The 122,067-nt window shown below is 42.8% G+C and overlaps 1 protein-coding gene across 5 annotated transcripts; it reads right to left on the bottom strand.

Moving 5' to 3' along the window:
• Positions 1-21,256: 21,256 nt before the first annotated feature.
• Positions 21,257-84,428, bottom strand: Dusp22 (dual specificity phosphatase 22). 5 transcript variants are annotated; one of them, XM_021652938.2, is made up of 8 exons: positions 84,297-84,425; positions 74,508-74,541; positions 69,078-69,160; positions 37,443-37,492; positions 27,456-27,530; positions 24,673-24,844; positions 23,743-23,815; positions 21,257-21,759 (listed from the first exon to the last, which is right to left on the bottom strand). In XM_021652938.2, the coding sequence occupies exons 1-8, from the start codon at positions 84,315-84,317 to the stop codon at positions 21,713-21,715; spliced, it is 555 nt and encodes a 184-aa protein (XP_021508613.1). In that variant the 5' UTR covers positions 84,318-84,425; the 3' UTR covers positions 21,257-21,712. The 5 variants fall into 5 exon arrangements, with proteins under 5 accessions (XP_021508613.1, XP_021508612.1, XP_060229079.1 ...); XM_021652937.2 differs by having other exon boundaries at positions 21,257-23,815; positions 84,297-84,428; XM_060373096.1 differs by lacking the exon at positions 84,297-84,425 and adding an exon at positions 63,473-63,624 and having other exon boundaries at positions 21,257-23,815.
• Positions 84,429-122,067: the final 37,639 nt, after the last annotated feature.

Raw genomic sequence — 122,067 nt, 5'->3', positions numbered from 1 at the left:
TTGATTTATTTTTTTGACGGCAGCTATTCAATGGGATGAGATCGACTCCCAGTGAAGTTTTGATTTGCATTTACATGTTGGCTGAAACTGTGAACAACTGAAGATACACTTTGCAGTCTTTCGCCCTTCTTTGAGAACCATTGTTGAATGCATTTGCTCACTTGTCAACTGGCAAATTGTTTTGTGTGTGCTGTTCATTTGTTTGAATTTTTTTCTCCTTTGGTGTTTGTTATTTTGAGTTCCTTGCTGATTCTAGATTTTAATCTGTGTCCGCTGCTTAGCTGACAAAGAGGTCCTTCTGCTCTGTGCTGGCTGTTTCCTTTGCTGTGGGGGAGCTTTCAATTCAAGCCCATTTGTCAATTCTTGGGCTTGTTTCTTATGCAAGAAGAATCTTTTTTGGAAACTGTTTTGAGTGTTTGCCTCTGAAAGTTTTCAGGTCTACATTAAGATTTTTGATCCATTTTGAATTATTATTATTATTATTATTATCAGAAATCTAGTTTCATTCTTTTACATGTGACTCATTCATTTTCTGTAGTACTATTTGTTGAAGAGGCTATCTTTTCTCCAATATGTATTTTTGGCACTCCTTTGACGATCAACTGTCTGTAGCTGTGTGGATGAATAAAACTAAGTTTAATGGCTTCACTGTTGTACAGCGGCTACACTGAGGTGACATCTCTTTTTGTATTTTCTCCCTATACCAACCCAGAGGTATATGTGACACTTAGCTTCTGGCAGGGATTCAGGCATCCCAAACTCTATCATTTTGGTGATTTATTTTATTGTGACAAAGCCTTGATATGTCGCCCAGGTTGGCCTTGCTGAACTCATGGTGATTTTTCTGCCTCAGCCTCCCAAGTACCACTGTGCGTGGCTCTCATTTTGGTTTTGAAGGGAGCAGTAAGAAAACGTTTTTTTTTAACGGCTGGTCCTCTGGCGGTTTGGGGTCCTCCCTCGTCGTTTGTGCCGCAGTGCTTTTGATACCACTAGTCAGCAATTTTGCAGAAGGGCTCTCCATTGCCTGATGTTTGTTCTGGTTACGTCGAGGTCAGTGCACTTTTGGCAAAAATCCCACAGACGTGCTGCTGTGTCCTCAGAGCATAACATCAACGGACATGTGACAGCACTGGGGTGTTACTGGTGTTACTCTCACCCTTGAGAATCCAACTAGGGTTACAACTGAAGGGTTTCCCCACTGATGAGTGAGCGGACTTTTCTTTCTAATTGGTCTCTCTCTTGGGAGAGATAAGTCCAGACTATGCAAATTGGCCTCTCCTTCGCCCGGTGCCTAGTGACTCAATGACTGTGTGTAGATTGCTCAGAGTTATTACTACCATAGGCGATGGTGATTCTGAACTTTTCTTATTCCTTCCGCATCCACTCAGCTGAATTCTTCTATAAGCAGGGATGCTCCACCCATTCACCTATTTCTTCATCCAACTGTATGTCAGTTTACACTCGTGGATATTTATTTTATTCTGTGTGTTAGACTCTAATGCTCTAATAACTTTTTGTTTAAATTGCACCATTTTGGCCCATCAGGAGCTCTGCAGCCTCTTGTCATGATCCTTTTTTTAAATTTTTTTTTTTCAAAATCATCACTGATTTTTACCTTCTGTTGGAGATGCTGACCAGTGAAGGGCCAGCAGCTGGCTGCTGGGACCCACAATCCACACCACCCCCCAGCAGCTCCCACACATCCTAGCAGTTCAGAGAGCGCTTGTAAGAGCAAGTGGAGATCAACCCCTCCCATCTCCTTGAGGCGCTCCTGATGGCTCAGCAAAACATCCTGGAGAGTGACCAGGGAGAACTGGCGACTGTGAGGCAATTCCAGATTCTGCCAGCCTGTGGAGCCTGGAACTAGGACTCAAACCTCTGTCCTCATTTTTTCTAAAAATAGTTCTTAAGGAAACAGGATCCAGGAGAACACAAGCTACTCACACAGCTAAGTGTGACACAGGCAGCCAGAAGACAGGACATCTCGGCTGTGGCTTATGTGGATGCCAGTGTGTAAGAGTTTACCAGTGTGCATTTAGCAAATATAACACAGATAACTGAGATCCTGATAGGGAACCACTCAGCAGGCTCAGGATGACAGAGGCTGCAGCTAGCTGGCTGCATGTTAGAGTGCTGCTCAGTCTAAAGCTAAGGACTTGAAAACAGCATCCCGTGTTTTATCCTTGGCAAAACACATGCGAGTGGGATTTTCTCAGATTGGTCCAAATGCTCCTCTCCATTCCCTGTTGCTGCATCGCTGACACTGCACATGGCTGCAGTCACAAGCATTTCTGACGTGTGGCACAAAAAGCCATAGGTGTCGGGATCTTACAAAGTCGTCAAATGCTCTGAATCATTCTGCAGCACAAGAACTAGGGAGCTCATGGAGACTCAGGGTTACCTCTGGGAGCTTACGGGAAAGCACGCTTTAAAGATTCAGCCTGCTCTGGCCTCGGCTACACTTCCTCAGCTTTCATTCTTCATCTCTTACACAAGATGCTAATAAAACACTGCAGCTCCCTCCTCTCTTAAGGAGAGACACCATAGGCAGCAGCCCTTGAGAGAAAAACCCCTCTGCCCCCAACCCCCACCACGGACAGGCTTTGCACTTTTTCTTGTGAATGCCACGCAAGTGCTCTACCGCTGAGCCACACCCCAACCCATTTGTTTCTCCATAGCAACATGGCCTTGCGGAACTTCTGCACTTCCAGCCCTGATCCAGTGTGTTGGTACCATTTTTGATTGGCCAATGGGTTCTTGCCAATGGTTGGTTGCTCCTACAGGCCAGCTCTTAACCTTCAGTGACCACATCTTCCCTGCTGGTTCAACAGACGGGAAGGCAGGGATTCATCAAGCTTGACCTAAGGGGACAGAGATGGGAAAGACCCACAGGGGAGGGAAGAGAGGCACTCAAAGGGGAGAGGGCACTGTCTTTGAGGAACTGAAAGAGTTGCAGGCTGTCCCGGTGGGCAAGCACTGAGGAGGTGGGGCCCCAGTGGGTACTGCTACAAGAGGCCGGGGCAAGTAGAAGCCCTCAGACAGCTTTCAAGGGAACTGAAGCCTGTAAGGGCTTTGGAATGGGCTGGTTTAGGATGCAAGGGCGGTGATACCTTCTAGTGTTGGAGCATCGAATGCCAGGCGGAGGATGTTGATGGAGGGATGTTTCTGTTCCTCACTGTCACTGCTACTTCTGTCCTGGCCCCTGCTGCCGCTGGCATTACTGACGCTGCCTGCTGGTACTATCTTCCTGTTCCACTGTGGCTGTTGTTACTGCTGCTGCTGCTGTGGCTGCTGTCTTCTGAGGCAATGGCCACGGCCCACCACCTCTTTTGCCCTCTGCATTAATCTTCTCAGGAGACTATAAGAAAAGCCCTTCATTTGGGAGCCTTCTCCATGCCTGAAAACGATATTCTAGATACTCCCCAGCTCTGCTGATAATTTGCAGGGCAGGTGTCTGGACCCTGATATGGGGGGCTTGTCTTCTGGCTGTAGGAAGTTCCACTTTGGACACTGAGTGACTAGGAGGCAGTGACTCCAAATAAACCTTTGCTGCTTATCAGCACATTAGCCTGGGGTTCATGGAAAGGTGATTTGACCAACAAGCCTTCACTTCCTCAGCAGGCAGGTACTAAGCATCTGTTCTATGCCAGGTACTACTCTAGGACCAGCCCCTCAGAGCTTACATCTGAAAGAGCAGAGGTGGCTCATATGTCTACACATCTGCTTATTTCTGTTGGAACATTAAGGGTTAAAATGTAAACTGAAGTAATCCTTAGCCTAGACAGAGACATTGGCCTCACATGGGAACCTGTGAGGTAACACGTGCCTCAACCAAGAGAAGATTCCATGGGGAGGTGGCTTCTAAAGGCCTGCAGGTGGCTGTGGAGCCTTCCCCAGGGACAACAATGGTTCACTGCAAGCGTCTTCCTTCAGTGGGGTTGTGGGTTCCAGTTTTAAGCAGATAACCCTCAAATGAACTATTCAAACCAAGAGAAGTCAATCCCTATCTTGAAACATTCAATATGGCTGTCTGATATTGACTCTGTCTCACAAGATCGAGACGGGGTTTACTCTCCCTGTCCCCCTCCACACACTTACTGTCTGCTCTCTGGAGACATTCAAAGCAAACAGACTTAGGAAAGCCCCATACTCACTGATTTATTCATTAGCATTTACGACAGACATTGTTTGGGAGGCTGTCATTGATGAGTAAGACACCATCCCTAATGTCAAATATAGAGTCCTCTCTGCCCCCTGCCCCCATCAAGGGTGGCAGTGTACCATTTGAGAAGAGTCTGTGGAGCAGCAAAGAATGTGTCTGGGGATGAGGGAGGGTTCTGAAAAGCTCAGCCCTAGGGCAGAAGGAGCTGGTAGGCTTCCTGTGAGGCAGCACATCAGACCAAGGACCAGCTTAAGGGGAAGCGAGGGGTATATGTGGGCAAGGCATTCTAAAGGGACAGCAGAAGTCCCAGCACGGAGGCTAGAGCCCTGTGGCTTAGCCAGAGAGGCTCCAGGCCCGGATGCATCGTGCCATAGTACAGCATGTTGTCTTGACCTGCGCAGCCTGCACCAAGGAACTGAAAGCCTATAACAAGCACCAGAAACTCATTTACATAATTACCTGCAGACTTTGGCGTTTGTAACTGAATCGCACAGGGACTTGGGGACCCAGGGTGTCTCACAGTCTGTCTGCATTGTCAAGCCAGGCTTCATGAAGGCAGAGTGGCCAGCAGTCTTCTTCCTGCTTTAGCCTACCCTGGTACCACCACTAATAATACCCCCTGACTTTTATATGTGCCCTTTTAAACTAGATATGGCTTTCTTCTGCTTGTTTCAAAAGGCTGTGAATGTTTGCAGGGCTTGGTGGTAAACACCTGTAATCCCAGCACTCAGGGGCAGTGGTAGGGGAATCCTGTTCCTGAAGTCGGCCTTCCCTACAGCATAAGACTTACCTCACAAATACAACACAAAATACATTTGAAATGTACAGTAATCATACTGATGTTATATACATTTACTTTTACAAAGAGAACAAACAGGACAAAACATTATCAGTGATTAAAGTAGGATTAAAGTGGCTGTTTGTGATAGGATACTTTGCAGATTTAATATTTTATATTTCCTTTCTTCAAAAGAAGCAGTAGAGAGGGCCAGGTAGGTCATTGTTTCAAAGAAGTCACCCCAGGAGGACATGGGTTTGGCTCCCAACACACACACGGTGACTCAAAACTGTCTGTCGCTCCAGTCTCAGGGGATCTTATTCCCTCTCCAGTCTCTAAAAGAACCAGAAACATGTGGTATGCATAATCACATGCAGATCAAACACTCATACACATTTTTAAAAATCCAGTAAAGCTCAAGGAGCCAAGTGGCAGGGAGCTTGGGCCCTCTAGACAGTCCATTGACCTTCTGGAGACGAGACAGCATGCAGAACGCCTCAGCCACTCCTCTGAGGCTTCCTGGGGCCCCTTCCATGGGCAGGTGACCCACAAATGCCTGGGCTGTGATGCAGGATGTCATGGGCAGCTGCTTTACAAAAACTCAAATGAAGTCTTCGCTCCATCATTTTAAAGTAAGTGACCCTGAGCAGGTTTCCCTTTGGTTAGAGAGTAGAAATAGCTAGGAACTCTGACTGGATGATTCAAGGTCTAAAAGCCTCAGCCTGTGGTTGGTAGACACCGCAGGAAGTGGGAAGAGGCACCGCCTTCCTCCAGCGTCATGCCCTCCTTCTGCTGCGATGAAAATGAGACTGACTTCTCTTCCTTTCCAGAGACATGGAAAGTACCTCCCAGGACAGGGCCAAAAGTTCAAAAACTGTCCTCTGAGTGCTCGGTGGAGTGGTAACTCCAGCTAAAAAGCACACATGGCACCTCACCCACTTACTAAAAAATAGTCTACAGTACATTAACTATAGTCACATGACGTGTGATCAAGCTCTTGAACTCCACTGTGTGCACATATTTCAAAATACCTCAAACACAACAGTTTGGTCAAATAAAAAAAAACAAATTAAGTCATAGATTAAAGTGTACTGTGCTCTTCAGTAGAAGAGATAGTTTATAAACACAGGACAGTGTATCCTCTCACTTGGCAGTTTGGAAACTAGCTTCAGCCAAGGGCTAGAGCCAAATGGGAGTTTGCCAGTTTTAAATGATGCCTCTCTCTCTCTCTCTCTCTCTCTCTCTCTCTGGTTGTGCTTTAGGACAGTGTAGGCCTCTTTCAAAGCTGCAGAAAACATTTTATGAGTGCCAGAGTTGCACTTAAAAATAATAGTAACCCAAACCCCCTTATCTACAAAAATAAAATATCTCTAAGGAAACATATGAATGAGAAAGGCACCCCAGAAGGAAGAGTTAAGAAGTGGAATATATTACTGGTCCCCAGAAGGAAGAGTTAAGAAGTGGAATATATTACTGGTTTCATCTATGAATTTGGGTGAGGCCAGGGGACAGTAACACAGCTTTGTGGTAGGGCATAAAGGTAACTGTCTTCCTATAGGGCTGAGGTGGGTTCCTGCTCAGAGATCCATTCAGTATGTAGGCAACAAAGGTCTCCAAGGAGACAGGCTGTCCCCATTTGTCACAGAGGGACAGAATTCTTAAGGGAAAGAAAGAGTAACTGCAGAGAACAGGGACTTTTGTTGGGCTCTCCAGGGTTCAGCTACCCACTAACTCTAGAGGGAGAAGTAGGCACCAAGAATTCTCAGACTGGCCCTACTCACTAACACCTGTCCTTGCACATCAGAACACCGATTCCTAGAAAAAGTATGGAAGGAGGGGGGGGAAGGGTGCAAATTTGCATTTCTTTCTTTCAATAGGTGGACAGAAAAGTGAGAGCAAGGACTGGATGGGGGCCTCTGTTGTGTACATACTAACCTCAGTTTCATCCTGTCCAGTGTTTCTGGAGCACAGTTAAATGTGCAGTTCTTGTGACTCCGTGGTATTTCTGGAAAATTACTTAAAAGAGAAAAAGATATTTCCCCAAGTATTCCAAAGAAGAGTACAGGTGGTGCCAGTGCCACAACAGCCCCATCCTTTGTCTCTTACTTTGTCTTGATTCATCCCCTTTCCCTTCTCACTAGCATGTAGTTGTCCCCGGGATAAAGGACTAGTTGGTGCATCCACAGGATGGAGAAGGACTACATGCTACAGCACAGACATTTGGCCCATGTTTGCTGGAAGAATCTGTGATGCTTGAAAAATGGTTCCAAACTCAAAAGAGAGAGAGATGCCATACCCAGCAGATCCTGGCTGTGAATTCACCTGGCCATTATAATGACACAGGCATGTTGACACAGAATGCCAACATGCACTGGTGAGGGAAAACAGCCTGCAATGGGACAGTGTCCATCGACAGTGTGGTCTGTGGACCCCTGTTCATCTATCTCTCTGTACCTGTCTATCCACGTCCTAACGGGCTGCTGGAGGAAGGCTGACAAGGTGTTGTGATTGCTTCTCTCTCAGGAAGGACGGAGGCAATGCTCACTTTCTTCTTATGTTTCATATGCACACACACTACTTGGATAATATGCATCTTCTATTGCTAGTTTTAGAGAAAGTGCTGACTTTATCTGAAGATGTCACATTAGGTCATCACACACACACACACACACACACAGAGAGAGAGAGAGAGAGAGAAAGAGAGAGAGAGAGAGAGAAGAGAAGACAGAGAGAGAGTTGTTCCAAGTTTATTTCTACAATGTGTTTCTTTTTTCTTTTTTCCCTTTTTGTGATGATGGGGTTGGAGGCCATACAAGCCTTGTATGCATTACGTAAATGGTCACCGTTGACTTAGACCCCATTTCCAGCATATGCTTCTGAAATGGCTTATTATTCCTGTGGACAGGAGGGTTTGGGGGGTATAGAGGTCATTCCCCACGCATGCTCTCCTGCCTCTCTTCAGCACACTCACTTCCAGGCTGCTTGTGTTTTCTTGTCACCACCAAGTCTCGCAGGACGGAGGCAGAGCTGCCCACTGGAGCAAAAGAGGGGTCAGAGGGAGGAGAAGCTGCCCAGGGTAGCTGAAAATGCTGTTTACTTGACAAATTCCCAAAGGTCCCTCTGCCGAGTGAGCACAGTGTTCTGACTCACCCGGCATCAGTCTCCTTTTACGTTAGTGAGCTCCAAAGAGAGCACTTTGTTGCTAGTTCAACATTGCATAAAGCCTCAGACAACTGGGAGATAGTATTCCGCCTCTTGGCATCCCAGTCACCCTGGAGAGAAGATTTAAGCAGCCAGCAAGTCCCTGGTCTCTGATAAAAGAAATGTTTTAGTTCTGGCCGGTATCTTCTTGCTCATGCAGGGTTTTATGCCGTGCCAAAGGCTGGGTGATAAGGGCTTTAATTTTGTTTTCTTAGATCTATTTTTCTTTCCAGTTCAAGCCCTATGCAGCCTTTATCTCTCCTCATTAAAAATAACACAGATCCAAGATCTGGGTTGTTCCATGTCATCTTGGGCTTTTACCTGTACCTGCCAATACTTGCTATTTTGAACATTTCTAAATATTTTAAACTAATATATATATTAAGATCTCAACCAGGAGACAAGAATTACCCATCCCCCACTTTCCCCTCTGGTGAAAAGTGTATACAATAGAATAATGTATCAGGCGATTCCAGAACTCACCCAAATGGTTAAAAGAAAAGAGCTCAATTTCACAAGCAACCGTGTTTTAGATACACATCAAAATTGGACAAAACATCAATGCAATGTCACCCAGGTCACTCAATGGGAAGGTTAACACTGTGCCCCTCTAAAGCACAGGAGAAGCCCTAATGACAAGTGAAGTTCCAGAGGAAAGGCCCCGCTTTGGTGCTTGGCCTCCGTTCTACTTGCATTTAGTCAGTGCATTCTCAGTTGAAAATGTTCTCTGTATTTCTGCCCTCAACAGCAATCTGGTCTCTGTAACAGACGCTGGTAGCATCCTCTAACTCAGGTGTGACAAACAAACATATTTCTACCTATTGCCACACAGAGAGCCTCTGGTCATCCCTGCTCCCACTCATCATGAGTCCTTGAGTAAACAAAACAAAACAAACAACAAAACAACCAGACGCGTCAAGGAATAGGAAAGGCATGCTGCTATGGACTATAGCCTTACACAGGAGACAGCACCCCACAGGACAACACTGTGTGTTGTGAGATTCTGTGTCAGGGCAATGGCCTTGAAAGGCAGCTCTACAGGGACAGAGGGCACTGGAGTTGGGCAGTGATGGTGATAGGCATGGGAGCTAAGCGCTGAGAGGGAAGGCCAGTCTTACTAGGTGATGAACGTGATCAGAAATCAGACTCTGAAGACGGCCGAGCAACTTACTGGACTTAGTGCACTGAATTTACACTCTAGATGGCTGAACTTGCTGCAGTTGCTGAATTTACACTTTAGATGGGTGAGTTTTATGATACCTAAACCCTTGCAATAGTTGTTTTCTTTTAAGTATACAAGACAGGAGAGTGACGATGTACAAAAGGAGGAGAGGCCCAAACAGGGACACGCTTCATGATGAACTGTTTCCTTTAAACAGAGGTCAGATTCCCTGGGTTCTGTCTGCCCAGAAGACGGTTACAAAAAGCTCACAATATTTTTGCTGGTCAGACAGCTGCAGTCTGTTGGCACCTGATGCAACCCAACGGGCTGTTTAATTAGCCCTGGCCTGTAGCTTTCTATGGAAAATAGTGTGTATGCATGGTCACTCATGTTCAACACAGCCAAGAAGGTGGCGAGCAACCAGCATGAATGTGTCTTAAAGGCAGTCTGTATTCTCTGTTAGAATATGACATTCAAACCAATGGCCCAGGATATCTGGGATAATATCTAAAGAGGGGGAAAAGAAAAAGGTAGACACCATGCAGAATTCCCCATTCCAACCTCTGCTGTAGCAAGGCAAAAACAAAAACAAACCCCAGACAGTTTTCTCTCTCTGTCCTCTGGCTTAAATGGTAGCTGCTATCACTATTCAAGGAAATTCTGGGGACTCTCATTATAAGTGGTGCAGCACAGTCTTCAAGGAGAATGTTAGCTGCCGTCAAAATCACTACAAAAGCCTTCAAGGTGAGTGAGCGATGTCCGGGCTGCTGCTGGAATATGTGTGTGTTTCTCCTGGGAGACCTTTTCCTAGCCCGGTTGTAGACACTGATCTGACTAAAGACACAGCCCCACAAGAGGGAAAACACAGCATTTTTAGTATCTTCAGTCAAAACAAAGTGAGAAATGGGTTAGAAACTGTGGTTTGGGGCAAATTTTCCCAAGACCTCACTTTGGTAAAGTTTGGGGTTAAAAAAAAAAAAAGTAACTAAGGCAAATTCATTTCATCCCTCTAGTTGGAAACTATGTGGACATTGAAGAGGTAAATTAGAATGTTTGGATTTCTTCTAAAAGTCACACAAAGGAAAAGCACTTTACAGTCAGACGTGGTGGCACACGCCTGCCTAGCACTCCAGGAGGCAGAGGCAGGCAGATCTCTGTGAGTTCTAGGCCAACCTGGGCTACAAAATGAGCCCAGGACAGCCAAGGCTACACAGAGAAACCCTGTCTAGAAAAACAAACAAACAAACAAAAGACACTCTATTCTCTTGCTGATTACCCATCTGATGTTCTGAAACTGAGAAAGGCTGGTCCTATTCTCTGGCTCAGCAAACTGAGGCTTGCAGCTCTGGGTCTGTTTGAGGAGGAGGAGGCAGCCAGTGAGATAGAAAGCCCAGCTAGTGCTTGGTACCACTTTAGAAATGAACATTTCTGATCAGTTCTGATTTGGAAATCTGGGGTTAGAGGATATCAGTTAATTCGCCAGCTACCATCAGCTAAAGGGGGGAATGCCATAAAGACATCTTTTTGATTTTCATTCATCAACAGCTGCTATGATCTCTACACAGCAGGGCTTCTCCCACGCATTGCCTGTGAAAAGTGCATACCTTGATTTCCTGGTGACGGCCCTGTCCCCTTGGGCAGGACTCAAAGGGTTTAGAAGCAAAGACCTGACAAAATGTGCAAACAAGGCGCATGTCCCTGCCTCCCATTGTCAGAAAGCTGACAACTGAAAGCTTTAGAGGTCATGTTGGCCCTATTTCCTTCGTGGGTTCTTGCCTTCTGGCGTGTGTGTGGACACCTACAACGGCAGAGGTGCATGAGGAATGCTGGGAAACTGGCATAACATAATCAAGGGTTGTTTCAGGTAAGGGTCAGAGTAGATTTTCCCTTCTCCTCAGCCATTTTCTCTTTAATATTGCTCATGTCATAACTCACTTTGAGCCATTACTTCTTTTCCTAACTAAGAACACCTCTAAAAAGGTCATTCCTTTTCAGAGACTAGAGCATTTTTTTTTGTTTGTTTTTTTTTTTTTTAATGTTTTGGAGTGAAACAATGTCACCTCTGAGGCTGGAAGACATTCAGTGTGGTTTTACAATTAGTTTCAGTTAAGTGTGATGGCTTTGCGTTAGAATGGATAGTTTTAATTTCTTAAAAACACAGCCAGGGTCTCCTTCTCCCTGGCAGTGGTTGTGGGGGTGGTCCAGGCATCCCGTCACTGGACACCTGCCGGACCCACGTCACACTCCATTGTCCCTGTCTGAGTAGTTCTGGGGCCACAGATCCCATCCTCACTGCACATGAGTTGACAGAGGCTTCTTCTACTGTCTGTGTTTATTAACTTGTAAATCACAGGTGTAACTGTGCAGTGCTCACAGGCTTGCTGGGGAAAGGGGCCAATATATATGAATGTGCTCTGCAAATGAAAAACGGTTTACAGAGCATACAGAACAGACTGGGTGAGACTAGTTTTCTCAGTCTCAAAACTGAATTGTTTTATTTTGGAGAATAAAAACTTTGCTGTCTCAGAAAGAACTTCACGGCAGAAAACCCAGAGAGAAGGCTTGTTTTTCCCCAAGAACCCTGGGTTAAAGATCCTGCGAGCAGCTCTGTACCTGGGCACCACGTGACCCTGATGTGTGAACAGGCACTTGCAGGAGCCAGTGTGGTCCTGGCTTTCAGCGTGTTGGCTTTGAGGTGAAGCCTTCTGGGTCTGTTCAGACCTTCCACAGAGCATAACCCCGGCTATTCCTAAAGGACAAATCTGTTTCACAGAACCTTACGAACTGGTCTAGTGACCCTTGTTCACAGCCAGCTTCATAGCAAACAGGCAGTGGAAGGTTTTTCTAAGAAATAAGTGCAGACTGTGAGAAAAAGCAATGAATGAGACAACCCGGAAGCAGAAGCTATCACACAGTAAGTGCGTGGATTTGAGTGAGCGGTGACAAGAATGATGTCAAAGGTCTGGAAGGGACTCAGCCAGAGGTGGGGAAACAGAAGAGCACCTGTTAAAATGGAACTGATGGCACTGGGCTCTCCTCCTGCCACAGATGTAGCCCTGACCCTTTCATGAGCACAAAACACAAAACCAACCAACCAACCAACCAACCAACCAAACAAACAAAAAAACCCAACCCAACCAACCAACTAAACAAACAAAAAGCAGCTGAGGGGATCTGGCATGCTTCTAGGGCACACTGGAGCACCATTAACCTTAACTGACAATATGGGAAGGGAGGCAGGGCACAGGGCCTCTTGAATTCCTTCTCTAGCTCTTCTCACGCACTAGTCTCTTTTAAGTAGTGAATTAGACTCCAGCCCTGCCCTGGAGGGGCATGAAGTCCCTGGGAAGGCTGAAGTTCTACACCATGGACATACACATGGCAATTTCCAGCTCAGGAGGGGATGTTTTATGACTGAGAATCATAAAGAAAGAATCCAACTACTTCTGTGGTTGGAGTGATACAGTCTTAGTAAAGTGTATCCAAACAGAATGACTCTAAATATGGCTCTGAGATGGCCAAGGGAGTAGAACAATTTTAAATCATGCCAATAGAAATTCTTTGACAAAGAGAAAGGGATACAAGCCAGCCTTCGCTCCTGTGAAGGTTAGACTTTCCTCTGCCAGTTCTTTTCACTGAGGGGAAGTCACACAGGGCGACTGCCGGTTCTCACCAAGGCCTCCAAAATAACCAATCACATTCAGTTGTCTCTGCAGATGGGTCAAGAAATGAAAGGACATGTGAAAAGTCAAGAGAATTTTCCTTTTCTCTCTATAGAAACAATGAAATGGAAGCAGCTGGTCAAGTCCCAGGTACTCAGTGAAAAAGAGGGAGATGGGCATCCCAGGAGAGCACCAACTAGCTGGGTTCCCACAACAGGTGGATCAACAGGACAATCATGCACATGCTCCTGGACGTTCCTCCTGGTTTTCATGAAGGAGCCTGGGAACAGAGGTATGGCAGGTACATCTGATATTCTGCTCTATGACAATTAACAGTGATCACAAATGAAACAGATGGCAAGGGCCACGGAAGAAATGGCCACAGTTGACAGGCAGGCAGATGGAGTCTAGCCATGTAGTTGTCTCCCCTCCTGCCCGGGGATCACAGTCACTTCCTGACAGGTCCAAAGCCAGTGTTCAAAGAGGCAAGCTCTCGATTTGCTTGCCTGAGAGCCACACCCAGGATGCCCTTGATCCTTCTTCCAGGTTCTCCACCTCCATGCTCAGTACCTCTCCTAAGGTCCTGGGACTTGTGCTTACATCTGAGCTTAGTGTTCCACCCTATCATACTCTCTAGCCTGACTGATCAAAAAGTGTCTCCCTTGTGGCAGATTGCACCTAGCGTAGCTTAGAGAGATGACAGAGACATCCTGACTGCCCTGGCCCCAACTCTGTAGACAGGTGGACTCTTGGAAAAGATGCAGCTCTGCTCACAGCAGATGTCCTCCCCTGGAGAGCATCACCTCTCCAGATAGGCTACAAGAAAAAGCACAGGTTGTGTGTGTGTGTGTGTGTGTGTGTGTGTGTGTGTGTGTGGAGGGGCACCTAAGAATGCTTCTAGAACGCTCTCTAAAGATAAAAGCAGTTACAAGAAAAGTTCTGAACGGCATGTTCTGGTGGGACAAATGTGTGGCAGATAAGAACCCCCCCTCAAAACCCCAATCAATCTGGTTGACTTTAAAGGTGTTTCTTGGAAGCCCGAAGCAGTTAAGACTGTTGCCAAGCCTGTGACTCCATCCATGGAATTGCTAATTCCACCAAGACCAAACAGGAAACCAAGAAGACATAGTGAGCTTCCTTCCAACCCAGCTCTTCTCCCTTGCTGCACTTCCTAAGAGGCAACCTGTGGCTACTTCTATATGGCAGCCAGACCATACTGGGTCCTGGGGACACATCTCCCAGCTCTTCCCCTTGGTTGCGGGGGTGGAAGGACTCTTGGCAGATTTTGGCTGGTGCAGCAAGCAGTTCTTGCTTCCTTTGGCTCTGTCCTTTGGTAACTCCACCTTTTCATTGGAGTTCTCTGAGGAGATCTGCTTCCTGCTAGGAGTCTCCAAGTTTCTGCGATCCATTCCTTAATTTTTGCAGTAATAATGAAGCATGGGTCACAGAAAGCCCTCTGCTGATGGTCTGGAGTTAAGGTTCCCTGTTCCCTCCACCCTCCCCACACACAGGCAGATGTCTTCCTGCAGGGGGCATCCTTTGGAGCTGTACATTGCCAGCAGGAGTCAGCTTCTCCCCCCCAGATGGTGCTGGCATCTTAAATAGACTTGGAATTTGGGGCACTTCTAGCCAGCAAATCTTACTGCTTATGTTCTAGTCCTGACTTCACTGTTTTCCGGCTCTGACACTGGAATTCAATTTCATTTGTTAAATGAAGATAACAGTAAGGCCTGCCTCATGAGACTGTCGTGACAATATCTCAAAAAAATAAAAAATAAAAAAAGTCCCAACCCCTGCTCTGAGGGCACAAATTTAATGTTCAGTGACAACTGGCCATTACTCAGCAGCTGTCCTGCCATCTATGGGAAGGTGCCTGGTAATGAAAACATTCACAAACACAAATGACACCTAGGAAGCTGGTTCTAGCCATCATCCTTCGAGTAGACAGGGTGTGATCTGGCCTCTCTTTTCTCTCACATAGGGAGAATTTCTGTTGCAGCAGGCTACAGTAGAAACTCCTCACATGAATGGGTGGCTTGCTCTGGGACTCCCCCAGGTGTTCCAGAGAACAGGATTAAATTGGGGTCCAGCCACGCCTGGCTGGCCTGTGATTCCCAGGACTATCTGGTCAAGACCAAGAGCCTCAGAGTATCTGCTAAGGAAGCCCCTTCACTCTGCTGTATCACCTGGACCCAGGCCTCTCACTCCTGGACAGGTAGGTAACTGGAGGAGGCTCTGAATGTATAGAATGGGACATTCTGTGGGAAGTCAGTGATCTTTGAACCTGCAAGGCCATTTCAGACTACCCCACATCACACTGTCAGACAGAGCTGACAACATCCACAGCTGAGCAAAGTTCCCCTCTCCGCACACCTTTCTGCCTTCCCTCTTCCACCACCTCAATATAGCTTCACACAAGACTGAAGAGGATCCTAACCTCAGGGCCCAGGCACATGATAAGTTTCTTTCTAAACCTGAGGTCTGAGGGAAATGTGTACCCTTTGGGCTTGGAGCCATGAAGGACACACCCTTTGCAAAGCAGAAGATAGCATTTCTCTGATGCACATAGAAAGCTTTCTGGTTTTCATTTTCCAACATGGCCTCTGGCCAGAGCTCTGGGTTTCCCCAGGGTACAGAATCTTACCAGAAAGTTTGGTTCCTGTTTATACTACCTTAGAAGTACTGGGGACAAGAATTGAGGATGAGAGCAAGGCAGACCATGATAAAAGGACACTGAAAGGAGAAGACAGTCAGCTGTCCTGCTCCTGACATGTTCCATGCACATCGAAGTTTATAATTAAGGTGTGTGATGAGCAAGTAGAAGTCTGTTTATATATTTTTTTGATTCCTTGGGCCAATCAGCATGGCCCCCTATAATGGTCCCAAAGAACATTATGCTTTGAAGAACTGTTCCAGGCTCTGACACCATTTTAAAATACAAGCCTTTGTACATGGGTAGGTATAAGAACAACCCATTCCAGACACGTCTTGGCCCAGCCTCTAAGCCGACAGCCACCACCTCACACAGTTAGAATATTGAACTGCCATACTTTCAGACACCTGCTAACCTAGCTCTTTTGGTGATCAGACTCTAATAACTGAACTAAAAGCTTCAGGAAAATTAACTGTGAGCTACCAACTCTTATGACCAAGAGTTTGCATAGAGACCTGGAGCCAAAATAAACCCTCAGTTGCAGATGTTCAAACATCTGCTGGCAAGTCTTTCCCATGATGGAAAGATGAGGGCTCAGTGCTTAGAGCTCTATCAGATGTTTCCTGCAGCTTCTGAACCTGAGCTGAGGAAAGAAATGGCCCTAATTTGTGATACTGGCCGAAGTGACCTTGAAATAATCTCAGCCTGTTTCGTGACATCTTAGCTCTCAAGGTCTTGAGCTGTGACAGGGAGACAAGAGAGCAGAGTGACCAGCCCTCAGGCCACGGGATGGTGATCATATGTAATTCTGACCACGCCCTGGGTTGTATGCTGAAGCACCTGAGGACCAGGAGATGTCACTGAATGGAAGAAGGGAAAGAAGTTTCCAAGTAAGGAGTCAAAGGCAGCGTTTCTTGTTTCTCCCTTGCTCTGGCAATAAGGGAAGCGGAACCACCCTTTGCAGTCTTGGTGATTTCTTGTTAAGTACATATATAAATACCAGAGTGTTGAAAGCACATTCTTAATAAAATTATTAATAACTCAGGGTCAGGATGGGAGGAGCCAGCTGATGTGGGATGGCAAGGGTGTGACTCTCTGTGTGTTCCCTATTTCTATGACCAGAGGCTGGCATGCAAAGTGACAGCTGTTAGCCAGCACTGGCTGTGGAATATGGGTTTCTATGCTTTCCAGGCCATTGCCAGGTGCCAACCAACTGAGGACCTGAACCAACTGAGGGCCTGTATTTGAGCTTGGCATGTCACAGACATGGTACATGTTACTCCCTGCAGGTTAAGGATTTCTTTGACGTGAATAAACAGAAAGGCACCAATAAAGACAAGTACAGGTGTGTGCATGGTGGCACACAACTGTTATTCCAGTAATCGGGGAGGCAGAGGCAGGAGGATCTACAAAGTGAGTCCAGGACATCCAAGGCTACACAGAGAAACCTTGTCTCAAATAAAATAAAATAAAATAAAATAAAATAAAATAAAATAAAATAAAATAAAATAAAATAAAATAAAATAATAAAATAAAACAAAAAATAAAAGTAAATAAATAAAACCAGCCTGGGTACATGCATCTTCCACCCCAACTCCATCACTCAGGTTCATCTGTGGATAACTAGTAGGTTTCCTTGCTGAGACAGAAATGAGAAGAAATCACTACTCAGTTAAGTAAACCACTAGCAGGATCCTTTCCTCAGAAAAAAGCACAAATGCCAAAGTTTAAGGTTGGCACTCCAAGAAACACGATTGGCCGTTGACTCAGCTTTGGTAAAGCATGTGGTATGAACATGGGTGACCTGCCTGCAAGCCATCAAAAGTGTCTTCCTGGAGCGAGCAGCCTTGCCTAGGAGAGATGGAGCCTTCAGGGAAATATGCAGGACATCTCTGCACACTGGGGCAACAGCATTCTTGCCAGGGTATACAGCCAGGTCAGGGCAAGGTCCCCAGCTCTCGAGCTCATATTCTGACTCTCTGTGCTTACTGCATGGGCCTGTCCTAATCTGTCTTCTTTTGCTGGGATAAACATCAAGCTGTGAGTGTCATCTCACAGCTTCCTGGGAAGTTCAAGGCAGGAACTCCAGGTAGGTATCAGGAGGCAGAAACTGAAGCACAGACACTGTAGGGACACGGCTTGCCCACTGGCCTGCTCTCCACAGCTTGCTCAGTTTACTTTCTTATACTACCCAGGATCACGTGTCTGGGTTTGCATCACTCATAGTGAGCCAGGCCCTCCCAAACCAACCACTAATCAAGAAAACACCCCCACAATTACAGGATAATCTGATGGAGGGATTTTCTCAGATTAGGTACTTTCTTCCCAGGTGACCTCATCACATGTAAAGCTGACAGAAAAAACTAGCATAGGAGCCAAAAGTGCTGACAACAACACAGACAACTTGGCCAGGACACAAAAGTAATCTTTAGAGAACCAGTATTCCCCTCTCAACAATTAGGAAATTGGAGACTGACTTGTACATTAAGGTTCATGAGTTGGGTTCCTGGGACAGAGCTCTAGGTGAGTGGACAAGCCTGAGTATTTACTTTGCAAAGCTGTTTGCACACAGGATGAGCCTCCTTGGAGATCGGCCAGTTTCTTCTTTAGCGTTTTCCTTTCATCAAACCTTAACACAGTAGAGGTGCACACTGCCAGATAGTGTAGGAGACATAAGAGCAAAGAACAAGCATCATCAGTGAGCTCCTAGAGAGCACACAGACCCTAATCCTCACTTCCCCATCACAGCCACTGAATTCCTGACACTCCCAGTCTCTCTCAATTCGACTACTTGCCTGCTCGGTGGTTCCCGTTCCATTAACCTGACTTGGCTCAGCGTGCCACTGTTTCTAACCCGGATGGTGTTCACAGCTGCCCCCTCATGGGCCTCCAACCCATTCTAAACAACACATGAGTGTGAAACTAAATTCTTGGAATATTTTTGTTTAAAATTCTGTAGATTGAGTGATGGAAGTCAGAGATGGAATGCTGTAGATCCAGAGGCAAAATCATCTTGGGCTCTCTTTAGTGCCCCAGTGGCCATTTATCACCTACCTCCCTGTTTGACTTAACATCAGTCTATCATGAAAAACACCTGGATTAAATTAACTTAGTCTATCAGTAGCTTCACACTATCTGAGGCCTATAACAGAGACCTCCCCACTTTACTGAAATCTGCACATCTGATGTCTCTGCTCCTGGGTTTGGAATATGCACTAATTTGACTTTCGTTTTTTTTAACCACAAAACATCATTCATGTAACTGACATATTGGTGGACTGCATCATTCAGGACATTGTGGATCTGTTCTTGGGCTACGGACAGTGTGACGTGGCTGAGAATAAAGTATTTCACATTGCATTTGTGTGTGGTGAGAGCTTTTTTTGTGTGCACAGATCACACCCCTGCTCATTCAGCACCGTTCAGGGAGTTCCCTCAGTATGGAGGAACTCATCTACAGCACTGAGCTCCTTGGAGCCCTCCAGTCAGGATGAAGCAACCGCTGATGAGAAGAGGCCGGTGAAGAGCGCCGGGGTAAGCAGGAGCACATGTGTACTGTGGCCTCTGCAAGCGACAACTGGCTGCCACTGCAGGTTGATTGTTTCAACCTCAAATGTGAAATCCACGTTCCCAAATCCAACTTTTTTGAGCACTGGTATTTTCCACAAATATAAAGTCTCACACTTGATATCTCAAGTGACAAGAAATAGTCGAAACCCAGATGTGCTGACAATAATGTATGAAAAAATGACTTCCATACTTTTTGTATGGTATTTGTGTATGTGCTTAAGGCACATGTGAAGCAATGAATTTTAGACTTACAGGGTTCTCTTCTGAAGATATTTCATGGTGATCATTTTGAAGATATTTCAAAATGCTCTAATTGGAAAACCACCTCTTCCAGCCAAAACCCTTCCAGCCCCTAACATTTCCATTAAGGGATCTGAGCCTGTACCAGCACTGGACTGGCCAGGCCAGGCCTTCAACAACCTGGTTTGCAGCTCCCCACCACTGCTGATGTTCTGCAACTATCTAGTCACTGGGGAGAGCTTGTGGCTCCCAATGCTCATCTCTCACACCTTCAGTCTTACTCACACGGGCAACCTCGGCCTGGGCTCTTACTCCTTTACACCACACTAAGACTTCAGGTCTCAAATGAGGCCTGTTTTTAATATGAGCACCCCCACTATTCCTGTTCCCTAAAATGGGAGTAGTGTTTCGATTCCTGTATCACCAGGGGCAGTTGCACTGGTCCCCCCCTCCCCTTTTGCCATCACTACTGCAGCTTACTGTCCTGGGCCCCAGCTATGGTGAAGACCCAGATACATCGGTTGAATCAAGGAACCAGATGAATTCTGTTTCCCTTTGTGGATAGTGATTCTAAGTTAGGCTGTAATAGATCTGTGTTTGAAGAAAACCAACTAGAGAACTGCACTGGACTGCAACCCTCCTCATCTTCCAAGCCAAAGCACCCACACGGGTGTGCAGGTCCCACGTTTCATCTTCAGCATGGCCTACAAGTACCTGGACTGGTCATGAAGAGAGAGTGCCTGGGCTTCTAGTCTAACCAGGTCAATGCTCCCACCTAGGTTCCTCCCAGACAAAGCAAGGTGACTTCTGCCTAGGAGCTTATTGTGAGGTAGGTGAGGGTAGGTGCAGGCTTCAGGTGAGCCTTCAGTGAGTGAAATATTTCCTCTTCTAAGTTTAGAAAGTGTAGGACTGGTGGGTGTTAGCATTAGCTGGGGTTACACCGTGAGAAGCAGGCAGGAAGGGGCACCAGGTGATACTGGCTCAGGAGGACTGGGTTTGTGGCCAAAGAGACTGTTTTCCTGCTGTGCTTTCTCACCCCTATGGAGGCATGACCATTCTCCTGTGCTGTGAGGGGGCCTGGCTGCTGCCGCCTCAGTGTTCCCACAGCTTTCTAGCTGGTTTGGGAGAAATGGCCAAGGCTCCTTGTCCAACACACAAAAACATGTCATGTACCCACAAGGAACATGTCAGCAAGCAGGGTCCTCTCCACCCCCTCCCTGGAGTCACCTCCCCACTCTCTCCCCCTCCTGGGGTCACCTTCCTCCACCCTCCTGGACTCATTGCCAGGGGCTGCCAGGTGTTAGAAACAATCCACACCCTTGTCATCAAGCTCATGAACATTAATTCTCACATCACCTGCCTTTCCTTTAAGTTAACCTCACTAGATTTAGACAAGGAAAATTTGGTAGCTGGCTTTAAACTGCTCTTCAAGCTAGTTTTGAGTTCCTTCACAGTAAGAAATGAAAATGGATTTGGAGAGTACGTGGACAATGTATCCCTGTGGTGCATGCACTGACCCCAAAGAGGCCAAACACTCCGTCTTCATTCTGCAGAGATCGTTTCATTTCTGTGTCCTCACACCCACAAAGGATCAGGCTTTCCTTTTGGTGCTAGGGATGAAAGATGCAAGGGCTTTACTCTGAGCTACACCCCCAGCGTTTTTATTTATCTGGTAGCTATCAGACAATGTGTTACACGCCCCTTCTAGTATGTGCTAGCTGCCTTCTGGAGGGAAGCATGTCTTCTGAGCCAAGACCAGGTGCACTGGATCCTCCACAGAAAAAGAATGTGACCTTCCTGTGTCACAGAAGAATACACGGCACATGACTTCAGAGTTGGTGGACTCGCCCTTTATTATCGAAACTGAGTATCTTTTGGTAATTGTTCTACACAGAGAACAGCCACCATGGCTAGAACACACACCGAGAGACATGTCTTGAGCTGGAGAACTTAACAGGAGGGCAGGGGTCACACTGCACACTTTCCAGGTGCCGGCTTCCTCCCTTGGTAGTGTTCATGAGAAGTAGTTACTATGGAACAGACAGAGCTCTTGAGGTCGAAGGAACAACCACAGCAGTGGAGTTAAGGCAAAGATATTTTCTCTTGCTACAGAATCTCCATAGTTCTTAATGTATTCCAACATGATTATACATGCATTCAGTTTAAAATGAAAAATAAGCAAGTTTACAAATCAATACTGGATTCTTAAAAATAAACGCTACATCACTTTTCTTTTTGGCAGCACCAGCCTGAACTTTGCAATATTTCAGAAACTTCAGGTACATTACAGTCTTCTGAGAAAGGCCCAGTACTTCAGAATTCCCGGGGCGGCTGTGGAGAAAGGACATTACTGGCAACAAAAGTTAAGACAGATGAAAACCTACGGAAATATCTGTAGCTGTTCACACATGTGCACACATAGTTCGGCTTCACTTGTGACCCTATTGCTTTGTACCTGTCTTTTCTTTGCAGTGTCAGGGCCTCACATCTGCCCATGATATGCTCTAGCATCTCTCTACATGCTTCCTAGCCAGCACACTTGCTCTCCTTTCTGGCTTAAGGCAAATCATGTCAGCTGGAGATGCCACGTTATTAGATACCTTTCCTTTTCTCGTTACTCACACAGGGTCTGTGCATAAACTCACTCTCCCTGAGCCCCCCAAGGCTCACCTTTGACGCCCTCTAAATATACAGGAAGATTGCTGCTTCTCACTCAGTGGCTCTGTTTATGACAGAATTCAGACAAACCTGTTGCAGCATCTTTTTAGGGAAAGGGTGCATTTTTAGGGAGAGGGTGCATTTTTTCATTTACATGGTTCTGCGTGCTTAACAAATGTGAACTGGTATAAACGATTGGACACTGGACTGTACAGAGCTTCTTGGGGTGCCTGCTGCCTCAAGTTTTGAGCTGAGGAACTTTCATGGCCAGAATGTGGGATCTGACACACTAGAAAACCTCATGGAAGCCCAAATTTAAAAAAATTTAAATAGCTCAATGACATAAATATGTCTTTCTCTTTGGTTTCAAAAACAAAAGCAATCATGATTAACATTTTCAATTATAAAGCAGAATTGGCTAGCATACCAAAGAAACTACAACCTTAGAGAAAGAGAGAGAGAGAGAGAGAGAGAGAGAGAGAGAGAAATGAAATCAATTTAATGAGGTAGCTGAGGTCAAAGATCAAGCCCACAGCATACACCAATGAGCTCAGTAAATGCTCAGGCATTTAAAAACACAAACTGCTATGGTATTTAATAACTGTTCTTTCTTTCCAATTCCTGCAGGTATCTGCAAACCTGAGATGAGGCCCCTGCAACATGAGGCCAGCCAGAGGCTGGAGTCTGTAAAAGCAGACAGGAAGCAGGCCAGACCTCTGGCAAAGTGCTATTGTGGCTCAGGTCCTCCCTGCTACCATGTCACCATGGAAGTCAAAAGACACTGGTCCCACACGGAGCAGGCACCAAGTAGAACTCAGGAATATGAGATGGTCTGGGAAGTAGAGATGACTTGAGGCAGCAGGGAGGCTGGGGTCTGGCATACTTAACAAGCCCAAGACAATGCTTAGAAAGCCCCTCCCCAGTCCTATATACATAAGCCTTTCAGGGACCTTTGGAGGGTCCTGCACCTCCCTCTGCACCATCTCAGGCTCTGAACACCACTGCTTCCAGCTGCTCATGCCCTGAGTTCTGCCTGATCACAGGTACAGGCTACTACTTGGTAAGTAGCTTTCCAGAGGCCAAGTTCAAATGACTTCCATGTGGAGTTGAACAAAAATGTGGCCATCCCAATTCTGGCAGCAGGGGTTATTATAATGTCCAGCACCATAACCACTCAGTTCCCACATGCAAAGACATGTTTACACGTGTACTCTTTCCCATCTGTAGGCATACAGGAACACTCTTACACACATGCATGCACATACACACTCTGACACCCACACAGGAAATACACAGCAGCACAGTGGCATCCCAGGCTCAGCAAGCTCAGGTAGGGCCAAGATTGGGGCGAAGATGGGCAGAGTGAAAAGGCCTTGAGCAGGGCAGGGTAGGGTTGCTTGGGAAGGAGCCCTGAGTGGTCCACCTTGCTGTGACCTCCTTTTGTAGTTCTCACAGGCAGTAGCCAGCATACCAGGTGCGCCAGCACACGGCGCCTGTAGGCAACCCAGATGACCCGTAACAGGAAGGAAAACACCAGATCTCTCTGTTAGGTCTCTGTTGTGTAGTTATTGTAGGTGAGAGGAGGCAGGGCTGAAAAGTTGCTCCACCGCCTGGTGCTAGGCCGGGGCTCCATGCGCCCTTGCTCTTTATATTTACCCAGAATACTTTTGGCTTCTTCTGCATCCCGCAAAGGGTTCTCTCCATATTCTTCTTTCAGCCACTGCCGATACTGGAAAAAGTTGGACACAAATCCCAAATGTCACACATACACATACACACAGGAACTCCCAGTGACTTTCACCACTTCTTAAGCGATGATCAAGTTTCCACTTATAAACACAGAAATAAGGTGTATCAACGGCATCAATCACAGCTTTGTGGTTGGGAACCAAGCTGCAACCACACAGCATGCAGAAGAAATCGCTGTTCCTTCAACGACCTGGGCTCAAGACTTGAAAATCTGCTGAACTATGTATGCACCTACTTAGCAGACTTAGAGCAGTTACTGTCTGCTACTAACTGATCTAAAATGGATGCAAAAACAAACAAACAAACAAACAAACCGTGTTCTTGTGCATTCTGCCTGTGATAGGCCAGGACTGATTCAAAGCATCCAGAGAAAAAAACAGGATGAGATGAGGTTTGTAACTCAGAATCATTTTGTAGAAAGGTGACCCTGTTTTACTCCAGCAAAGAACCTAATACATGAGTTACCATAATTAGTATGGGAAATACCCCCTTTCCACTCTCACCTGGTTGATCATAATTTTAATAGCTTGATGGGTGAGATGAATTTAAAGCAAAAAAGAAAAGAAGAAGGAAGCAGGCCAAACTAAGAAATGGTAATTACATCCAAAGGAAGAGAAACATGCTGATATGAAGCACAACAAAACAGGAAAGCACAGCTTCCGGTGGCTGCAGCACAGGAGCACAAAGGATGCAGGACAACTCTCAGGGATGCAGGAGGAAAGCCATGGACCAATGACTTTTGTGGGCCTTTCAGTTCCAAGTGCCACAATTCTCAAAGTGCAAGGCATGGCCCAGGGGGGCTGTCTCCATCTGAAGAGTTCCCCAACGACCACTCACCTGGTGCACTTCATGTTTCTCAAACTCCTGCAGCTGCCTTTGGAAGCCCATGTTGGGGTTGGCACAGGACCTCCCTGCACGAACAGTGTGCAAGGCATCTTCCCAGCCAAAGTCGGTGACAGTCATGATGTACGCGATCACCAGTGTCACGCTCCTAGAGACCCCGGCCAGGCTGCAGAATCAAGGCAGACACATGTTGCAAGGGCAGTTAGGGAACTGCAGATCTACCACTCTAACCATCCTAGGGACCTCATTTTAGAGAGTCTGTCTGCCTTAAGGTTTTCATGGAAGCAGGCAAAGGCTTACCAGATAATTACTCAGAAACATGCCAAGAATTTTCTTCTCCTGCAGATGCTGGAGCGCAAGCATTCTATAGACATTTCAGCCTCATTTTCCCTGGTTCTTCAATAGGATATGACCTGGATATTTCCTATTTCCTTGGGCAATAATGTAACTGCAGCACAGGGAGAGGCTTTGGGCTTGCAACAATATCAGTCAACCTGAACTAGCAGAAGGCTTCATGGCTTTCTTAGCTACCACGGGTTAAGGCTTAAATCCATGACTTTTAAAGCTCATGAAGGACTGGGAAGCTAGGTCAATGGGAGAGCACTTGCCTAGCATGTTCAAGGGTCTGAGTACCCATCTTCAACACAGGGAAAACAAAAGTTCATGAACTACAGAAGCCCTTACCAAATCTTAGCTTCTACATTTGTTTTGATCCTTGGGCCAAGCAGAGCACTATGGCAGGCAGACTGAACACTCCATGCTACAGAGCAATGACTAGGTTGCTGGCAAGAACGGTTGGTTTGTTGCTTGGTTATCACCATCAAAGAATAATTTGCAAGTTAAAGCTTCCTCAGTGTGCTCTACCAATGACTGAACATAGAAAAGCTCAGAGAATGTCCTGTTTTCTAGAAATTTTCAGATATATACAAATGCATTAAACAGGATTTTTAGACTATCAGGCCTAGAGTATTCTAATGACAAGAATAAACCCTCGTCTTAAGCACTAGCATGTTACCAGAGCTTTATATGAGGAACTTGCAAGGGAATTTTAAACAAATATATTCTCTGAGGCTTGATATAAATTCACCAGGAGCCGGGAGAGCCCTGGGGTTTCAGAATCTCTATCAACTGCCTCTAACGGCACTCCCAAGGCACTTTAAAACAAATGTAATGGAAAGCTGAAACAACTAACATTTGTGTTGGTTATACTACCGACTTTTAAAAATAGTATAGAAACAATCAAACAAACAAACAAAACAAAATACAGTACTGCAGGTTATTTAATGTATAAACATCAGTCTGTATCATTCTGCAAAATACCATTCTCAAAGCTACTGAAATATCTCCCCGCTTTTCTGCCTTCATGGATTCCTGGCTCACAGCTTTTGGATGTGGCTTTTCTGTGTAGCGTATTGTGGCAGGGCTGTCACCAGCATAAGCACCAAGAGTTAGCAATTCACATTGCTTGTACTGCAAGGGTGGGGGCTGTCACTCAGTCAAAAGACTTACGTGTTCAGTTAATTAATGTCACACATCATTCGAGACAGAGGGGATGTGACCAGTCTACATTTCAGCGATGGCAGAGCCCTGGCTGGAGAACACTGCAAGCTATTCTTATCACTGCCTTTGTAACACTTAGCAAGAACTCAGCAGGTGAAACCAGAGCACTGTACAACACTACACTTACTAATATGCTCGCTTGCCTTTCTTTTCAGTGTGTTAGTGCGCATGTACAGCTGTCCTTTCTGTCCATGGGTCACTGGTCCCAGGACTCACTGTGGACACCAAAATCCAAGGTGTTCAAGGTCTTATAAGAAGGGCACAGAACTCAGTACCACCTGTGCTCATGCTCCCGAATTCTCATGCATCTGTAGCTGACACTATAGCATATGACAATGCAAGTGCCAGCTTAACAGCTGTTATCCTATATTGTTTAGGAAATAAGGAAAAGAAAAACATACATGTTTGGTATAGATACACTTTTCTTGGATATTTTTTTTATTCTTGATTGAAATAACAGATCTGGAAGACATGGATATGGAATTTTGACCTTCCATTTATGATACAAAGAACAGCAGACTGCAGGAGGATCACTGTCAATAAGATACTTAATTCTAAGTCTCCTGGGTCTCTCTAAAGTAAAATACTAGAGCTGAGCAAACACAACAAAAGCCCCAACCTGCAAGTGGAAAGGAGTTAGTTTGGTATTACAGAAATGCATCTCTAAGAACCCACAGTTGCTGCCAGTGTGGGCAGGAGGAAGCAGGGCTTTGGAAAGGCCACCATGGGATCTGGTACGAGCCTAACAGGCCCAGCTGACACATGAGTAGCTGTTCTAATAAAATGTCAAGCTAGTAATGACAATGCTTTGTGCTACTAACCTTGCCAACGACCCCTAGAAATCTTAACAGTGACTGAAGCAAAAACCAGTCAGTTTTCTTTCAGCAAAAGGAAATGAGGACTACTATGGAGCAGTGCAGCAGTACAATACACACTTGAGATACTGCTTCAGCGCCATGCCAGCCCACCTGCCCACCTGCCCGACTGCCCACCTGCCCGACTGCCCGCCTGCCTGCCCGCCTGCCTGCCACCATGTTCCTCGCCAGGGTGGTTATAAACTCTACCTCTCTGGAATTGTGAGTTCCCAATTAAATGCTTCATTTTGTAAGTTGTATTGGTCATGGCATTTCACTACAGCATTAGAAAAGCAACTAAAATAGAAATACATCAGTTAGAAATCAAACTTATGAGAAGATGTCAAACAGAGTAATACATACCAGTGAACAAGACAGCTCTCACCCTGGAGTCGGCACTCATGAATGAATTTAATACTTTCTTTAAAATGTCTTGTCCTGTGCAGACAAAGAAAATAAAAATTAAAAATAAAAGTGAGAAGTGTTTAACACCTGCCCAAAAATAATAAATAAATAAATAAATAAATAAATAAATAAATAAATAAATGCTGGGCTTTCGCAAGATGTTTTATTCTCCCCTGTCTAGACCATACTGGGGCCTGGACTGCCTCAGCCTTAGATGGTCACAAGCATGCTGAGGTTTAGAAGGCCTCCAGTCATCAGAAGGTTTCTTCAGGCCATCCCTGAGTCACATGATTGCTGTTGATGGACACGTGGAATTCTCGCTTAGCCTCACACTGCTCCTCACACTGGCTGTAAGCTGTACCGCCACAGTGGCTCAGATGAGGAAGGGATCCTTGCTGCATGGACTCCCAAGCCCTAGAAGCTGGCTTATTTCTGACATCATGGAGAGCTTAGAAGCACAAACAGTCTCCTTCCAGAGCTCCCCAGTCAGTCTCGGCATGAAAATGCTATATGCCACTGGGGCTGTGTGGAAAGGACAATTTAGTTTCAACCCCTGCTCTGCCACTTTGTGTAGTCTCGGAAGCATGACTCAAAAAGTAAGGATGATGTCTTGCAGAGGAGACATGCTCTGATATTGGTATGCTTTGCAAACTCTGCAGTTTGCAATGATGGTAAATGACACATTTCTTTCTTCTGACCCCTATCCCTTTGGGTCACTTCTTTTCTGGTCACTTGTTCATCACACGCCTATTCAGAAGAGCCACTGTCAAGGTCCCAGGTGGTGTGTGTGCCTTGCATCATAGGGGAAGAATCTGCACTGTAGCGAGTGGCAAGCAAAGGCTGTGCGGGGCAGGCACAGAACCTTTCACCAAGTGCATTCTACCTTCAGATGGTTCCTAGAGCACGGAAAACACCCGAAGCTGCCCATGCATCCAATTCACTCCTCCATAAACACCAAGTACTGGCCAAGTAACAGGGACGACGACAGGCTGAGAGACAAGTAGTGAGGAATAATTCTCCCAGTAGAATGCCAGGAAAATAAAATGAGTCAGAGCGGGAACCTCAGATGCAGCATAACCAACTAATCCAGCTAGCTCACAGAGGTACTCAGTGTGGTTATGCAGGCAAGAGGCAGGAAACATTTTCATTGTATGTACATTGTATGTACTTGAATGTACAAGTAACACACACATTCATGCCTGCCAACAAGTGTCACCACAAGTGGAGATTCCAAGTACACCAACCTAAGGTCACTGGATTGCTACAGACATCTCTAGATAGCCTGGCCTAGCCTAGCTTAGCAGTTTCTGATGATTTTCCCAGGAAAAAGACTCCTAAATGTAAATATAAGGGCTCAGAGAACTGCAAGCATTGTTTTCAAATGGCCAGTAGCAGGCACAAACACATCCTTGTTAAAATCTTGCACTTGGCAGCACTAGTACTAAGGAGCCAAGTGCATGAACAGGTGGAGGGGGGTGCAATGGAACAGCTGAAGGGGAGCATGTCCTCAGGCATGGCTGCATGTGTTGGAAGGATGCAGCAGGAGGGCAGAGCCTCCCAGGCTGCAGCCAAACCAACCATCTGGAGTTTGCTAGGAAGTCACCAACCCAGCTCCAACAACAGCTAAGCAGTTTTGGGCAGCAAAGTTCTCAGGTTCTGAGAATATTCTGCTTCTGCCAGCTGTGGCCACAGAGAAAGAGAAGGCTATGGGAGAGGAGTTCCACAAAGGTCTCCCTTTCTGAGGAAAGGAAAGTGCTCTGTCCAACCTCTAGCATCCAACCAGAGAGCTACAAAAGCCGAAGGACTGTATTAGAAGCACAGAACTCAGGGTAAAATCTGCAGGATAGGAAGTCAGGTTCCCACAGGATATGAGAGTTTTGCTGGCTGCCCTGGGACCACCACCAAGCTTCTCACAGCATCTCTCACTGAGACACCATCAAATGGACCAGACAGTCCATTTACAGCCAAATGCAACTAATTCAAGGATTAAAACCCATGCTGCCTCATCTAGGAAGCACAGAAGCATCCTGTGATGGCTAGTTTTATGTCAATTTGACACAGGCCAGAGTCATTTTTGGAAGGGGGAAATCTCAACTGAAAAAACACCCTTACCAGATTGGCCTGTGGGCAAACCTGTAGTGCATTTTCTTAATTAATGATTGATGTGGGAGGACCCAGTTACTGTGGTCCTGTGTGTTATCTAAAAGCAGGCTGAACAAGCCATGAGGCAAGTCAGTAAGCAGCGTTCCTCCATAACTTCCCAGGATGATGGACCACATAAACTCTTTCCTCCTGAAGTTACTTTTGGTCATGGTGTTTTATTACATCAACAGACCCAAGATACGAGGCTGCAGTCTGCCTCATGGCTTATACAGAGGTGTCCATCCTCCTTGCAGTACACAGGGGCTGGACTCCAGACCTCAGGCTTGACAGGCTATCTGGACATCAGGGAATGGACAGATGGTACATTCCTTTGTCCATAAGGCTGTCCACACTGTGGTTGTCAAGAGTGAGCTGGGGTCCCTCTCCCAGCTGCAGGTCCTAACTTTTGGTGTTTTTTTTTTTTTCCTGGTTGGGGATCTTTGGTCTATAAGCTAGACCGGGAAAAGAGCACCAGAGCCACAAAAGCAAAACCAGAAAGCAATGAATGAGAACTGGCCAGGTGAAGGAAGCAGCCATCTGCCTCACAACATTTTGCAATGAGCACAGTGGTGCAAAAGCCTGCTGAGCTCCTCTGAGTACACACAGGACAGTCTTCAGGAAGGGGCTAGTTTTACAGGCTCATTAAGATCTTGCTAAGAGAACAAGTCAATTCCTCTACTGAGGCTTTCCAGGGAGCAACTTCTTACATCTGTTCTTCACACCTACATGTCACACATTCACACATTATGAAATCAGGCTTCCCATGTACTGTGAGGGAGAACCTGGATTCAAGAGCCAAGTGTATTCTACCTTGAGTATTGCCACACCTGGGCCAAGCAACATACAAAACTGCACTGAGCCCACAGCTGTGTATAAAGAAGCTTTGGGGAGACTGTCCCACCTGCTAATAGCCCGTTTGCATGTGACAGATGCTAAATCAAGGAGGACACACAGAATGCTGTTTCTGGCTGCCACTGTGCTGGGGGCAAAGACTGTAGAGGCCCAGGGCGGCAGCTGTCTCAGTCTAAGGGCACAATGATGCCCAGGGAGAACATGTAGAACTCCACCATGAGACTTGACTCTGACACAAAATCAGGCATAGGGCCAAGCCAGGCAGACATTCCTAGAAATGCCTTTTACAGGAAAGGCCAAGAGGCGGGCTCGCCCAAAGCTGCTCTGGTTTAAAACTGGGTATTACAGAGAGAGGTGTGTGTGGGTTATTTCCAGGGAAAAAAATGACATAAGTCCAAGCTCTGGTCATTAAACTCCCTCCTCCACAGTGGGAAATACCCACAGTCTGGGTTCTTTTGTTTTCTACTAAGGTTTGAAGCAGAAGCACAAATCTGCAGCTCTAACCTACCACATGCTGTTTACATGAACACCAGTTCCCTCTTTGTGCTCTTCGCTTGGTTGGCAGTTACCCTTTACTTCCACACAGAGACATGTGTGACAGGCCTGTCTGCAGAAGGAAGTATGCCCACAGGTGTATTACTCACCCAACAGTGCCTATATGATCATATGATCCTATGAGCTACTGCCGACAGGCCTAAGAGAACCTCCGTTGTGCTGGGGAGCTCTGGCAGAGAGATGTTCTTCACATGGACTAAGCAGCGGTTGTAAACTATCCTCTTGCTTCTCAGTGACCAGTACCACAACCATTCCATCTCCGTATCAGAGGCTAAGAGTGACTTTGCTGATCTTCTGAGAGTTCAATAAAAGATGGTGGATGGAGAGTATAAGCCACACCACATGACACTCTTATGTGGGGGCTTCTTGCTCTACGACCCATGATCTTAGATGCTGTGATCCCTAGTGTGATTGACACAGTCCTTAGGGTCAGGACTTTGCTTACTGGAGCAGGAGCCCAGTGACCGGGCCACCTTGAATGGTGGTAGGTCTTACTTTAAGGCAGTGATATCAGACGAGGCAGTGCTGACAGTAAACTACACAGAAAGATGTTTTTCCTCTCCATCTGAATCCAAGTGTATGCAGAGAAAATCCCAGCAAAGGCAAGCACCTATGGTCCTCCTTCCTTTTAAAAGCAAATAGGTTGAGCACTCTATGTTGGGAGGTTCTTCCTGGGGCTAAATTGGTACAGATACTCCAGGCTCCCCTGCCCATTTCTCAGCTAGAGCTCTGAAGGCAAACTTCCAGCATTAATCACAGACAACTCACATGTGTAACAATCACTCCCAAACTTTATATTCCAGGAACTTTAAGACTCCCAAACCTTATGTCACCATTAAAAAAAGAACTGGAGGATGTCCTTGCTTCACCATTCTTTTTATTTTGCTAGGTACATTCATTTGAAAAGACAGTTTCAACAACAGGAAGACAAAAATTTCTCTTTACCCTTTAACATGGCATCATTTCACAAAAGAATAGTTTAACTCAAGGTTTCAAGGACAGTCTGAGATCAGAGGGCTCTTGCGTTCGTGGAACGATGGCTGTTATAGCAAACACGAATTGCACATATTCCAGGGTTCTCATTTACCCCATGACGAGGAGAGCAGCCCTGAGGAACGCAAAGACCTCAAGAACCATCTGGAGGAAGCACAGCTACAGTGGTGCAAGGGTTAGCTGACCTCTGAAAACTGCTCATTAATAACAGAAGTAGAAGAAAGCAAATGAAAGAAAAAACGGGGGTACAGAGAACACCAGGTATACTAAGACAACATGGACAAAGTGAGAGGGTGGTAAACTAAGACCAGGGTGTTCCCTGAGGCACCTACAGAGCTCTGTGTACTAGACACACTGGCCTCTCCACAAGATCTCAGGGCCTGCTTGGCCCTGAAGCCACAGGACACCACGGAAACTTGCTGTTACAACATAATGCTATGAATGCCAGAGCCTACAGCAGAGCTCCCTCAGACTCCACAGAGAACAGAAAGACAGAGTATCAACTAAGTGCTGTCTGGCTACAAATACCAACTTACTATGTAATGAAAACAGGATAAGCAAATGCAAGCGAATACATATCTAAACATCTACTTTCAAGATGCATTAGCATTCCTTACTTGAATAGAGAGAAAATACAATCTTATTTTACAATACTAAATAATTAACAAAATACCCAATTTCATACATCATCTCTGATAAGATGGGCAGATGATTAAGTGAGAAGGTTAAAGTGACTAGCTTTAGAGAACCTATAGGGAAAACAAATGCAAATGGGTTTCATGCGCTGAGCCCTGACATTGGGCACCCGACACACATGCACATCGTGCCCTGAACACCCACTCTAGCCTATCTCTCATTATGACAGCATCACACAAAACATACCACACTAGGGTTGTGAGGTTATTGGGACATGGAGAACTTGAACTTTTATATTTCCTGACTTGGGCAGGCTAGGTGGCTGGGGGAACTGAGCTAAAATTTTGTGTTAATGTTATCTCAACCCAGGTTTCTGCATTTTAAGTTCAGGGAAGGTCAGATGGGGGAGATTCTCTAGGATTAAGGCCAAGTCAGAAAACCAGCTTTTCTGCACTTCAGAGCAACTGAGTATCAGGTGACTGGGGTGACAAAGGTCACATATCTCTTAGTAAGCATAATCAGCCCTAACACCTGCTGGTTTGAGGCTTTGTAGTGAAAGAAATATTTAATCTTTATCTTACCATATAGGGGTAAGCATTCTGCCACTGAGTTATGGTCCCAGCCTAAGACTTAGGAAATAAAGCTTAGAAATCGTTTTAAAAGTTGGTGTCTATGTTTAAAACAGTAAGCAGTACAGATTTCCAGGGGTTGTTTTGTCATTGAGGAGAGGGAGCCAGGCATCAGGAACTCAATATGGTCAGCTGGGGGTTGATTGCCTATCAATAAGCATCTGGGTTACCAAGAGCAAGTTGTACCAACTACTCAAGTTTTCTCTTGCTTTTGTTATCCAGAGCATTACGAATATTTATCTTGGGGTTGGAGAGATGGCTCAGCCGCAGCAGTTAGAGTACTGGCTGATCTTATAGACAGTTCCCACATGGCAGCTAACAACTGTAACTTTAGTTCCAGGGGATTCAAAGCCACCTTCTAACCTCTGTGTGTATGGAGTGATTGTGGCACACAGACATAAAAAAACAGGCAAAATACCCATACACAAAATTAAAATAAATAAATATTTTCTTAAAAAGGTCTACATTAAATATAAATTGAAATAAAAAGAACACTGATCTAATCAGCCACATAGTTGAGGATATAGAAAGTGTAGGTTCATCGTCAACTCAGACTACTCAGTGAGTAGTAAGTACAGGAAGCTCTAAATAAGTTAGGTCATAGAGAGGTAAGCATTCTGACTGCCAACTACAGGTGAAACGTTTGATCTGTCATAGAATCCGACTCACTATAGTCTGAATGCTCCTTCCCCTAATTTTTTTATTGGGATCTTAATTCCTAACTTCGGCAGTATTGGAGACAGTGCCCAGAAGTGTCTGGGTCATGGTGGTAAAGCCTTCACGAACATATCAAGCACTTGGCCCTTCTTTCATCTCTTCCACACACTCACTCTGTCTTTCCACTGTTGTATTATGAAGCAGCAAAAGGTCTCTCAACAGAAGTAGCTGCCAAATCTTGGACTTCAAGCCACCTGAACTGTGAGATACAATTGATTTGCTTTCTGTATCAATTATCCACTCTCATATATTCTGTTAAATTAACAGAAAGCAAAGAAGACACTCAAGCTTCACTGGCAACAGATAAGTAAAACTTAAGCTGTCACCAAAACTTATCTCAACAATCACTCCTGTAACTCTGAAGACACCCACTGTAGAGAAATAAAGTCATACTTCTGAAAGTACCTAGTTCACAGAGATATGCTCATGAACACATGACTTTGCCTGTCCAAATCCTGAAGATGGGCATTTCAGGTGAGGAAATTGAAATGTAGACTAGCTGAAATGACCTGCCGCAACAGGTGAGAATGGTTTGGAATGTGGGATTTTCTGACACTTAGTTGCCTTGTTCACTTGTCCATAATGCAGAACTGTCAATATTTGCATGAGATCACTATTGTGGAAATTGAAGACGGCACTTAGCTACTAGAAAAGGTAAAGTCTTACAGCAGCTCAAAGACCAGGGGCCATACATCCTGACAGCACATATGCAGGACAGGTTCCATCTTGAGTCCTGCCAATCAGGTATTGACACACTCAACAGCATGGTTGAATCTTGGTTGTAATTGAGAACAAAGCAATTATTCCAAAAATAGTCACCAAAACAAGGGCAGAAGATTGCTGTGGTCTTCGGAGAAAGGCAGCGCCTCACTTCCTTCCGCAGGGACCATGCCCTTCCAACCACTTCTGTTTCTTGACACGACTAGTAACCAAGGAAGTTCTCTAATGTTGCTGCTTCTCCTTCCAGGCTAGGCTACTACTTTGTTTTCCTAGTAAAAGCTCCCCTATCCCTTTCTCAGTCTTAAAGTCTCACCTTGCTTTGAAACAGCAATTGTCAGGGTGGAAACAGACCCTGGCCTGGGCAGAACATGTCTGTACCAACTTCCCACCTCAGTGGGATGTTCCTGATCTAATTCTGTAGCCTCTGTCCCCTGTCCGGCTAGCCACCGAACTCTAGATCTACCCCGTCCCTCCTGCAATAGTAGGCTTTATAAAGTCACAGCCTGATCCATGATTTCTCTGCTCTCTGGCAGTGAAGACTTAAGGATGGCTGACATTCCAGCATCTTTTAGAGAAGCTGGTCAGTTGGGACAGAAAACACAAGTATGCACGCCACATCACTGACACAGAAGATCTGTACCCACAGCACTTGTGCACAATAGAGGATGACCCCTGTGCTCTTCCAGACTCAAAAACAGTATCTGAATTTGGAGTGCCTCAGATACAACAGCCAAATGTGGTTCTAGGAGGGCTGCTGGGCTAGTACCCAGTACCCAGGCAAAGAAAGCCAGAAAATCAGAGGCCATGTTCAGTGGGATGCATAACGCAACAATGGAGCTCCTAGCATCTCAGCCTGCAAGGGTCAAATGCAGGCCTAGGAAACTATCACCTATCCATGGGCCTAGTATGGGAACAAGGGTGCTTGTTGCAGCTATAACTGGGTCTCCAATGCTCATCCCATGCTATCAAGGCTGCACCACTGCTCAATGTGGATGTGAGCTGCCACTGGGGTAGGCTGCCATCATGGATCCCTCTTAGCTTTTTAAGCTGACAAAGAAGACCCTGTGAGAGGCTGTTGCATAAAGATGCTACTGCACAAGCCTTACCCTGAGGTAGATCCTTAGAGCCCAGAATGAAGAAGAAAACCGACTCCTGAAAGTTGTCCTTTGACCTCCACATGCACAGCATGGCACACATGCCCACACTCATGCACACATAACTATACATACACATGTAATAAAAAAAAAAGCAGCAAAGCACAGAAATATATTTTGGAAAGAAAAAAGATAAGCAGGGTGAAAATGATGTCAAAGATTTATTCAGCTATGAAAACACTACAGAATGGACTTGAGTAAAGCAGAAAGAGGAGGTCACTGTCCAGTCAGGCAGGCCTGAGATCTGCTGTCCCGTAGGGGAAAACTACATGTGAACATAGATCATTTAAGCAGAAAACGCATGCTAGACTGCTGAGACAGTATGAGGGCACGGGTATAAAATATCTTGGGAAAAAATATCTTGGGACGTTTTACATTTAACTTGTAGATCTGCATATAATAAAATATTAGAATTAATGCTGCCTATTTCTTTTTGATGTTAAGGATACATATCCAAGAAAATTTAAAACCACCTGGATGGCTTCCATTTGAGCTGGATATTCTACTTCTGCCAGGCATCTATGCTTTAGACAACACCCAGTAACTTCTTTAAAGATTTGTTTCTACAGAATGTCAAAGCTGTGGTCTCAGGCAAGTCTCTCTCTTTCTCTCTCCTTCTCTCTCTCCTCATTTCTCTCTCTCTCTCTCTCTCTCTGCATGTGGATGCATGTGTAAGTAGGAATATCAGTATTCATGGCATAAGAATGTCATGGGGCATATGTATGGAGGTCAAAGCACAAGCTTGGATACTGGGTATTGGTTAGTCTTCGAGTAGTTCCACTTCTTTAAGACAGTCTCTCATTGGCCTGGGATTTCACTGTGCAGGCCAGGAAAGCTCTCCTCTGAGATTTCAGAGATCCGTAAACACCTCCACCCTTGTGTGGGCTCTGGGGATGTGAACTCAGATCCTCAAGCTCACAAGGCAAACAAACACTTTACTGACTAAGCCACCTTCTCTACACCCCATGTGTATGTCTGTGCATGCAGCACTTGAGAACATGCATGTGGAAGTGAGAGGTTGTGACCAGCGTTTTCTCTACCATTCCTCACCTTTTCTTTGAGACACAGTCTCTCCTCTCCCTCAATCTGGAGCTAGGCTGACTAGTTGAGCGATGTGCTCTGAAGATCAATGTATGACCTAACACTGGGTTATAGACATGTTCCTGGGCTAGTTTTTACACAGGTACTAGGGTCTTGAACGCTGGTCCTCAGGCTTGCATAACAGGCGCTTCACTGACTGAGCCATCTCCTTAGACTTCAGGTCTCTTAAACAAAACCCTTCCTGTGGACATCTCAGCACCTCCAGCCACAGTCAGTTTGCCATTGGCTTTGCCAGTTTTGATTTCTGTAGACTCGTACCCTGCCCTCTTCAGGATAGTGGTATGCAGAGACACTAACATCTCCACAGCCTCTCACAAGTGTTTACCTATTTGCCTTCAGAGCCTTGAATTTGCTTTTCGTTTGGCCCAAGAACTGCCGCAACACACACTGTACTAGTTTTTAATTTCCCCAAATAATACAGAAAAAGAAAAAGAAAAAAAACTTACAGGTTTTGAGATGGTGAATCCGCTGCTGGAATACACAGGTATTTAACTCCCTGTGGAACAATAAAAACATATAGATGTAAGTGAAACTAAAAAAAAAGATGATACAGAGTGGAGTAAAACATTAAAAGGAACCATTTACTCAGGTCAAAAAAAAAAAAACAAGAAAATAAAAAGGAGAAGTTTTTTACTCATCTTTTGTTGCCAAGGAACTGAGGAAAAGCTCTTTAATTCAGGTTCCTGATTCTTTTCCCTGGGCATGTCAATATTCATGCTTTGGTTTAGAAGCACCATATATAACACATTTAGATAAAATTTGAGGGATCAAAACAAAACAAAAAAACAGGAGTTGGGTACTTCAGTGTCAAGGTTCACAACTGTCTTAACACTTGCTCACACACATTTTATGTTTCTTTTAGATACTGAATATCCCCAAAGGAGGCAGTGCTTGCCAGTCAACACCTTCAAAAAGGGCTGAAAACTGTGGTGTCATGCCATAGCTTTTTATGTCAATTTTAGTGTTATACTAGGCCTTTGAAGCCTGGAAACAACGTTGCTTGCTTTGCAGAACTGTAAAGGTTGAGTGATAAACTAATGTATTTGTTTATTTCCCCCTAATTTGAGGGAAAAAAAAAACTTTATCCAAGGTAATGATTCAAAATTATGCTAACCTGGAGTTTTATAAAAAGAAACAAAACTAGTTTACTTCTCTACAGGAAAGACAGACACTGTAGTTCTAAAGTCCTCAATATCAGTCGACACAGGGCACCAATCTCAACAACCTTGTGACATTGTACTTCCTAAGTCTTCCATGTCAGTCAACACAGGACACACAGATCTCAACAACCTTGCTAGTGGAATATGGTAAAAGATAGATGAATTATTCAAAAGCTTTTCCCTGTATTTGCCAAATGCCACAGAATCTTGTCACCATGTCTTCGATACCCAGGGAGAAGAACTAATTACTGTGAGGGGCCAGCTTGGTGCACAATAAGGATACAGATGTAGCCAAAGACCCTGGAAAAGGAAGTTACAAACCACCTGCTTTTTAGACTTACTTGAAGTCTTTCTGTAACTTCTACTGCTGATCCAGTCACTCCAGAGAGTCACTGGAACTACAGCTGGACAGCTACAGTACAGGCATCATACCTTCCTGCCCTGATGCTAGGGTACAGGCTCGAGTCCAGGCCTGGTAGTCCTGGTAAGCTTACAGAAGGTAAGTTCTGAACTAGCAGGAGGGACAGAGCAAGGCAGCTCATGCTTTGCAGAACACACTAGACCACGGTATGAGAGTGATGGGTTGGTCCTGGGACTTCAGCATAGAGCCCATTTCTCCAGCTCTCTAAGCAAACCACAAGCCTCTAACTACCTCTTTTTTATGGGCAATTTTTCTTTTTCTCCCCCCTCCCAACAATTATTTTATTCACTTTACTTCCCTGTAGCCCCTTCCCTCCTCCCCTTCCAGACCTGCCCTCTCTCCCTACCCTCTCTGCTTTTCCTCAGAAAAGGGGAGCTCCTTTTCTCTTGCACCCCAGCTCATCAAGCTGCATTAGGGCTGAACCTGTCCTCTTCCCTGTATCCTGTCAAGGCAGTCCTGCCAGAAGAAAGTATCTAAAAGCTAGAAAGTGAGTCCCTGTCCAATACAGTCCCACTTCCCTTACTAGAGGACCCACTTGAAGCTTACATTGCCTATCTGTTACATCTTTGAGGAGGGCTAGGTCTAGTTCATGCATGGTCCTTGGTTGATGCTTTAGTCTCTGCAAAACGCTCTGGACCCTGGCTCTGTTGGTCTTCTTGTGGAGCTCCTGTCACCTCCAGGTCCTTTTCTCTTTCCTCCCACTATTCCCCAAGACTCACTATACAACGACCAATGTTCGGCTGTGAGTCTCAGCATCTGTTTTCAGGTACTGCTGGGTAGAGCTTCTCAGAGGGCAACTCTGACAGGCTAATGTCTGCAAGCTTAGCAGAGTGTCATTCATAGTGTCATGCTTTGGCACTCACCAACAGGGTGGGTATTTGGGTAGGTCAGGCACTGGTTGAGCATTCCCTCAGTCTCTTTTCTATCTGTATCCTTGCATATCTTGTAGGCAGGGTAAATTTTGGGTCGAAGTTTTTGTAAGTGGGTTGGTGTTCCCTGCCCTTCTCTAGAAGACTAGTAGGGTTAGAGGATGTCCTCTTCAGTCTCTATGGTCTCTGCTACTAGGAGTCTCTGCTTGAATCCCCATCATATCCTCCAGGCAGCCTACCCTGACTTAGGTTCTCTAGCTTGCTCTCCTCAGATCTGATCTCCACCCTATTTTAACTCTCTGTGACCCCCACTCCAGCTGTTCCCTCTTTTCAGGTATTACCTCTGCCTATTCTACCTCCCTTTCTGAGTGAGTATGCATCCTCACTTTGGTCCTCCTTATTACTTATCTTTTTTGGGTCTGTGACTCGTAGTATGCTTATCTTGTACTGTATGGCTAAAATCTACTTATAAGTGAGTACAGACGATGTGTGCCTTGTTGGGTCTGGGTCACCTCATTCAGGATAACCTTGTCTAGCTTCGTATATGTGCCTGCAAACTTCATGATTTTCCTGTTTTAATAGCTGAGTAGTACACCACAGTGTAAACGTGCCACCATTTCTTTATCCATTCTTCGGTTGAGGATCACCTAGGTTGTTTCCAGATTCTGGCTATTACAAATAAAGCTGTTATAAACATTGCTGAGAAAGTGTCCTTTTTGTATGGCAGAGCATCTTTTGGATAAATACCCAGAAGAGTTATAGCTGGGTCTTGAGGTAAAGTTATTCCCAATTTCCTAAGAAAACGCCAGACTGATATCCAAAGTGGTTGTGCAAGTTTGCACTCCCACCAGCAATGGAGGAGTGTTCCCCTTTCTTCACACCCTCACCAGCATTTACTGTTGCTTGAGATTTTGATCTTAGCTATTATGACCAGTGTGAGATGGAATCTCAGAGTCATTTTGATTTGCGCTTCCCTGAAAGGAAAGGAAGTTGAGCATTTCTTTAAGTGCTTCTCAGCCATTTGAGATTCCTCTGTTGAGAATTCTATTTAGTTCTGTGCTCCATTTTTTTAGTTGGATTACTTTATCAGTTTTTGATTTCTTGAGTTCATTACATATTGTGGATATTAGCCCTTTCTTGGATGTAAGACTGGTGAATTTATCTTTTCCCAATCCATAAATTATCTTTTTGTTCTATTGACAGCGTCCTTTGCCTTATAGAAGCTTTTCTGTTTCAAGAGGACCCATTTATTAATTGTTGATCTTAGAGCCTTAGCTTGTGTTCTGTTCAGGAAGTTGTCCCTGTGCTAATGAATTTGAGGCTCTTCCCCATTTTCTCTTCTAATATATTTAGTGTGTCTAATGTTATGTTGAGGTCTTTGACCCACTTGGATCTGAGTTTTGTACAGGGAGATAAATATGGATCTATTTGCAGTTTTCTACACATAGACATCCAGTTATACCAGCACCATTTGTACAAGATGCTGTCTTTTTTTTTTTCCACTGTATGGTTTTGGCTCCTTCATCAAAAATCAAATGACCATAGATATGTGGGTTTATTTATGGGTCTTCAATTCAATTTCATTTATCAACCAGTCTATCACTATGCAAGTACCATGCAGTTTTATTACTATTGCTCTGTAGTTTAGCTTGAAGTCAGAACTGGAGATACCTCCAGAAGATCTGCTATTGTATAGGGTTGTTTTAGCTATTCTGGGTTTTTTTGTTTTTCTATATGAATTTTTTTTTAAATTTTATTTTATTAATTACACTTTATTCACTTTGTATCCCCCTATAAGCCCCTCTCTCCTCCCCTCCTGAACTCACCCCCTCCCCCTTCTTCACACATGCCCCTCCCCAAGTCCACTGATAGGGAAGGTCCTACTCTCCTTCCTTCTGATCTTAGTCTATCAGATCACATCAGGAGTCAGAGGCAGTCCCTCTTCCCATTACTATGTAATCCACTTGGGCACTAAACTGCCATGGGCTACATCTGTGCAGGGGTTCTAGGTTATCTCCATGCCTGGTACTTGGTTGGAGTATGAGTCTCTGGGAAGACCCCTGTGTTCAAATTTTCTGGTTCTGTTGATCTCCTTGTGGGGCTTCTCTCTTCTCCAACTCTTACTATTTCCCACTTCTTACATAAGAATCCATGCACTCTGCCCAACAGTTGGCCCTAAGTCTCAGCGTCTGCTTTGAAACCCAGAATGCTAAAACAATCCTCTACAATAAAAGATCTTCTGGAGGTATCTCCATCCCTGATCTCAAGATGTACCTTTTCAAAATTTGGGAAAATATCAAATTATTTTATCATAATTTGAAAGAAAAATCATTACTTCAGCAGTTATTGCATCTTTTACTACAGGCTCCTGAGTTTTGGAGAAGATGAATTTTACCTGTTTATCCCAATAGGAAATTTAACCCAAGAGCAAACTGACTTTGTCAAGAGTGGAAGGTCTGCTGGCAGGAAAGAGGAGGAAAGTGGTGGGTTCTCCCTACTTGTATGGCTTATACTTGTCAGTCCCACCAGCCCCTTCTGCCTCTGTCATGTTTCTTGGGCCCCAGAAGCTACACTATGCTGGGAATGTTGACCGGTTGTTTTTTAATTATTTTTTTTTTACCCACTTTACATCCCAATCATAGCCCCCTTTCTCCTCTCCTCCCAGTACCACTCTCTCTCCCTCTTCCCCTCTTCCCCCTCTCCTACCCCTCAGAAAAAGAGAGCCCCCTCCCTCCATCCACCAACCCACCCCAGCACATCAAGTCGCATCAGGACTAAGCGCATCCTCTATGGTGGCCTGGCAAGGCAGCGCCACCCTGGGGAAGTGATCAAAAAGCAGAAAACAGATTGACTAGTTATTTTAAACATCTAAAGTTCTTCAGAACCTTGTGGCATATTACAGTGTAGTTTGAAGGATAAGACACTAGAAAAGGAAATACTTCTGCCAAAAAAGGTCATTTCCCTCCTCTCTTCCACTGAGATGAACACTCCTTTTGCTGAATATACATATCCATTGCTTCTTCCAGCCTCCATGAGAGTGCCTCATTCTTTTCTTTTGCTCTTGAGTGAGAGCTGGTCAGGCCCAGAAGCTTGTGAAATCCCTCCTCCCACATACTTCCTCCCTTCTCATGACAGGCCATACTTCCAGAGGGACAGAATTCTCAAGTATACAACTGCCATCTCAGCCCTGCAACTCCAATCAGTCAAAGGCTAAGTGGACCCCACTAGGATGGTGCAGAATGTCTACCTCTCCCTCATGTTGATGGAGAGCCACTTCACTCTAGCAGAAGCTAAGTCAGCCCAGTCTATGTATTGGGAAGACAGACAAAAGGAGAGAAAATGAAGAGAACTGACAGAGGTTAAACCAAATAGCATTTTGCCTACTAAGAGCATATGCCTCAAACACTTGTTAGCAGGGAAAGTGGGAACCATTATGCTTCCTTTAGGCTATGCCACATAATTACCTCTGTGATATCTAATGCACTGAAGAAAATAAGCTTGGGTCTACAAGGTAGAACCTGTCCAGTGTTCAGGAGACTTAACCAGCCATAGGAATCAGGTGGAAGGTATTCTCTCTGTGAGCCACAAGGATAAGGAAATAACATGTGGCCATTCTAGGCCTTTTGCCCCCACAGCTGAGATGGGCATGTGCAGCTTCAGCCTCCTGCTCATGCAACTTGTAAAGATGAATGTGTTACATTTGGGTACCCTGTGCTGTTAAGGTAAAAACAGAGACAAGACATCATAGCAACAAAGACTATAAAACTACAAGAACAAATTAAGTTCCTGGAATGATGCCTGGCCCATGATAGGCCTTCACTCAAAGTCGAAGTGCTGTGGATAGGTGCTAATCGGCTTCATAAAGGCTGTGGCATGAGAAGAATGCAAGGTGTGTGTGTGTGTGCACTGTTAAATACCGTTAGGGAAGAAGGAGAACTGGTTTGTAGGCCGTGCAAAGGGCACACTGTCTACATACGCTCTAGTGACACTCAAACAGAACACTTCACTATGACCTACAATAAGAAATATGCAAATCCAGTCATGGAAGGAGTCAAAACTGTCAAAAAGGCTTAGCTGTTCGCCCCCAAAAGCACCAATTTATCGTGACTTAGTCATTAACAAAGCACAGATATCTTTGAGGCCACAAAGGCAGAACTACAGCTACCTAAAAAAGGCGTCAGATGCCTGCACATGTGCACAGCTTTTAACAGTTAATTACTAATTCAGAAAGCAGCACTGAGACCCCTGTGCCACCAGAAAACTGAGCTGACTTAAAATCACCCTTGTACTGATCAGAGGAATACACATTTCCTCTCTAAGAACTACACAGAGGATCGTTCTCTGGTGAGCTTTGTACAGAGTGACAGACGAAGGAGAGGAGGTGTTTAGTTATATTATGTAAAGGATAGCAAAAGAAAGGAGGTTAAAAAAGATCATAGGAATCTCCCACAATATGAAAATCTACAAGGAGTAAAAATAACAACGACGTAACAACGTTTCCAGTAGTACATAGCATTTGTTATATATTTTCTGCTTCATGTTTTAATATTTTGAAGCACATAAAAATAAAATTGTTTTTCTTCTTCCTTGAAATAAAATTCTTATAAAATGAAAAATGAAAATGAGCACTTTCTATGGTGTCTCAGAACAGTGGGCTGGTTGGAAGCCAGTTAACATTCATGGAGCTATTAAATATCAAGTCACAACTTTCAAACCGCAGAATAGTTTCGTGTTGCACTAAAACACAAAAACTGGATCAGTTAGTGATCTGCATGTGCTTTATATGTCACAGATCCTATGGGAACATAGGAAGAGCTCATTTCTTTGTTCTGTGTGGCTGAAGGGCCAGCATAACCGGGACACAGCAGCAATCCTGACCAGGTCAAGAGCTGAGAGAATGTGTAAGTGCTCTGTGTCCACAGTGAGGGACTGCACATGCTGGACATTCATCATTCCCAGAACCACAAGGTGCAAAGGCCAGAAAGCACAAGACAGAAGTTACAGAGTTACGAGGGATATGCCCTGAGAAGCTCCCTGCTGAAATTCTTGCATTTAGGTTTTGAAATTACGTCAATAGACAATACCAGGTCAAGAAGAAAGTTCAGAAAGAAATTACATCAACAGACATCACTGGGGAAGAAGAAAGTTCAGAAAACATACCAGAGGCTTGATCTGAATAAGCCAGACTGTCATAGTCTCAAAAGTTCCACTATTTTTCAGTTTTCTGTTTCAACAAGTATAATAACCACTAAAAGGTAGGTTTTGGCCTTTCTTTGGACTGAAACTAGAGATTATACTTCAAATGATACACAGGGACATACCTGAGAAGCAGGGCCAAGTTTCTGATCACAAAACCAGGAAAAAGGCCAAACTCTTGCTTGTTTCAAGAACAATTTCTTCAACTACACCAACCCCAGACATACTAAGAATCTTCTGAGTATCCAGGTGACCTGTTCTGCAGAGAAACCATCTGGTGTGCACAGCCATTCTTTCTCATAAGGAAGCTAGTGTGAAGTGTGAATGAAAAGACCTCCACCTCACATTCAGCAACACAGCTGGCTGCTGGGGGCATTACGACCGTGCAGAGGATCTTCCTTACACACAGGAGCTAACTGATCTTCTCACAGTACGGTCTAGTCAGTATCAGAACCTGGGCAGGCTGGGAAGGGAGGGGCACGGGGAAGACTGGCAATGGCAAAGGGGACAACTACTCCAGAATACAGGAGGGAAGCAGAGGTGGCAACAGCAGAGAGGATAGAGGTGACAGGAGTTGCTCTAACTTCATCACTGCACACTGTATATGTGTGACACACTATATAAAAATACTACCTACCTGTTTTTTTGTTTTGTTTTGTTTTGTTTTGTTTTTTAGAGGACACAACTGAACCCCTGGAGAAGTATTAACAACAAAGTATATACAAATACCATGTACCTTCCTTTTTTTTTTTTTTTAAGGACACAACTGTACCCTTGTAGAACTATTAACAACAAACGGAAGAGTAAGTTCTGGAAAAAGCTAAAAATCCATGCAATGGAAAAGTTATTAGTCACTATTAGAATTTAGCATCAGAGAGAGGATGGATGAACCAAGCTTCCTCCTACAAGATGGCTTCTTTTCTTTGATAAACAAGCCCATTCAGATTTCTAGGAGGCCTGCTAAGCAGGTTTTTCCAGTTCCAAACATGCAAGTCTTAATAGCAGAATGACAGAATAAGACTATAACCCTACTAAGAATTACTTTTGCCAGGTCCCAACTATTTTTCCCAGAAATAAAAAAATAATATTAAAAGCAATATTAAAATTTGGAGTGACCTCATTTGATCAGAAGCCAGACAACAATTTATTCACTGCTACAAACCCCACAAAGCCAGCTGGGTGCCCTGGTGCATGCTTTTGGTCTCAATATTAAGGAAGCAGAAGCAGAAAAAATAGAGATGAAGGCCATTTTCAGCTATATAGCCAGTTTGATGGTAGCCTAGGCTGCATAAAACTGTCTCAAAACAGAAACAATCAAAACTCCAAAATCACACAGCAAAAGCATGTCCTATTGGTGAAGACAGCCCACAGTACTGAGGCAGACACGGATTAGTCATCTGGGGCCCTACTTGGTTTGGGTAAAGCACAGCCCCACTCTCTAGTAATGCAGACTAGATCCCTTACCTGTGTGTACTATGCATACACAGCCCTCTCTAAATAAAGTACCCAGCAACAGTGGATCCCTACCTTCACTGGGTTACATGTATATCCCCTCTCAAAAAAAAATAGGATAAGGTTCTCTACTCCTAATAGAATCAAATTTAGACGGTTTCTATTCAAATGCAATTCTAATGTTATGAAGACTACAAAAACTGTTCCAGCTTAAACTCGTTTTAGGCACATAAACAGTAAAGCAAAATTATGCATGCTCAAGTGAACTTTCAGAGAGACTCTCCCATTTACCATCTTATGCCTATAAAGAATTGGGCATGCATATATTTAAAATCAGATGAATTATGGGAACATGCACAGTAGAGAAATTATTAGATAATCTAACACACAAAATAGAGAACCATCCAAACTACACCCATTACTTAAAAAGTTGTTCTTCTCTTTTGTCCATAAAAAGAAGCTCTGAATAATAATTGGGGTCTTGAGTTTCTTTACCCATATGGCCCCCTGCATTCTTGCAGTATCTTCTGACCTTTTCTCCTGTTTTGCTCTGAATAATTTCTTTCATACTTTTGCAAATCTATGTAAGCACTCACCTTCAGTTCTTTGGATTAGAAGCCCAGAACCTGGAAACACTCAACACCCTTACCAACCACCAGTATCAGCACCATATTCATATTCATGTTTTCTCTCTTCTTCTTCAAGACAGGGTTCTCTGTGGAGCCCTGCCTGTCCTAGATTTGCTCTGTAGACCAGGCTGGCCTAGAACTCAGAGATCCGCTTGCCTTGACCCCTTGAGTGCAGAGGTGTGCACCACCACTGTCTGGCCACTCTTTTCTTATAGTAAAATAAATACACATACTGTAAACTTACTATCTTAAAGTTATTTTCCTTTTTTTTTATTTTCTGACAGCACATGCTGGACAAATGCTCCACTACCAAATCATGATTCCTAGCCCCCCTTTTATTTTCAATTTCGAGACAGGGTCCTACTAAGTTGCCAAGATTGGCCTTGGACTTGTATCTTCTGCCTGGAGTCTTCTAGTAGCAGGCCTGTGCCATCAAGTTTGATTTTCTGTTTGTTTGTTGAAGTGGAAGATTCTCTGTGCTACCCACACTGGCTTTGAACTTGTGGACTTAAGGGAATCCCTGTCTAATCTTTTAAATACCCATGACTACAGATGTAGCCACTGTTTGAGATATCATATTGATCGTTCCCAAGTGAACCCCATCACAGTTGGAAATCATCACCATCATCTGGTGGTTCCTCTTCTTCCAAAATCAGATTCTGTACCCATTACACACTAACTCCTTTTGCTTCCCTATCCATTACCGTGGACGACCATTCTCTTCTCTGTCCCTGTGGACCCAAGTACTTCTGCACTTCATAAAAACCTAAAGGAAGTAAACTAGAGTCTTGTAGGTCATAGGTCCAAGAGGTGACAACTGTTGACTTGAAACTTCCCTGAGGTGCACATTCCAGGTGAGACCACACTAGTCTCCTTGGTAAGGCCCATCTTTGCAAGGGTGTCTATTCCAGAGAGGCACCGGAGACTGGCACCTCTATCATGTATGTGCAAGCCAAGCTCAGGGCCTGGTCCATGAGTTTGGATTGGTGTCTTTCTTCAACCTAAGATTTTACAAACAGCCCATAACAGTTTAAAAAATTATGTTGTATTAAAGGGAAAAGGATAAGTCAAATTTACATCCCTAGGAATAATAATCTAAAAATGCTCTTAGAGTCATTTGACTAGGAATTAAAAGTTGGTATAAAAAATAAAGAACAGGTTGAGATTCTTGGGTACTTCTTTTTTACATTTCTGGTATGGCAAAATGTCATGGGAATCACTAAAGAAAATCACAGCTGAAGATAAACACAGCTTTGTAGTGATACTCCATGTGTCATGCTTTAAGTTTAGATTTTAAACTGAAAAGCCATTTTCTGAAAGTACCCATTTGCCACTGATTCTTCCTGCATGCTAAATTTAGGCATTTACTACAAATAACAACTTCCAAGAACACTGTGGCCCTTGGTGGGGTTGGGGGTGTGTGTGGGAAGGTCAGAGTGGAGAGGTAAGATTTAGCCTGGGGTTTGATTCTGTGAGCCAAGATGCAAATAAGAAGCCTCTACACCTGCTGCTGCTTTCAGGTTAGTCAAACAACGATGTACTTTTGACTTGTCGGAATGGCAAAAGAGCATTCTGATGTTTATTTTTGTTCAAGGTTTCAAAGAAAGACCAAGTGGCCTCAGTACAAGGGCTTCCCTCAGGCCCACACGGGATGGATTATAGGAAGGCAGTGAAGGCAATCTCAGCTGCTCGGCTTCCCCACCTCTTCTGGGTTTGGTTCAGTGTGATGTACCAGCTGTGACTCATGAAATCTCAGGTCAGTTTAACATGTACTCAAAATCTAGGCATTCTGCAGTGTGCCTCCATGAACAGTAGTACCATTCAACCACATCAAAAGGTGGTTGGGAATGAAAGTGCTGCTTAGAAACCAATAAGAGAACATCACTAAGGAAAACATTTCTGTAAATGAAACATTTTTATCTGACCCTAAAATTTATTTTGTAGCACCCCTGAATCTAGAAAGTAAATAAGATCCAACTTCAAAAGTCCTGTACCATGTCCACAGCCCCATTCCATTGCCATCTGCTCCAGCCTTAGCTTGGCCTGCTTAGGGCCACTGGATTGCCTGAGTCAGTCTCTTCATGTCTTGTCCTTCCCTGCACTCTACCCTAAGCCCTGTGGTCCCTTCTCTTTTCAATGGCCTTTCCTCAGCAGAACTTCAACATCATGCAAAGCCTCTTTTCACAGCTTCTCTCACCAACGTGGCTTACAAAGACTCCATCTCTGTGCTCTGAGTGTCCCCAAGACCCCAGAATGCAGGTGCCTCAGCACAGCACATAAAGCTTGGATTGCTTGATCCTAAACTTTTACAGCGGTCACTGTTTTCTCAGTCTCTCAGCTCTTGCACTTTGAAAATCAGCATCAAATGCCTTTAAGTGAAGAAAAGGATTCTCTAAAAAGTAGATGCAATCCTATGAATTTTAAACCTGCATGTCCTAAAGGCACAGTCCCAAAGCTGACTATGACATGTAAAGCTGGTTCTAGAATCATGGTTCCATGCAGGCATTCTGATCTCAGAAGGCCTGAACCTCAATTTTTACTGCCTGTTGCTAATGGTCTCGGCAGAACATATGGTGAACAAGCTCATTAAGAATGAAAAAAAAAAAAAAACAAACAAACTAGGCAGCCATCATGACGAGACTTCATGGATTGAGCATCTCTGGCATGTCTATAAAATGAAATCTCACAGAAATATCCTGTTTCTTTAGCTCTTATAATCTTCCCACTCCCTCTATGCTATGATCCCTGAGTTTTAGGTCCAGTCGTGTTATAGATATATCAGTTGGGGCTGGGCATCATATGGTCACTTGTTCTGCACATTTCAATGGGCTACAATTCTCCGTAATGGTTGCCTTCTGTTGCAATGGCTGCCTAGAGAAGATATAAACACGTATGACAGCAGTTGACAGGATAACATGGAAGGGCAAATGTTACGGGGCTTCAACTCTAGACAAAGAAATTACAGGCAATTAGGAACGCTGAGAGCGATAGAAACTGTTTTCTCCAGGGAAGGGTCTTCAGATTGGTTATCCAATACCAAGTAGTCAGCCCTAAAATTTATATATAACATACAGGCTGCATGTATATATCAAGAAATATGCACACATATACACAGACACATATATCACAACAATTAAAGAATAGAGGTCATGAATTTGAGAATGAGGATTATAGGAGAAGGGAGGGAGAAAAAGGAAAGAGAAAATGATAATCATATTTTGATTTTAGAAAGAATGGAAAATTGCAACTGGTGAGTATATGACTGGCCATTTCACTTATTCTCAGAAGCCATTAAGTTGGGATAACACAGCTCAAGCTTCAGGCCAGCCGGCTCTGGAGTCATTCCAGGTCCACTGTATCAGAGAATCCTTCTAGGCACTGACAGTGAAGGCAAGGAAGACAAACTGAGGCCTGTGTTTGCCTAGCAACAGTCAAACCTGTTATATACTCTATGGTTCCATGTTCACAGCACAGTGGAGAAGCTTTAACAGAACCTATAAGACCCAAATCCTTTCCTCTCTTGACCTTGACAGAAAAAAGTATGCAGAGCCCTTGTCTAGGCAGACCCACTTCATACAACCCCTTCAGATGTCATGAAGCTCAATTCCCTGCTCATGTTCTTCCCCAATTTCATGGTATCTGTCTCAGCAGATAACCCCTCTCTCCAAGACAGGGGTTCTTTGCATAGCCTTGGCAACTAGCTCTATAGACCAGGCTAGCCAAGAACACACAGAGATCCCCCTGCCTCCCAAGTACTAGGATTAAAGGCATGAACCACCATAGCCCAGTTACCCTTCTTAAACACCTTCTCTTCTTTACTGTGCTATTGAGTGGGAGGGGGGTATTTGAAAATAAGGGAATGAGTGATTAGAAAATGAAGGAATGAAACCAAAATGTGAATGAGCCCAAGTACAATGCTAGCACACAGTAAGTGCTCAAAAAATGGCTGACAGCATGTGTGTGGTTAGCGGCTCTCACTTGACGGCAGTCCTACCTGTCTGCTCAGCTATCAGCAAACAGCACCACACAGACTAGGAAGTAATGAGCAGCTGTGTCAGGAAAGTATCAGCTAACCCAGTCTCACTCTCTTAGCAGGACATGACTACCCCTTAAGCCCATGTGTTCCAGAGGGCACAGGGCACAGTGTAGAACAGTATCAGTGTCTCTTCTCAGATACCTCAGCCAGAGAGTGCTTGAAGTGCATTGCCTGTGAAGGACATGGAATCAACGGCGGTCTGAGTCTCTGGATGTATCACTACCTCTTGTTTCAGGCTTGAATAAGTACAGTGCTGTCAAAGCCCCATTTAAACAGCCTCTATGACACACTACTCTGGCTCTGTGTCCCTTCTCTGGGTCACACCTTGGATGAAGGAGATAAAACACTGACTCAACTGGGTGTTGCTCTTAAGGGCTAGCCAATTCCTTGGAGGTGGGGCTGAGGCTCCCAAAAGTAGAAGCCAAGTTTAGCGAGAGTTTTATAACCATATGGACAAGGCTTTCAGAGCAGAAAGGATTCAGTAGCTGGGCAGTTAAGAAGAAGTAAGGCAAGAGTGGCATCTGCCATTTTTCCTCCACACAGGAACAGTATCCTTCTGCAGTGTGGTCAAATGTGAATGCTGCCATGGTTGCCATGGTACTGCCTGGGGTTTACAATGTAGTAGGTGCAGCTGGAAGGATACCTTCCTCTATCAGCTTAGGCACCACTGTCCTAGGGCCTCCCTTTAACGGGGCAGTGCTTTACCACAACCCTCCCCCTTCCACTCTGAGCAATTTGATGGGCTATTTTTATTTCCACAGCTGTGTGCTCTAGCACCGGACGCAGATGGAAGCCCCAGGCCACCTTGGGCAGAGCTCACATTGGGGAAGCCCCAGGACAGAGAGCACTGTGGCCACCAAAGAGGCAGAGGGTCACCAGGGTCTCAAAATGATCACTAAGAACCACTCAGTTGTGTTATCATTGCTCTTTCAGAAGCAGAAAGAACAGTTTTCATCACAAGAGACAGGAAACCCCAGTTTAAAGAACAAAACAAAACAGAAATGTTTAGGAATGCTACTCATACTGGGTTAGCAGGAAACATTTTTTTTCTTAAGGGTAGAATACCACAATGCAGTTGAATTTCACCATCAATAGTAAGTAATGGCCTTTCCCTGGAATCACAGAGCTTGTTCCTTGGAAAAGGAACTCTAATTTACAGAAATTAGATTGCATTTGCCATATCATGTTAGCAAGTCCCTAAGAGTGAGAGTCTCCATTGTCTGAATTTGGCTCCTTTGCTGAAAATCAAGTGTCTGTAGGTGTATAGGTTTATTTCTGGGTCTTCAATTTGATTCCATCGAACCACCAGTCTGTTTCTCTGCCAGTGCCAGGCAGTTTTTATTACTGTTTCTCTATAGTACAGCTTGAGAGCAGGGATGGAGATACCTCCTGAAGATTGTTTATCTTACAGGATTATTTTAGCTATTCTGAATTTTTTGTTTTTCCATATGACGTTGTAAATTGTTCTTTCAAGGTCTGTAAAGAACTGTGTTGGTATTTTGATGGGAATTGCACTGAATCTGTAGATTGCTTTTGGTAAGATGGTCATTTTTATTATGTTGATTATACCAATCCATGAGCATGAGAGATCTTTCCATCTTCTGATATCTTCTTAAATTTCTTTCTTTAGAGACTTTAATTTTTTTTTCATACAAATCTTTATTTGCCTGGTTAGGGATAACACCTAAAATAGTTTATGTTTTTTGTTTTGTTTTGTTTTGTTTGTGGCTATTGTGAGGGGCGTTGTTTCCCTAATTTCTTTCTCAGCCCATTTGTCTTTTGTATACAGGAGGCTACTAATTTTTTTTTTTTTTTTTTTAGTTAATTTTGTATCTAGCCACTTTGCTGAAGGTGTTTATCCACTGGATGTACATGTAGAAAAATGCAAATAGATCCATATTTATTACCCTGCACTAAATTAAAGTCCAAGTGTATCAAAGACCTCCTTATAAAACCAAACTAAATCTGTCAGAAGAAAAGGTAGGGAAGATCCTTGATCTCATTGGCACAGGAGACAACTTCCTGAACAGAACACCAATAGCTAAGCCACTAAGATCAGCAATTAATAAAGGATTCAGTAGCTGGGCAGAAACTGAAAAAAAAAAAAAAAAAAAAAAGCAAAGGATACTGTCAATAGAACAAAATGACAGCCTACAGACTGGGAAAAGATCTTCACCAACCCTACATCCAGCAGAGGGCTAATATCCAAAATATATAAAGAACTCAAGAAACTAAACTCCAGAAAAACCAAATAATCCAATTAAAAAATGGGGTACAGAACTAAACAGAATTCTTAACAGGGGAACATTGACTGGCTGAGAAACAGTTAAAGAAATGCTCAGTATCCTTAGTCATCGGGAAAATGCAAATCAAAACAACTCTGAGATTCCATCTTATACGCATAAGAATGGCTAAGATCAAAACCTCAAGTGATAGCACAGGCTTGCAAGGATGTGGAGCAAGGGGAACTCTCCTCCATTGCTGGTGGGAATGTAAACTTGTACAACCACTTTAGAAATCAATATTAGGCTTTCTCAAAAATGTGGGCACAGCTCTACCTCAAGACCCAGCCATACCACTACTGGGCATATACCTGAAATATGCTCAATCGTACAACAAGGACATTTGTTCAACTATGTTCATAGCACCTTTATTCATAATAGCCGGAATCTGGAAACAACCCAGATGTCCCTCAACCAAAGAATAGATACAGAACTTGTGGTACATTTACACAATGAAATACTACTTAGCTATTAAAAACAAGGAAATTATGAAATTTGCAGGCAAATGATTGGAATTAGAAAAGATCATCCTGAGTGAGGTAACCCAGAACCAGAAAGGCATGTATGTTATAGACTCACTTATAAGTGGATATTAGCCATATAATACCAGATAAAAAGGAGAACCGTAGGAAGAATGCTTAATTCTCATTCAGAAGGGCAAACAGAATAGAACAGAATGGTGGGAGAGGGGAAGGCATTGCCAAAGCACAGAAGAAGAGGATGCAGGCAGTCCTAATGAGCCTTGATAGGCTGGGGTCAGATAGCAGGGGAGGAGGGCTCCCCCTTTCTGAGAAATAGGGGAGGGGAAGAGGGAAGAAGAGGGAGGAAGAGTGGAACTGGGAGGAGATGAGGGAGGGGACTACAATCGGGATGTAAAGTGAATAAATATAAAACAAAGTTAAATTAAAAAAAAGAGAGAGGGAGGGGCTTATGGGGGATACAAAATGAATAGTGTGATTAATAAAAAATAAAAAAAAGTTAAAAAAAAAGAGAGAGAATCTCAACGTCTGGGTTTAGATCTGTCCACCCAAGCTAGCTCATTCCAGAGTTACCAAGTGACAAGGCAGACAGCTGGTTCTCACCTAAAGCTCCCTGCATTCTGGCACTGGCCATGGTCAAAGGAACCAAGGGCTTTGTGGCTCATCTCATTTTAACTACAAGAAAGCCTAGGATAAAAAAAAAAAAGTTCCAAGCTAAAACTGGTGGTTTAGCTCTGTAATCCCAGCTACTTGCAAGGCATAGGTAGGATCAAGTTCAAGGCCTGACTAGGCAAGAATGAGTTCAAGACTAGCCTGGGCTATTTAACAAGACCCTGCCTGAGAATAAAGTTTGAAAAGAGTTTGCAGATGTAATTTAGTGAGTGCTTGCCTAGTTTGCAGAAGTCCCTGAGTTGATCCTTATAAAGACCAAAAAAGAAAAAAAAAAAAAAAAAAAAAAAAAAGAAAGAAAGAAAGAAAGAAATAGAAAAGGAAAGAAAGAAGGGAGGAAAGAAAGAGAGAAAAAAAGAGGTTTTAAGTTACTAGGAACACTGAGCAAAGCACTGTCAAAACAGGTTGGTACTGTTTTCTTTCCCATCAAAGAGGTCAAGAGATGGTCAACAATTCACCTGCTCTGTGACCAAGGGTAGAAAGTCACCATCTGCTGTGGTTGTGGTAACAACCGACAGGAGATAAGCAAAGTGTCAATACACATCCAGGAGTGGATGCCATCCTCCCATTACACACAAGTCTCCAGAACCCCCGGGGAGCTGGACTACAGGGAGGGGAGCGTGTTCCAAAAGCACTCTGGACATTGTTTGTCTGACCTACACCGAGGAGCCACCTTGTTTCACACTCAGAACCTGAAGTAAGATTGCATCACTTCCTTTGCAGGTGTGGGCAGGCACTGCTCCACCTGTGTCACTACCTAGTAAGGAATTGTTAAGAGCACTCGAAAAGAAAACAGCAGATTTGCTTAAGCTAATCTTAAGTAAACCTGGATCTATTTAAATAATCATTTTGCCTACGGTAAAAAGCAATACTGTTGTTCACAGCAACCTTGAGCCCTGAGTTAGCTCTGTAGCACTGAGTAATTTCTGCCTGCCATTCAAACTTCTGACTCTCAGGACTCTTCCTAATGAGCCTGCAACACTTGGAGCCCCCTTGGGATAGACACTGCCCCTGCTCATCACAGCACTCAGGGTGCCTAGTGGCAGTCAGCCATGCACTGCACTGTCCCAGCCAGGGCCAGAGACACACTTTCCCTTTATAGATGTTCTTTGGCTACTTCCACCACACTAAGTCAGTTTTACCCTTTAAACACCCTAACAGACATCACATGCCCATTAAGCCCTGCCTCATTTGCTTTATATGTAACATTAACTTCCTCTCTTTTGGTTGCCTGTAATAGCCACGTAGATAAGGGTCTCCTCCATCATCAAGGAACTGGAGTTGTTCGCCTGAGGTAAAACAAAACATAAACACTACACCTGGTCCAGGGTCAGAGTACCCTGTGGTGCCCTGCAGAGAACACCAAACTGCGATCAGGAAAGTGAGGTAAACAAGAATGTATAAGGGATTAATAGGAATGACAGATACACAGCTACCTCACAATGTGAATTTGGTGACTGGTGACATCCTCCACTACACTGCAAACATGATAGAACAAACATGATTCCCTGGTCATCCTATCTTATTATTTTCTTGTATGGTTTTTTCAGGCCCACTGAAGTGGCTACACATTTTACTGAGAAGATGGTCAAGTATTTGTGTGCAACCTACACTCTCTCTGGAGCATTGAATGGACCTGCATTTCTAACAAATTTTGAAACATAGCAGGAGCATCTCACCCCAGAGCTCTGAGGTGTGTATTTCCATCAGTGGCCCAAGTCTCTGCCCCATGAAGCTATTATGTAAGATACCCTGACACCTCCCTTGCCCCACCCCACAGCTAAACACTAGATAAATTCCTTTCCACTCTACCTGAGAAATGCCTTTCTATTTTTTGAAGTTGTTTTTTGAGGTGCCTAGAGGTTAATGGTTGCTACAACTTTTTGAGAGATCACTCCTTCTGTCATTTATATAGTTGACCTCTTTGCTTTTGTACCTATCATGTGCATGTTTAATAAGACTATTGTTTCCTCCTTCTTTGGGCTCATTTTGCTTCACAATCTTTCCCAGTTCTTTCATTTTCAACACTGCTGTATCATTTTGTGTGACAGTCCCAGATCCAATCTGATCTTTTCTTTCTAGAAAACAAATCCCACTCCCTAGTTCCAGGTCAACTCTTATTTCTAACTAGGAATAAAGTAAGAGCTTCCAAGGTCTCCATGATATGTATCTCCTTCCCTCAATTCTATTTCTGCATTGATACTACTGGAAAAGCAGTTTGTGTCACTTGACGTGTGCACAAATCTTGGGTGACTCTCTAACTCCCACTACACTCTTAAGCCTGACAAACAACTTATCCTCTCTAAGGCTGCCTTTCCAGCCTGGCTACTCTCAAGATCTGCTCTGCTGAGCTTTTTATGCAGGCCAGGACACACCCTGCCTCTGTATTCCCACATCACTACATCACTACAAAGTCTGTTCTTTACTAGGAATCACACCCCAACTCAAATGTCCTCACCATCACCATCTAGCAAACTCTGATTATCCTTTAGGACCAAACAAAATTGTCACCCTTTGGTACAATCCTATTGGCTGCCAAACTCTCAGGGGTGACTAGGGAATACTTTTATCTAGCACACACTTGCAGCTCTGCACCACTGTGAGGATTTATGCAACTATATCAATATGGGGCTCCTTATTTTTCCCTGTATTATCCATAATCCAAGGCTAGTGAGCAGAAGCATGACAGAGAAGTAGGAAGGGACAAGATGTTTCCTGAAAGCCTGGCTATACTACAAGGAGACAAACATAACCCTCCTTCATTCTGGAGGTTTAAAAAACACCATATTTCTCTCAGAATCAGTCTGGTATTAAGAAGTTCCAGCCTTTCCCCTGCCCTAGGCAGCCTTGTCATGCTAGTGCTCCATTTGCAAATAAGATGGTGACAGAAGAGCAGCAGGCAGATAAGAGCCTCTTCTGCACTTGGCTGCCCCCGCACAAGGAACTCAGGCAGAAGATTCAAGAAAGAGCAATTACTAGACAGTTTTCGATCCCTACAGTAATTATTTCTATTTGAGTCATATCTATTTAAAGTCTGGAGTTGACTTCAAACAAATCTGCTTTGAAACCCGAGACACACTGCAATCCCTGAGCAGAGTAGGTACCACTGACTTTTAGATGACATCTCAAAATTTTCATAGAGAAGCAAGACCCAGTTAAGGCTTCTTGAAACAGCCATCAATCAGAAGATATCTCAGGTCAAAGAGTTGTTGGTTTCCAGAGGCTCTGGCCTTCACCACCAGGTGCTTGTGCAATGTTAGTAAGAAACAACATCACCCAGGTTGACAGAAACAATGGCCACCTACACAGGAACCACTGCCCAGTGCTTTAAACCACAGCACTGGGTGAATCTGTGAATCCTGAAAGATGGGCATAAACATATTTGTATGTCAATCCAGTCAATCCAGGAAAAACAGACTGCTTTGCTGTTGAAAATAAAGCCTCTATCAAATGACAGAGACATCCTGAGCTAGCTTCTGCCTTTGAAGATGAACAAAACTTGAAGCGGATAATGTACTGTCTTTGCGTCTGCTGATCACAGGCCACAAAGGATGCTCTGATGCAACACAGCACACATGAATCCATAGCACACAATTATTAAAAAAATACAGAATCTTTTCAAGCTAACCCTAAATAAGCACATGAAATCTACCTGTTGTTATCATAAACACTAAGCTCAACCAAACTCTTCTTCCCATCATTCAAAGAGGTACGCTTATTGTAGTGGTTCTCAACCTGTGGGTCACGACCCCTCTGTGGGGGTCTAACAATCCTTTCACAGGGGTCGCCTAAGACTGTCTTTATATCAGATGTTGACATTATGATTCCTACAGCCATGAACTAGAAACAAAAATAATGTATGGTTGGAGACACCACAACATGAGGAACTGTAATAAGGGATCACAGCATTAGGAAGGCTGAGAACCACTGCTCTTATTGGAACAAGTAAACTAAGGACTAAAAGAACAAAAAGAAAACAACACTCTTATTCTTGGGAGTCTAGTGTGATCCTTTCAGACCCTTATCTGCAAATGTAATACAAATATAATGCTGATTTTAAATTTTACATAAATGAGATCATATTATAGATACTTGCTAAGACTTGTTTCTGTTTCTTAATGAGCTCTCTCCCTTAAAGACACAGACATCCCTCTGTTGGAACTGCGTTAAGTATTTTTGCATCTGCATAGATGATTCTCCCTCCACTGCCTTGCCATTACCAACATCATGTCCATAAACTTCAGTGCACCCAAACACCTGCACACCTCTGTGTGTTTAAAATGATTAATTTTAATCATTTGGGAGTCTATTGGGAGAAAGGTGACTGACAGTTTCTACAACTTGGGCTAAGGCCGAACACTCACATATACTCTGCCTGTTAGGTCTCTGTGTCCTAAGCACAGGGAAACACAGTGGCCACCAGACAAGAGAGGCAGAGGAGGAGGCAGCACTGAAGTATGTAAAAATGCATGATCTTTTTTTATGGGTCCAATCTTCCAATGCCAACAAAAGGTGTGCAGAGTTCAATAAAAGAGTCACTGAACCTTCTGAGGGGATTAGAGGTTAGTAATTCTACAACAGAGGCCTTAGCAGCACCACCAAACCAGATACTGTGTATGCTGCTTCCTGGCAAGTGAGGAACTATGGCAGCAGCCCCAGTGCTGGAGGCCATAACACTAACCAGACCTTCCCTCCAGCACAAACTCCTGACATGAAGAAGTTCTTGACACAGCTCTGCTTTCCTATACCAATGAGCCACATGTGACCAAAGACATGGTTTCTCACTTCAGGCTGAAGCCTAGAATGTACACAGTTCTTTGTTCTTTGGCAAGCATCTACAGCCCTCTGTGCCAGACTAAACTGTATGCTGTGGAACCAAAGAAACTCCACAAAGGCAGCTGGCTACCCACTGGTTCAAGCATGTTACATGCATGCTCTCTGATTAGTAGTTCAGATTTTGTGAGCCCCTATGGGCCCAGGTTAGTTGATTTTGTAGGTTCTCTTGTAGTGTCCTTGATCTCTCTGGCTCCTTCAATCCTTCCCCGTCTTCCACAAGATTCCCCAAGCTCCACCCAATGTTTGGCTGTAGGTCTCTGTATCTGTTTCCATGGGCCAAAAAGACTTGGAACATCAAACAGAGGTTGGCAAAAATAGGTAAAATTCATGTCTCACCAAGCGCACAATGTAGGCACATCAGAAATGGTAAGCAGCCTAAGAATTCTCTTTCCTTTGTACAGGGAAGTGAACATAGAGCAATGATTGAAGTCTGTGAGAAGAGGGGCTGGACTACATCAGAATTTGCCACATGCACGCTTTATCATACTGAACCACACTGGGAAGGCAAGGAGCAATAGAGTATTCTTCCTAAACTTTAAGTACCATTTAAAACTGGTTCTGGCTTGCTTCACATTTCAGAAGCCAACAAAACTTCTGCTCAAGAGAAATTCAGAGGGGCACAGGGCAGGAGGACCAAGGTTCCTACAAGGGTCCTCCTACCAGCCACAGACTCTAGCCCCAAGGTTGAGGTACAGGACTTGTCCAAGCAGATGCTGCGCCTCACTCATCCTGGAGAGTGTGTCCTCATAAAGAGGCATGTGAATTCAGACAGCAGTAGAGACATGTAGATAACAGCCTGTGTGGAATAAACACAAGTAGCCAAGTAAAACAAAACCACAAAATTAGATACTGGACAAGGATAGCTCAAAAAGCATCTTTTAGTGTTAAAGAAAATAAAAACAGATTCGCTAAGAATAAACACCTGGGTAGGTATCACCGATGGCACATGCCTGTAATCCCAGCACTTGGGAGGCTGAGAAGGAATAGGGAATTTAAGCCAGCCTAGGCTTCATAGTGAGAGCCTATCACATAATGAAAGAATACATAAATGCCTACTTATGAAAATATGCTAGCTATTATTTAACTCATATATATTGAAAGAGTTCAAAATACAAAATCAAAAACATCTAAATCAAATTCCAGTTCATACAATCCACCTGCTAAACATATAGCACACATGTATGTAGATTTTCTTTTTGTACTAAATTCATCAATTAAAAATTAAAATCTCTGATGTGAAGAAATTGTGTGATAGAATGAGAAGACTTTTTAAGTATTTCTATTAATAGTGAAAAGTAGTTGTTTCCTGCAGGTGCTCTGTCAAATACATAGAACGAAAAATGAAACAAACTCTGAAATTTTTACATAAGAAAGACAGGGTTCTGTTTCTTTTCTCAGGGGAAGAGAGAAACCTTTCATTGTTCAATATTACTTCCTCAGCACTTACAAATCATATCGAGTTTATGATTAGAAAAATCACTTTTCACCTCTCCTCAGTGCTGAAGACACCATGCTCGTGCTAGTCTCTCAAATAAGAAAACACTTCTTTTGTGTATGTGTGCTCATATATTTGTGTATATGCTGGTGCAATGTGCAGGCGAACATGTCTGTGAATGTCTGTAGAGGTCAGAGGACAACATCAGGTATTGTTCGTCAGGTGACATCCACCATTATTTTTTCATTTCATTAATGCATTTATTACTTTCCATCTCAATCACAGCTTCCCCTCCTCTCTTTTCTTCTAGTCCCTCCCTCTCCCTTCCCCTCCGCCACCCCCCTCCCACTGTCCTCAGAGAAGAGGAGGCCTCCCATGGATATCAGCCTCCCTTGGCATATCAAGTTGAGGTAGGACTTGTTGGCACATCTTCCCTCATTGAGGTTGAACAAGGCAGCCCAGTTAGGGGAAAGGGACCCAAAGGTAGGCAAGAGTCAGAAACAGCCCCTTCTCTAGTTATTAGGGGATGCACATGAGAGCCAAGCTGCATAACTGTTACATATGTGTAGGGGCCCTATGTCCATCCCATGCATGCTCTCTGATTAGTAGTTCAGATTCTGTGAGCCCCTATGGGCCCAGGTTAGTTGATTTTGTAGGTTCTCTTGTAGTGTCCTTGACTTCTCTGGGTCCTTCAATCCTTCCTCCCTGTCTTCCACAAGATTCCCCAAGCTCCACCCAATGTTTGGCTGTAGGTCTCTGTATCTGTTTCCATCAGCTGCTGGGTGAAGCTTCTCAGAGGACAGTTATGCTAGGCTCCTGTCTGCAAGTATAGCAGAATATCAGTAATAGTATTGTGGGTTGCCTCTTTCTTATGAAATGGGTCTCAAATTAGGTTGGTCACTGGTTTGCCATTCCCTTAATCTCTGCTCTATCTTTATTCCAGCATCTCTTGTAGGCAGAACAAATTTTGGGTTTAAAGTTTTGTGGGCAGGTTGTTGTCCCCATCCCTCCACTGGAAGTCTTCAATGGGACAAAACAGCAACCTAGAGAATGGGAAAAGATCTTCACCAACCTTACATCTGACAGACAACTGATAAGAACTCAAGCAATTAGACAACAAGAAATCAAATAACCCAATTAAAAAATGGTGTAAAGAGCTAAACAGAATTCTCAACAGAGAAATATCTAATGGCTGAGAAACACTTAAAGAAATGTTCAATGTCCTTAGTCATCAAGGTAATGCAAATCAAAACAACTCTGAGATTCCATCTTACACCCATCAGAATGTCCAAGATAAAAAACTCAAGTGAAAGTACATGCTGGTAAGGCTGTGGAGCAAAAGGAACACTTTTCCATTGCAGGTGGGAGTACAAACTTGCATAACCATATGCTAATCAATTTTGTGGTTTCTCAGAAAATTGTGAAGGGTTCTGCTTCAAGACCCAGCTATACCACTCCTGGGCATATGCCCAAAAGATATTCCATGATGCCACAAGGACACTTGCTCAACTATGTTCATAGCAGCTTTATTCATAATATCCAGAAACCAGAAAACAACCTAGACTTCCCTCAACCAAAGAATGAATAAAGAAAATGTGGAACATTTACACCATAAAATACTACTCAGCTATTAAAAACAAGGACATCATGAAATTTGCAGGCAAATGGATGTAATGAGAAAATATACTGAGTGAGGTAACCCATATCCAGAAAGACACACATAGTATGTACTTACTGATAAGTAGATATTAGCCATAAAATACAGGATAACTATGCTACGATCCACAAACCCAAAGAAGCTAAGTAACAAGGAGGATTTAAGGGAGGATGCTTAAATTTCATTCAAAGGGGAAATAAAATAGACATTGAAGGTGGAAGGAGGGAACTTGGTGGGAGAGGGGGTGGGGAGGATAATAGGGAGATCAAGTGTGGGGTGAACTGAGAGAGAGAGAACTAGGAAAGAGAACCGAAATCAGCGGGGAAAAGGGGGGAAGCTCTAGGACCAGTCAGAAACCTAGGACCAGGGAAACTCCCAGGAATCTATGAGGGTGACCCTAGCTAAGACTCCTAACAGGGGATCTGGACCCTGAAATGTCCACCATTTTTTGAGGTGGACTGGCCTGGAGCTCTTTGGCCTGGAGCTTGCCAACAAAACTTGGCCTGCTGGTCAGTGTGCTCCAGAGATCTGTCTCTGCCTCCCCAGTGCTGGGATTACATGCAGGAACCATGACACTTGGTCTGACATCAGTTCAGGGGATCAAATTCAAGTCCTTTTGCAAGCATTTTACTGACTGCAGGCATTTACTGTTGCTGAAACCCAGTAAGGAAACACTTCTTAATAAACACAAGCAATTCTCCAGCCACAACACAAGCACAGAATCAGATAAAGAATTTTTATATTCTGAATACTGTAACTACAAGTCCAGAATTGTTTTTTTTAATTAATCTATGTATTGATGGTTTCTCCCTATAAATGCACTAGTAACGTGTATGTCAATGACTAACACCAAAGCACAGTACTAAATAGTTGTGTCCACGAGAACGGCCCTTGCCTTTATAATGAGAAGACCTCAGAGTCTAACCCTGGTCAGGGTCTAGTTTCTGATAGGTGGAGTCACCAAAATCAGTATGTTACAAAAAAGTAAAGATAATGCAGCCTGCTTGTTAGGCTTGGAAGTCTTGAAGGATCAGAGATCACAGTGAAGTATCTGGGCCATGCAGAGGAGGTTACCTTCTGGGTCTCTCTTTCTTCTGGACACACCACCATACGGTGATTGTACGAGTTCCTGGTTACTGCCTAAGGCAGTAGACTCATGTAGAATGCAAACAACTCCAGATTCATGGATGAAGACAAAATTCACTCGTGGGTCTTTCAGCCTACTCTTCCTATTTGATCTGTCACCTACCTTGAGCCACAGTTCTTCTTTCACCAGGCTGTAATGACTGTGAATCTTATAAAATAATCATAATATGGTCTTGTTTGTGTATTAACGGGGGGTGGGGTGAGCATACTTTCAGTTTCTTCAGTGCCTATTACTGGCAAGGTGCATACTAGATGCTCAAGCAGCAAAAATGCCATTAGCTCCCAGCGTTCCGCAGAAGAGATTCCTTGGAAAGGTATAAGACTTTGACCAAAAAATAAAATAAGACAAAATAGAAATTTGCTAAATGAAAAAGATAAAAGAACAAGAGAGGGTAGTGAATATTATCAAAGTATGTTACAATCAGGCATGGAAATATCACAATAAAATCTATTAGTTTGTATAATTAATAGACACTTAAAAAATAAAACTGTGGGCTGGAAAGATGGCTCAGAGGTTAATAGCACTGGCTGCTGTTCCAGAGCTCCCAAGTTCAATTCCCAGCAACCACATGGTGGCTCCCAACCACCTATACTAAGATCTGGTGCTGTCTTCTGGTGTGGAGGCTTGCATGCGTGTAGAACACTACATATATAATAAATAAATTAATTTAAAAAAACTGTGCTGGTCCTGGAGAACAGGTACATTCACACACTGCTAGGGAAAGCTCAATAGGTACACCTGTTCCCTAATGTGGAAATATCTATAAACACTGCCACCAGAAGCATCAGCCATGGCAACAAAGAACTGAGATAAGGAGCATGCTGGGAAAAAAGTCTCTGGCCTAAAACAGAAGAACTAGCTTCTTATCAAACTATCTAAACCAGACTTGGGGACCTTGGGCTTTATACTTTTTTTTTTTTTTTTTTTTTTTGGAGTCAGAAAAGATCATCCCAATTCAGAATTGAACCCAATTCTGCTGGGCTTTGTCAGATAAAAGACAGTAGCTGCGCTGGGGGTGTGGCTCAGTGTCAGAGCACTTGCCTGCCATGTGTTAAGTAATGAATTTGATTTGATTTCTAGCAACACACACACACACACACACACATACACACACACGGGGGATGGGAGAAGCAGTAGGAACAGAAAGGGTATTATACCTTCTTAGAATCCCAGAGTGAATTGGGTTACCTTAGTATGTAAGATCCCTAAGTTTTTGTGCTGCTTTATTTTTGCATGTGAAATATGTGCCCATGTCTTTGCATGCATGTGTGTACAAGTGGAGCCCAGAGATCAATGTGGGGTGTCTTAATAACTCTTCATCTTACTTTTTGAGACAGGGTCTCTAGTGAACCTGGAATTCACTGGTTCAGCTAAATTGACTGACGCATGTAACCCCAGCACTGGGGCAGCACAGGAGCTTATGGCATACTAAACTCTCTAAACAAGCCCAGGTATCCTCCTGTCTCTACTGCCCCAGTGCTGGGGTTACATGCGTGCTCTGCTGCACCTGGTATTTTTTAGGTGGATACTGGGGGGATCCCAAAGTCTTCACATTTGCAAAGTAAGCACTTTACTGGCCAAGCCATCTCCTCAGCCCCTTTTTGTATGTTTTGCTCTGAGCCTGACTTGGCACCTAAGTTATTTTAGGGTTACCTCTTCAGAGGTGGGAGATGGAGAGGGGATATTAGAGTAGCAGTAAAGGCCTGTTAAGAAAAAAAAAATTGGTAAAGTACCAAACAGTTCAGCTTGTCCTGGCCAAGAAATCACTCCTAGGAAGGCAGGCTCACTTTAGAAACAGTCCTTTAATTTGATACCTTTCCTTCCCAGAATTCCCATCCCTAGCACAGTAGTTTTACAGGGCCTCAGCCATACAGCTTTGTACAGCTTCTGAATTACTCAGGAAAGTCTGCTTCTCCTCTTCTTGCTGTATGCTTGAAGCTGCCTTCCCTGACACTGGGTTTCCTTAATCTTTCTCTGAAGCTGTGGCTGCCTGTCTGCCTTGTGTCTGACTTCCGTTGCAGCACAACGGTATGGCTTTTTCCTTCTCTTTGCCATTCTCCTACTCTAGGCAGTTGCTGAGATTTGTAGAGTACCTGAACTTGGTGATTTTTCTTTTAAACTCTTATAGAATTGTTTTTGAGCTTTGATAAGCAAGCAAGCAAACAAGCAAGAAGGCAAGCAACCAATCAACCAAGCAACCAAAGTGCTTTCATTCTGGAAAACCTACTCAGAAACTCTTCTGAGGAACAGTACTTGGAGCTCCAGGTTTCTTTTCCTTGACTGACTGTCTTATTCCATGCATCAGAGGCCACACAAACCCCAAACACCTGGTTCCACTCGATGACCAAAGACAATGGCTCAGGCACTTTAGAGACCTGAGATCAGTGGCTTCCAGTCTTTCCCTCCAGGCATATTGATAGGAGTGTTAGACACTTGAAGTGTTACTCTGGAAACTTTCTCCAGAACCAAATAATGGCAAGTTACATGGAGTCCAGTTAAAATCTAAAAAAACCATGAGCTCCTTATTTGGTTGGAAAAGAAAATCTGTAATGCATAATGATTAAGCAGGTTTTCAACTGACCTGTGTGGTGGATGCAGTTTAAGACACTGTGCTGGTCAGAAATTGTGACAGAAAACAGACCAGTACATTCAGAAAGGATGTATGTTCAACAGGTCCTAAAACAACAGAGTCTTACTTTCTCCCTACAGCAGACTCTCATAGCCATTCAAATAAAGCAATGAGGGAGCAATCTGTACAAAGGCAGCCTTGGGGGCAGGGTCTGGGCACTGTCTCTGGCCTTAGCTTAGCAGATGCTTAAGCATCCTTTGGTCACTCTGAGCACAAGACTGGAGCAAGTCATGTGTCACATCAACAAGCAAACACACAAGATCCGTGCTCAGAGGGACTGAAAACATGTGTCTACATTGCAACTTGTGAAATGTTTATCCTCCCAACCTAACCAGGATTTTCACAGGAGCTTATGGCATACTAAACTCTCTAAATTGGTTTCCCCAAAGCACCACCTCACATATGCATAGCAGCTCATCCTTCAGATAATTTTCAGATTCCCTCATCAATTCTTGAAGCATGTTTAATGATGTGACCACATGCTCTCACTGCCCCTCTCTTGCATTAAAAGCTGGCCTGAAGACCCCAAAGTCTTGCACTCTTGATGGCAAGAACCTTGAGGTATTTACTGAGATAGCCCAAGAAGTACCCACACCATAGAGCCCCATATATGGCTCCCTGGCAGCTATGCTTCTAAAAGTCCTGCTTGGATGTTGTAGGACTAAAAGCCCTTGATTTGGGGAAGAAACCATATCCTTACTTCCTGTCCATCCCACAGAAAAGCTGCCCAGAGAAAGCTAGGTGAACTTCATAAACATGCATGGCTTGGAGTTCTCAGAAAATTCAGTCTCAGCTCCTTCTTCTCCCACCCCTTCCTCTACCCTCAGGTAGGGCTCCTCCCTAAGCAGAGCATACACTCAGGACATTTACGGAACCCTGCACACAAACCCACCCTTTATCCTCATTCCTGCCCCATTTCCCTTCAAGGATCGGGGCCAGCAGAACAGAGAGCTATGGAAGACCACATACCAGTAACTTCCCTGCCTCCTCTTCACATTGGTTAGGCCATGGATTCTGGGGCTGAATTTGGAATTTCAGAGAGAAAATAGCTAACCGAAGTCCCTAAACATCTGGAATCCCAGTAACTTAATTGCCATGTACACATCACTCCACATTACTCTCTACACATGCAACTCGAGAGGCTGTTAGGCAGCTTTACAGGAACAAATTAGCAAATCACCTATGACATAAAAATTAATGCAATAAGCTCGGCAATGTTAACTATGTTATGCTATAAAACAGCAGTGTGACAAAGCATGAATTCCACATGAGCACTTATTATCAAGCTGAGGTACTAAGAGTATACAGTGGCTACGACAGAACATTGAGGATTCTGAGAGCACAAGCTATAGGATGACTGTGCTTGAGGAAAATATAAAGACTATAACAAAGAGTGCTCAGTGCCTTCTCTCCCTCTCCCCATTTCTGTCTTCTCTTTGTAAAGGCAGAATTTGTCCCTATGGACAGAATACAATGGACCTGTAGTGTGTTAAGAATGGAGCCCCACAGTCTGCCCACAGCTCTGAGGTTCATGCACAAGGTGGCTTCTTTACACCTGGATTACAATAATTCCACCTGTTTCTTTCCAGTCCAGCCACGGTTCCTGTGTGTGACAGAGAGGCTGAGTGGCCTCACTCCTAACACTTCGAGACCTTGTATATAGATGGAAAGTAAGAGATGAAGAGCAGTGTTCATATGACAATGTTCCACTACAATTTGTGCATAATAGTAAGGCAGACCCGGAGGATGAGGGTGGGAAGGACTGCTGTGCAATTTATTAAAATAGAGGAAACCTCAAGCCTCATCTTGTGATTTAAGAGGAAGTCAGTCATGACCACTTTGCAGTTTAACTTGTCTATATTTTAAACACAAACTATCATTAACAGATTAAACAATAGAATAACTATTTTCAAAGTAATGTTGGACTAAAAAAAAAAAAAACAACAACAACAACAAAAAAAAAAAAAACATGTAGTCTGTCATTCCCATTAGACTAAGGAAGCACCCTGGCAATCACCCATGGGGACAGCAGAAGGAAGAGTGAGCCTCAGACTGGGAAGACAGAGTGAGAGATATCTGGACAGCAGTGATCATTCACTGCAGACTTAACAGCTATTTCTCAGCCTCCATTCTACTATTTTAGCTTGTTTTGCACTGGCTAAAACCTGGAATCTCCAAAGACCAAAGAAAATACCCATACACACACACACACACACACACACACATACACACACACACACACACACTACCTATTCTTACATAAGATGACTTTCAAAGAAAACAGGTTGAATCAGGATTCTTTCTTTCAGTACAAGTACCCCTCCCTTCCCAACACCCCACCCTAAAATAGAAAAAAGATGTATCACAACCACACAGGCATTGTTTTCTAAAAAGAGGTTAACATGGGCTGTGTCACAGCAGAAACAGAAATAGATTTTGCTCCTGACCAACAGCTCAAACCGTCCATTGGGGTAAAATTGAAGATGTTTTTGGAATTAGTGTGCAAGCAGACACACCCTGTGTACCTCCCAAACCTAAAACACTGCAGCTCTCTACTGATGGTGTCCATTCAGGCCAGGCCTGGGAAAATCACAAGGGTGGCTTGCCTTCCTTTGTCTTTTACTCCTTAACATAAATAGTATTAGAACTTTTGTGGCAAACATCATCAGGAAATGAGCAACCCAAATTCATTAAGATCCTACAAAATCAGAAATAATTTGAAAGCAGCAATAGGTTTTACTTATTTAGCTCTTTTTCTCAAGTTCTAGGGATGGAACCTAGATCTTCATGTATGCTAGGCATCACCAAGATACCCTCAGTCTCATTTGTTTGTTTGTTTGTTATACAGGGTCTCTGTCTGTAGCCTAAGCCAGGTTGGAGTTCACTACATAGCCCAAGTTGGCCTTAAACTCAAAGCCATCTTTTTGCCCGAGTGCTGGGATTACTGGTATGAGCCCCCACAAGGCTATAAATTGCATTTTAAGTATCCTACATATTCAAAGGGAATTTCAATATCAGTCTATCTATCTATCTATCTATCTATCTATCTATCTATCGACATTTAGAAAAAATAAAGACAAGTAAGCCATGCAGCAGAAGCACAGTAAGGACAACCTCTCCATCAGGCCACAGCATATCTTCAGGTGAGCAGAGGTGTAAACTTAACTTGAATGTTCTCTCTTACCTCCAACATGGGCCTGGCACTGTCATGCACAGAAAGAATGTGTGTCACCTTGTTCCTGCTCAATTGTTCTGCATCTCTTGCATCTGCCATCAAACATAAGAGATGGACATAACTCGTACAGTCTAAGCAGAAAACAGCACATGACTTGTAGAATTTTTTCTTTATACTTCATAACTGACCATATCCAGAATAATCTAGATGGGTGAAGGTAGGACTACTGTATTTATGTATTTTGCCTTAATTTACTTCTGACTGATACAACTTTTGAGTTCAAGCATTACACTCAGATTTTAAAAACAATGTACTTGGGAAAACTGCTAAAGAAATACAAGATGTTGTAGTGTAGTATACTAGTGTATTTTTATATGTCACATAAAAACATTTATATATAAACTGTTACCTCTTACTGATTACTTAAGTTGAAAATAAAATCCCAGGACCCATTTGCTGAAGAAGACAGAGGAGCACAATGGATACTTCTTTCTTTGACAGAGGGAAAGCTTGAGATAGGACTATGCTTTATAATATCTATGTCCATGTTAGAGCTAAAACAAACAATAATCCAGAACATTTTCTAGAAATTCCACATAGAATTATCAACTGGCTGTTAAATTATCTTCATAAAAAACTGACACCAAAATCATATTCTCTTCTAGTGTTCCTACCTGTAGGAAAAAAAAAAATTAATTTGGGGATAGAAACCTTGGCTAATCTACTAAATAGCCCAACAAAAAAAAAAAAAAAAAAAGTCCCACTCTTCTAAGTCCTTGGCCTTGACCAAGTTCTTTAAAGGAATACAAGAGAAAAAGGACCAAAAGCAAGTAAATGATGGTGTCTCTAGAGAATATCTGGTGACATGGGGAATTACCCAGGGCCTATTGGGCAATGGGAAAATGGAGGTATCAAATTTAACTACTCTATAAACTCAATTTGTGCAAACATGTACAGCCAGAACACATGTGGTGGGACAAGCAGTAAGCAGGCTTATTAAGACATAGAATAATGATACAATATCTATTCTTTGCAGTGCACATGGGTGTGTGTCTAAGGGTTTATCATACACAACCACTCTGGGCAGCATGTCAGAAAGGCTAGTTCCTGGGTTCCAGCCTCATTCCATGTCTATGGTCAAACTATGTCATTTACATTCCCAACAAATCCTCAGAAAGAGCAAAAACTAAGAGATGATATTCTAAATAGTTTGCATTGTTAAGAAAGGCTTTAACTGCAATGTTAAAATACTTGTTTTTAATTTGAAGATCTCATTGGTTCAGCCACCTAAATTCCACTTCAACCACTTCAAATTCCAGCTTGAAAAGCAGCTTTCTACTTAACACACAGTGGTCTCAGGCACCTCCTGGCACCACTATCAAAAGCTAGGGAAACAGAGCTTTGACTCACACTGTCCTGCGGAATGCAATGTAGAATGCTTTCTGAAGGCTTGTGTGTATATGGCTGGATCCTCAGTTTAGTGTTACTGAAAGGTGGTGGGTCCTTCGACAGGTGATTTTACATTGTATGGGCCATGTCCCTGAAGGAGACAATGGGACACTAGTCTCTTCCTCTCTTTTCTGCTTTCTAGGTGCCATGAGGTAAACAGCATCCTCAGCACCTCCACTCCCAATGCTGCCACAGTTCCAAAAGCAATGGGTCAACTGATGTGGACTGAAACCTCCTCAACAGAAAGTAAAATGTACCATTTCTCTTTTCAAGCTGATTACTCCAGGTATTTGTAAAAGAAACAAAAAGTTGCACAACAAAAACAGGAATAAGAACTGTTCAGAAAAAGGGCTGGCTAAATGGCTCGGAGAATAAAGTCACTTGCTTTGAAGGCCTGACTGCCTTGAGTTTAATCCTGGAGCCCATGTAAAGGTAAGAGAGAACAGAAGTCTCAAAGGTGACCTCCAACTTTGTCCTAGTTTGGGTTTTATTGCTGTGAAGAGACATCAGGACCACAGCAACTCTTATAAAGAAAAACATTTCATCGGGGCTGGCTATCATCATGGCAGGAAACATAATGGCATCCAGGCAGATATGGTACTAGAAAAGTTGCTGAGAGTTCTACATCTTGATCTGCAGGCAGCGTGTGAAGACTGTGTTCCACACTGGGTGGAGCTTGAGCATAGGAGACCTCAAAGCCCAGCTCCACAGTGACACACTTCCTCTAACAAGGCCACATCTCCTAATAGTGCCACTTCTCATGGGCCAAGCATTCAAAATCATGAGTTTGTAAGTTTGTATCTTTTCAAACTACCATATTCCACTCCTTGGCCTCCACAGTCTTGTAGTCATCACATAATGCAAAATCCAGTTTTGTCCAACTTCTAAAGTCTCCATAGTCTATCAAAGTCTCAATTTAAAAGTCCAAAGTTCACAGTCCCTTCTGTGATTCACACAATCTCTTAACTGCAATCCCCTACAAAATCAAAATCAAAAAACAGATCACATACTTCCTACTTATTATGGCACAGGATATAGTATACCATTCCAAAACAAAGGGAAGGGAGCACAGTGAGGAAATACTGAACCAAAGCAACACCTAAAGCCAGCTGAACAAACTCCAAACACTATATCTCTATGTCAGCTGTCAAAGTGCTCTTCAGATAACCAACTCCTTTCATCTTGGTTGACTGCAACACACTTCTTTCTCTTGGGCTGGTTCCACTCCCTGTTAGTAGCTTTCCTCAGCAGTGTTATGCAACTCTGGCATCTCCTACATTTTGGGGGTCTTCAAGGCAAATCCAGGTTTCAACTTCACAGCTTCCTCTAACAGCCTTTTACAGCTTCACACAATGGCTTCTCTGGGTCTCCATGCAGGGAGACCCCTGCCATATGCCTGGTCTCAATGCATTCCTTAGTCTCAGAGGGAAGTACATCCTTGATTCTAAAGCCAGAGCCACATGGCTGAAGCTGCCAAGTCCTGCTGCGTGATGGGGCTGAAACATCTGTCCATTATAGCCTCATTAGTCTTCTGTTTTCCATGGTTTCTTTCACTGCCTAAGCATGGCTGTCCTGGAACTTGCTCTAGAGAATAGACTGACTCAGAACTCAGAGATCTACATGCCTCTATCTTCTGGTACTGGAAGTAAAAGCCTGTACTACTACACCTGGACTTAAGCTTTTCTTTAATTCCTTTTCACAAGATGGAAGCTTAGCTGGGTGGGATCTTGCCCTGAGGTCACTACTCCCTTTATTCCATTTAACATCCTTGAACAGAGGATTTAGTTCCATTCCACCTCCTGGTTCCCCTTTAATCCCTGAACCATTTCGTATTTTTTCTTCGTGTAGCTTGCTCCATTTGCAAAACTCTCTTCATAGGAGTGAACCACAGGACAGTTTATAAGAGGCTGTTTTTATTTTATTTTTTATTTTTTGTCAATGCAATAACCTAAACCTCTTCATTTTAACCTTAGGCAGACTCTTCAGACAAGAGCAAAAATCAGCCAATAAAATAAAATACAACATATTAAATTCTCTCCTTTGAAACCTCTTGATCCAAATCCTTACAGTTCAAATCACCCACCACATCCTTACAGTTCAAATCACCCAGAGCACCACTATCTTGTCTTAGTTAGAATTTTATTGCCATGAAGAGACACCATGACCACAGCAACTCTTACAAAAGAAACTATTTAATTGGGGCTAACTTAAAAGTTTCAGAGGTTTAATACATTATCAATATGGTGGGAAACATGGCAGCATCCAGGCAGCCATAGTGCTAGAGAAATAGCTGAGAATTCTACATCTTGATCTGCAGGCAGCATGAAGGAGACTGTATTCCAAAATGGTGGAGCTTGGGCATAGGAGACCTCAAAGTCCAGCCCCACAGTGACACTTCCTCCAACAAGGCTACATGGGCCAAGCATTCAAACACATGACTCTATGGGGGTCATGCCTATTCAAACCATCATAGACCTCCACTTTGGCACTGTGGCACAATGTCTACACATATCTCTCCGACCCTCTCAAACACATTAATAAGAAATAAGGCTTTTGTTTTGTTTTTTAAAGAATGGTTCAGAAACCCAGTTATCTAACCACACATTCACATCAATGTATAATGTCCCACTTTCCTCCTGTATATGCAGTTTAGAAGTGCAGATAAAGGATATATGCATTTGAGAAGATACATCTGTCTTTCTGAGTCTGCCTATTTCACTTAACATGACCTCTCACTTCTACAAGATTTAAATTTTAGCAAACATTATTTGACTTCATACAAAGTGTTTCTCTGTACCAAGGAGATCTATAGGTTAACCAAAATTGTATCAAGGATATTTGAAAAAAAATTACATCTGGACTGATCATATACAGACATTTGTTCTTGTCATTGTTCCCTAAACAATACATTCCAGCTCTCACACACCATCTGCCCAGGATTAGGTAACCATCTAGAGATGGTTTTAGTACAGAGGAGACACACTGGGGTTCTATGTGGATGCTGCATCACTTTACACAAAGGACTTGATATTGGTTTTCGGTTTCTGTGAGGGATCCTGGAGCTAGCCAACAGCAGATATTGAGGGGCAATAAATTTACTGGGCTAGTTTTTAACTGTTATTTAGTTTTATTGTGCTGTAATACACAACAGTGTCTCAGCCTTTGGCAATGGTCAAGTATGACTCCATACCATTAAGAGTCACCCTTTTAAGAATGGTGGTACTCTGTTCTAACATGCACTCTGTCAGGGGTTTTTAGTACATTGAAAGTTGTGCAACTATAACCAAAATTAACTTAAAATTTTTCATTACCAATAAAATACATTTTACAACAGCTTACCATTTTAAAATGTGGTTTGGTGAAAAAACTGTACATCTGTGGATAAGGAGGCCCACTCTACCAAACAAGACCCGGTGGGCTGCTGGGTTGCTGGAGACAGGGAAGCAAGGCTTGGCCAGTGCTGCTGCTGCATCACAGTATGTCTGCATAGCTGCACTACCCTGAGATTACTCTCTCTCATGAAGCTCAGCCATGGACTTGAGCATGCAATCAATCATGCTCAATGACAAAATCCTTCATCAGTGATGTTGGATGATGACAGTAGACCTCTGGTACTTACTAACCTCAAATCACTGCGCATTCTAAATGAAAACCCATAACCACAGCCACTGTGGCAATGCACTGTACACACAGCTCACTAGCCACAAAAGATTGTAACTTTGAAATCAGATCTTTGAAGAGGTATTACCTGCATAGTGTCAGACATGTCTCAAACCCAAAGAGTCACACATACCCAACCCACTGGGCTCTGGAGGGGCTCACATTTTCCATCTGGAACGAAGGGAAAGTTCTGGAAATGGATGGTGTTGATGGTTACACACCATGTGAAAATACTTAGGGCTTTTTACCTGTACATGGGTGGCCACAAAGGTACATTTTGTACCATATATGTATTTACTACCATTAAATAAACAGAGAGTGATAACTCACCTTTAAAGTTGCCAATGTACAGGCCAGGCAGGATCTGGAAGAGAGACACAGGCAAAACTGTCAGTGGATGCCTAGTGGACAGGGTTGCTGCCTAAAAGGTGACACTCTCATAAGATGGCCCAGCTAAAGCCAAAGCCCCTCACCTACCATTCCCAATTCCCAGCACCTCCTTGACCACAGCCACTAAGAAAATTTGTTCAAAAGGTTATACTATAAACTTTCAACTCCCTTAAGATCCCTGAGCTTAGGATATGGATAGCATGCTGCTCTGGGCATTCAGAGAAAACACCACTCTTCTCCACACTGCATTTCCATCACTGCCAGTGTTCAACATCTTTGTACACAATGTCCAATGCCAAGTGCCACTAATAGTACTACGGTGTTCTGCGACCTCATTCAGTGACTGTGTGCCAGACCTGCTTCTCTGCCGGACTAGAAAATTCCCCATTCCCTATGGAAGACATCAGCGGGGCTAAGAGGCTATGTTTCACAAACACCCCATAATTTTCAAAGCACCAAGCAAATCCTTATCAGTCTTTTGCAAAGATAGTGAAATCCAGTTATAAAAATGCTCTGGAAACTAAGAACATGTACAATGACTTCCCTGCCGCAGTTTCTAGTTGCACCTGCTTCTAGGCTCTGCACACACCCAGATGCTATGGCCATAAAGTCCTCCTGTCCGCTGTCTCCTCAGTGTCATCCTCTCAAGGTCCCTGTTTTTATGAAGCAGAGTGGAACACATACCATAGCATTTCTGTTTAAAATAATGCATGTTCATCTTGCATATGGCCCAAGCTAAGGTTTTCTGGCAACATTTGGCTGCCTGGAGCGTCTCCACCTTCATCTCCCATTCCCTGGATCTCCATTCTTTATTAGGATGTGACATCAAATTCTAATGGGTATATTCACAACATGGCTCTTTGGCTAATTTATACAACTGGTGATTCTGGAAAAACAAATGATCATAGTCCATCACAACTCAACCATATAGAAATGGGGACATTCACAATCAATGCTGAAAGAAAAGTTACTCTGACACTTGTTGAAAATGGCAAGGAAGAGGCTAGAGCAATGATTCAAAGGTTAAGAGCACTTGCTGCTATTCCAGAGGACCAGCACTCAGTCTTCAACACCCACACCAAGCTGCTCAAACTGTCTGCAAGCAACTACAGCTCCAGGGCATCCAACACATCTAGCCTCCTTGGGCACCTGTACTTAAATACATACACCCACATGAAGATACACACACCTACTCATAATTAAAAATAGTATTTAAATGGCAAGAAAGACTCTATTCAAGACAGGGGAGACAATGAGCTCAACTCCCCATTTTAAAAGGGTTGAAAAAAAATCACTAAGAGGAGGCTCACTGGTGGATGCCAGGGACTGTGGAGTCTATGATCAGCTTGATTCTTTGGTTATACTTTACCCTGTGGACTAGGAACAAGACCTAGTCTAGAAGAGAACACACGGCTCCTATACAGGAGTGAGGAGAGAGGGCAGGCAGTGGACATGGGTTGGGAGAGCTGGTCCTGCACTGAGGATAAGAATTTAGGATGGGTGATGTGCCTTGGAAATGTCATTTCAAAAGAAGAAAGGTAAAGCCATGTGGGCAATACAGGGTTTCACTACCACAGCACCTGTGAGTGGGCTGGGTAGACATCTCTGAGGGCAGCTTCGGCATTCTCCCCTCCTCTGGAGTAGAGCTCAACTCTTACTCTAGAGGCTGCACAGGGCCAGAGTCCTGTTCCCACAGGACTTTACAGCTCTAGTCGAAGCATATGACCTGACTATGAACAATAATTCAGAAACAATTTAGAGTGTCCCTTGGCAGCACAAGCACTGGGCTGACGGCACAGTCAGCACCCTGGCTATGGTATCAGTATCTTGGGTTCCCTACAGAAATGTTCTCAACAGAATACTTGTGGAATCTGCTCCAGGTAGGGTAACCCCTGAGGCTTTGTCCCCAAGCCTTCCTGGCCATTAGCCCTGTTCTACTAAAACAGCTATATTTGGATTCCACTGCTTACAGCTGAGTCCTTTGTATGAACTTTCACCAGAAAAAAAAAAAAAAACTGTGTAGAAAGGCAACTGAAGATTCTGGCACATCTGCATAGCTGCACTGCCTTGAGATTACTTTCTCATGAAGCTCAGCCATAGACTTGAGCATGCAATCAATCATGCTAAATCCTTCATCAGTAAAGTTGGATGATGCAGTAAACTTTTGGTACTTACTTACCTACTCCCTGCCCTTAGCTGATCCTTCGTAAGCTTCAGTCTTCACATAGCTTTCAACATAAACTGTAAGCAGGTTCTGTGTGCCAGAACCTTTGAAGACCTTCCAAGACTGGCTTTCCCATATTTTCCTTCTCAGTCCTACCCTTAGCATTCCCTGACCTCACCTACACCTGAGGAGATGGCAAGAGCACATCACTAACTTGGCCTCATGGAAACACAGGCAGGGGCCCCAAGTGCAGATTTTATGGTATACAGACATTTTTACCTTAATTAAAAAAAAATACCCAACTATATGGTAAATTAAGAAGGTACAACTGAGCTGGTTGGTGGTGGCAGCACATGCTTTAATCCCAGCACTTGGGAGGCAGAGGCAGGGGGATCTCTGATTTCAAGGCCACCCTAGTTTACAAAGCAAGTCCAGGAGAGCCAAGGGTACAATGAGAAACCCGGTCTTAAGGGGAAAAAGTCTGAATGTAGCCAGTAAACATAAGTTTGTAACCGCTATCTGCCCCTGTATTCATGTCCTTTAAGGACTGGTTCTAGGACACCCATGGTCCCTTATATAAATAGCATTGTATTAATAAGCATATATGTTCAATCATTTTTACATGATTATAGCAGCAGGCATACTGTAAACACTGTGCCAACAGCCATGCCCTGTTTTGCTTGGGGCATAATGACAAGGAATGTCACATATCCTTGAGACAGAAGCAGCCACTGCAGGCCTAACTATACAGTACAAGAATGAGACATGAGTGAATGGTGCTTGAGCAATGAATTCTACAAAAAATAGCAAGGATTCCCAAAATGGTAAGCTATGGCTGCATTAGTGAACTCAGCCTGCATGTCCTTCAGCCGTATTTACAGGAATATGCGGTCAGTCACCTTCTGGGATTTGGATAAGACTAGAGAAAGGTACCTGTTAGTACAGGGCTGAGGATTAAGACATGGGGTAGCTCAATTCTGACAGGTCTTCCTGCCAGGGCACAAGATTTACAGTTCTTGCTGAAAGCTATGTGAAACTAAGCAGGCCATAAAGACAGCATCAGGAAAGAGTCTGGCTAGAGAAGCTGTTTACTGAAAAATAATGAAAGATGAGGATTGTACATGCATTTTAAAACTGCAAGGAAAGGACAGAATGGGGTTAGTCATCTTTTAACTTTGTTTTCTAGACAGGACAGTGATTTAAAACTTCATGGGTTGGACCAGTAAGCAACTTGCCCCCACCCATTTCTGTAGTTAAAGTCTGGTTCTCTTCCAAACGGAATTACAAAACAAAATCAAGGAAGGCTGGTTCCCAACAGATTAAACAGTACTTGGGGAAACTTCTCAACTGGTCAGCGTCATCATCTAAACAAAACAGTAAGTCTGACTCACCCACTTGGCTGATACTATTACTGTTGGCAACCTCTGGGCACAGAGAAAGAAAAAAAAATGAAGTAAACCAACTGGAATGACTTTCCCACAGAAAGATGGTTTGTAGAGCAGCCTGCAGGGCCCAGCGGACAGGAGACCAGTGAGAATGCAGACAGGGGTAAGGCAGACACCATTATCTGGTAGGCAGCAAAGGCAGGTGGGAAAAAAAAAGTCTATGATGTGACCTGGGGATGTTTTTCTTCTCTAGAAGAATAAGCTTAGAATTGGTCCTGATCATCTTTGTCCTTTGGAGTCATCACTCTTTCTCTGCTGGGCCACCCTCCTCTCCCATTTACCCCAGGGTTCCTTATAGAGAGGTCTCTTCTGGTCACAGACTGCTCATCACCCTCTCTCCTTTTGTCTGGTCTTATTTTCTTTACCACAGTCATCAGTACTCAGAACTTTCAATTTTTTTACTTTCTGACTAACTTGAAGAGTCAGGAAGGAATTTGCTCAGTTTCCACCACTACGGGGGAGCACCAAACACCGAGCAACTTATAGAGGGCAGAGGTTTAGTTTGGCTCGGAGTTCTGAAAGTCCTAGAGCATGGGGGCCCAGCACCATCTGACAGGGGCTTGCAGTGGGAGGGCATGTTGGTGCATGTGGAAGAGAGAGACTAGACTGTAACAGGTAACCCATTCCTGGGAGGAAAACATCAGTCCATTGATGAGAGCACTGCCTCGGGTCTCAGATGCCTCCTATAGGACCTACCCACACTGCTCTATTGAGGATCAAGATTCAACACACTTTTGTGGGCACACACCATGTTCAAACAAAGGCAGGGCACAGCCCTTCCCACAATGTGGCACACTAACAGGGAACGGTGAGATAATTGCACAACCATGGAGGAACTGGCCCTGGAAGCCACTGGTCAAAAAGATGCTTGTCAGTCACCAGACAGCAGACACAGTAGCAAAAGGAGAACCCTGAAAGACAGAAGCACTTTGGGATAACATGGAAGCACCCAGGAGTTTGCAGCTCCTCTTGATCATACCTACATATTACTCATCTCTAACATCAACCTCACAAAAGTGAAAAAAAAAATCCTTTGCCTGGAAACATATTTATATCTGAATGGAGTACACTTTGGAGACAGGAAATGTTTGGAATTTGTTTTTAAACATTTCTTAGTATTTCAGGATGCCACAAAATCTGAGAACTCTGTCCCAAAAGATGAGAAATTCCTGATGAAACAGCCAGCATAAAGCAGTATTTCAAGTGGGTGTGGCATTTTAATTCTTCCTAGATCAAAAGGGATTTTTCTAGGTTTTAAACCCAAAGACATTTGGAAAAACTTTGATGGGTTCCTTGAATGGTGGAAGAACAGAGACTTTTCAATACCCTTTGGCCACAGATTTATCTACTATGCATCCTTAAACAAAAATGCAATGCTAAAGGAGAAAAGATAGGCACCATACTGTATGCCTGCAATCCCAGCTACCTGGGAAGCTAGAGCAGGATTACAAATTAAAGGCCAGCCTAGGCTGTAAAAACAGGATCCTCAATCAAAACAAACCAAAAAGCGTTGGAGATGAAGGTCAGTGGTACAGCACTTGCCCAGTACATGTGAGGACCTAAGTTCAATCCCTAGTTCAAGATATTTAAAAAAAAAAGTAAAGACAAGATTCTGAGGGTGCAGGAAAGACAATATTGTTATGTTGCTCTATCTGTCTGCCAGCCCCCAGCCCCAAACACGTTCACTTTCTAAAGTGGGATCCTCATGCCTAGAACCAATGCCGAGGGGAGAGTCTTCATATTTCAGCATCCCCCCCCGCCCTTACAGGAACTTGCACTGAGCCTTGGCAGCAGCAGGTGTGGAATAGTATAACTTGAATGGTGAATGGACAGACGCAGGAATTAATAACAAACATAGCCAAGTTACCTGCTAACAATGGACAGTGTTTAGCAGGACAAAAATACGAGACTTCCAGCACTTTCTCATACTGAAACAGTACTTCCCACAGGGTTAAGTCCACTCCGTGATAAATACACAGTTCCAGGTAAAACAGGCTTCAGGGGATTCTGATACAGAGAACACTAAACTAGAGGTTGGCAACTGGGAACAAGTTTGCTCCCCAGGGGATATTGCAAGGTGCCAGTGTAGGGGAAGATGTGAATGGCATCCACTGGGTAGAGGCTTGGAAAGCCTTTTAGCTCCCCTTGATACAGCAAACAAATATCAGCCCAAATGTCAACGGGGCAGTTGCTGAGGAACCCTTCTCTACACTGGGGGCATCGTTTCTCCTTTGAACGGTAATCCTTTCTTCATTCCTTTACCTTCTCATAGTCATTCTAAAGCAGATGTCAGCCAGACCCAGGACCAGTCCATCACTGTGCTCAGCAGGGAATGGATCCAAGAACATCGATCACAGAGCTCATGTGCCACTTTACAGTTTGTAAAAATGTCACCTAAAATTCTCCTTTACTTCACCCAAGAATCTGAGTAGTGACTGGGAGAGGCATTATATTCTAACATTTTAGAGAAAATGGACACTGGATTATGCTAACCATTGAAGGTCTTTTAGTTTTAAGTATCTATGAATCCAGCAAGGGAAAATCTGGCTTTTTGGTATCCCTGCCCTCTTAGCAACAAAGGTATTCTCATGGAAAATGCCAACTGAAGCGATAGCAGGCTTCCTACTAACTGCCAGGGCAATATCCTTGCCTGACAGGAAAGGCACAGAGGGGGAAGAGGCCACCAGGCCAGGCACATGAATGCTCATGAGCCAAACAATACTGGAAGTTACTAGAGGACAAAGATATCAGAGCCAGAGGGTCCTCATTTCCTGCCCTACAACGGCAACACTCCTGCCACCGGTCATTACCTTAGGCTGATCAAGCTAAAAGCACACACACACAAGAAGCATGTGGGGGCAGTTCTGTGACATCATGCTTAATAAAGAGACAGGGGTTTTTCTTTGTTTTTGACTTTGTTTTTGTTTTTAATGGGGTATTGCAGTAATCCTTAAATTACTTATCCTTAATTACTCTGTACCTATTTTTTTTTTTCAGACATGGTCTCAATTTAGCCAGACTGGCTAAGCAGCAAGCCCCAGAGGTCCTCCTGTCTCCATATCCTTGGGACTGGGATTCTAAGCACATGCTACCTTGTCTGGCTTCTGGCCCAGGTGCTGAGGATCCTACTCATATCCTCATGCTTGTGCAGTAAGCACTTTACCAACTGAGTCATTGCTCCTGTGCCCAGTTCCTTAAGCTGTGTGTGCTTCAGGTGAAAAACAGGTGCAGAATGAGCAGCACTGCTTCTCCAGGTTGTTAAGGAACAAGTAAGTTACTCTTAGGCAACAAAAAACTGCTTAAAAGCCTAGGAGCCACAAACTCACTAGTGACCATATTCTCGTCAGCTCTGAACATCTACTTGGGACTTACACACAAAATAATTTTAAAAGACAGTTATAGCTGCCTGCCTTTAACTTCTCCTTTATCAATGTCAAGAATGAAGGAAGAGACTGACTTTGTTCTACAATGAGTCTTAATCTGTGGTGGTCTTTTCTGGTAAGCTTTAGAGATTTTCAGAATTTACTTGAGACAAACTGGCAGCTTTAGTCAAAGGAAAGAAACCCATCACTCTCTAATCCATGGGAGCTGGGATTGAAACCCAATTTCTACCACCTCTTGTATCAGGATGTAGCTGTCTTACCTAAACTCTCCAAATCTCCATTTCCCAATCTGCACAAAGAGGAAAACGGCTTCCTTAGAGCATGTGAAGTACAGGTACATGAGATGAAGCTCAAAAAAAGGATGGACCCAACTGCTTGCTGTATGCTGCTATTTTCTCTCATCTTTAACTGGACAGAATTCACGGGGCCTTTTCCCTTTCATCCTCAGAATAACAGAGGAAACTGGGACAAATACCTACCAAGAGGATACAAACTGCTAGCTCCTTGAAGAGTGGAATTTACATTGTTCAGACCATAATTCTTTGCCAAAGATGACCAATTTATAGGTGATGAGAAATTTTGCCCCAAGAACCTCAAATACACACCCTCCAAATGACAATCTTAAATTCTAAGGCATTAAACATTTTTCTTATATTCTTAGAATCACATCTCCACCACCAGCATGTTCTCCTGACTCTGTAAATAAACTGTTCTTTATTTTCTTTTCCCAGCAAGTCGGGGAAGGGGGGCTGTTTCAAGTTAGGCAACATATCATGGAAGAACTCTGGTTAAAGCTCTTGGTTACTAGCATCCAGCAATTTTCTTTGCCACTGTCTTGCCTTGTAATCTGGGTGATTCCCTCTGATCTTGGAATAAGCATGTTTGTTGTAGCAGGGATCTTTTGCAAGGCATGCTTGCTGTAGCAGGGATCTTTTGCCTGGACTGAAGGCACCATTTAGGTCTAAACCTACTTTCCCCCACACTCTGGAAATTTATCTTTAGAGCCTTCCATCTTCCACCTGGTGAGTTCCCCCACCCCTCCCATACACGGGTACAGAGATGCCAGCAGTGGCCATTAGACAGTAGCTCCTGAGCACTTAAAATGTAGCAAGTATCTAATGAGAATTTAAGACTGATGAATAACTGTACTTATTGGTTACATATTGAAGTATCTTAAATATACTCAGTTTAATACCATTCCTTAAATGATCATCATCTGTTCTAAATTTTCAAAGAAATTTCACTGAAAAAAATTTAAATGTCTGTCTGGTTCATGTTATATTTCTACTGGACAAGCACTGGCCTACATTGAGGAGGCCTGCGATGGACCTCCTTCTCCTCTGCACTGGCTTCCTTCCTCTGTGACCCCAAAGCACTAAACCTGGCCAGGAACAGTACAGTCAGTATGTATACTATACATATAGTTTTCTCTCTGTACATACAGTTTTCTATTTCTACACTGAAAACTGTGTCTGTTCAAGATAGTTATGATAAAACAGTCAAGAAATCCATTACTACAAAAGGTAAATAGCACAATGTGGATATGAATAATACCACTTTTTCAGAGAAATGTAACATTAACATCCCTTAGGCAATCAGTTGAACACCTAAACCTATTCTTTCAATTATAATATAAAATACTAGACACCAAATGCAGAAGGGGACAGTAAACAGTGGGGGCGAACTAGGAATGTCAGTGGGACGCTGAGGCACGACCACAGTCAGGGGGAAGGCAAATAGAGCCCCCAAGCCCACTGGTCTAAATTCTAAAAGCAGAATGCTCATAGTGCTGGCGGATCCCCGTGCTAATGAGAGCATAACACAACCAATATCCAAGAAAGGGTGTTTGTTTCAAATTTGATCACTGGCAAAAATAATAATAATAATAACAAAATTAAATCCTAGTCACCAACACACAAAACTCACAACACACAAAAGCGTGAAGTCTGTGCAAAAAGCGTGCAGGATTCCATCAACCACACGTTTCCTTTCCGTATCCTGCATCCCTGATTCAATGGTCATTCCCGATGAAGTAACTAAATCACTGCAACAGCCCCTCGCCGCAAAGCAGAGACAAACGTCAAAGGGTGAAGGAAAGAAAAGGAGAAAGCAAGCCACACCATTAGAAGCTAACCAAAGCCCGGACTATTTAAAATGCTTGAACAGAAATACTTGTCTTAGTCCCAGACATCTAAAACCGTGGTAAGATTTCCCTTTGAAACTGCAAGCTCCTTAACCTTCAGGCTGACGCAAACAGACCCCAGATGACAGTCACTGCCAGACCATCCTCAGCTTAGGGAGAATGATGGGGTGGGGTGAGGAAACTGGCCCAGAGGGTTTGGACCACGACAGGGACAAAGACAGATGTTTCTACAGGCCTAGCAGGCTCAACAGCCAGCCAACAGGTTGCCCTACGGAAGCCCCACAACCTAGGGTCAATCAACCAGCTCCAGACACCGAAAAGCCAGGTCAGTTCTAGGGTCTCCGTGAACTTCCCCACCAGGGCGGCTTCTCTGTGCACGCGCACACAAATCTGGGGAAAAGAGGAAATTACAGAAGCCGCCCATCTGGCCCGGTTCACCAATGCTGTGGGTGGCAGGCGTCAAGAGGCCCGGTCTGAGGGGAGGGAGACAGACCACATCCAGCACGGGTCCAGACTCTCAAAAGGGCAAGCAGTGCGGGCCGGGCCTAGCGGCGGAAGCCGCAGAAGGAGGGGGCGGCCGGGCCCGGACGTTACCTGGCTCATCCCACTCCCCATGGCCGCGCCGCGCTCGCCGCGCTCGCCGCTCCGCGCTCGCGGGAGGAGACGGCGCGCGTTCGGACGCGCGGGCGGGGCGGCGGGAGGCGGCGCCAGGGCGGCGCTCGCAGCGCGCTCCGCCGGGGACACGGCATGGCCGCCCGGCTCTGCGCACGTCGGGGGAGAGCGGCCCTCGCCCCCGCGGCCGGACGCCCAGCGCGCACGCGCACCTGGCGGGGGGGGGGGGCTGCAGTTCGCGCACGCGCGCCGGGGGCGGAGGCGGCCGCTGCGGTAGGGGGTCCCCAAGTCCCCAAAGGCGTTTTCCCCTGGGGCTCCCTAGTGCTAATTACCGTCAGAGTCTCAGGCTTTGACTCCCTGGGTGAATCAGGTGCTAAACGGAGCCTGGGCTTGGGCCTCCCCTGTCTGGGTTTTCTGAGCCAAGTTTTAGGCGGGGGGATTCCTGTGGCCGTGCCCCACCCGACCTAGCCCGAAAAGGACCACCGTCTGGGAAAGGTGGGCTAGGTGACTCACCTCTGTGGAGACCTGACCCAGCTAGGAGAGAAAGGCAGCTGGCAGCTCTAAAGGGTCCAGGGTCTTCTTCAGGGAATTGTTTTGAGATGACTGTTCCCAGAAAGCCTCCCACCCCACATAACCTGCATTGCGGTTTTGTCTAGAGTAGGTCCTGGCATGTAATAAAATTGAGAGGCATGTGTCATCCTTCCAGAACTTTTAATTTCCTTTACAAGCACACACACACATCCTTCAGCTAGAGCAGCAGCTATCAACCTGGGGATCAAACAACCCTTTCACTTAAGATCATCAGAAAACACGGATATTTACATTACTGTTAGAACAGTAGCAAACTTACGGTTATAAAGTAGCAAGAAAAATAATTTTATGGTTGGGGGTCACCACGATATGAGGAACTGTATTAAAGGGTCTCAGCATTAGGAAGGTCAAGAACCACTGAGTGAGAGGTTTCTCGTTTTCATTTTGTATTCTTGACAATGTCCTGCACACAGTAGATGCTTACAAAGTACTTGTTGAATAAAGATATGCCACGCTTCAAGTTGTGACAGGCCCCGTTCTGCTGGCCTCAGATCATTTGTGCCTCCGTGCTCTTGGAATCAGCCCCAGAGTCTGCCCCTTTTTAGCTGTCCTATGCTTGATCTAGCCCAGGGTCCTGTGCTGACATCTCAGTCCCCTAATTCTTTGCATAACTTTTTCTAAGGTCTCTCTTCTCTGAACTACCCAGTTTCTGAGGGATACCCCAGGTAGCTTATAACATTACTGCATCGTATTTTTTCACAGCACTTAGGATCAGAAGTTATGTTTAATTGCTTGATATTGACCTATATCATAAGCTAGAAAGGCCTCCTGGAAAAGGCCTTTCTGTCTTAGTCACTACTTAGCTATATGACCTGGGGCAGCAACCCGCACAAAATAGACTAAACATTTGTCACATAAACTAATGGATTCTTGGTTGAGAAACCAGTGGGGAGGATCTAAAAACAAACAAACCAACAAAAGGCCAAAAATCAGAAAAAAAAAAAACATGCTGTTGAGTTGAGTTGTTAATATCACATTATTATTATTATTATTATTATTATTATTATTATTATTACTACCACTACTACTACTACTACTCAGTAGCATTTCTCTACTATGTGGTAAAGGCACTTGCTGCCAAGCCAGAGAAGCTGAGTTCAAAGCCTGGAAACCACTCTGTGGAAAGAAAGAAACAAGTTCTGTAGGTTGTTCTCTGACCACACCTATGAATGCACGCGCGCGCGCACACACACACACACACACACACACACACACACAAATAAACAAATAGTAAGCAAACATGTCAAAAATGTATGTAAAAATTTTTAAAGAATGCTAAATTTTGGGGGGAAGAGCTCGTTGACTCCATCTAGTGTCATTTTTCTCCTTGTACATTCTTGTCCTGGACAATAAAAGGCACCCCCTCTCTCAATGTGCACTTGCATTGTTTCCTGGCCTGCTTCTGCTCCTTGTTATAGGACTGTTTCCACTCTACCAACCTCATGGGGTCTTCTTCTTCCTCCCTGTCACTTTGGCACCTTGCCCTCTCCCCTCTGCATCATACTGTCATTATGCCGTAGTAATAGGTCCTACTAGGGGAAATCCCTTGATCAGCTTCTATTCCCAACTCTTGGAAAAATCTTGGGCAAGATGATTCACTTTCTCAGCTTTTTTAACTTTAAAAAAAAAAGTTCACTAGACTACGGGTTTGTGAAGGCAACCAGCCAATTGTTTACTCCTCCTCACTCTCCTTAAGTCATTGTTTCCAATAGAATGATGGGCTTCTCAAAGCACAATTAGTTCATAAGTTGGTACACACCCATAAATGACAAACACAAACTGTGTTTTTTTTTCTTCTGCCACCTATTTGTTGTTGTTACTATCACATTATTATTATTATAGCTTAGATCGAGAGTTTCTCATTAGATCACAGTTCCTTATTCTCTCCTGGCAGTCAGATTTAGCACTCTTGCCTGCATTTGGCTTGGTTCTTTCTAAAATACTCACATGCCCAGAACTCAAGTCCTCTAGTTTCATTTTTGAGAAAAGGAGGAAAAGAAAAGATGATTAACATAAGAAGTCAAAAAAGTCTGGTTATTTGTTCATTTATCTTTTATCTACCTATCTATCTATCTATCTATCTATCTATCTATCTATCTACCGTGAGAGTTACCTAACATAAGTCTTTATCTCTTCTCATCCCCTACCTTCACCCTAGAACTAAAACCTGCCTCCCTCCATCACAACATGATTATTATCTGCTTTTCAATTCTGGCAGTTCTATGAGGTTTTTCTCTGTGTAGCTTCTGATTATGGAAAGGAGGAAAAAATCTAAACAAACCTTCATATCCTTATACAAGTGTGCTTCATATCCAATGTGGAATGTGCTTGTTCACCTGCATTTTCACTTATTCATAAATGTTTTAAAGGCCAGAAACCTAAAAGTATCCCATTCAGAACCTTTTCTTTTCTACCATTTCCCCTACCCTCTTGCATTGCCAACATCACAGATGAGTATTCATGGCTCAATGACTATCTTGTGGCCAGCCCGTACTTATACATGGATAATGATAATGATTTGTCTATTTAGTAAGCAGTCATTTCAACTTTAAAATCATGGCATATAAAAATCTACAAGCAGAGGTTCAGGAGAGCCAGTAATGATATTCCTAATGAATATCATTAATATTCATTAGGAATATTAATGATAATGTCAGAGAATTCAGAAAAACCTCTTCCCAAATGACAAGTTATGCAATATGCAATGGCCAAAGCATGACTGGAAAGAAAAGCCAGATACTAGTGTACGAAGAAGAAACAAAGCAGAATCCAGACTTCAGAAGTAGAAGCACAGATTTGTTTTCTTTGTTTCTGCAGCTCTGTCCCGAGGAAAGAGGCTCAGATGAAAGCTTGAGGCCTCTGGGCTTACACGATAGACTGGCCATAGGGTCTGGCCTGTGTGGAGGATGACCTCATCCTACAGAAGGCCACCTGTTCCCAACACTCAATCAGCCCTCTGAATATAGTTTCCTTCTCTCTGACAAGAGGCTTAGAGAGCTCAGATCTCAGAATTCCAGGTCTAGGCAGTGTGCTTTAGAGGAGAGGGGCAGGAGGCCCCTCTTGGGATCTAGGGAGATGCTGTCAGGCTTTTATTATCTGAGAGTTAGTAAAGTCTGTTGGCCTGAAAACTGCAGGAATATTGGTGAAACATAGAAGGAATGCAATTGTGAGAAGATTATAAATCAATGTCATGCAAAGACAGAAGAGACACTGGTTTCTAACAGTGGGTGGAAAATTATGCTTTTTTTTTTAACACACAAGTCACAGACTATGTGCTAGGTATTCAGCACAACCAGCCCTTGCCAAAAGGCCAGTTGTTTGTTTGCCAGTTTCTTTGTTTTCCTCAGGAAATTTGTTGAATGTGGCATCCAGCATACCAAATAGCTCCTAATCTGAAAAATTTTATATGCTAAATGAGGAAAGAATCATGGTCAGGATGTTGTTAAATTTTTGTCTTAGATACTTTTTCATTGCTATCATAAGACACTATGACCAACACAACTTATCAAAGAAAGTGTTTAATTTGGGTCGCCTGGTTCCATAAGGTTAGAGTCTATGACCATTGTGACAGGCTAGAAACGAGGCACCAGGCAGAATGACATAGCACGAGAGCAGTAGTTGAGAACTTACATATTTTTCCCAATATAATATTTTTGTTAATATTTGGAAATTTAAAAATATTTTATTTTTATTAATTATAGTTTATTCACTTTGTATACCACCTGTAGCTCCATCTCTCTTCCCCTCCCAATCCCATCCTCCTTCTTCTCCACCCATACCCCTCTCCCATTCCACTGATAGGGGAGGTCCTCTTCCCCTTCCATCTAATCCTAGTCTATCAGGTCTCATCAGGAGTGGATGCATTGTCTTCCTCTGTGGCCTGGTAAGGCTGCACCCCCCTGAGGGGGAGATGATCAAAGAGCAGGCCAATCAGTTTACGTCAGAGACAGTCCCTGTTCCCATTAATAGGGAACCCATTTGGACACTGAACTGCCATGGGCTATATCTGAGCAAGGGTTCTAGGTTATCTCCATGAATGGTCCTTGGTTGGAGTATCAGTCTCAGAAAAGACCCCTGTGTCCAGATTTTTTTGGTTCTGTTGCTCTCCTTGTGGAGTTCCTGTCCCCTCCAGGTATTTTTATCTCCCACTTCTTTCATAAGATTCCCTGCACTCTGCCCAAAGTTTGGCTATGAATCTCAGCACCTGCTTTGATACCCTGCAGGGCAGAGTCTTTCAGAGGCTCTCTGTGGTAGGCTATTTTATACAATGCACCTCATCACACTCATTTTCTATTCCTCCCATGCCAACCCCCAACCTGTGCCACCCCCCCAAAAAAAAGAGAAACACACCAAGTCCATTTTGTGTTGCCTATATACTCATTGGAGCATGGTAAACTCACAGTGGCCAGCCCTTTAAAGAAAACTAAGAAAACCTTTTCCCACACACCCTCACGGAAGCCATCAACTGTGAAGAGCTACACTTCAGCATCTTTATCACAGTTTTTAAGGGCTCTCATCTTGAGCCACAAGTCCAAGGTAGAGAAGGCTGACTGTTTGGGATGGTGAGGGATTTCAAAACTCCAAAGCCCACCCTCAGTGACATCCCTGCTTTAACAAAACCACACTTCTAATCCTTCCTACACAATTCCACCAACTGGGGATCAATTATTCAAACATATGAGCCTATGGGGGCAATTTTAGTTCAAAACTCCACATATGGGAAAATTTATATGTGAGATAAGGAGAGAAACATGGCCAGGATGTTGTTAAATTGTCCCAGGCATGAATTTCACAAGTCATTCATGCACTTATATACCAAACACTCTGTCAACTCTGAAGCTACTTGTCTTCCTCCTTCCCCTCCCCACCCTCTTTTTCTTCCTCCTCCTTTTCACTTTCTCTCTATTTGAGACAGTCTTGCTATGTAGCCCAAGCTAACCTATACCCAAGGCTAAATTCAGAATTTTCCTGCTTCTGCTTCCTAAGTCCTAGGAGGATGTGTGTGCATTGCTACACTCTTTTATTTTTATTTTTCCTAGAGCAATATCATTTGTATGTGTGATGGTTCTATGATCTGTGAGTAACCAACCTCCTATTGACTTCCATTTAAAAGAAAAAAAAGATACAATGTGACTCTGATAGAGAAAGGGGGTTAGTAAGGAGAGGGAGAGCAGGGAAAGGGGGCACAAAGGTAGAGAAGAGAGAAGAGTGATAAGGGTGTTAATCTTGCAAGAGTGCTTTCCTGCATTGCTGGGCTTCACTCCTTGGTGAACTGCTGATTTGTCAGACCACAGGGTTTGCAGGGGGCAGGGGAAGGGGGTGGTTCCACTCCTTGATATTCTGTTGTCTGAGCTTTGGGTAAGAAACTTTGCTTGTCCCAGTCACTTCTATCGTGGGTATTGTTTGTAGTTACTTTCCTTGTATGACATGGTTTGACCCAAGTACCTTTCTATGCCTGCCAAGAAATGTCCTGTAACAATGAATTTGTTCCTTTAAAATGTTTAATGTTCAGACAGGCATGGTGGCACATGCCTTTAGTTCCAGCACCCAGGGAGGCAGAGGTAGGTGGGTTTCTGTGAGTTTGAGGCCATCTGGTATACAAAGAGAGTCCAGGACAGCCAAGGCTACACAGAGAAACCCTGTCTTGAAAAGGCTAATAATAATAATAATAATAATAATGTTTAAACAAAACCTTCTTATGTTGGTAATTTTATGCCCAAACAACTAGGAAAATCTAAACCACTGATCTCTTCTCAGGTCCTGTATAATTTGCCTTTATCTTGGTATTTATCAGGACAGGACTGACATAAGATCCAACCTGAGCCTTGTTGCTCTATCGCGCCCCCTCTGCCCCCCCTACACACTCAGAAGGCCTACCAACTCCGCCTCTCTTCGGCATCTAGCCACACGCCCTAGATCTTCATCAAAACCTGTTCAAACTGACCAAGGAAGCTGCAGTGTGTGGGGTGAGGGGAACATCCCCACGTGTTCCTGCCGAGAGGACGGAGTCCATCCGCGGGCAGCTGCTGCGCCTGCACAGGCGGCCACCTCTCTGAGACTCACGGCTGCTTCTGCAAATGCCTGAAGGGGCCAGAGGCTAGCCTAGAAGTGCAGACAGTAGGAACGCCTAGGAAAGAGTGGTTTAGGGCCGGGCAAGCTGCCTTAGTCATCTTGTGCTTGAGTACTGGATGTAATTTTGGAACTCCTCCCAAAAGAAGGGCTTGAGCTTTGTTTTGCTTGTTTAAAAATATATATATATTTACTCTATGTGAAACTGAAATTCAATTGGAAATGAAGGCACATGCACAGCCAGGATGGGGGCTGAAGGGAGGAGGGGCTTTCCTGAGAGAATGGAATGTCCCAAGAGAAATTTCACTCACTGATGGGGAAGTCCATTTAGCATGAAGTAACATTGTCGATATTGAACGTTCTACATCGGGTTTTACCTTTGTTAATAGTTTTCATTAGTCAGTCATCGTCGAAGCCCTGTAAGTTTGAGAAACTCATCATACAGTGAACCTGCCTCAGGTTGGTCGGGGACCAGCGATCCGTTATCCTTTATGCTACACTTCCCCACCCCGCCACAGAACAATGCCTACCTTCAAGGATGGGGGCCAAAAGACACATTCTCACCCAGAGCAACCACCCTGCACCAGTAACTTGTGTTTCCTTGAAAGATCCTCCCACCACTACAGTATTAGTTGCCCCAGGTTTTTTCATATCTTTGTCACACCTCCATAACCTTTCTCTAAAATCAACGAGCACAAGAAAAGCTGTTACACAGTGAATTAAGCAAGTGAGACCTGAGGTCACATGGGATTAGGATTGATTTTTCTTAAACCTTCATGAGGACCTGAGCAGACTGTGGCAAAGGGTACCCTAACAGACTGGAGCACTTATATCTGGTTTAGTAACAGCCTCAACACCTCCTCTACCTCACTCAAAAATACAAAGGGATATTTCTTTTCTCTTGTATTTTATTAAAAGATCTCTGATGGTGATTTTTCACCAATGAAGGTATATTCTATCTCCAAGACGATATGAGATCTCTATCTGTTCAGACACAAAACCTGTAACTTTGAAGTAATAGCTCCCCATCCTGCTTTTCAAGGGGTCAAAGGGCAGCCCAAAGGGGAAGTGATGCAGGCAGAGTGGGTGGCAGGAAGATGGCCTGGTACAAAACTTAGGTGGTGTGCGGCATCTTTCCCCATCATAGTGCTTTTACTAATAACCATCATGTGAGATGAACTCTTGCTGTCTTGCAGTGTTCATAACTACTAAGGGAGCAGCTGCAGGCCCTTGGCATTGTGATATTTTCCTCATACCATGGCAGGCAGCTGCTTCTTGCTGCAGAGGAAGTTTAGTTTCCTCTTGATTGATAGCAACTCTAGAACTTCAGGGTCCGTAGAGGTGTTGATTTCAATGTCTGCCATTCTGTGTCTGAACATCATAGGGCAACAGAAGTGAAATGTCTAAAGTGGTGAGAAGACCTGATACTTTAAACAGGGCACTGGTCATCTAGTCAGTTCTTAAATGTACGTCCATATAAGTAGATAAATAATCCCCCACCACTCTCTTAGTATTTCTTTAAAGATATATAATACACGTGTAATATATGGATAGTTACATGCACATAAATGTGTTTTTATTTGCAAAATTATCCTCTAGTCTTTTAAATGAGTAACATTTCTTATTTTTCTGATGTTTGGTTATCAGCTGCAAAGAGGAGATAGTTTGGCTTTTTGGTTTGGTGCAAGGTGTCTGTCATGTGAAGTGACTGATATGTTCTATCTTGGCAAATGTTCTCCTGATTTTCAAACTGGAAACCCAGCGTTCCAGGAACCACTTTGGTCCTGAGCAATACAGGACACTTTAGATCTATGGTGCATTTTTGTGAAATGGAAATTATCTTTAAATGAGAACAAAACTAAATTACCACTTAAGCAGTTGACTTCTCATTTACATAAAAATCTCACCTGTAAAATATGGAAAGAAAATGGCTGCCTGCAATTACTACACAGCTCAGACAACACTGGCCTTGGACATATGCCTAGAACCCTCTTCTGCTTTCTGGAAAGGAAACTCTGCCCAGCTTAGAAAAGTCAGTCTTTTTTGATGGAGAGAAATGTATTTTTATGTTACTCAAAGTAAGCCAATATTCATGCCTGATTCCATTTGAGTGTTTTCTCAAGGAATCATTACCAAATCAGCAAGAGAGAGCCCAGGAGCTTGCCGACATCAAACTGAGGTTACAGTGCTTAAACGGAGATTGTTTTAAAGTGCTTGAAAAGGAGATTGACAGTCTCCTACAGGCTTTCAGAGTGCCACACTGTGACGGGTTAGCACATAAAGGCCTCAATTAATCATCTTTCCCTGAAAGCTCTTTACTGTCTGCTGCCCACACTTTACTCACTGACTCGTGTCAGATGCCCCGGGCACAGTGCCCACCTCAAGCACTGAGAATCTTTCATATTCATTTAACCAATACTTACCAAGAACCTGCTATGTTCTGGGCCTTCTGTCAGAACCTAGAGATAAAAAAAAAATAAAAAACAAAACTGCTCCCATGCTTAGCACATACCCATTGGTAAGTCTACTGAAAAGAAGGGCGTGTATATAAATAATTCCTATACAGTCTCTTATATCTTGACTTTGCCAAGCTTTAAAGCTGTCTCTAAAAGCCCTGTTTTTTGTTTTTTGTTTTTCTATACAGGAAAATTTCAAACATATACTCATATATGTGTTTCAAGTTCACCGAATTTGGTGACTTATAGTCAGAAATGTAAGACTGATCTATCCTTGTGTTGTGTGATGGAGATCCACAAATGATCTTTTCCAGAGGGGACTATAGCAAAGGGTGTGAGGCAGCTGTCTTATGCCTCGAAGAATAAAGTCTGTAGAGAATGTGCTCTTGCTTGGAAGTCAAAGCTGATGTTTTGGGTTCCCATGCTCACTCATTTCTCTTCCCTTTCATGGGATTCTCAGAGGTATCATCTTTAAAACAAACCTTTGGAAGCTTGGATGTAGTGGCATATGCCTTTAATCCCAGCACTTGGGAGGCAGAGGCAAACAGATCCCTGAGTTCAAGGCCAGCCTGGTTTACAGAGTTCAAAGAAAGCCAGGATTACACAGATAAAAACCTTGTTTAGGGAAAATCAGAGGGAGGGAAAAAAGGAAGGAGGGAGGAAAGGAGGCTGAACCTTTTCACTTTAGAGCAGTCACAAATGTAGACAGTAAAGGCAGCTTATTATATAAGTTCATATTGGTAGTATTCTACCTTTTGAAGAGAAACCTTTTATCCTGTACTTGGGTGGGGGGAGCTAGCTTTTGGAAATTAATTAGGAGTGATGAGCTAAATCATCAAATCCACCTTTGCAGACATTAACAGAAATCAAATTGTAGATGGTCAAATTACAGACCATCACAGCTAGAAGGCCTTTACAGACCATTACATTCCAATCTAAACCAGTCAGCTATTGAGGTGTAAAGTGGCTTTTTTCAAGGCCACACAAAGTAAGGCAAATCAGAAAACAGTTGCAGTCCCAGGCTTACTCCATCACCAGCTCCTCCTCAGAAATTCTCCCACTCCCAGTTTTACAGCAACTAAAGATTCAGAGCCTGACACACCATGGGAGCTTCAGGCTCCTAAGCTTGGCTTCTATAGTTTTGTCAGTAAAGGCAAGAGTGCTGGACTAGCACCTCAGTCAGGGAGAAATTTGTGCCACAGATAGAGAAGACACAACTTGACCTAAAGATACAAAAGTAGACATCATGGTTTTTACTTCTAATGCTTTTTACTTATAGCCACATAAGGAAAATCAAGGAGAAGCCAGTTGTACCACTAAGTGTTGGAGTACAGCAGGAAAGGTATGCTACATCACGTGGGCAGGAAAGCGAACCCACCCAAGGAAGCTACAGAACATTAGAGAGGATTTACTTATCCTCTCTAATAAGTAAGCCTGGTGGGCCAGGCTTGCTGGAACCTAAGCAGTCAAAGGCTTCAGAGACTGGTGGCTGTGAGCAGTGGTTGCCAGTTATTCAAGTCCAAAGGCAGAAGAGAAAGAATGGATGGGCTGGTGCCCAGGAGAAGTTGGAGTTGAGGAATATTGTCACTGAGCAGATGTGTACCTTTGAATTCATGTGTTGAAATTCTAAACTAGTACTTCAGAATTTGCTCACGTTTGAGGCTGAATTCAGTTAAAGCTTTTATCAAAGTCATGAAGGCAAAACAAGGTCTTTGGTAGGACTTGATAGAACATGGCGCTTTCCTCTCTGTGTCTTTGAGCTCTCATAGTGCCATACTTTAAAGTACCAGATCCTTTACCGTTCTCTTTTAGTTCTGAACACTATCAGAAGGCTGCTATTACTGCTACTAATGATTAGGAAAATTAAAAGATCTGGGAAGCCAACCAAACAACCAAAGCAGCATTCACACTCAGGCCTTTCTGCCTAACAGCCCTGGGTCAAGCTTGCAGCCCATGTGTGCACACTCACTAAGCAGACAAAGAAGCCTAAGAAAAGGACAGTTCCACAGAGTGACATCTTCCAAAAGCCTGCTAGCAAGAGAGACTGTGCCTTTGGGCCCATGTATGGAGTACCAAATGTGGAAATAGAAAGGGAAAGGGAGGCAGACGGAAAAGGAGACCTGGACATGTCTTCGGTAATCCCGAATTCAATTCCAGAAATCTTGCAAAGACCTTGATTATAGGATGAACACACTGAGACCAGAGTAGGACACTAGTTCTCAAAGGAGAGAAATCAGTGAGAAAACCAGTATAAAAAGCCAGGTGAAAAGTCATGGGGGCTTTCAATGAAGATGGACAGCCAGGGCCAGGGGAAAGGCAGGAGCTGAAGAAGAGAAGGCAGGAGACTCATTAGGTACAGAGACTAATCAGAAACAGGAAATGAGAGCGAGAAGTAGCCAAGTGACCAAGGGTTTCCAGCTTGGGGAAAACTGCCTGGAGAGTGGGCCCCATGCCCAAAGACAGAAAACCAGGTTCTGTTGAAAAATGATAAATGCCTCTGGGTTAACTCCAATTGGAAAATGTAGAGATGTTACATGCAAAAAGTACATCAAACCCGATGGCAACTTCTTTTGTTAAGTACTTTATAGTAAAATCACCGTATTTTGAATGCCCCACAGGTGATAATTCCCACCCACCAGGTCTGAGCAATGAGCACACACTACCACGGCTAGGTGACAGCATATTATTTTACTCATTTTTAAACACATGGTTAACATTCTAAACTTGCATATGTAAGGCCTGGGGTCTCACAGCTCAGGAGTTCAAGATCGCACCCTTCCCAGAAACTCCCACGGACCACGAACTCGTTGCAAAAGCAAGAGGTTTATTAACCATTGCGCAATGGGGTCACCCCCGCCGGTCAGCAAAGAGTAGCACCAGGAGACAAAGGCTTTAGGTTTTTTTAAAAAAAAAAAATTGCGGGAAATTTGAAGTTGCAGTTTTGGCAATTTAGGATTGGATGAGGAAGCTATAAAGTAAGATAATTGGTTAGTCTTAGGTGCTCAAGCTTGGCCAGTCCTGCCAAGTGTGGATGCAGCTGCAATTGAAGGTGGGGGTGGTTAGCTCATCCTTGAAGATTAGGGCTGTGGGCTCTTGGCTGGAGGTCAGGAGCTACTCAGAAGAAGAATTGGGGCCGTCTGGGTTGGTTGCTAAGAAGACAAGGGTCTGGTCATTCTTTTTGCTGAGTGAAGGTCATTGCTTGCTCGCTTTTTTCCTATCTGTCCTCACAGATAGGGTCACATTTCTCCATTCTCTGGAAAGGTACTAAGAGGCTTTAGCTTAACCTGAACCTAAAACTCAAAACTATAGTCTTTAGAAGACATACAGGTTACAAAGTTAGTCTAACGCTTTCACATACAGTGCTGAAATAAGTGTTGGGAAATAAGTAGGTAAAAGCAAAAGGTGAATGTTATGGTCATCATGGAAGAGGTAATAACGACATCATTCGAACATTAACACAAGGTGGTAGAGAGGATGGTGTGAAAATGAGGGACCCCTGTGGACAGAGTGTTTTCCAATGTCCCCAACTGAGCTCTGAAGTGGTGATGAGGGATGCTTGAGGACAAAGCTCCCAAGTGGCACAGTAGAGCTGATCACCATGTCGTACAGGAGGCTTCCTCCTTGGCATATGTTTGAACATTGTAGGTTTAAGCCAATAATAAACATTGAGGAGGTAAACCATATGATGCCATACCTGGGAACAATAATTTAGTGATACCCATTTACAATAAATGAATGACCTGAGAATGGGCTTATCTTAACTTTGAACATCTCATCACCCATCTCCATTTGGATATGTGGTAGTTCTTACTATCCTAACTATGGCCATTAGATAGTCCTGGGAGACACAGCCTCTTTGAGAGATGGCTCCCAGTTCTCCCCCAAGTCCCTCACAGCAACATCTGTGTGGTCATACTATCAGACCAAAAAAAAAAAAAAATGTCCCCAGCATATATTTACAGACTAATGCTTATGTTGTGTATAATATGAGAGAAATGTATGAACTTTGCAAGACCAATTTAATTGCACAAAATTGAAGTTCTGTTTTTACATCATTATTAAAATTTCCATTTAAAGTGAAATAAATTCAAAGAGTTCTAAGTAAAGATGATCCTTGAATTATAAGGTGGTCATATCCCAAAAAAAATACACCATAAATAGGAAATGTCAGAAATCGAGAATGCATTTAATGTACCATTCAGAGAAGGTCCTATCTTTCCTTAGACAGGCTATTTCTATATCCTCTTCACTTTAGGTCTCCAATAGGCTCAAGAAAAGATATAATTATATAGTTCACTTAGCTTTTGCTTTTAAGTACTTTTTTACATTTATTTATTTATTAACTAGTGTTTGTGTGGTTGTAAGCAGGTGCATGCATATCACAGCACTGATCAGAGGACAACTTGTAGGAGGAGTCTGTTATCTCTTCTCTATGATACAGAACCTAAGGATTGGTTCTGCATCAGGCCAGGCAGCAAGTTCTTTTACGCTCAAATGTTGAGTCTGGGTCTTTCCTTGGGTTATAGATGTGTAATATCACCCATTGGGCAGTTGCAGAAGCCACAACTCCAAAGAGTTGTGAAAACGTGTCCCAGGAGTATGAAAAATTACAACCAAACTTGATGACTCCCTGTTTGCTACATTGATATGATCAATATGTTAAGTGTGTCGGGTACATTTTCAACATGAGCAAGTTCAAACATAAAAAATATCTAAATAAATGGAAATACACCATTTATACCACAGTGTGGTTCATTTTCATATGTGACAGTTATGATCAATACAATGTTATGTAGCAGCAGCTTCTCCAAAGGATTTTTGAGACATGTTTACTAAATTAATGTTCCCATAACAGCTTGTTTGGTGAGGGTGACAGTTAACATGACAATACAGAAACTACGTATTGATGAGTCTGCCAAGAAGTACTGTGTATTGATTGCTAAGGTTCTCCACAAACAACACTTGAAAAATTGTAAAGTTGGTTGTTTTCTGTTTATTCCACTGAAAACCACCCACTTTTGGCAGGATTCTGAGTTGTGAGTCAGTAGCAGGAACTATTAGTGTTAGACCGGCAGTGGAACACCAGTTTTCACTGATTCCTGTCTGCGCAGCAAGCCACTGCGTGCTTTACACAGGTATTTTTTCAAAGGAGCATTGAGTTCAGACTTCGGTGTTTTTATTTTTAAAGCTAGTATAAAGTTAATTTTGCTTTTTTGAAACTCCCCTTTCAATTTTCTGTTCAACCCAAAAGACAAACACACACACACACACACACACACACACACACACACACACACACACTGTCTGGAACTGTCCTTGAGTCTGACCAGTTTCTCACATCGGTAACATAAAGGTGGAGCCAGAGCTGTATGCTTTTGAGCTTCCACAGGGGTACATCCAAAACCAACTGTTGGACATTTGAGTCACTGAATGTAAGATCCATGGTAGCTACAAAATATAACATAGCATTTATGTATGAAATAGAAACAAGAATACCAATAATCCAGAAGTCAAGAAAAAAGCCAAACTATAAACTCCATAAAAAAATAGAAAAATGTCTAAAATAAGTCTCTTCTTAGAAGATCATTAGTTTAAATGATCTCTTGAATGCTAAAACAGAGAGTGATAGAATCCAATTATATAATATCTATACTTTAGATTCAAAGAAACACTGATAATAAAATGATGAAACATACGTTCCATGTAAATAATAGCCAAAAGAGATCTGGGGAGCGTATTTACTGATAGCATACAAAAACAGACTTTAAAAGTTTTAAGAAAAAAGAGAATTTCACATTAATAACCGTTCTATTTGGCAATGATCTCAAACATTTCCAGAGTCCACAAATATATGATGCAAACACGATCTTCTCCGAGGAAGAAATGATAGTTCTACAGAGATACTTGTACACTTCAATAATAAAAATAGGGCATTCAGACAGAAGGTTCAAGCATCACAGTGAACCTATTCAATCCAACAGCTGACATAAAATCCTTCACCTCACAACAATAGAGTACACATTCTTCTCAAAAGCATCTGTGATATTCTCTGAGATAGGTTGTATGTTATGTTACAAAATTAGTTTATGTATTATTTTAAAAGATTTGCATCTGACAAAATGTCTCCTCTAGACACATGAGAGGTTAGAAATCAATGAGAGGAGGGAATCTGAGGTTATACTCAAAGGTAGAATTCTTGCCTAGCTTATGTGAGGCCTAGGTTTGGCCCCAAGTACTGTTCGCCAACCCACATCAAAAAACAAAAGGAAAACTGAAAACTTCACAAATATGTAGAAATTAAACTGCACACTCTGAAAAAAAAACAGTAAAATAGACAAGAAATGACAAGAGCAGTTAGAATATAACATCCAAGTTTCAGGATGCAGCAAAAATACTGCTGAATGAGAAATTTATAGCTATAAATGCTTACATTAAGAAAGATTTCAAATCAACAACCTAAATTTATACTTTAAGGAACTAGAAAAGAGAAGAACAAACTAACCCCAAAGCCAGCAGAAGGAAGGAAATAATAAAGATTATAGTAGAGATAAACAAAATAGAGAATAGAAAAACAATAGAGAATATCAGGGAACCCAAAAGTTGGCTCTTCAAAAACATCAACAAAAACCAATAAAACTTTAACTAGATTGACTAAGAACAAAAGAAAGTAGTCTTAGATTACTAAAATCAGAAATGACAGCAGGGTCATTACTACCCATTCTGCAGAAAGATAATAGATTATAAAAGAGAACTATAAACCATACACCAACAAGTTAGATAACCTAGATGAATGGACAAACACCCACGGACACAAAGCCTTCCAAGAATGAATCATGAAGAAACTCTATAACTCATGATAAGTTTGAACCAGCATTGAAATACCTCCCATTAAAAAAAAAAGCCTAGGATGTCTTCATTGACAAATTCTACAAAATGAAAGAAACAGCACCAATTATCCTTTACCTGCCCAGATAATTGGAAAGGAGTTCTATTCATGTCAAGATGCCACTATTTCATGAGTTCCCATAGCCTGACAACAATACTATAAGAAAACTATAGAATATCTATTATGAAGACAGATACGAATAGCCTCAACAAAGTTCTATCCAAACAAATTTAATAACACTGTTAAAGGATTACACACCATGACCAAATAGGATCAAACACAGAGTTATAACTAACATACAAACAGCGATATATAAAAGTCAACATACAAGGGCTGGAGAGATTGCTCAGCGGTTAAGAGAACATGTTGTTCTTACAGAGACCCTGGCTTCAGTTCCCCGTACTCACACAGTGACCCACAACCACCTATAACTCTAGTTCTAGGTGATCCAATATCTTCTTCTGTCCTCCTTGGGCATATTCACGCGGTGCACTCTCACAAAAAACAAATCTTTTTTTTTAAGTTAACATACAAAGATAATTTGCTTTATTATAAACTAAAATAAGCAAACTAAAAATGAAGATAAAGTAAATAATTTCATTAATGATTTCAATATTGAAAGGCATAATATAAACAGTATCTTAACCACAGAGATGAAATACTTATACACAAAAACTCCAAAACACTGGTGAAGTTACATATATATTTATATAGTAATATATATAACACATGTATTAGCATATATATGAGCTAAATAAGTGGAAGACATCCCATGTTTATGACTATAACTTAATAGTCTATAAAATATTTTTATATATTATTGTATACCTCCAAAGGGCCTATGTATTAAAGACTTAGGCACCAGCTGATGGTGCTTCTGAGAGCCAATTTTATTCTGAAGACATTAACTTCATCCATTAATGAGTTAACCTGTTGACGAGTTGATTGTTAAAGCATAAACTTGGCTCCAGAAAGTAGGTCACTGGGGCCCTGCCTTTGAATGTATCTCTTGTCTCTAACTCCTCTCTCTCTCTCTCTTACTCTCTCTCTGCTTCCTGGACACATAAGGTCAGCAGCTTTGTTCTGCCATGCCCTCTCCACCATGATGTTCTATCCCATGACAGGCCTATAACAATTGGAGCATGTGACCATGGATTAAAACCTTCTGAAATCATGAGCCTAAATAAATCTTCCCTGCTTCAGGCTTTTCTTATTGTTAATGTTGGTTTCAGGTATTTTGTTACAGAAATAAACGATTGGCTAACATAAAAATCACTATTACCCAAAGTGATCCACAGATTGAATGATACCTCTATTAAAATTACAACATTTTTTTAGAAATAGATAGCTTCATCCTAATATTCATGCAAACAAAACAAAACAAAACAAACAAACAAACAAACAAAAAAAAAACAACTCAAGGGTCTCAGGATAGCCAAAAGATCTTGAAAAAGAAACAAAAAGTTGGATGTCTAATGTTTCCTAATTTCATAAAGATAGACCATATTAAGTAGCGTTCCTATTGCTCTGATAATACATTATGACCAAAAGAAACTTGGGGAAGAAAAGGTTTATCTCATCTTACGCCTAGTAAGTAACTAAGTCCATCCCTAAGGAAAGTCAGGGAAAGAACTCAAGGCAGAATGCTGTAGGCAGGAACAGGAACAGAAGCCATGGGAAAATGCTTCTTACTGGATTGCTCAGCCTGCTTTCTTATGCAACCCAGGACCATCTGCCCTGGGGTGGTACCACTCCTCATGGGCTGGGCCCGCCCACATCAATCATTAATAAAGAAAATTCCCCCAAGAACTTGACTATAGGCGATCTGATGGAAGTGTTTTCTCAGTTGCCCTTCCCAGATCATTCTAGCTTGTGTTAGGTTGACAATGAAATAAAGCAAACAAACAAAACCTAACAAGGACATAGGTATAGCCACCCATGGAGTAGAATAGGGACCCCTGAAATAAAATCTCATAGGAGGTAAAGAAATTAGAATATTGATTCTCAACATGAAAGGATCTAGGAGACAACCATCCGGGCATGTCCACGAGGGAGTTTCTCATTTGGGTTAAATGTGGGTGGTACCATTCTGCGGGCTGTGGTACCAGATTGAATCCTAAGGAGAAGGCAAGGCTTTCCCTGCCTTCTGACTCAGTGCGACCAGGCACGTCACTCTCCTGATGCCATGCCTTTTGCATCCTGTACACTGTGCTGCTCATCTAGACGTGGCGTTTTGAGTTTTGGAACCTTTAGATTGTAGGGCCAGCTCGGAGGAACTGGGTTACTGGGGAACATGAGGTCTACATCGCTGCCTTGCTTCTTGTCTGGTTTCTGCTTAATAATTCTCCACAATGTGGGTCTCATGTCCTGACACCACAGAACTACTCTTGTCTCTGTACCTTTACCATCATGAAGGAATACACCTTCAAAATGACCCAAAATCAGTCCATCCTCTCTTAAGTTGCTTGTCAGACATCTGATCATAGCCATGAAACAAATAACTAATACAATTTATATTCTTCCAAAACCTATGATCTGCCATTAGTCCATCATTACTGACTGAATGGCATACTCATTTAGATTTCATTAGGTTTTCCAATGAATGTCTTATTCTTTGTTTCAGGATCCTATAAACAATAGCATCATCACTTTCAGGTGCCTCTTTTGGTCTGTGAGAAAATTTCAGACTTTGTTTTGATAACGTTGACAATTGGGCGACCTATTGGTCAGGTATTTTGTACACCGTTCCTCAATTTGGGTTTCTCTAATATTTACTTGTGGTTATATTGGGTTTACAGAATTTGGAGAGGAGAACATGGGGGTGAGGTGTCATTTTCATTGTATCATGCTGGAAGTACCTTCTTTCAACATGACTCATCACTGATGATGTTGGCCTTGGCAACTAGATAGACCAGTGTTTTCCAATTTCCCACAGTAACATTGCTCCTCCCCTTTCCTATAAGTAATGCATTGGAGACAAGTCATGGATCAAAGTCCATATTCAGCAGAGGAGCAGGAGTAGAAAGGAAGGAATAATCATACGCTCCAGAGGGCAAAATGTCTAGGAGAGATGTTATGATTTTGTTTATGAAAACCTTGATAATTGGGAGACATACTCGTCAGATATTTGTAGAGTGTTTCTCCATTTGGGTTTCTCTGATATTTATTTTTGTTTTAATACTGGATTCACAGGGTGAATATTTGTAGTCTTTTGGTATTAAACATTTGATTATATTTTCCTTTCTCCTTTCTCACCCACCCTTCGTAATCCCCTTTCTTTCTTCCTTTTGTGGAAGATTGTTCAGAAATCAAGACAGCACAGAGTACAGTTATTTCTGTTCATCTCACCCCTTTCAGAGTCAGAAAATACACAAATATCTACAATAAAATTTCTATACCTATGCGTGTCTTCTTAGCTGAACATAAGTTCACAATGGTCTCCAACTCATCCAGCATTACATACATAGTTCACACTAATAATCTACAAGATGCTACTTTGAAATCCCCCAACATCAGTTTTATGCATTTGACTTTGCATTTAATTTTAAAATGCCATAGAAATAGTTCCATGAGCATTGTCTTTCTCTCAAAGTTTTTCATAATTTCCCCCACTGCCTAATGCTCACCAGTAAGTCTATTTTAAAGGCTATTCCTCAGTCTATTACGTTCAACTGCTTAGATATAGGTATAAATGACACACAAACGCCTGTAGATAACTGAAATGTACAGTTTCTGTTTTGACATATGTCTACACCTATTTGTGTGTAAGTATTTGTATTCTCTTGAAGCTATCTCTACAGCCCTGAGAGTGAATTTTCTTCATGCCACTTCTTTTTAAAAATTTATTTTCTTTATGTGTATATCTGTGTGGGAGTGTGTATATGCACATGTGAGCATATGTGCCCACAGAGTCCAGGAAAGGTCTTTGGATCCCATGAAGCTGGAGGTACAAAGGACTGCAAATTGACTTGACATGGGTGCTGGGACCAGAAATCAGATCTTCTGCAAGAGTTTAACCACTCTCTTTTTCCCCTAGCCTAAGCATGCTAGATTTTTATTTTATATATATATAATTTTATGCATATGAGTGTTTTGCTTGCATCTATCTATGTGCACCATGTGTGTGCCTGGTGTCAATGGAGATCAGAAGAAGGCATTGGTCACCTGAACCTGGAGTTACAGGTGGTTATGAGATGCCATCTGGGTGCTGAGAACAAAACCCTGAGTCTGAAAGACAGCGAGTGCTCTTAACTGCTAAACCATTTCTTCAGTCCAGGATGGTATGTTTCAAATCCCTCCCTTCTTGCTGAACCCTGCCCACTTTCCATCCTCAGGTGACTACTGATATATCATGTAAACTAACAATTTAAAAACAGCGGAAAAATAAGCTAAGGATATAAGCAGGGAGCTTACAGAAAAGGAAAACATTTAGTTGGGGTTTTTTTGTTTGTTTGTTTGTTTCACAAAGAGAAAACTTCAGGTGGAAAAGTTTAATAGTGACTTTTGTGTTGGCTCAAGCATATGAGTTAGTTCATGAAAAAGCAATTATCAACATATATACACAAAATATAAGAAGTGAACTGATATACTGAAGGAAGAAATAGTCAAGAGTTGGAGACTTCAACATCCCATTTAAATAATGGATGTGACAATCAGACAGAAGGCGGCTTTGCTAACAGAAGACTTGAGTAACATGATAAGCTAACTAAATCCAATAGTCATACATATCATCCAAAGAAATACAGAGTCTGATTTCTTCTCACATGCACATGGAACATTCTCCAAGATAGACTATCTATACTCCAACCACAATGGAATAAAGCCAAAGCTAGAAACCCAGGATGGAATAATAGAAAAATCACAAGTGTGTGAAAATTAACCACTTGTTTTTAAACTACAACACAATCAAAGAAGAAATCAAAAGGGAAATGGGAAAATGCTCAGAAGTGGTTGAAAACAGAAACAGCATACCAAATTTAAGAGCACAGCAAAGGCAGAGCTCCAAGTGTTTGCATGTTAAAACATGAGAAACATCAATGAACAATCACCTTTACATCTTGAGCATATACACCATGAAAAGAAAAAACTAAGTTTTCATCTGCCAAACTAGAAGGAGGAAGGAAATAGCAAAGATTACTGTGGAGATAAGTGAAACTGAGAGGAGAGAAATAGAGTCAATAAACTCTATTGTTAGTTGACATTTCAGCAAGTCCATTGAGACAGAAAAAGGAAAAATAGAAGACACAAATGAATGAAGTCAGAAACGAGAGTAGAGAAATTAGTATTAGTTTTACAGAAATGAAATATTCTGCATGAATACTAGGAACCGTGTGTGCCAGCAAATCAGATAAGCTAGTTAAATGAAATAGACACATTCCTAGAAACACAAATTATCCACAAAGGAATACAAAGAAGTAGAAAATCTCTATAAATGTGTCACTAAAGATTGAACCAAGAGTGAGTACCTCTCAGTAAAGCATCCAAGACCATACAGCCTCACCAATGAATTCTATTGGATGTTTAGGTAGAATCAATACCAATTCTTCATAAACTCTTGCAAAAGAAGGAGGAAGGGGGGAGGAGGAAACCCATCTTAACTTGCTGTAAAAATCCAGCATCACATGGCTAGCAAAGCTAAGAAAACACAAGATAATTAATTATAGACAAGTGTCTTTCAAAGATGTAAATGCAACAATCTCAATCTATGGACAACGAATGAAATCATATGACATATTAGGAGGATTGAACCTGAGTCAGTGAGAATTACCCAATCAGGGCAAGGGTGGTTGAAAAAAATGTTTAATCACTATGTTGCATTTATTTAGTAGGATATCAAGGGGATGGTGAAGGGGAAGGACAGTGTCGGGGAATAGGAATAGGAACACCTTTGTGAGGTGTATGTATGAAAATGTCACTATTAGACCATTACATTGTATGGCCGTTAAAAAAAAAAACAAAACCTAAAATTAACAGGACAAATGAGAAGTAACACACCTCACCTCATCTGATGTAAAAAGTCATTTGGTAAAATTTAACATGGTTTCAAGATTAAAAATAACTCTCCAAACCGGAGTTTATATGAAACTTCTTAAATATGTTAAGAGCTATTTGTGGAAAATAGAGATGACATCAGGTTCAATAGTGAAAGACTGAAAAACCTTTCCGTTTTAGATTTCCCAGTTTCCCTTCAAGGCAAGGATGTGTACTTTCACCTCTGTATTCAGCATCATAGATTCTAGTCAGGGAAATCACAAGAAAAACAAGGAAATAAAACTGAAAAGGAAGAAGCAAAATATTAGCATTGACAGGAGACACAAGCAGATAAAGTCCTAAAGAATCTATTACAACACAATTTTTCTTTTTCAAGATTATTTTGGCTACTGTGGGACACTTCAAATTCTCTGTAATTTTCAATATCAGCTTTCTCATGTCCTCAGTGGAGAAATGATTAGACACTTCAAATTCTCTGTAATTTTCAGTATCAGCTTTCTCATGTCCTCGGTGGAGGAATGATTAGAGTTTTTAACATCATTACACAAAAATGAGGTATCTTTCTACATACTAGCAAAGAATAATAAAAAAAAACACATTTTAAAAGTCAATTCCATTTGCAAACATATCTTTAAAATGCAATTGCCTGCCAATGAATTTAACCGAAAGGTGGGTGTTGGGGGTGCATGCCTTTAATGCCAGCACTCGGGAGGCAGAGGCAGGTAGATCTCTGTGAGTTGCAGGCTGTCCTTCTCTACAGATCAAGTTACAGGACAATCAAAGCTACACAGAAAAACATCTCGAAAAATAAAATAGAAAAGAAAAACAATGACAAAAAAATTAATCAACGCGATAAAAGAAAACTATGAACATTTCTGGGGAAACAGAAAGGAAAAATACAAAGATGTCTTGTGCTCATGGATTAAAAAACATAATATTGCTAAGATGTTAATACCCACCTCACTTCATGCCATTCCTTTCAGCATTCCAACAGGCTCCATGAAGGACAGGAGAAAGCTGATACTAAAAATTATAGAGAATTTCAAGTGGCCCACAAAATAATCTTAAAAGAGAGAAACCAATCTCAGCTTAAAGGAAGAAACATTTATTCTATCTCTGTTTGAGGAACTTTAATTCCATCATGGGTTCAGCCCATGGAGCCATAGGAACTAATGTCAAGGACCACGGTACAGAGAGCTTGGGCAGGAAGCAGAAGGCCCATGGGCATGACCCACCTCTGCCAGTACCAGCTATATTTCCCATGGCAGAGGTTCCATGACTTCCTAAAACAGCACTGCCCCTTGGACATTATTCTTCACACACATGAGCCCATGGAGGACATTTCATATTCAAACATAACAGAGGACTCATTGTTTCTATCTAAAACTTCCACCAAAAATAAATATGCAAAATGAGGTGGTACTAACATAGGGATATATGTATGGACTTATGTATGGAGTTACAGAATAAAATCAAGGGTCCCAAATTAAATCCACCATCTCTATCCAATGGCTTTTAGTATAGGTTTCAGTTTCATTCAATGAGAGGAAAATACTTTCTTTCACAAATGATGCTAGGAAACTGAAGCAAGTAAAAGAACTTAAACACTGACTCATGTGCATTCAAAACTTTACTTGCAATGGATGGATTAAGTGAATGAAGAATACCAACTGTTAAACTCCTTGAAGACACTGACCTGTTTTATGGAACTGAAAACAAAATGATGAAATGACAGGAACCCATAAAAGTTAAAACATCCAAAGTAATCCCTGAGATACATTGTGGACTTTGGGTAATTATGAAGCCCCATGTGGGTTCATAAACTGTGGGCCCTGCTTGAGGGAGGATCTTGATAATAGAGGACACCAGGAATATGTGGAAAATCTTTTACCTTACTGTAAATGAACCTAAAACTTTGAAAGGAGAATTGTAAACTGGAGATAATTGTTCAGGGATTAAGAATTCATGTTGTTCTTGCAAAGGACCTGCGATCAATTCCCAATACCAGTTGGCAGCTCACAATTGCTTATAACTCCACTTCCATGGCATCTGACATTTTCTTCTGGGTTCCTTAGGTACCAGACACATAGTGCACAAACATGCATGTAGGTAAAACAAATACTCGTACGCCTAAAATATAGATAAATTAATCATTTGAAATATTAAAGAAAATAAAAAATAAGTCTCAAAAACTTTCAGTAGCCAAATATGCACAAATTTGAATTGCTTGGAATTTGATAATGATTTCTCATAGAACCAAGCAACAAAAGAAAAAAGTATTGGTTTACTACATACTTCACCAAAGGCTTTGTACTTAAAATACATTATCACTGAACTCTATACACCTAAAGAAGATAAACAAGAAAGAGGACCCTGGGGAAGATGATCAATCCTCACTTAGAAAGACAAATGGGGTAGACACTGGACATAGGAGAAAACAAGTAACAGGACAGAAGCCTACCACAGAGAACCTCTGAAAGACTCTACCTAGCAGTGTATCAAAGCAGATACTAAGACTCATAACCAAACCTTGGGCAGAGTGCAGGGAATCATATGAAAGAAGGGGGAGTTAATACAACTTGGAGAGGACAGGAGCTCCACAAGGACCAAATATATATGGGCACAGGGATATTTTATGAGACTGTTTCTCTAACTGAGGACCATGTATGGATATAACCTAGAACCTCTACTCGGATGTAGCCCATGGTAGCTCAGTATCCAAGTGGGTACCCTAATAAGGGAAATAGGGACTGTTTCTGACATGACCTCAATGGCAGGCTCTTTGACACCCCCCCACTGCCCCGAGGGAGGAGCAGCCCTGCTAGGCCGCAGAGGAGGATGTTGCAGCCAGTCCTGAAGATACCTGATAAACCAGGGTCATATAGAAGGGGAGGAGGTCCTCTCCTATCCGTGGACTTGGAAAGGGGCAGGGAGGAGATGAGGGAGGGAGGGTGGGATTGGGAGGGAATGAGGGAGGGGGATACGGCAGGGATACAAAGTTAGCAAACTGTAACTAATATTTAAAAAATAATAAAAAAGTGAAAGACAGCTATAAAATGTGAATATTTATAAATCATATATGTGTCTGATAAAATTAATATTCACAATAAAATTTTAAAAACTCCTAGAACTCAACTATTGTTTTTGTCAAAAAAAAAAAAAGCAAAGATGAAAAAGGTGAGTATATTCCTCAAAAGAAGAACAAATGCCCATGCCCATTCCATGCAGTTTTTATTACTGTTGCTCTGTAGTATAGCCTGAGATCAGGGATGGAGATACCTCCAGAAGATCTTTTATTGTACAGGATTGTTTTAGCAATTCTGGGTTTCTTGTTATTCCATATGAAGTTGAGAATTTTTCTTTCAAGGTCTATAAAGAATTGTGTTGGTAATTTGATAGGAATTGCATTGAATCTGTAGATTGCTTTTGGTAAAATGGCCATTTTTACTATGTTAATCCTGCCAAGCCATGAGCATGGGAGTTCTTTACATCTTGTGTTACCTTCTTCTAACTCTTTCTTCAGAGACTTGAAATTACAGAATGGTGGATCAATGGAACCTAATAGAAGACCCAGAAATAAACCCACAAACTTATGGACACCTGATTTTTGACAAAGATGTCAAAACCATTCAATGGAAAAAAAATAGCATCTTCAACAAATGGTGCTGGTCTAACTGGATGTCTACATGTAGAAAATCCAAATAGATCCATACATATCACCCTGCACAAAACTAAAGTCCAAGTAGATCAAAGACCTCAATATAAAACCAGACACATTAAACCTGTTAGAAGAAAAAGTGGGGAAGAACCTAGAACTCATTGGCACAATTCAGGAGACAACTTCCTGAACAGAACACCAACAGCACAGGCTCTAAGAGCAACAATCAATAAATGGGACCTCATGAAACTGAAAAGCTTCTGTAAAGCAAAGGACACTGTTGTCAAAACAAAACGACAGCCTACAGATTGGGAAAGGATCTTCACCAACCCTATATCTGACAGAGGGCTAATATCCAGTATATATAAAGAACTAAAGAAGTTAAAAAGCAACAAATTAAGTAATCCAATTAAAAAATGGGGAACAGAGCTAAACAGAGAATTCTTGATAGAGGAATATCGAATGGCAGAGAAACACTTAAAGAAATGCTCAACGTCATTAGCCATCAGGGAAATGCAAATCAAAATGACACTGAGATTTCACCTCACACCCATCAGAATGGCTAAGATCAAAAACTTAAGTGACAGCACATGCTGAAGAGGATGTGGAGAAAGGGGAACTCTCCTCCACTGCTGGTGGGAATGTAAACTTGTACAACCACTCTGGAAATCAATCTGGCACTTTCTCAGACAATTAGGAATAGCGCTTCCTCAAGATCCAGCTATACCACTCCTAGGCATATACCCAAAAGAGGTTCAAGTACATAGTAAGGACATTTGCTCAACCATGTTCATAGCAGCCTTATTTGTAATAGCCAGAAGCTGGAAACAATCCAGATGCCCCTCAACTGAGGAATGGATACAGACATCTACACAATGGAATACTACTCAGCAATTAAAAAACAAAAAAACAAAAAACAAAAAAACAAACAAAAAAAACAAGCAAATCATAAAATTTGCAGGTAAATCGTGGGGAACTGGAAAAGATCATCCTGAGTGAGCTATCCCAGAAGCAGAAAGACACACACGGTATATACTCACTCATATAGACATATAATATAGGATAAACCTACTAAAATCTGTACACCTAAAGAAACTAATCAAGAGGGAGGACTCTGGCTAAAATGCCAAATCCCCATCCAGAAAGGCAAAGAGGATGGACATCAGAAGAAGGAGAAAACAAGGAACAAGTTAGAAGCCTACCACAGAGGGCCTCTGAAAGGCTCTGCCTATAGACTATCAAAGCAGATGCTGAGACATTGCCAACCTTTGGGCAGATTGCAGGGAATCTTATGAAAGAAGTGGGAAATAGTAAGATCTGGAGAGGAGAGAAGCCCCACAAGGAGAGCAACAGAACCAAAAAATCTGAGCACAGGAGTCTTCCCTGAGACTGATACTCCAACCAAGTACCAGGCATAGAGATAACCTAGAACCCCTGCACAGATGTAGCCCATGACAGTTCAGTCTCCTAGTAATGGGAACAGGGACTGTGTCTGACGTGAACTGATTGGCCTGCTCTTTGATAACCTCCCCCTGAGTGGGGGGAGCAGCCTTACCAGGCCACAGAGGAAGACAATGCAGCCAGTTCTGATGAGACCTAACAGACTAGGATCAGAAGGAAGGAAAAGAAGACCTCCCCTGTCAGTGGACTTGGGGATGGGCATGCATGGAGAAGGAGGAGGAAGGGAGGAATTGGTAGGGGAGATGGGAGGGAACTACGGGGGGATACAAAGTAAATAAAGTGTAATTAATAAAAAAAATTTCAAAAAAGAACAAATGTGTAATAAGGCCATGAATCATTAACACTAACACTGGTAGGCACTAGAAAGGTGCTAATGAAAACCATAAGTGTTGCTTAGGACATAGATAGTCCAGGATCCTTGTACATGGCTGATGAGAATTAAAAATGCTACAGCTATTGTGGAGAACAGTATAATGCTTCTACAAGGTTAAATGCACAATTACACCACAAATTGGCAATTCAGTTCCTCAACATGGACCACAAAGAACTGAAAATGGTGATCCAGATACTCAGATCACAATTTTTAATATGTCTTATAATAAACCTTATGTCCATCAGCCATTAGATAAACAAAACATAGGCTAGCTGCAAAATGGGATGTTATTCAGTCTTACAAATGAATTCTGATACTTGCTACGATATGAATGGATCTTGGAGAGAGTTTTCTGTTGTGGATTTTTGGTTTATAGTATGTAAACATATTTTTGTTATAATCCAGAGTGGGGGATTTTAGTTTATCCACACCTGTTAATCGTCTCATTCGGAGCATGATCTTTGCCAGCTGGAATTAGTTGACATCTGAGGTCTTTGAGAGGCATAAATATGATAGCCCAAGAGAATAAAAAAGTACAGTCGCTTGGAGAAGTCAGAGGAGGCCTGCTAGCTGCTGGTTCATCCTGCTGCTGAATTTGCTGTTTGCTCATTACCTGGACTTCTGGATTTCCTGACAATGGATGTTGGTATTGCCACCCCCAAAGAATTCTACACCCCCACCCAACAGGAAGAAATAAAGAGGGCTATGTCCCTTTTCCCTTACTACCTTCTTTTCCCTCTACCTGGGATTGGGGGTTGGAAGGTATAAGCTTTAAGGACCCCCCCCGAATAAAGTAGCATTTGAAAAACTCGCACCTACAGTTTTCTAAACAAATAGAGCCCCTTATGAGTTTAAACTTAGAAACTAGAGTAGGAAAATTAGTAGTCAGAGAGTAAAACAATGGTTTCCAGGGACTGGAATATGAAGAGAAGGAGGAGTTGTGTTAATGGTGACAGGATTTCAGTTCAAGAAGCTGGGAAAGCCTGGCATTGGATGATGGTGATAGTGACAGTACAACTCTGAGCGTAAGGAATGCTGCTAACCGTTACTCTTACCAGGGATTATGATAGTGCATTTTATATTGTACCTATCTTACCACAATAAAAATTTAAATCTGGGCTGGTAGTTGGCACAGCAGTAAAGAGCATTGGTTCTTCCAGACCACCTGGGTTTGACTCCCAGCACCCACAGGGCAGTTTATAGCCATCCCGCTTACAACTCCAGTCCAGGGAGATCTGGTGCCTTTTTCTGACCTCTACAGGTGCTGAGCTTGTACATGGTACATATACATATATTCAGGCAAAACTTTCATATCCGTAAATAATAAAATATAAAAATCTAAACATTTTTTTTCCAAATCCAGACATCGTGCTACATTCCTTTAATCCAAGCAATCAAGACATATAAGGAATGCAAGCTCTTAGCCAGTCTGGGCTACAAATGATGCCTTGTCTCAAATAAATAAGAAGGCAAACAAACAGTATTTAAAATCTTTTGCTACTGCCCTGTGGATACCTGGTTAAAACAAGGCAGAAATGTGAGTTCAAAGCTTGTTTTTCAGCATTAAATTTTTGAAAAGCAGTGAATTGGTGGTTGTGGTGTGTTGCCTGCCTTAGCATGAGTGTCTGAAGCCAAGTGTGGTAGCACATGCCTGTAATCCCCACCCAAGGAGGCAGAGGCAGGATCACTCACATAGTTGGGGGAGGGGGACTGCTGCTACACAGCCTAAATAAGACACCTGTATAAACCTCCTCTCTCACTCTTGCCTTCTCTACGGCCATTACCCCTTGAACAACACCCTCAGTATCTTCGAAGTAGATGCAGCAGGCTTGCTGCTTTTCTGGTTTGCATAGCAGCTTGGACAGCAGATACGAGTAGGCAAAACCCTCCCCAAAGATAAATTTCCTGGTCACCACAGTTCCCACCAGAATGTGAGCTCAGTTTTGTTCAGTGCTTCTTACTAAGGTCCTAGAATAACACACAGCACATGGAAAATCCTGAAAGAATTTTGGTGCATTGTTTTCGTGGAGACAAGGTCACATATAGTCCAGACTGGTCTCGTCATCACTGGTAGATTGTGGCTGACGATGACCTTGAACCCTTGCTCTTCCTGCCTCTGCCTCTGAATCCTGAGATTACTGTTATGTGTCACCATACCTGGTGACACCTTTACCCACTGCTGGGGCCTGAGCCCATGGCCTTGTGCAGGCTAGCCAAGCGTTTTACCAACTGAGCTGGGTTCCCAGCTCACCAGTACCCCCTATTGAGGGAATTCTAAGTTATTTAAATGAAATCCTCTGCCTTTCTTTTTTTTTATTTTTTTTCCTTTTTTCTATTGATTTGAGAATTTCACATGTTCACATGATACGTTTTGATCAAGTCCATGTTCCTCCCTGCCTAACTAGACGTTTTGACATTAGGATAAGGAACACGTGAACACTGTAGATCGAGAGAGGTCCTAGTGTGCACAGCAGAAAGAGGGAAGGAAGTAGAAGAGGAAACTGCATGTCTATAGAAGCACTGGGTTTCCAGGTCCGCTCAGCACTGCTAGTGCCCGCTCTGCCCTGATGGCACAGGCCTTATTTAAGGTGGGATTTTGTGACGTTCACACACCTGCATTTAATACTTGTTGCATTTCAGATTTTGGTACCGTGGGACAAAACCTCCATAGTCAAGTCAGGTCTCAGCTTTGGCCTTGTGACAACATTCCCCTATGCCTCTGCTTCAGCCAAGAAAAGAAACCCTTAGCCTTGTGAGGACCTTCTGTCTTTTCCACTGTACCCCTGACACAGGGCCTACTCTGCTGCTCACCAATGGTCAGGGTTCCTGTATAAGGTCCCGGCTCTCCTTTTGCTTTGGTATGCAGTCCCCTCTTTGACTCTCCCACCCTCCTCTCTCTAGTCATTTTTTTTTAAACAGGAAGCACCTGTCCTCCCCCTCTATGGGGTATGTAAGACCAAGGAGGCAGGTGCTGTCCTTGCCGTGGGAGGCCACAGCTGTCAAACCCCCATGAAGAGGGGGTTTGAGCGGATTCCCTTAAGACCTTTTGGACCCTGTTGTTCTAAGTCAAGAGTTTGACTCACTGTAGCTAATTTCTGTATCTGTTTTCTCAATTAATTTATAAAACCTTAACAGGAAAGGGAGACGATGAATTTGCATTCTCAACCCCAAACCACAATAGTAACTTTGATGTTCCTTAAGAGTGGAAGACATTTAAAAGTAAATAGAAACCCAGTTTGTACCCTTCTGTAATGAGCTTTCCCATGGCTGAAATCAAGTTTGTCGGGCTTAGTTTTAGAGAAGAAAGAGATTCTTACTGATTCTTTCCAATGTTTCAGTCTATAAGAGCCTAATTGCTGAGTGGAACTATGTCTGAGGTAGGACTAATGAGTTACTAAGTAAAGGTACAACATTTCTGCAGGCAAGCACAGGCTTTCTCACAAAATCATGGGCTTTCCCACTTGATCTTGGACAATGTCACAGCATATTTGTCCTAGTCCTTTTTCTGAGCCGGGTAATTTACAGGAAAAAGAGGTCCATTTGTCTCACTGTTCTGGAGGTTCAGGATGTCTGCCAGCTTGGTTTCTCGTGAAAGCCTCACAGTGCTTTAACTCACAATGGGAGGGCAAATGGACACCTAGAAAGAGAGGTTATTTTTAACAATCTACTGCTGTGTAAATTTTGATTTATGATATGTAAACATGGTTTTGTTTTAATCCCAGGTGTGGGATATGGGACTGATTCCAACTGTCCACAGCAGCAAACTATTTGCCTCCTGTGGACTCTGAGATAGGCTCTTTGCCAGATGCAGGTAGTTTAAATCTGAGGACTCTGCAGAGTCAGTAAATGCCAGAGCACAGTGAGCGTGAAGGAAGCTCCAAGGAAGAAGGCGGCTGCTTCCCTCCTGCTGCTCCTGGTTGCTGTTGATACAGTTTGAGAAGTCAGAGATATCCGGAAACAAAGATTGGACTTGCCCCGAGGAACCCGATAATCCTAACTGGCAGGAAGTAGCTTAAGAGGACTATGACCCCCTGTACACACTAACCATCCTTCTCTCCTACCTGGTGTTGGATAGGATTGGGGTAGGGTAGGGAGGTAGAGGCATAAGAAGTGTAAATAAAATAGAGTTTAAGAAGGCACCAACAATCCACTCGAGGTAACTGCTTTGTTTTTGTGAGAATTGACCTGGTCTTGGGAGAATGGTGTTAATTACTCTCAACAAAGAACTTAATCACCTCTTATAGGCCTCATCTTCCAACACTGCCATATGGGGAACCAGATGCTAAGTGAGCCTTGATAGTGTCAAGCCGCATCCAAAACAAATCCAAAGTTATTTCTGGAATTGATAATTAATGGATCTCAGCGGTCTGATCTGACAAGACTTTCCACAGAACTAAGGCTTCCTGTTGGGGGGCATCTTGTTCATGAGACTAAGATGAAGAAAGAGAGACTATAGATTTAGGTTTCTCCGCATTAATCAGATGAGGGGCTGTGGTGGACTGTAGATGAACACCCTACAGAGTCCACTAACAGACAGTCCTCCCTGTGGAAGAGAATGTCCGGAGTGGACAAAAGCACATGTGGAGACATGCCAGCCGTCCTCGGCAAACTTGTAAAATAAGGTGGGCTGAGTATCTGGAGCATTCAGAAGAAGGACAAGAGCAGGCTCAAGAGGCTGATGGAAGGCCAGGAGAGCAGTATGCTCTCTTGCTTACACACACTCTTTTCTGTGGAAGCCTAACTCACCTGCAATGAAGCACATAATGGTTGGGGTTACAGATTTCTTGTGTGTACACTCAACACACGATCCTAGAGGACAACATTTTTAGGGCAATTTCTAAAGAACTTGTTCACATGAAGAGTCTCTTACCAGTCCATCCAAGAACCCATTCTCCATAGATTTATTTCTTTTTAAAAAATATAAGAAATTATAGCAATAACACTTACTTCTATTCCATTTTTTTTCTTGCTGGCATTTAACTTATGAGAGTAATCTTTAAACCATGTCCATTTTATCAGTTTTAGAAGTAGCTTTTTATTTTAAACAACTGAATTAGCTAATTGCCTAAACTTAAACAATTCCATATCTCAGGGAAATGTATTTTTTCAGAGAAACATCTGTCTGAGGCACTGATACCTCTTAAGGAAAAAAAAAATGGAAGTTTCCTTTTCCCCACAATGATAAAATCAAAATTGGAACTATCTCATCATGGGGAGATTTCTTACGATTAGTCAACCAGAAGCAGACAGAGGAAGATCGAGTTAATTTTTAAAAGGAAACTGTTTCAGGAAGTATGATTTTTTTTTTCTAGAATACCTTTCATGCTTTAGAGGGAAAAAAAATGTGTTGACTTTACCAATGGGTATTCTACAGTGCTGAAAATTTCCCCAAAAGCTTTTCCCCGTAAGGTATTTTGTTTTATTGATTTTAAATTTAAAATAAACTTTATTATTAAAAATTTCAAATAAGAAACTTTCAAATAAATAAAAACATCACTCACCAAAATTACAGAGATGCGAGCTCTATCCAACTCAGTAAACTTCTCTACACAGAATTTGCACTTGGGAAGGGTACTGTTGGGCTCCACAATAGATTTTACACTTTTGGTATCAAATGTATTTTATGGATTTATCCACTCTAGATTTAAAAAAAAAATAAATGATTACCTTAATTTTAAAGGAGACAACATCAAAGACTTCTTTCCTTTAAAAAGTATCATAAGACACAAGATAAAATTTGACGCTGGGTATGATACATTTATATGACTGAGATTCAAATATTTCTATAAATACATGTTAAGTATGAATAATTTAACATGGCATGTCATGGCTCACTTCCCATTGTGTCTCCTCTCACTGCCAACATGGCTGTCCACACAGAAGTCATCTGTCATTTCCATCAGGCATCCACTGAGGAGCCAGAGGGATCCAGACTATACATGCCAGTTTCAACATAGCACATATTTGCCAAACCCAGGAGCAATAAGAGCTACCAAGCACAAATCAGGTCAAAATATCACAACAGCAGAATAGCAGAGATAAGACCAACAGACGATCGATTTGTGAACACTAAGCTCTGCTGCAGATTGGATCAGAGCCAGCACCTGGGTGACTAACCCATGAATGGCCCTAACACAAACTTGGTTGGGGTCTGATTCTAAGCGCTGAAAGAATGTGTGAGCTGTTAGTCACTGTATACATGTAACAGTAGTGACAACCCAAGATTGATATTTCCCAGAACAGGAAGTTAGGGTCCCCCTGCCACCAGCTGACAGAGAGCTGCTGAGCCTCTTGTAAAATGAGGAAGGGCTAACTGCAGGATTAGGCTCATTTGTGCTCTTGAGTGCCACCATTTTCCATGAGATACTTTCTTCAGACTTTAAGGTTGTAACGATGAGGAAGTGAGCTCGAAAACATACTTTTTCCAGGCTCTGTCCATTCCTTACTGATGTCAGTATTTTAAAAGGATGTGAGAATTAGCAACAACCCCTAAAAGTCACTGAAAATTCAAAAAACCATATCATCCCATCGTCAGGGCTCTCTTGTCCTCTCCTCATGAGAAAATGCAGGTTTGTAACAGCATGTGTCTTCTGTCTATAGCATGCTATTAACATGTTTGTAGGTTCAGTGTTTAGTGCCAAGTATCATTGCCTTCTAGAAACCTCATTTCAAACACCAGTGCCTTATGTTCTGTTGTTAATATCCTTTTAGTTTCTTTATGAAGCCCAAAAGCAGTTTCTCCCATCCCAGTCTTGAGAATAGATGCACTACCTCAACATCCACTTCAGCTCGGCCTAGTAGAGTGGAGTAGGACTGACATAAAGAGGCTTGCCATTTTTCCTTCTTAGGAATGTAGACTAGAGAGTGGGAGGAGGTTTGTCTCTTCCCATATAAAACACCAGAGATATCATCTATCAAGCAGCAAATGGAGCAGAAGTAGAGAATGAAGAATGATGACAAGGAGAAAGAGGCAGCTGGAGTGAAATATCTCCCTTTTATTTTCCTCCTCCTTTTTACATTCTTCCTTCCTTCCTACCTCTTCCTCTTTCTCTACTTTTTGCTCTCCTTTTTTCCCTCCCTCCTCCTTCTCCTTCTCCTCCTCTCCTTTCCCTCTCTTCTTTCTTCTCTTCACCCTCTTTTCCTCAGCACTAGGAATATAATCCAGGACCACATCCTCCATGGGCCAGTGAGATGGGAGGGATAAATTCCTGGTCTTGCTCCACATTTCAGCTGAGGCATGGTACTGTGCTGAGTCCCAGTGGTACTGTTGCTGATGACTTCTATGAGCTACTTGGTACCCCTGTGTCTCCGAAGCCCTTACCTTGGCTAATGTTAGCTCCAATACGTACATTTGCTGTTCATAATTAAAGCATATCCTTGCCCATGCACAGACAAGTAAGTGGTAAGTAGGATGGAAAAGTACATTGAAATATTTCATGGTGTGGTTGGATTGCAAGTTTCCTGTGTCCTTGACACATGGAGTAGCTCTGGAGAATGAATGTTGACTCTGTGAACCAAGCTGGGGAAGGAGAAACAGTGGAACCTTGAGCGGGTCCTCCCCTACTCTCTTCTTAGCTTCCTCATCTGGAAGGACCTTTAGAAATAGCTTTTAAATATTTAATCCCCTGAAGAGGAACTTCAGGCCCAGAGAGGTAAAACTATCTGCAAGGTCACACAGCTAGCTCAGAGCAGAACTGAAAGTGCACTCAATGTCTCTAATCTGCCACGGCACCTCAGCCTGGCCACGGATACCTGGTGCCTCATACTCAGCCTCCCAGAACCAGGGTGTTCCTGCTCAGCCTCTCCTTCCTCTGTACAGGTTCTTCATTTGGCTGCCACTCAGGACAGCTCGGCTAGCCACAGATACCATTCAGGAATAGTACCCAGAGCCAGTACCCAGAAGTGGTACCCAGAGTACCACGTCATGGATGATTCCCAATGTGAAGTAACCAAGGCGACCCGCCAAAATGCCAATGTGTTTTATTAACAACTGGAATGGGATTGCTCTCTGACTTTTCTAGTCGTATGCATAAATGTGGAGCGAGCCATCCCCAAACTGATGAGCAAAAGCATTCACTCAAATGCAGTGGCTGAAAGGCACATCCCAGTGGGATCTGGGAGGGACTTAAAATCAATCAGCCAATGAACTTTCTAGTCAAAAGATGCAGAGGTAATCAAAAAAGACGAGGTGGGCTGAGGATGTGGCTCAATGATGGAGTGCTTGCCTAGTGTACACAGGCTCTGGGTTTGATTCCCAATGCTGGAATGAGGGGGCAAAAAAATAAATAAATAAACCAGTTCCGAAATGGAGAAAACAGTCAAACAAACCAACATTATGTTGTTTATGGTTCCAACTCTAGGAAGGCCAAGGATGGAGGATGGTGGGTTTGGGGACAGCCTGGGCTACATAAAGAGACCTTGTCTCAAAAATAAAACCAACCAACCAAACAGATAAACAAAACTTCGAAGCTGAATCAAACAAAAACAATGTGGTGATGAACAAAGGACCTAGGGTGATAGTTAGCATTTTAAATGTTAGATGGGGGAGAAGCAGAGATTAAGAAAGGAAGACTTGTGAACTAGAATTCAGTCATTTTAGCCTTGGCTTTTATGTTGGTGAGAGTTCCGTGGGTCTTGTTTATATTATTAAAAATAAATAAATGAGGGGGAAAAAATCAATAAAAATAGGCTAGGTATGGACCCAAGGTGAAAACCAGTTATGACCAAAGATAATGAATTTGCACAACTGAAGCCTATAAATAAAAAGAACAAGACATATATACAAGACATATAATAAACATCCTTATAATTTTGTTCAGGTTATCAGTTAATCATCTTGATATTCTAGGTCTTTGGGGGTTTGTTAATATTTTACATGTTGAGATAGTCACTTTGCCACAGGTAGGAATGAGCTGTCCTTAATTGGCTTCATATCGGAGCCAAGCTACCGACCGATGCGAATATGTGAGTCACAGCCTTGACAGAGTGTTTGACAATACCTGGCTTAGCATTCTAAAACAAGACTCTCCACTGAACTTGAGCTTCCTGTGTGTGGCTTACAGTAGTAGACGGATATGCTCAAATTGCTTCAGTTTCAGTTGTGAAATAATTAAAAACAGGCTTTTCGGGTCCTTCGATGTTTTTAAAGGTATAAGGAGATACAGGTCTAAGATGTTCTGAAACAGGGTTGGAAAGCTGGAGGTGAGTTCTGAATAGCAACAAATCTGCCTGTTAGAGCTATGTATTTCAGACCCGGCTGATGCTTACTATGCGGTGAAATGAAGCTCGGCCTTACATAATCCACCCTTAGAGATCACAACTCGGTTAAAAAATTAATGTAGAAAGAGGATTCTGATAACAGATGAAAATCTGGGGGCTCTGGGTAAAGGGGATATGAGAACTTTCAGTGAAGGAGAAATGAGGACTGTAGGCACTAACTTTGAAGTTTTTCTATCAGTCTGAAATAATTTTGATATACTAGTATTATAAGTAAATAAATGAGTAAACTGTTATGATGAGCATTGGCATACTGAAGGAGCATTCATTTGAGAGGTTTAGCCAATCGTGTTTAGACCAGAATCAATGGACGACAATAACAGCTTTGCAAAGAATGTAAAAAAAAAAAAAACATTTAATTGAGTTTAAATAATGCAAAAGCACAGGGTGAAATCAACTTTAGGAGAGGCTAGGGTCTCCTTCCATAACCCAATCATTGGCTGTGGAGCAAAGCATTCAGGATGAGTTCAGCTTCAGAGAAATCCTTCAGTAGACAATAGCTGACCATTTCTGTGCAATTAAATAGTGCAGACTGATTAATGACAAGCCTGCTTCATCTTATATAAGCAAAATCCTTGTAAAATGAAATATGGTAGAAAGGGAGGTAAAAATGGATATGGCAAGGGAGGGAAAAAGGAAGGAAGGAAGGAAGGAAGGAAGGAAGGAAGGAAGGAAGGAAGGAAGGAAAGAAAGAAGGAAGGAAAGAAAGAAGGAAGGAAGGAAGGAAAGAAGGAAAAAGAAGGGAGGACAAAAGAAAGGGGAGGAGAGAGAGAGAGAGAAAGATAAAGAGTCTATAGAAGAGACCATCAAAGTCTCAAAATAACAAGATTCTGCTCTGGGCAATTGGAAAACTCAGATCCTGAGGTACAACAATATCAGAAAAATGGTAGCTTTGCTAAGAGAAATTTTTCTCACTTCCATTTGAAGTTAAGTTAGCAAGGACCTTTTGTAATTGGTGGTGATTTTTTTAAAGGTATATTAGGGAGAAATAG

Source organism: Meriones unguiculatus, chromosome 19, assembly GCF_030254825.1.
Source record: "Meriones unguiculatus strain TT.TT164.6M chromosome 19, Bangor_MerUng_6.1, whole genome shotgun sequence".
NCBI classification, from domain to species: Eukaryota; Metazoa; Chordata; class Mammalia; order Rodentia; family Muridae; genus Meriones; species Meriones unguiculatus.
Note: the sequence above shows the minus strand (reverse complement) of the source record. Positions and strands in the feature narration are given on the sequence as shown.

What these genes read in the sequence shown, in the direction of transcription:
- Dusp22 (XM_021652937.2), bottom strand. Translation starts at nt 84,317, where the DNA reads ATGGGGAGTGGGATGAGCCAG. An exon ending in GATTCACCATCTCAAAACCT is followed by an intron (nt 27,531 to 37,442) that starts GTAAGTTTTTTT and finishes TTGTCTGCACAG; the next exon opens with GACAAGACATTTTAAAGAAA. An exon ending in AGAAACATGAAGTGCACCAG is followed by an intron (nt 23,816 to 24,672) that starts GTGAGTGGTCGT and finishes AACTTTTTCCAG; the next exon opens with TATCGGCAGTGGCTGAAAGA.